Source organism: Silurus meridionalis, chromosome 11 (genome assembly GCF_014805685.1).
Source record: "Silurus meridionalis isolate SWU-2019-XX chromosome 11, ASM1480568v1, whole genome shotgun sequence".
Taxonomy (NCBI): domain Eukaryota; kingdom Metazoa; phylum Chordata; class Actinopteri; order Siluriformes; family Siluridae; genus Silurus; species Silurus meridionalis.
Genome location: NC_060894.1, coordinates 16,292,478 through 16,409,824, shown reverse-complemented (window position 1 = coordinate 16,409,824; position 117,347 = coordinate 16,292,478). Strand labels below are relative to the sequence as shown.

Below are 117,347 nucleotides of genomic sequence, written 5' to 3'. Positions count from 1 at the left end.
AAAATATAAAAAAAGTTATAAATTACAGACAATAATAATGATAAAATGCAAAACTTTTAAGGTGGTCTCAATGTTAATTGCCAGTTCAGTTTGAGTTTTTTTTTCTTTTGAGAAAGCATAAATGTATCTTACAATAATCCACATTTTACAGTAACTGTGATGTGATATGGGAACACTATCAGTGTTTAGGGAACCGGAGGTATTTCCATGTATTGTCTTGGTACTGAGACTTTCTGCTTTCCTGTTTTTGCTAAAGTACACAGCCATACTATATTCAAAACCACAAAAAAACTGCTTATGTAATGACTATCACAATTTTGATGGTAAATGGATTTTAAAGCACTTTTATACATAGTATTCTGCCTTTTGGTGTATTAACAACAAACCATTAAAACAACATGAGTGTAAAAAACAATCACAATAATAAGTGTGGAGGCTACACTAATATCAGTCTATCATATTATCCTCAAGTATGTACAAGATATTAATGCCAATATCTCTCTCTCTCTCTCTCTCTCTCTCTCTCTCTCTCTCTCTCTTTATATATATATATATATATAGATAGATATATAGATAGATAGATAGATAGATAGATAGATAGATAGATAGATAGATAGATAGATAGATAGATAGATAGAGAGAATTTCAGTATGTATCCCAAATTACCAAACATTATTCTATTGTATGTTTCTTTACAATATAATGTATATGTTGTTTGTATAATAACTCAGTGCCATGAGGATTTAATAAGTTTACTGAAGCTAATTCAGTGAAATATAGTTGACAAACCCATCACAGGAGATTTCATCTGTGAATATGAGTCTCAACAATTTTAGGGCCATGGGTTCATCCTCAAGTACCAATTGTATCCTTGAACAATCCACAGGTGGTTAAAATTAGATTTCCACCTACTGTACTATATTGTGTAACATGAGAAGACATGACATAATTCCTTTTTCTACCTTGATAAAATAAATTGTGTTTTTGAACTTACATGCAAATAAAAATCAGATGTTTATGTAAGTAACGTATACTGTCTCATAAATGTCTTTCTGAATTGGTGGAAATTCTGCACAAGACACTTCACTATGACCATTTTTGTAACAGGAATTGGGTGTGTGTTTGTGTGTGTGTGTGTGTGTGTGTGTGTGTGTGTGTGTGTTGGTTGGCAGGGGGGGAATCCTCTTCCTCCTCGTTTATTAGCAGTGGACTCAATTGCGCTGAGAAGTTTTTGAAACGGCAGGGACGCTAAATTCGAGAAAGCTTTTGATTGGACAGAATCTGAACGGCAGAATGACGTAATGAAAATAGTGACGTGCATTGTTGGCAGAGAAAGAGAGATCATATAAATTTTGAATGCATATATTTTCTAAATAAAAATGTTTTTATCTAGACGTTGTGTGTTTTTATGAAGTACAAGGAGAAAATAATAATAAAAAACAATAATAATAATAAAAAAAAAAATAATAATAATGAAAACAATGGTAATGATGTACAATTACTGAATTATGTCCATCCCAGGGTGTATTGTGGGGTATGGTTTGAGAGACTTTGTTTTATTATAAAGAAAGCTTTATAGTAAATAACATTTAAAACCCTTAAAAGTATATCTGTTTATACACTAAATGATGCGTGAGTTTAGACTGATAGGCGCCATTGCGCTCGCGCCTCTACCAGTGTGGGGAGTGTCCCAAATCCGGATGGCGCTATCTTTAACAGATGTGCTGAACTGTGTGTGTGTGTGTGTGTGTGTGTGTGTGTGTGTGTGTGTGTGTGTGTGTGAGAGTAAGAGAGTGTGAGAGAGGAGACAGACCGCTTCTCAAACTACTAACGGATTTATGAAAGGTGTTTTATATCGATCAAACTTGGATAAACTAAGGGAATTTGACTAAAGGAGACAGCTATGCGTTAAACTTTTGACCAGACTTCATTTCTCCGGTTTGCGCGTGCACAGAGCAGCGCCGATGTTCAGGGTGTACCTGGTTGCTGCAGTGATTCATTGCCTGCAAGGTGAGAAGTGTGTTTTATACTTAAATGTATTATTTAGGCTTGACACAGTGGATTGCTCTATAACGTTTAACTATACTGTCTATAACTATAATGCCTTTAAGTAAAGATAACAAGTGAGGTTTTTACTATGAATTTCATAGGATTGACTGAGTGATCTAGGGTTAGGTTAAGGTGAGTAACAGAAAGAACATCTTATATTTTAGTCTTATTTTAACCTTATACTTTAAATGCATTCCTGTTCAATCCATTTGTTTGTCCATTGTATTCTTGAAAGTCCTTCATTTCATAACAGATATCAAGTAGGTCATTTATTTCTGCCTGTTCAGGAAATTTAATTTTAGGAGACAATAGAAACTTTTTTTTATAGTTGATGACAGTTATGCCAAGAATGTAGCACATTCCACTCTACATTGTTGAGCTGCTTGCACATCCGTAGTGACCGGAAGCCTGCTGAAGTTGACAAACAAGTGTTTAATTTATTCATCTCCAATTCCAAAACATTTGGGGCACTGATTAAAATGGAAATAAAAACAGAATGCAATGATTTGCTAATCAAACAAACCATTATTATTATTATGATTATGATTATGATGATGATTATTATTATTATTATTATTATTATTATTATTATTATTATTGTTGTTGTTGTTATTATCTTTACAAAAGAACATGGAAAACATTTAAAATGTTAAAACAGGAAATGTATTGTTTTAAAGAAAAATAAGGTCATTCGAATTTGATGGCTGCAACATGTCTCAATAATGTTGGTACAGGGGCAACAAAAGGCCAGAAAAGTAAAGTGTTACTAAAAGTAAACAACTGGACGCATATTTTGCAGCAAAGTAGGTTAATTAGGTTGGGAACAGGTCAGTAACAAGATTTGGTATAAATAAAGTATATTATAGAGGCAGAGTAAAGATGGGCAGAAGTTAAAATTGTGGAAATTTTTCAGAATAATTTTCCTCAACATCAAATTGCAAAGACTTTAAATACCTTGCGAGCTGTAGTACATAATATCATCAAAAGATTTAGTGAATTTTGATAAATCTCTGTGTGCAAGGGACAAGGACATTAGTGCATGGACTGATTGTAGAAGTGTTAGGGTGCAGACTTTTCACAATCTGAAATATTTGGTGCATCATGAAATAAAAAATAAAATAAAAAATACAACAAAGAAGTCCCAGGAATGATGATTAGCTGGAATCCTGTATTAGGCATGAATGAAACAACATTCCTCTACCAAAATCCAGCAACTGGTCTCCTCAGTTCCCAGCTGTATACAGAGTGTTCTTAAAAGAAGAGGGGATGCTACAGATTGGTAAACATCACACTGTCACAAATTTTTGAGACATCTTGCGGCCATTAAATTCTAAATTACTAATTAATTTTTATTTTGATTACAATGGAACAGTTTAAACATTTGATATGTTTTTCATGTTTTAGTGTAAATCAAATATGGGCGTATGAGATCTGCAAATGATGGCAATGTTTTTATTTACATTTACATACTGTGTCACAACATAATTGGAATTGTACTATAGAATAAAATACTACGAAGTGGATAAAAGTAAACTATAGGATGTGACCCTATAACAAAAAAGGGTTGCTCTACCATATAGTAGCTGGCAAAACACAGTCAAGTGTGTTTGCATTGTTTCAAATGTGCACTCCCGTAATGACGTGATTGGTGCGTTTTTGGTGTTGGGTATAAAGGGATCATTGTAAAGGGCCAGTAATAGCAGTGTCTGTGCTGGAATGCTCTCTGCACAGGTGATGGATATCCTGTTAGGGCCTGATTGTGTTTGTAAGTGAAGGCCTTTTGTTCCTCACAAAAAAAAAAAAAAAGACCTGACTGCTTTTTAGATCCTCACAGGAAACCCATTTCCTCATTTTGCTCACTGAGTGGTCTTCAAGAGCAGGCATGTGACACAAGAGTTACGATGCCATCCAAGAATAGAATTTTGTTTATTTATATTAGCTTTAGGGTGACTTGACCCCTAGCTCCAAAGATGTCTAATGTTTAAAGGAAGATGGTTTTGATTCCATAGAATTTTGTCAACATTATTTAATCCTCAAGGAGACAGCTAGCTTTAACCGTTTAGGTTATTTTCATACTCAAGACACCAATGTTGGAAGTCCCGCTTTTGTAAAATGAAAACATATCACTTTACAGACACATGCACAGGAAATTCACTTCAGTTTTTATGACTTTAGTCCCTAGATAACAAATAAAAGTTGGGATGCTGAGAAACATATCAGATGTTTAAACTGAGGTAGTGTACTATTTTGAGGATAAAATTATGTAATTTTGAATTTGATGGCTGCAATACATCTTTAAAAAGTTGGAACAGGGCAACAAAAGCCAGGAAATGTGTTACTATGTGTATAAAAAGAGTATCTTATGGAAGCAGTCTCTTAGAAGTAAAGATGGGCAGAAGTTCATCTATCTGCAAAAAACTTTGTATACAAATTGTGGAACTATTTCAGAATAATGTTCCTATACATAAAATTGTGAAGACTTTGAATATCCTATCATCAACAGTGCTTAATATCATTTTATTACTATGTTTCAAAGAATTTGGAGAAATCTTTGTGCACAAGTGACAAGGGTGAAAACCAATATTTGTCAAAACAGGCATAATTTTCTAATGTAAATGGCTGCATAGGATCAGCAACACCTCAGAAATCATTTTCTGTGACCACAGTTTACTATGACATCCACAAATACAGGTTAAAGCTCCATCATGCAAAGAAAAAGCCATACGCGAACATGATTCAGTAGCACCAGTCTTCTCTAGGCCAAAACTTATTTAAATTTGACTAAGGCAAAGTTGAAAACTGTTTTGTGGCTAGATATTTAAAATTCTTTTTGGACACCATGGACAATGCATCCTCTGGACTAAAGAGGAGAGGGACCATCATTCTTGTTATCAGTGTTCAATCAAAACCTGTATCTCTGATGATATAGGGGTGAATTAGTGCCAGTGAAATGGGCAGCTTCAATGCAGGGTATATGGAGTGTTTAGAGCAACTTATGTTTCTATCCTGACAATAGAGGCTTCCATCCAGACAAATACCCAGTTTGAGCAGTTAGAACCTTGTATCAGATATGAATAGAACAGCATTTCTCTACCAAAACAAAAGCAACGTGTCTCACCAGTTCCCAGATGTACATACAGACTGTTGTTAAAAGGAGAAGGGATGCTACACAGTGGTAAACATGGCAACTTGGTGATGCTGGGATTTAAATTCATGACTTTCTGATCAACATCCTGAACACTAAACTAGCACTCCTGTTTGTTAGGAAACACCGGATCATCCAAGATAATGCAATCCTTGGGCACACAGGGTTAAATGCCTTGCTTAAGTGCCTATTGACTAGTAAACCTGAGTCTTAACCATTGAGTTATTGCTGTTTTAAACAAAAGGACATTAATAACAATTCTTTTCTTTTTCTTCAGGTTCCAGGCTGCATACTGATGAGGTTTCTCCCCGGATAGTGCATCACCCATCTGATGTGGTGGTGCGGTTAGGAAGTCCTGCCACACTTTCCTGCAGAGCGGAGGGAACCCCAGAGCCATCCATCCAGTGGCTCCGCAATGGCATCCCTCTGGAACCTGAGAAGATGGACAGCCAGTCACGGCCCATCGTCCTGCCTGAGGGTAGCCTTTTCTTTCTCAGTGTGGTGACTGGAAAGAAAAGCCAGTCTCATGAAGCAGTGTATTCCTGCCTAGCTCGAAACAGTGCAGGAACTGCAGTCAGCAGGAATGCCTCTCTGCATATTGCAGGTAAAAAAATCTGTTCATTTATTATTATTTAATACTGAAAGCATATCATCTTTTGTATTTTGTGGTCGTAACCTGGATGCGCCATATACTTGATAAAACGTGTTTTTTATTATGGTTTTACTGAGATGTCTCAGTTTGTAATCCATTTCCATGCCACTGTGCTTAATGGAGACAGACAGAAATCGATGAGCTGGAGCAGTATCATTTACTATTCAAACAGGATTTAAGCTTAAGGTCAGAACTGGCCAGAGGATGCGGAAGCCTCAGAAGATTTTCAGCAAGATTAGTTGGGGTCAGGTGTCAAAGTTTGCCCTGCTCTCAAACAAACATTGCAGTAATTGAGCAGTAACAACACTTTGAGTTTGGAGCTCAAACACACAGCTGCTCAGTGCATTTCGCAGTTCAGAGCTGACTGAGACTTCAGAGTGGCGCTGCCTGGGAAAATATTGGGCCAGTGAAATATAGTAGGTTTTCATTTTTACTAGTGAATACAGCAGAAATTATAAAATTAAAAAACATTGTACACTAAATCTTCTTATTTGTCTTTTGTTGATCCTTTGACATTTGCCTCAAAAACTACTTTTTTATAGAATTGAATGAGTTTGAGTTTGACTCATTGCGTTTGCTGTCTGCTTAATACCTAAAATATGTGAATTTCTTTATAGAAGAATCTAATGGCATTTTTTTTTATTTAAAGCTCTGCGTGAAGGCTTTCGCATACAGCCCAGTGATGTGGAGGTGGCTGCAGGAGAGGTGGCTATGATGAACTGCAGCCCACCTGTGGGACATCCTGAACCTAACATCACCTGGAAGAAAGATGGCATCCTTATCAACACCACAGATGAACACTACACTGTGAGGCTTGATATGTGGAGTAAAGACTGTAGAAGGAAGATGACTAACAAACCATGCCATTGTGCTGTAATAGAAGTTATTTATGGTGATTATTATCTTATCATTCTTTATTTCCCAGGAGCTCAATGGGAAGTTGATAATAGCTCCAGCCCGGAAGCAGGACTCTGGGGTTTACATCTGTGTGGCCTCAAACATTGTTGGAGTCAGAGAAAGCAGAGCAGCCAGGTTAACAGTTCTGGGTGAGCACTGTTTATATATAGTTATGCTGCCATTTTACAGTACAATTATCACCTGTAGCATTAATTTACAGTAATTTATACCAATATTTTCATATAGTGCATTCAGAAAGTATTCAGATTTTTTTTTTCACGTTGGAGATTTATACTGAGTTTTACATAATTACATAAGTTTTGCACAAGTTTTATCAGTGTGCTTTGCAAATGTATATATATATATATATATATATATATATATATATATATATATATATACATATACTGAAATATTACATCGACATAAGTATTCACACCTTTTGCTATGTCACTTTAAATTTAGCTCAGGCACTTTTAGTTTTTCTGGTTTTCTTTTTTAGATGTTTCTGCACCTTGATTGGAGTCTACCTGTGGCAAATTTAAATGATTAGACATGCTTTGCAAAGGCACACACCCACACACATGTCTATATTGATTCTAGCAGCATATCAGAGCAGAGAAAAAAATAAGACATGAGGCTGAGGGAACTGCCTGCAGAGCCCAGAATCAGGATTATGTTGAAGCACAAATCTAAAGAAGGCTACGAACAATTTCAGCTGCTTTAACATTTCTTAGTAGCACACAAATCTCCATCATTTAAAACAGAAGATATTTGGAATAGACAGGACTCTTTGTAGAGCTCGGCCAAACAAAGTAACCAGGAGAAGAAACTGGTGGCCACTCTGGTTAAGCTCCTGAGATCATGTGTGTCAATTTGTAGAAACTTGCAGAAGAGCAACCATCACTGAAACACTCCAACAATGTGGGGTTTATATCAGATTGGCCAAATAGAATCTTCTGCTTAGTATAAAATACCCAAAAGCCCACTTGGAATTTGAAAATCATTTCTTTCATGTATCTTGGCGGGGAAAGGCTTCCGTCTGGTCGCTCTGCCATAAAGCCCAGATTAGCTGTTGTGTTGGATATAGCAAAAAAAATATTATTCAGGCTAAATAAACATATTTAGGACACTATATTGACCATTTTACTAAAGAAATAGTTCAGGGTTCGTTTGTTAAATAGGATTATGTGAATGCTAGTTAGTGTTAGATCTGGTAAGAACATCATTTCTAAACAAAATTGGGTAATCTTTTTGAAGTTTTGTGAGATTGTATCTCCATCTTTTGTTGTGTTGTCATTAGGCCAATGTGAATTACATAGTACACATTTGACTTTAAAACTGAGGATTATAATAAGAAGAACATTTCGGCCGGACAGCAGGATTTCTTAGTTTGCATTTTGATTTTCATCAAGTTTAAAATGCTATCCATTAGCTTTCTTTCCATAATTTCTTCAGATTACTGTAAATATTTTACCCAATAGAAAAAATAGACATTCTAACTGATATGTTAAAAGACATTTGAAGTACATACTACACATCTACTAGAGTAGAAAGAACACTTTTTGTTTCTTTTGCAATAAAAATAGCTTGCTGTGCCTGCTGAGGTCAAAGTGTATATACACACATCTAAATAAATAAGAGAAGGTAAACGCCAGTAAAATTAAGAAAATCCTATCCTGCTTAAACCCTTCTTCAGTGAAGAACTACAAATACGCATAAGCATAGTAGCAAGAAATTTAGTAAGACTATTTATTGATAAAAAGTTCTGACTTATGATGTTACAGATATATAATAATATAGAAATGTACTAATTGAAAGATTAGCAGAAAGTCAGAAAAAAGTACTGATAAAAAATAGGGCTATTTATCGTTGTAGAAAGCTAATGCATTGTTGTTGAATCGTGATTTTTTTTTAGTGAATACTGAGATAATAATCAAAATACATACAACAATGATTTAACATAAAAGTTTTTATGTAGAATGTATTCAGCTTACATTTTTAGTATACTTATTATTCAGAAGCGTTGCTATTATTATTATTTAACAAAATAGCACATTGAAAAAAGTTTCAAAACCACACTTGTATACATTTGAGTCTTTAATGCATGTAATAAATGTACTATTTTGTATTTGTTAAAAAAATGCAATATCTATGTGGTAAATTAAAGCGACCTCCTGTGTTTTTGCTCTCCAGAGAAGCCTGTGTTACTCCGTGAACCCCAGAATGTTTCTGTGAGCTTGGGAGAGTCTGCACATTTCTTCTGTGAGGCTAAAGTGACCCAGTGCCAATGGTGGAATGGAGTAGAGAACAGGGACCCTTACCCAATGGCAGGTTAGAGACACTAGCATTTAGATGTTACTTATAGTGACACATTTCTTCGAGTTTTTATATGCAACAGATCAATAAGTGTTTTAATGTTATGTAATAAGTCTATGATGATTGGCTTAGAGCCCAAACAGTTTTATAGGTGTCCCTTCTGTCTTGTGCTTTGTTATTTTAGGTATTTGGTTAATCCAGACCAGAGTCTTCAGATCCACTATGTGACGTTGCAGGATGCTGGAAGGTACACCTGTACTGCAGTCAATGATGTAGGCGAGTCTAAAGCCAGCGCTCAGCTCTTTGTGGAAGGTAAAGGAATATTAATCATAAACCTTGTCTGTACAGCAAATAGTGCACATAGTACATTTACAGTAGGATACATGTTAAGTCTGAAAGTATTTGAAAAGCAAGGCCACTTGTATTGTTTTTGCATCACACATCACACTGAAGATATTTGGGTTTGTAATCAAAAGATGAGTACGAGAAGATTGATCAGAATTTAGACAATAGATTAGCTTTTATTTTGATTTGTTAATCAACTTTGGCAACAATTTTGGCAAATTCTGCCAAACACCCCAACATTTAAGTGAGCAAATGTATTGGAATACTAACTCCATCATGGTGATTCTGTGGCTTAATTATTTTTTTGTTGCTTTTCCTTGTACCTCAGCTTGCAGTTGTGTGTTTTAAGAAGTTTCTCACTTTGGTTACTCCTCAACAGGTGTTTAATTGACTCGGACAGTCAAAAACCTTTCGCTATTTTCCCTTGATGAAGTTTTGTTGTGTTGACTGTGTGTTTTAAATCATTGTCTTGCTCCTTGATTCAGTATTTCCTTATAATTGTTTTGCAGATAGACAGATTTTTTTCTGTAGGCTATTATTTATGTAATTTATATTTGAATGCAGTTTGTCTGGAATTTGACCATCCTGTTTAATTAGACACTGCTGAGGCTCTGTGGGTAAAATGAAGGTGCTGTGATCAATAATTAACTGGACTCTTTTTTGAATCTGGTGTTCTAACTAAAAGAATACATCTAAAAAAATATGTAATTCTATAACAAAAAATAAAGAGCACGACAACAATAAAACGTAATTTTACTTGAATGGCTTTGCAATTAAAAATCAAATTAACAGTAAATAACATTACAAAACCATAGTTGGCAATGCAGTATATATATTGGCTTTATATATTTTGATAATTTGCTTATATATCATTAAACTACACATAGAATTTAAGAATTGTATATGTATCTCAAAGTTTTTAAGTTGGTTAATTCTTGGAGTTTTTATTTTATTATAAAAATTTAGTTTCACTTTAGAAACATATCACAGATCACAGTTGAAAAGAACTATGTACAAACAGATGCCATGAATGCGACTACTTGTATAAAGGGAGAAAAATAAAAAATAAAAGTCAGAAAGCCATAGTAATCTAGCAACATCACAGCAATATTTATCCAAAATCTAATAGTGTTGTGCTTTGTGCCGTTGAGCCTGCCAGTGGTACCTTATAACAAGACAATGTCTCTGAAGTATGATAGCCAAGTAAAAGTTGTGGGAGTGGATGGTTCTATCTATAACTTCAAAATAGTCTTTCTGGCATCAGTACTTGAGTCGCTGATATGACTTTTTTTGATAAGCATTCAATTGGAGAATGAAATCACCTAAAAATAGACAAAATCAGGGGATTTAATTTAAGTTCTGGTAGTATATCATAACACTTTATCTGTACTTTTGCTTTAGACAGCAGCAGCCAGAAGGACCTGCATAAAGAACTATCTGCTCTGCGCATCAGTTTGGAGAATGTCACTGTTCTGAGAACTGCATCTAACATCTCACAAGTGACATGGAAGGTAATTTGTACATTATCTTACTGATTACACTGGCACCATCTTAGCTGCACTGTGCTAGGAGTAAAGTTTATATTGCGGTGTCATTTAGAGAAGTGCATATTGCTAAACAGTAGGATTGATTTGTATGTGCCTATTTTAAAAGCCCTATTTTGTCTCCTTTTGATTAGCTTCAGTCATCAACTCAACAATTACACTACTTGGATGGCTTTGAGGTACTGTACCGCTCTCTCCTGCCTGCCAGTTCTGATTGGATGGCACAGAAAGTGGCCCACCCTGCACTTCAGACCCACATCGGTCCCCTGAAGAGGGGCTACAAATATGAGTTTAAAGTCCGGCCTTATGGGAGCAAACTTTATGGCAGAGAAAGTAACACAAGACATTTGAGAGTCCCAGAAACTGGTAGGTTATCAGAATGTGTTTCATGGCATACTAATGTCTTATAAATACATTTGTAGGTTTAGAGATATTAGCAATAAACAATGGTGTTTATGTTTTTTAAGTTACTGCTTAGTCTCACCTCGACTTGCAGATATTCATGTTTATTACTTAGCAGGTTGTGACCCTGATAGTGATATAAACCTACTGAACACCTTTTAGATGAATTGTTATGCTGATTGAAACTGACTACATCACACAAATGAGCACTGTGGAAGCACCAGTGGAAAACTTTTCAGAATAGTGGAGTTTGTTTTAACAGTAAATGGGGACTAAATATGGGGCCTAAAAAGCACTTAGAATCTTATTGTCAGGTGTCTACAAACTTTTTGTCCACATGTTGACAATGAAATATGTAAATGTTTTCAAATACTTTAATCGTTATGTTGTCTTTTCAGTTCCCAGTGCTTCTCCTCAGGATGTGTCTATAACAATGCCTGCAGAACACAATGACACGGCCCAGCTGAGCTGGGAGCCCCCGCCTTATGAGGCTCACAATGGGATCATTCAGGGGTACCAGGTAACACAAATGCACACATCAGTTTTACTTTATTTATGCATTATTGTGTTGGTCAGCAAATCTAGTTGTACTAATAATGCTTTCCTATGTCTAACCCTAGATTTAACCTTTGCAGAATAAAATGAGATCTGTTGTCAATTTTAGAGTTGGTACAGTAACACAGTGGTTATTACCAAGTTAACATTTAGCTTCTTGTGACTACAAAATTTCGAATAAAACATTTGGTAATAATAAAACTCTGCAAAGTATCATCTTAATAGTCTCACAACCCCCTAATCCCTTGTTTAATAGAGACATTAGTCCAGGATTTAAAAAACATTAGTCCAGAATAAAAAAAAAATTAAAAAATCATTTGTCAATTGTCGTTGTTGATGTACAGCAGTCTATTTTTTTAAACAATGCATATAGGATTACTATAGATATTTATTTGAATATGCTTTTCAGTGCTGAGAAAAGAACAAAAATGCACCGGTCTGACCTTTAATGAAAACCCAATGGCAGATATTGGAATTGCTATAAGTTATTATAAGTGATGTTAGTGTGTACACATTTGTTTTTTTCTTGCAACATAGAGATGTGTTAATGATTATCTGCTTTAAGTTTAAATAGTATTAATACTCATGTACAATCTTATTATATTCACAGCATAACAGAGAAATGGCACATGCCATGACATTTATTCATTCTTGGAAAGATATACAGTAGATGCTGAAGATGTTTGTGCTGTATTTTGGATCTGTATTGCATTGTGTGTTTCAGGTCTGGTGTGTGCAGGAAAAAGAACAGCAATATCTGAACTGGACAGTGGACAGTGGCACACACACACTGGAGATCAGGCCACTGCAGGCTGGCAGGGTGTACTGGCTCCGGGTTGCAGCAGTAAACGGTGCCGGAGTCGGAGCTCAGACAAATCCATACAAACTGCTCATAGGTACCGTTTATACCTTGCAGATTTCACATTTAAATGCTTGCATTTTTATGTAGCTTGTTTTCTTTTGGCAAGACTAAAAAACTGGTGTATTCCAGTCTTTCTGGAACATTCTCTGTTTCAATATGTCGTTTCTCCCTGATCGGCTGATTTCCATTCTGCACTTTCTCTGAACATTTGCAAACATACTTCAACACTGTCAAATAATAAATGTTAACCAAGATATGTGTTATTTTCTCTGTCTTTGGCCTTTTCTCTCTCTCTGCCAGAGTTAAAGCAGAAATCAGTTCCAGGTCACGAAAGTTCCTTGAGCATGTCTGATGTTTTGGTGTTAATGAGGGAGCCAGTGTTTATCGGAAGTGTGTGCGCCCTCTTGTGGTGCATAATGATGGTGACAGCTGCTTGTCTGTATCGGAAGCATGTCCGACCCGCCAGTCTGAGAGACAGACATCACAAAACAGGTTAACATCAAATTTGCAACATCTACCATTGCTTTTTGGCCATCAAGTCTTCAAGGCATTTTGTCCCCCTTTTGTTTAGGTTTATATAGACTTGCTAGTGAAGATCTCATCATCAAGCACAGGTATGATTAAATTTTTGTTTTTACTTTGTTTTGTTGTAATTTATCATAACATATTTGCCTTAGATTTCATAATTTTTTTGTGCTCTGGATTAGGATGGCAGCACCTGATTCTCCATGGATGTCAGGACCTTGGAAACCTGACTTGAGTGGTGAACAGTTCCAAAGCCTGTGGACACAAAACCAAGAACAACCAGATTTCAGGAGGACCAGTGAGTCAGAACCAATTAAACTAGAGCTAGACTCACATTCACTTTGACTTATCCTTGTTTGAGAGCAAAAGTCAGATTCTTTGCTGTAACTCTGTTTGTCAAGTCCAAGTCAGAGTGAAATCATTGTGGAAACTATTAGTTCACTATTACTATTGGTGGTAAAAATAAACAAGAAATAGGCCAAACTAAGCCCAAATAATAATAGAAAAATCAACAAGGAGAAGTTTACTAAGAATTGAGTAATGTACAAATAAATTATTTTTTGTGCTCCTTTTACCAGATAACTTTAGCTTGGTCCTCTTGTTCAGTTTTTTTTTTTACATGTCGTTTTAGCAGCTCGCATGACAAAAATTACATAACTTATCCTTTCTGCAGTTAAGTCTGGGCTGAATGTTCCCACTGAAACTGAACTGCACTAGGATTTGTTAGGAAGTTATTATTCCTCGATCCAGTCTCAGACCAGATGTTTTGCTTCACACTTGAATGCAACTTGTGGGTTCACACCCTAAACACACCAGAGTAAATACAACAAAGCTTCAGTCAGTTTACCCAAATAGGGTAAATGGTTTCTTATAGGTGGTACACTTTGACAAATAGAATGACCAAAAGATTTTATATATACTGTATATATACTATATTTATATCCTAATAAATGTCATTCTTTCCAAATTAAAACTAAGCATTTACTGATTATGTGTTCTATATAAAGCTGTAATCTTGTACACATATTACTTGTGGATATATTAACGGAGCATTCTCTGAGCGCATGTCCATAATTATAAGGCAAATCGCAGATTCTACTGAAGTCTAATTATAAGCATTTTCTGGTTATAATATAAATCTGTCCTTGTTTCTTCTCTGACTTGTGTCCACAGTTCTGCCCATAACAGAAAAAAAAGAATCATCTGTACCTATAGTGCCAGACAACTGTGGCGTCTATGGCACCTTCTATGTGGATCTGACTGGTAACCCCATGAAAACCTTTAACAGTCCAGGACAATGCCCCAAAATGCCTCACCTCAACACGCAGCAGCACAACTCAGAGACGATACGCATCACTCAACCTGCTACCAAGTCACCTGTCACAAATGAGTGCCAAGTGCTGCCATGGAAACGGGCTCTTCCTGCTCAGCCCAATATGGGTGTTCGAAAGGAATCCTGGGAGAAAAACTTTAAAAGAGGTGAGCTAAGCAAAATCTGATTTTGCAATAAGGAATAGAAGAAATATAGATTTAGTGACACAATGCACCAGAAAGCCATTGGTGGTGACCAATACTTTTAATAAAACCTCCACCTCACTGATTAACTTTCGCATCTCCAGTTTTTGTTTTATAAACAGTTTTAACAAGTGCACTTTCCTGTCAAGACTTGTTTATCTGAATATGACATTAAATCTAAATATTGAAATACTCAGAGCCTCCAACATACAAATCACATTGTTATATGCATGAATGAACAATAATACTATATATTTTGCATAACGGTAAATCGGTTTAATAAACAGTACAATAAAAACAACTTAACATACTACATAGTAAATGTTGGGAAGCTAGGAAGCTAGCTAGTTTGTCAACAAATGTTAGCAAGAAAGCGACACATGTAGTTATGTAAATTGCAATTTCTATTCTATTCTATTCATACCACAAGGAAGCTTCAGGAGACTTCAGGATATTGTATAAACCTTTTGACAAATGTAAAAAGATTTTGGGATATTTTCAGTTCATATGTGGGCTATTGTGGTAACTCCACATTCATCCAATAAACATTATTTTGTGGTATTGTAACTCAGTTAGGCAAACAGACACACAGAGGGACAACAAGAAAGCATGATGCTAAAAAAAACAAATTAATTGTGTCCACTCGTGGCCCAGGTGCCTTAATCCAGTATTTATAGCACCAAAACCAGAAATGTTCATGTACATTTAGGTCATGAAGTACCTGTAGTACTGTAGTACATGTATATAGAACCTTATAGTATGTGACTTCAAGTGTGATGACTTTAAAGTGAAGTGCAGTAAGTAACAGGAAACAGGGTGATATGTTAAACAAGTGGTAACAAACAGCGCTGGATGAAGTACGCAAACCATGTACTTGAGATAAGGTAGAAATACCCTAAGTAAAATATTACTCCACTAAAATTAAAAGTGCTCCCTTAAAACTTTCACCTGAGTAAAAATAGAAAAATATTAGCCTTCAAATGTACTTGAGTATCCAAAGTGCTATGACTTATTATGGATATAATGTTCCTATTATCATTTTTGTCACAAGACTCTTTGCTTAATCAACTCAGTTTATGTGAAAAGACTCTAATGTTACTCTTAGCACACCGATGTATTAATAGAATGATATTACAGTCGAACCCACTTATCTCGACCTCGGTTAACTCGCCAAACCTATTAAGTCGACGTTTTTGAAGCGGAACCGCCAAATTCTCGCTTTCTCTTAGCATTTTTTAAACGGTTATGTCGATAAACACAATGGGGGGCAAATTTGCCAATTAACGTCGGTTATGTCAGGAATCCCCTGCCACACCCCCTTCGGCGGCAGCGTTCCCCGAAGCACCCTGCTTCTTCTCCCGTGCGCTCCTTACAGTCATGCTGATCACACACACCTGACTCTCATTCACTCACTCATCCCATCTCCTATTTAAGCCCCTCACCTCCACACACTCGTGGTCCGTTATTGTTTGTGCATGATCGTATGTGTTGGTTCATGTCAGTCTGTGTAATCGAGTATACGTATCCCGCTACGTACCCTTCTTCTCGCACTCCGCATTCTCTCAACGGCACCCGGATTACCCCGATCCTGCTGTTTTCCATGTTCACGCTGTCTGCACCACGTTTATCCGTTGCTGCCCAGCGCTGCGGTTTCCATAGCGCGGATCCGTGGATTCTCTACACGAACTGTCTCTGCTTTCACAGAACTACGTGGACCGCGCTCCTGGAGCGCACCACTGGATATTACTGCTTCGCTACAAGTATTGGTGGATTATCTCCTAAGTATTCTCAATAAACTTTGTTTGCGATTTCTTCGGCTTCCGCCTCCTTATCTGCATTACAGGTTATCTCGATCCGCATGACCAATCAATCAAATCGCGGCAACGCTGTTGTGTAAAAAAACCTCCAAAAACACGTGCATGCACATTCTCATTTAATAACGCACATCATGTACATAAAGAAATTTCAAGCATGTTAATATTTCGGCGCCATATTAGTTTTCGTTTATCTCGATCATCGGTTATCTCAACGCTTTTTGGTGTCCCCTAGGCCGCCGACCTAACCGGGTTCCACTGTAATTGAGTCTAACACTGATATCTACTAAAATTATCATAAGCCCAAAACCTTCTTTTCAACTACTTCCATAATATTACGCAAATAAGGCCACAGGTGTTGTGGCAAGTTAGAGTCAGGGGTTTCTTCAATCATTTATTACTTTTAAAGCGTTCTGTTTGCTGTTGATCTGACGCTGAACTGTGTGTTCAGGCTCAGTAGATATCACCAAGCAGCAATCAAAACAAGTTTAAAACAGAGCGTGCGCTCTACCCTGAATTGGTGGCTTGCTGCGTGCTTGACCAGTAAGTTATAAGGGATAATAAGGGAACGGTGTGTATACACTTGACATCATATAGACCTGACAGTGTATAATCACACGTGTATTTCTTTTTTTTATATTCTTTTTCTGTAAATAATTTAGATTAAGAAAGGACTGGATGTGTTTTAAAGAATTCTGTGCCTATGTTTTGTTTGAATGCTCTTTCCAGAGCTGCATGCAGTAAAGAGTGCTCCATTAGTGCCTGTACACCAACAAGCGCTGATGCTGCGCAACACATCCAACATCCATCAACACAGACTCAGCCAGAATCCAGGTACACTGTCATTTAAATGTAGAACTGCACAATTAGATATCTTACACATATCTAATGTTTGTGTAGTGTTTTGCATCTCCATATGTTTGAGCATAGTGTAATTTCAGAGCTGTGCAATAGTAATGCTATAAATGGCTCCTGATTTCTCTCTGATTTCTCCTTGCTAATATAGTGGGAGTGCCCAACAGCATGAAACCGTTCACTTCTCCCAGGATTCTGCAGTACTCTGCCTCACTGCGATTGGTCGATTTGATGCCCACTCCTCCCCCTCTGCCTACAGATGACAACCACAGTGTCAGCTCTGAGGACGAGTGAGAACAGATCAATATCTTTCTCCTTATAGCATAAGAATAAAAGTTCATTATTAGAAATGCTGTATAATGAATTGAAATCTGTATATTTATGAGAAGGTCACTTTACAATTCGAAAAAGAGCTAAAAGGAAGTGTCGTAAAAGGAAGTGGTAAGAGATGTGATTGGTTGAGAAAGAGATTTATTTTATAATTAAATTATGGTTAATTAAAGTGGCATATCTAATCTTGGGGTAGATATATTCTTTCTATTCATTCAATTTTTCTTCTATGCTACACAGACACACACCTAGCGTATATCCCATCCCGCTTTTGGCTTTATCTGTGTCTGATTACACCAGGCACCAAGGTTACATGAGTGCCTGGTGTCTGAGGAAATGAACACAACTGACAAATATACAGAACATCAGATTAGGATGAAATAGGTTAGAAGGGAAGCATGGCCCGTCAATCTGCTCATCATATTGATGAGTCTGATAGTAGAGATGGTAGTAGAGATCGTAAAATATGTGGGACTTAAAATGTAGAACCTTTTTGAGATAAGTAGTTGTGAGATGGTGAAGTGCTACAAAGTTGGAATCAGTCATTTTAATTGAAAAAAATTCTTATATTAATCAAATATTTGCATTTTCTTCTCGCTGTGGAATCCTGTGGTCTGTAAACAGGATCAACATATACCCTATCATTTTATTTCTTGTTGGAATTAACCCTGACTCTTCGGCAATCAGTCAAAGGTTAGACTTGTTCAACCTGGTTCCCTCTATAGACTATTTTATAGCTTTAAACATCAGTAGTTTCATTTACAAACTCAAGATGATATAGCACTATTTATAGACATTTAAAAGACCAACTCTGATTGCAGAACATGCAAAGATTCTCTGTCGAAGATATCATGTATTTTTTATACTAACAAAGCTGTCTGAAATGACCAATTGTCTACAATAACTTCTTATACACTTCTTATAGCTTATATAATTTCATATACCATGTTGAATATTATAATAGGGGAAGGCCAGAAGTTTTTTTTTCCCATTTAATCTACACATAGTTTAAAAAACAATATTCACAAGAGAGGATTTGTGACTAGACTGTCATTAAGCATAAATGGAAGAGGAAGTCTTGCTCTTGGCCAGGAAACATTTTTCGCCTACAGCTCACTTTAATGGACTTGCTGCTCCACTCTTCTCATTAGAGAGTCTGGATGTGTGTCAAATTAAAATGCAGCAAGAATTCACAGACACAAAAGGCCACGTAGACCTAAAGGCCAGAAACTAGATTAGAGACCAGAGGCAGAGGAAGTGGCTTACAGAACACCTTCAAACACAGTATGAGTTGATAACAACCCTCAGAAAAGTAATGTTATGTTTCCAGACAGAATGTCACCATTAGAGACAGCACAGAACCACTATTCTTTTTTTTCTAATGCCAATTTGTTTTCTATAGAAAGACACAAAAATGTAATTAAAGTGACTATTTAGGCTATTTCAAATAAAATAACTATAGGGTGATTGACAGTGACCCTGACCTGGAATAAGCCTTTACTAAATAAATGAATGAATGAATAAATAAATAAATGAACATATGAATGAATGAATGAATGAACAAACTTAACCATATCAAATTTATTTGCATTAAATAGTGACACTATTAAATAAAATCAAAGAACTGAAATTTCAGGATTTTAAATATATTTATGAACCATATAATAAAATTGTGTAAACAAAACATTTTGCAATAAGAAAAAGACACGTGCAATATTACTACTTGGAAATTAGATTGACACCATCTTGAGTCACAATTTTTATGCTATATAATATCAGCTCTTTGTCCAAATGATTCATGAGCAACTATTGGATAAACCTGCTTTTGCGTTAGCAACTTGTGAATTGATCGTTATTAAATTTTTTACTGCTGCACAGGTATTATAAATAATTGCTCTTTTTTGAAACGCATTGATGAAGGTTTTTAATAATGACGAACAGAAAGAAACTGATCCAGTTCCAGTCAGCCTTTTATGTTTTTCATCTAATGTCCATCAATAAAATCTTTAAATATTTTTAATAGTTATAAAATGTATTTGAATTTAGATTTCAGGAGCTATTGAGGCAGATACACTGTAAATAATTGTCTCTTTTCTTAGGTCCAGTCGGTCCACTAAGCTGACCGTGGATGCTGGCTCTCTGCAGTCTGTGTGTGCAGCTTCCACTGGCTGTCCCTCTCAACACAGTCCTTCCTACAGCCATCTCTCTACAACCTCCTTCTGTCTGTCCACTGGTGATGACCCGGACGACACGATGAGCACAAGAGCACATGACCAGTACTTCAAGCTCACTTCTAGACACAGGTGAGACCATTTTTTGAAAGCATATTCTTGTGTTTACTCTGGGTTCTCTGGTTTCATCCTGTAACTGGATTTTTAACCTGAGAAGTGTGTTTAAGAGCTATTTTTAGAAAAGGCCTGCGGGCGACTCATGTAGTCCTTGCGGGCAACCATGCACCATGTTGGTGACCCCTGCTCTAGACCTAATACTGTGCAATTTACACACTGTGTCTGAAATAAGAAATATATGAATCATATCTGAAATATATACAACATAATTAATGATCTAATGACTGTGTGTCTTTCTCTTTAGCACACTGAGTGAAAAGTCTTCTTCCTTACCTCGGCCCTATTCCCCCACCCCCACTTTTGGGTACATATGTGGACCATCTGAGTTCGACGCACAGGTTGATGTCGACGATGAGCTGGAGTGCCAGGCAGTAGACCCACAGAGAACAGCGATGAGAAGCACATCCTCCTTCTGTTGCAGTGACTGGGAGGGCTCACTGTGGAACAGCTGGGGGTCAGTGTCTGAGGACAATACGACGAGTAACAGAACGAGCATCATCAGCTCTTCAGATGGCTCCTTCATGAACGACGTGAACTACGCTCGCATCATGGCCTTGACAGCTGAGTCGATGAGTGGAACTTTATCAGGCAAGTGAGCACCTGTTACTACTAACATCTGTAATTATGTCAAATTCCCATATTTAATCATTTAACACATTTAACATAATGCCATTAAAAAAACATATACCACGTCTGTACTCCTGAGCCAAAATAAATGTCAAAAGACACATGAAGCTTTTAATGCTAACTAATAATAACTCATAGTTGGTCAGTAAGTTAGAAAGTGTTAAACATATAAATCAAGAGATCAAACACTATGTAGTTCAGTATGTGGTTGTGGAGACATGGCTCAGGGAGGATAGAATGGGTGGCAGATGACAAGTCGAAAACAAAAAAAGCTTTTGCAACAATCACATCCACTTACACATTTTATACACACACACATACACACTCTGTCCTGCCTGTCGATCTCTCTCTTGTTTCTCGTCTCTCTCCTTTTTATCCTTGTGCAGCTCAATGCAAAATAGCACACTTCCAAAAAATTATGCACAGGTGTATGATCCTTACCACTCGATTCCTCCTGCTCTACCGTTAATGCACAAGCTCGACCACATTCCTGCACATTCCCATGGTGTTTGGTTAGGTTTTAAAGAAAGAAGGGAAAGTAGTTTTCCATTCAGTGTTGATGGCTCCTTTTAATTTAATGTACTGCTTTTATTAGAAACCCTTATACAGAGCGACGTTCATCTCATTTATACATCTGAGCACTTCACTGAGCGACTTACCAGTCAGAAGGCCAACATCTTTACCTCTGAGCTACCACTTACCCACAAACCTGACTTTAAAAATTTGACTGATGTGCAAAGGAATAAAAGTTGTCCTACTTAAACATGTGAATTTTCATGGTCTCAGGGATGCATTTATGAGTTTCTGACCAATGATTTGTCAAAACTTTGAAACCATTGAAGGTTTTACCGTATTACTACTACTACTACAAATAATAAATCATCATAACCCTTCTAATCTATTACAACACATTTATTATGGCTTGAAAGGTATGGACTGAACAAATTGTTAAGATTTTAAAAGATTAATCAGAATCACAACTAATTGTATTGGCTAGTTGCGGTCTTGTTAACACAAACTAAACCACAGTTTAAATGCATTTAAAACATCTGAATTAAATGAAATGTTGATCACCTGTAAAATTCGACTAAATTACCAGTTTATTGTGTTTAATTATCTAAAAGCAAAACTGCAGCATTTGCATTGAGAGTCCACTAGATGGCGAAATGACCTCAGTGTTGATTCCATTATTTTTTTACACAGGATTAGATTTCAGATGAGAGGCTATTTGAAGAGGTTTGTGCCATTGCCACTGAATCACCGAAGAACATTTTACTTTATAATCTCTTCTCTTTGTACTGTTCACTGCACATGGATATGATTTATTGTCATTTACACCATTACACTTATCTTCAAGCCCAACTTCCATAAAGCCCCAGCACATACAGCATGCATCCCCAACTCAGAGATAGCACCAAAAAACAGCGTTATAGAGATTAGACGGCTAATAATTTAGGCCATATCTTGCGGCTTTAGCTAAAGGATATGTAGAGAGGGAGGGGGTTATGGGAACAATAGTGGCTCTCAGGAAATTGAATGGGCGACTTCACCGTTTATTGAGTCACCAAATTAATCACATTTCTCAATAGGGTTGTGCAAAGTTCCCATTTACCAAATTGTTTTTTTCCCCTCCTTTCTCTTTCTCCAACTAAATGAAATTGCTTGGGCATCTCTGTAAAAGTAGGAAGGTTTTGTCGACTGGTGCAATTTATTGAAGTGTATTGGACCATATCATTTAGGATAAAGTGCAATAGTGAATATCAAGGTTGTTCATATGTTGTGTTTGTGTGTGTGAAAACAGATTTCTCGCCTCCCGGGTCTCCGCTGAGCGTGCTGTTCCCCCCACGGGAATGTTTTGGGGAGGTGGACCCTCTCGCCATGTGGGATTGGAGCACAGCCTGGGTGGGTGAGAGGAAGGCCCAGTTTAGGGCGTCAACAGAGACGTCCCCGAGCACAAGAGCTGAGCTGGTGTATAAAAACACCTCACAAAGATGATCACTCTGTCTGCTGCAGTCTGTATCGAAACTATGGTCGTGTACTTGAAAAGAGTTTTTCATGACTAATAGTGTAGAAAAGGCTGCATATGGTCTCATTAAAAAAAGCTCTGTACAGCAAACTATTAACTCAAATCTACAATGTAAATAAACCACTGTTATTTAATACACAGTCTCACAAATGCTGGGACGTTATAGCCGTCTGAATAGCACAGGAAATATTCAACAGCAGTTTTTATTGTTTCTTTTATGTACTTTTTAGTTTTTAGTAGAATTATAGCTTTCTTTTTTATGTGTGTTCTATTTTTTTATGTAAAGCGGAAGGTAATATCAACTGAACAAAAGCCACCCAACTGAGATTTGTAAGCTTAGATCCTACTGACATGATTACGATTAAGATGACATATTCCCTGAATTAACTTAAAAAAATTGATTTCTAATGTCAAACTAAATTGTTATATCTGATATATTTACTAATTCCAATGTGCACTCAAAAAACTTTTAATACGAATAAACTGTGCCTTGGTGATAGGAGCGACTGGCAGCTTTCCTCTCTTATCAGAACAGTAGTTTGTGGTGTGTGTGTGTGTGTGTGTGTGTGTGTGTGTGTGTGTGTGTGTGTGTGTGAGAGAGAGAGTGCGTGTGCGTGTGTGTGTGTGTGTACATATGTGAAAACATAAACAGGGTGTTTGAGGCTGATTGGGTGAGTTTGGGAATCAGTTTAGAGTTTAGTTTTTTTACAAACAAAAAGCATTAAATCATACAATGCTGGCCAGCAGCCTGACACACATGCACACACACACACACCAAGGACGGATTATATCCTGTCCTCCTTAATCACTCCCCATGGCCACATGTTTGGGCCCTTACACACACACACACACACACACACACACACACACACACATATATATATATATATATATATATATATATATCCATACACATATATAGTATTTACACACACCAGTATTTACACACCCGGCGAACGCCTTTCCGAATCCCTTCAAATGACCCCATTTAAATGGTCATTAATGTGCAACACCTGCGTAATAATCTCCCCTCTCTGTCTCTGTCTCCTTCCTAAATGAAAATTAAGCTCCTCTCTGCAGAGTGGCGTCCAGCTGAGCTTGGCTTCCAGGCCAGATCCATCTTTCTTGCAGGAAGATAACGTGAGACAAACATGAGCGATGTGGAGCAAAGAACCCTTGGGAGCAAACCTTTTTGGTGACCCATATCTGCTCCAGAGGATTAGATTCAAGAGTCATTCTGTCTTCTAAAAGCCTCAGGTCCAACACAAATCCGCTTGTCTCACTGTAGTGTAATTAAAATATTCCCTGAGTATATTTTAGAACTATTTATTATCTTGTCTGTTGATTAATGAGAAATTATTAAATCACTCTTTGCAGTTTTACTCGATATAAATAAATATGTGAAAATGGAATCTGGAAACGCTCCAAATTCCTCCTGCCATCTGCTGGATATTGCTCACATTAACTGAGTTTCTCATACTTATTAATTGTGTATGTGTGTGTGTGTGTGTGTGTGTGTGTGTGTGTGTGTGTTTCTTATCTAAGGCTCAGTTTGAACTCTCTTAGCAAACCCTGCATCATTCACAAAAAGGAATGATGCAGGACTTTGCTAAGGGAGTTCAAACTGAGCCTTAGATAATCTACTACCATGGGAGGACTCCATACATATACACATATACACATACACACACACACACACACACACACACACACACACACACAGGAGCAGGAGCAGGAGCAGGCAGCAATGGTCCACAATGCACCTTTACATTGTGGACCATTGCTGCCTGCTCCTGCTCCTGTGTGTGTGTGTATATATATGTGTATGTGTATGGAGTTTTTCATCCAGGGTTCCCAGTTTCCTCCCATGGTAGTAGATTGATTGGCAATGCTCTATTGCCCCAAGGTATGCAGGTGTGTATGCATGGTACACTGTGATGGACGGCCATCCCTTCCAAGATATATCATTCCTCAGACATAGTGTTCATTCTAATAGGCTTCATCTTTACTGCACCCATAACCAGGATAAAGCTACTGAACTGAAAGAAAGCAAGCCATGCAAGAGTTAACTATAAAAAAAAGTCATATTTTGGGTTCCGAGGTACTTGAAATCTTTCGTTTGTACTGGGAAATGATGATTTATAGAGTTTGAGTGAGGTTATGTAAATGAAGGGTGGTAATTGTAGATCTCTGGATGAGTATTTTTTTATTCAGTTTGACACTTTGAAGGCCTTAGGTGGCTCGCTCTCATTTTATCCGTAATGCACCACTCGTCCGTGCAGCTGGCCGCCGTTACGGGCCGGCGTCTTGTCTTTTTAGCGTGCTCGCCAGTTGAAACCAGTGTTTATGGTAAAATAAGCCAAATGTCAAAGCGTGTTTTGCTTCCAGAACAATCACCTCTTAGTTTTCATGCTGCAATCGCACACACTTTGCATACATTAAACGAACAATAAAGTGAAAAGCATCCATCTCTCGGCTGGGTAATTAACATGGAAATTGCCGTGCGGTATTTTAACTGCTCTCTGCTCCCCTCCAGCCCTGATGGGCGTGTCACAACGACACACAACTAATGAATGAGCTTGTGATTTATGGATAAGGAAACCTCTATTGAGAGTGAGTGAGAGAGAGGGATTGTTTATATGTCTGTGTCTGCTTCTGAGAGTATGTTTCCAAAGGTCACAATTTCATCCATATCTGTCTAATCGCACAATGATGGTCAGCAATACATCACTGGAAAAAGCACTATTACTCAATGACAATGATAGTTAAGACCTCTGTCCAGTTTAATTCACACAAGGGGCAGGAAATCTATCCAAATGAAGTTCATTCGAAAAGCTTTCAATAAGGTAAAGATCTGTAACATGATAAGCAGCTCCTCGCACTCAAGCCTCTCAAGTTATCCTTACTCTTTTGTCTCTCTGTAAAAAACTCTTGTCATCTCAGGCCAGCGTGTATCACATAGAAGCAAGAGAAATCTTTTCCTCCTCTTTCCACCATTTCCTCGTCACCCTTCAGTTACCTTCCTCTGACTTTCCATTTCGGTTTCTCTTTCCAAGTTCACTCTTCACTTTCTCGTTTCGGATCTCTTACTTCATGTCCTCAGGGTTGTGTGTGAGAATCTTTTTTTTCTCCATGTCCCATTCTTTCGCCTCTGTCTGCTTTATTTTTACTCTCCACTAGTTCCTGTGCCTTCATTCAGCCATTTTTCTTGTCACATTTGAAATCCTTTCCTCTCGTTCTTCTCTGTGCTTTCGCTCGGAGCTCTGTGCCAGTGGCATCGTGCCTTGTTTCCATGAGCTGAACTGGCAGATGGAAGTTAGATCTCCTTTATGGAAGTTTAAGCTTTAAAGAAACTTTAAAAAGTTTTTTCTTCTTTACATCCTCCACTCACTCACCACAGCCGAAATCGTGTAGACCATTTTCTAGTGTTAGTATACAAGTAATTTTTCAACAATTTTTTTCGAAATTAATATCGACTCCACATATGGTTGACCAAATGGGTTTTTATTTAATTTTTACAAAACAGCAAGGACTACCAAAAAGTTAGTCAGCGGAACAGATTTGATTTCCCTTTTTTCTGAATAGAACACATTTTCACACTTTCACTGAAGCAGTCCTTAAGAAAAAAAGAAAGAACAAAAAAATTTAAAAAGAGAGACAGCCTTCCATGACAGACAAACACAGTAATGGAGTTTGGTCAGACGTTTGTTTGAGTGGAAAAAAATGAAAAGCTAACGATGTCCTTAGCTCAAACACACATTGTGCTCTTTATCATTTGTTGCTCTTCAACACAACAAGAGTGCAATATCATGTATGGGATAAAAAAAAAAATACTGTGTACAGTTCTACAAAAAAAAAGCAGTTGGCACATTCAGACGATACTTTTTTTTCTTTAGATCGGACAGTTCGACGTTTTCTTTTTGTGTCTTTTTTTCTTATAAATACAATATATTTCTTTTTTCTCTATCTGGACCTTCGTGTAAAAAGCTTAAAGAGAAGACTATTTACAGTGACAATGGGATTTCAAATGGCCCCATGAAAGTCATAAATAACAATAATAATAATAACGCAATCAAACGTCCATGATTTGTATCTGATGAGGCTGATAATGGATCTACTCATCCTCAACTTCCTCTCTGCTCATCTGTTCTTTCAGGCAAGACAATGCGAGAATACTGACGGCTGTGTTGACCGAAGTTTTTTTTCCTTCCCCTGTTTATTGGCATTCGCTTATCTCATCTCCTATAAATAAAAACAAAAAACAAACAAACAAAAAAATAGGATTAGAAGGAAAAAAAGACAAAATAGTGTTAAAAAAAGCTCTTTTCTAGTCAAAACAAACAACCAGCTTTAATTTGTTTCTTTGAAGAAAAACCAAAGACACAAGAAAAGCTCAGCTGCATCCCAATTGAATGAAAACATGATGCACTGAATTGACTTATGTATAATGTACACTGTAGATTTGGATCAAAAAGCTGCTCCTGGAATCATCAACGCTGTCCGTAAGATTTTATTCAAAATATATAATGTAATGATTTAGAATCTTACTATCCTGTTTCCAGAAGAAATCTGGTTGCTCTGAAGTTTTTCCCCCCTTATGACATCTCACAGAATTATCCTTGACATTGTTGCCTGTGGCCCAATAGAAATCTCAGTCTGCATCCAGATTTAGCAAAGGTGCTTCTTAACAATGTTTGTTCCTAGCTATGCAAATATACAAATAAAACGAATTGACACGATTTCTACATGTATAAAATATAGTGCGTTAACACGGTGAACACTGTATGTCGACAGACGGAGATGAAAATACTTTATTCACGAGGAAATCATTGAATCTGGTAAATTAAATTTTATTTATGGTTATCGTATGATCGAAGACGGTCTCTTGTGAAGCCCCTCGCAACTGAGCACCTTTTCACGCGCCCTGTGCGGCTGGGAAAGATAACGATGAGGAAAAGGGTAACCCGAAACCCCCTCCCCCGGGAACACACAGCCCTCTTTTGTCAGGGGCTGCTTTTAAAGCTCCCGGAGGGGAAACCTGAGAGGGGGGATAGATCTGAGACAGGGGTCTGTGAAGGACACGGGTTTATGCCCTGTTTCCCATGGCAGGACTCCCCCGCTTAAGAGAAAAGAAAAAGAAAAAGGTTTAAGATCATAAAAAGAAGGGGTTGGGGTCACTGGGATGGCATTATGGGTGTGTTCTCTTTGGCTATGCCGAGTCTTTCTATGCTGCTGATCAAAGCTCGGGTCAGACATAGAGTCTGCAGCACAAATACTATAGAGCTTTGTTTCGGAATCAAGCCTAAGAACATAAACTGATGTGAGCTGCAGCAAAGTTTGTGCTGTAAATGTATTAATATTTTGCTAATGATGTACATGTGTATTTTGTAGCCTGAGAAAAGACTTCACAAGGTGACACTGTCACACTGTTTACTACATACAGTTTTGAAATCTGGTTCTCTATTTATGATATAGATTTTTTTTTAATAAAAAATAAAATTAATTAATTAATAGAATTGCAAGAATTCCCAAAACACCATCACAACACTGTCTAAAAGAAAATCTCTCTATACTGGTATATTTCATCTGCAGTTCATTCAAAATTTAATAAATACCTTAAATATAATACATTAAAAATATGACCATGTGTCATTAAAAAAAATAATGCCAACAGCTGTTTTTGCAACAGAGGAATTGGTATTACAGATATAATGGACATTCTGTGCCACCCAGATGAGGATGGGTTCCCTCTTGAGTCTGGTTCCTCTCAAGTTTTCTTCCTTATGCCATCTCAGGGATTTTTTCCTTGCCCCAATCACCACCGGTTCACTCATTAGGGACAAACTTACACATAAAGAACATCTTATTCATTCTTTCTTACCACATTGTCTGTGTAAAGCTGCTTTGAGACAATGTGCATTGTTAGAAGTGGTATACAAATAAAAATGAATTGAATTGAATAGATGTTTACTCTGCACACTTATTGACCGAACATATGCAAATAAAAAAAATAGCATTCTTGAAGCTTTATAAAGGGGGACAGCGGGGGGGTTGTATCTATGTTACACAGAAAAGTCAATTTTTTTGTGAAAAACCTGACTGTTCTGCCAGAAATCGGTCACAGCAATATGTTTTTTTTTTCTACATACAAGTTTACATATAAAGTGGAAACAAGGAATTAACCTGAAATTCAAGCACAAATATTTTTTACACACCCAGTGCAAACCATGGTTTTGCAATTTTGTGTAGTGTTAAATGATGACCCCTAAAAACCCTGCTATGGGAAATTATCATGCCACTTTGACAACCATGTGTTCCACTTGAAAAGGACAAATGTGCTTAATTTCTGCAATGAGAGCACTTAGGATCCAATTGAGTCTCAAACTGGCACAAAATGGGATCCAATTCGATCTCAATCATAGTAGGAAAAGAAAAAGCACGCAATGTTTATGTATTGTGCCTAATTACTGACAATTATAGTGTTGGTGTGAGATAACCTTTAGAAATTAAGGGCTTAAGGGGCAATTAAAGCTTTACTGATTGAGAGCTTTTCCTCCTTAGTGCTATTCAAAGTAGATTACGGCCCCTACAGGGTTATGTTTAAATAATAACCCCAGATCCCAACATTCAAGTTATGTTGCTATAAGATGCATATCTTCAGTTCCAAAGCATCTCACCTCATTCCTTTTCCGGCTGTTTCCATGACCTCTGGATCCTGTCGAGCCCCGTGATGAAGAACTTCCTGACGTGGAGCAGTTGCTGGACATCTGACCACGGGACAGAATGTTGTGCTTGTTGTAAGGGACCAAGTCGTCATCTGTGGAGTGATACATTTTGCACATCAGTCAGTGCTACCCATGAGCTTTGAGGAATATTGGAAAAGGCTTTAATTACGAACTCTACTGATTCCAGCGATATTTCACTGTAAGCATCTGTGCCACTGTGCTGCATAAGCCCATATGAGTAATGAATCTATAATGCACAGAGACCATGTACTGTACTGCTGTACTTCATTTCGGTGTAAGTCACAAGCAGTCTTCTCACCATCTTTGCGTCTTTGAGCTGAGTTCTTGCGCGTGTTTTGATCTCTCCTCTCCATGGAGGACAGCGAGGCGCCGTCTCTTTCTAAAGATGTGTGTCCACACTCCAGATCTCCTGCTGGAAGTTGGACAGGCTCGTCCTCCGGAGGGGGTTCTGGAGGAGGAGGCAGATCTGCAAAGATAGTATCTAATGGTTAACACACACATTCTTTTGCCAATAAAATAACAAGAATTGTTTGCACTAAAATAACAAAGCATGTGAAATAATGCTAAAGAATGTGCCAATACAAAGTGTTTCTGTACTGTTGAAAGATTTATGATCACACTCTTGATGTCACCCAAATGAGGATGGGTTCCCCTTTTGAGTCTGGTTCCTCTCAAGGTTTCTTCCTCATAACATCTAAGGGATTTTTTCTTTGCCACAGTTGCCACGGCTGCTCATCACAAATAAATGCACACCATTCAACTTAACTGTTGATTTCTGTAAAGCTGCTTTGAGACAATGTCTGTTGTGAAAAGCGCTATAGAAATAAACTTGACTTGACTTGACTTGACTTTCTCTCGGTTTCTCGAATGACCATCATAATTATTCATCATTTTAGCACACATACACTCTTGCCATTTGCCATTCCTAAATGTGAAGGTATTGTGTGCAGCTGTTTCTAGAATTTTTGCTTAAAAAGCTAATAAATGTAATTATTACAATCAAACACATTTCTAAAAAGATGGCTGACATGGAACACATTCACACACTACACACTTGCACATATATTCACATAAAGCGTTGGCTTGTATATAGGTGTTGGAGAGACAGACATGCCAAAATATTCATCCTTATTGACAACTCTATATATTCTTTCAAAATAATTCTCCAACTTGCCACAACTCATGTGGCCTTATCTGAGCAATTTTTTTAAGTAGTGAAAAGAAGGTTTTGGGCTCATGATTATAATAGATATCGATCTAATAATATATTGGTGTGAAGAGTAACATTAGAGTCTTCACATTAGCTGAGTTGAAGAGCAAGAGGCTTGTGACAAAAATGATAAAAGGTACATTATAGCCAAAATAAAAGTCTTTGCATACTTAAGTACATTTAAACGCAAATACTTTTGTATTTAGCAAATGAAAGTTTAAAGAGAGCATTTTTACTTTTACTGAAGTAATATTTTACCTAGTGTATCTCTACTTTAACTCAACCACAACATGGTTTGTGTACTTCGTCCACCACTGACTTTCTAAACAATGTGAAATTGTGCACCTAGTGGTTAAAATTGGAACTGCACCAAGAGAAATTCGAAGACTCATTGGGGCAAGAATCACTCTGCCCCCTGCACTTTGTTCAGTTTATACATTTTTCCATAGTTTTTTTTATCCAGACATGACAGTCAATGAGAAACAAAAATTAGCAAAATGCTCAATTTCTTCCACAAAAAAGGCAACATCTAAGGCAGCACCATTATTTGCATAAGACAATAGAATAGTAGGAGAGAAAAGAAAGGATTATGGGTTAATATCTGCCATAGTGTACATGCATTTCTGAAATGCAATCATCTTTCCTATTAAAAACACAGACAAAAAGAAGAAAAATGCATTTACTACTTGCTTCACTGTGCTCACCTACAAACACAACTAAACACATGCACTTAAAAGCTGTTTAAAATGAGCTAGACTGCATGCTGGATAAATACAGGGAGTGCAGAATTATTAGGCAAATGAGTATTTTGACCACATCATCCTCGTTATGCATGTTGTCTTACTCCAAGCTGTATAGGCTGGAAAGCCTACTACCAATTAAGCATATTAGGTGATGTGCATCTCTGTAATGAGAAGGGGTGTGGTCTAATGACATCAACACCCTATATCAGGTGTGCATAATTATTAGGCAACTTCCTTTCCTTTGGCAAAATGGGTCAAAAGAAGGACTTGACAGGCTCAGAAAAGTCAAAAATAGTGAGATATATTGCAGAGGGATGCAGCAGTCTTAAAATAGCCAAGCTTCTGAAGCGTGATCATCGAACAATCAAGCGTTTCATTCAAAATAGTCGACAGGGTCGCAAGAAGCGTGTGGAAAACCAAGGCGCAAAATAACTGCCCGTGAACTGAGAAAAGTCAAGCGTGCAGCTGCCAAGATGCCACTTGCCACCAGTTTGGCCATATTTCAGAGCTGCAACATCACTGAGTGCCCAAAAGCACAAGGTGTGCAATACTCAGAGACATGGCCAAGGTAAGAAAGGCAGAAAGTCGACCACCACTGAACAAGACACACAAGCTGAAACGTCAAGACTGGGCCAAGAAATATCTCAAGACTGATTTTCTAAGGTTTTATGGACTGATGAAATGAGAGTGAGTCTTGATGGGCCAGATGGATGGGCCCGTGGCTGGATTGGTAAAGGGCAGAGAGCTCCAGTCCGACTCAGACGCCAGCAAGGTGGAGGTGGAGTACTGGTTTGGGCTGGTATCATCAAAGATGAGCTTGTGGGGCCTTTTCGGGTTGAGGATGGAGTCAAGCTGAACTCCCAGTCCTACTGCCAGTTTCTGGAAGACACCTTCTTCAAGCAGTGGTACAGGAAGAAGTCTGCATCCTTCAAGAAAAACATGATTTTCATGCAGGACAATGCTCCATCACACACGCCCAAGTACTCCACAGCGTGGCTGGCAAGAAAGGGTATAAAAGAAGAAAATCTAATGATATGGCCTCCTTGTTCACCTGATCTGAACCCCATTGAGAACCTGTGGTCCATCATCAAATGTGCGATTTACAAGGAGGAAAACAGTACACCTCTCTGAACAGTGTCTGGGAGGTTGTGGTTGCTGCTGCACGCAATGTTGATGGTGAACAGATCAAAACACTGACAGAATCCATGGATGGCAGGCTTTTGAGTGTCCTTGCAAAGAAAGGTGGCTATATTGGTCACTGATTTGTTTTGTTTGGTTTTGAATGTCAGACATGTATATTTGTGAATGTTGAGATGTTATATTGGTTTCACTGGTAAAAATAAATAATTGAAATGGGTATGAATTTGTTTTTTGTTAAGTTGCCTAATAATTATGCACAGTAATAGTCACCTGCACACACAGATATCCCCCTAAAATAGCTAAAACTAAAAACTACTTCCAAAAATATTCAGCTTTGATATTAATGAGTTTTTTGTGTTCATTGAGAACATGGTTGTTGTTCAAATTAAATCCTCAAATAAAATTAATCCTCAAAAATACAACTTGCCTAATAATTCTGCACTCCCTGTACACACTGTCAACTCTCGTTTTTCTGTTACAGTGTTCCTTTAGAAAAGTCACTTAATGTAGCCTGTAGCAGACGTGATCTGTCAAAACCTCTTAACTTTAATTTCTTTGAGGTTAATGTCATCATTAATGTTGTCATGCCTCATCAAAATCTACAGTTGTAAACTACTTTGTTCCCTATGCACAAGCACAGAGAGGGACCAACATATAAAATGTAACTTATACAGACAGGAACATACACAGATTTATAAAACGCTGAGCTGCTCTTACCTTCTTGTATGATGTCTCTGCGGTACTGGCTGCTCTTTGAGGTTTTCTTCTTTACCCGAGCCTTCTGCTCGCCTGCAGAGGTTCTCGCTCGACCTAACAAGGTGCAAAAAATGTGTTACATCTGATGTGGCTGCTCTACAGCTATCTGACGAAAACCTTTTTCAAGTTTCTGCAAGGTAGTAGTATAAACTAAAAATCTGTACCCCAATACACTGGCCACAAAACAGGGATTAATATGCGTCATCTGGCAACACTTCTTTAAATCCTAACTTATGCAGTGGGCAGCTTTTTATTTCTAAAATAGACTTAAAAGAAAATATCTACAGAGATTGCTGACATCTCTGGAATCAAGCTAAGAACTGTCCATCGCATTATTGATCAGACATTCTAGATTCTTTATACTTTTGGTGAAGCCAGATCATGCAAAATCTTCAGTGCAGCTCACAGCTTTTCATGTTTAACACTGAGAAAGCATTTCTACATGCACAATGTAACTGGAAAAATAAGAACTGAAAAGAAATCTGTCTTTTAGGGAACCTATAGACTGGACCGTGGAACAGTGGAGAAAGGTCATCTGGTCTGATAAGTCCAGATTGATCCTATTTAAAAGAGATGGGTGCTTCAGGGTAAGAAGGGACATGCATGAAGCAATGGACCTGTCAAGCATAGTATCTACTATACAAGCCTCTGGAGGCAATGTCATGATTAGGGTTGCTTCAATTGGTCAGGTTTTGGCTCAGCAGCATTATGCAGCAATAAAATAAAGTTATGAATGTACTGAATGCCCAGGTTATCCCATCAATAGATTTATTTCTTCTCCAACAGCACAGGCATATTTCATTCAGCATGACAATGTCAAGATTTATTAGGCTTAAACTGTGAAAGAGTGGTTCAGGGAGCATGAGGAATCATTTTCACATATGAATTGGCCACCAAAGAATACTGACCTTAACCCCAATGAAAGCCTTCGGGATGAAGACTTTACAGAGTGGTCTCAATACAAGAATTAATATAAAATATGAACATAATATAAATAAATGTTTTGACATTTTATAAGATTGCATAAGGTCACAGCGAATGCACTGTAAAGGTGGTGCAACGTTATAATAGTTTGTGTTTTTAAAAAATCATGTAATGCTTCATTTCTATGCTTACAATTTGGTAGAAAGTTTAATTATTTAAAATAGTGCTGCTCTTATTTATTCAATGATGCAAATGATATGATTGTACATTTTGAATGCATGATTGCAGACAAAAGAAAAACACATACACACCTGGTGCATTGACATTATCTACACTCTGTGCTGCTCCTTGGCTTAAATCACGTCTGTGTACAGCGCGGTGTGGCGTGCTGCACTCAGAGCTCTCCTGATTGGTTGGCAGGTTCGGGTTGGACTGCGTCAAGGGAGGGCTCGGTGCCCGTGGGATTGGCACTGGCCCACATGGCAATCGTCTGTCAACATCAAAACGAGGCAAAACATGGACAGGTCCCATTACATATTTAAAAAATTACTGAATGAATAAACTACAGTTGTATCTTTAAATGAACTGTTTTCATGAACTTTCACCAGGGAAGACACGCAACATAAGGGAAAAAAATATTAAGCATCAGGAAATAATGGGTATAATAAAGAAAATTTGAAAGCAGGATCAATTATTCAGAAGGTACATTTCTCTGAGGCAGAAACAAGGGAGTAAGTAAGGGGAATACATCTAGAGAGAAAATAAAATAAATAAAATATCACAGAGGCATGGCAGGAAGGTAAAAGCCAGGAAGCAAATTCCCTGAAGATGTGTTTGTTATACAGACACAGTGAGGTGAGGAGAATGTCATCTATTTCACACATACAGTATCACAATACAGGATAATGTGATATATGGTTACAGTGTGCAAGAAAAAAAACACACACATTATCTTGCGAAAACAAAGTTAATTTTTGAAACACACACAGGAACTAAATCTACACGATATAGACAAAAGTTTAGATGTTCCCCCTAGATCTTATTTTTTATGTACATGCCTGTGTGGGTGAGAACAGATTTTAGCATTTAGCACTGCACAATGGACAATTGTAAATGTCAGCTCAGGTTGAAAGTGGTTTATAGTAGACTGCTAGTTTGTTTATATTTTGTGACATAAAACAATAAAAAAAACAGTGTAATATAAATTTTTTAGTTAAGCCTAATTAAGAACTGGAATGATGTAGTTAAGGCTGAGGAACTCTCAAAGCGAGAATTCACTAACCGCCATGACAACAATGGCATTTCTACCTTTTTCTTGTAATTTTCCATATATATATATATATATATATATATATATATATATATATATATATATATATATATATATATATAAATCCAAAACTAAAACTTTCTGGTTTAGGCCACGTACACATAAAAATCTAAATACAAAAACAGCTGCACTGCGTTACATCCTTAACAATAAATGCCAATATAATGATAATCTCACCGTCCTGACTGGTGTTGATCAGACTGGTGCAGGCGAGTTGGTGTGTCACTGCAGTGGCGTGCCTCCTCTCTTGGTGAGGGAGTGAGAGTGGCCGTGGACTGGTGGCTGTAGGAGGTGGTCGGAGATGAGGTGTCTCCTCTGGGAGGAGGACATGGTCCATCCTCAGCTACCCCATCCATTAGATAGGTCCTTTCTGGCAGGGGTGGACACCAGTCCTCCTCATCCGTGCTGTGAATGAAGAGAAAATAACAGAACATTATGTAACTAATATATTAGTACTGCAACTACAGCCCATCACCACTATTTCTTTGCTATCAAACAGCAAATAATCAGTTCCTTGTGCCACCATATCAATTTCCACAGCCATGTAGGCATTCAAAACTGTGGCCTCTAGCGAATTTGTGTGGTTTCCAAGTCAAAGAAGGAAGATAATCACTTAATACTTTTTGAGTGACACTCTCTGCTCTATCCTTAGGCCAGTAAATAGATCCTGAATATGTCCACTTTCAAAGAGGCTGTGATCTGTTACTGTAGTTGGTCTGAGAACTATGTTACTAAACTGTTGTGCCAAAGCTCAGAGTTAAGGACAGGAATAAAGCTATCAATGTAATGCAATAATCAGACTCATGTTCTCCCAAAAAGACCTTCGGGGTCCATGCAAAAGGTCAGCAATGTTATCCTCAAGTTCATCGCAAATTGGAGAACCTCACTGTAGGCTAGGAATGGAAATTGAGTTTAGAAAAGTGGCTGTGCAGGTTGACGTGCTGAATGATTCTATTCTGCTTGAAGCGAGGAACATGAGAAGGGCTACACCTATAGCTGGCAAACGTGGTTACCACAGACCAGCTAGATGTGAACGGAAAACAGAGACAGAATCTGCCAACCCTGCTCATCTAAAGAGTATAATCTGTAAATCAGTTCTGTTTAACGTCAGTGGTTAATGTGCTTTGCCTCCTCTGCAAACCCTTCAGTTCAGGTTGAGAGCGATAAATGTGTTCACCTGTCTCCACTTGTACACATACATGCACACAATGCCTGTGGTCAGGCCACTCAGCAGCTAAAGCTAACTCTTCTTCAGGCTAACTTGAACGTAATGTGATAGTGAGAGAGGAAAGAACAGGAGCATTCAGCCGACAGACCACAGAAACAGCCAGCATGCCGCTAACTTTGTTAGTCTCCACTGAGAGCCCTGTCAAGCCCAATAACACCAGCAGCACAGTTAATGGAGCAACTGGTGCTGGAATAAGTACGAAACATGACATTTGAGACTGGCCTTCATCCAGCAAACATGCTGAAGCCTGCAATTTGATACATGTCAAATTCGAATGTCATAACTTTTAGACAAAGACAAGGAGGCAAGGAAATGGAAGTAAAAAAAAAAATACTGTGAAAAAAACCTTACACAGCCTTCCATAAAACCTAATGCTGTGCTGACAATTCATTGCATTAAAGTTAGCCTTTCAGGACACACAGCAAATTCATTCTAGCCAAACCATTCACAAACTTTCTGAAATGATTATCAGGAAAGAAACTTCTATAAAAAAAAAGAAGTCTGGTGTAGCCTGTTAACACCAAAGGTGTTTCTTTAATCTGTCTTACACCTGTCTCGCAGGCAGCCGTGATTTTATTTTAGTCAACGTTTCACTCCACACCAACTCAGCGAGACACACATCCATCAAGATTTATTTTTTATTGTTTGCATAAGTGAAATCAGTTCAAATATCACACTTATATCTCTAGTTAATATGGAAATATTTGAATTATGTTATATATTGCAAATTCTAACTATAATTGGATTGGAATATGTTCTAAATCATGACAACAAGCAATAAAAAGAAGGTGAAAGCTAACATCTGATTCCAGACAAGTGAACCACATGTTTTTGATGTTGCATCTTAGGGTTGAATGAAACACTCGGAGGACCACGCTATCTACTGTCATCTGCATGCATGAGGTCAAATGCATGAGCTAATGTTGGTCTAATTGACAGTAAAATGGGGACATGGACAATTTCAGTTATGTATAGCTAAACAATATGTTGATACGCAGGAACCATTTTTTTTTATCTATACAGTTAATTAGTACCTGGCCACAATATTTACTTTAATAATCAATACACTATTTCTCTGTACTGCAAGCTTCATTACTTAACCCATACTCCTGTATTTATTTATGGGTTCCTTTGAGATCTAAAGGCTTCAATGCAATATGATTCATACATTTATTACAATGCACCGATTTATTTTCAACTCTAATAGTGTACCCTAATTTGTGCAATTTGTACTCCATTTCGGCTGATGCAATCTTTTGCAAGGGTTGTGTGATGCATTCTTTGCTGTTGTTTATCAGTAATTCAATGCAACAATGGAACATTTTGAATGAATAATAACTAATAAAAATGTATATTAATACAACCTCTAATCAGATTCGAATGCTCTTACCCCATGTCCTCTATATGTTCATCCTCGTCATCATCAGCACAGTGCTCTATCTCTGAAGATGCGGGTGGAGGTGGTAAAGGCTCCATCCAGTTCAGAGACGGAGTCTTTACTGCTTTCCCTATAGACTTCTGCTTTGACTGTTTAGCTATCGGAAGAATGAATTGTCATTGTTACAAAATATTTATATCAAAACTAGGAAAGAGCATTACTTTTTATATAATATGTACCATTATCTGCTTTAGCGCGGTCAGGCTGAGCGTATTGCACATTGGAGGTTCCTGGTTGGTTAATCCAATGACCAGTATCTTGGTCAGGGCTGCAGGGCATCTGGTTAGTAAAAGGCATGATGGGAGTGCTAGCATAGGGTGTGGTGTGCTGGGAGTACTGGGCAGAAAAGCTGCGTAGATCTTCAGCAGTAGGGTCGATAGTGCTGTAGATGGGACCCTCGTTGGAGCCATTGCTGTACTTCTCAGTCTGGTTGAGGTAGTTAGAAATTCCAGCATCTAAATGCAGCAAGGAAACAGAGTTAGAGAGCTGGAGTGATTTGTGTTTTCTCTGCTAACAATGGCTTCCTGTTCCCTGAACCTGTTATAGAAACTACAAACTTGATGATGTGTCCTCTCTGTTACAGTGCAATAAACTATTCTGTCATTGAAGAATTAAGAATATCAACTTACTATTCAAATTATACCATATTCTCGTAATTTATTATTCTGGATCTGTTGTGTTTTTACACACCAACCTTTTTTTTTTTACTTCAGTTTGTACTTGTTAATTGTCTGTATACATACTTATATCATGATTTAATCTTTATCATACTTTTGAGTTTGCATTGACAATGTATATGAGGTGATCTTTTCCTTTCATCACACCCACAAGGTTTTACTTTCTGATTTCCTGCCACCATATATGAAACCTGTTTAAGGCAATTTTTCATGCATCTTCAGTCCAGTAACCTCATATAACACTATACTCCTTTTGCTGTTAGATTGATCCTTTTCCTGAATATATCCAGTCGTTTACTAGAATTCTGTCTGAACTGCTAGTACACGCATCACATTCTTGGGGAATATTCTAGTCGTTTCTTGAACACAAGAAACACAATCCCAAATCCAATAAATGACAGTAATTTTCTGGAGGTGTTAATAAACCAATGCAGTGATAAGCTCTGACCATATTTACTTTGCATTCTCTTTTTTTTTTTAATATACATTTTACACAGTGTCCTAACATTTTTGGAATTATGGTTGTATTTAATTATGTCCCTTCCGTTTCTTCTGTTGGCCTGATTCTTGTTCGTTTTTTCTTCTCCCACTAGTGATAGTAAACACCTCATGCCATTGCTATGAATTTGAGAGCAAACGTCCAAATAAATCTTTATATTTGCTCTGACTTTATGTCTCAAGTTTCTCACCATTGTAGTATCTCTCTGCTGTGTCGTGTTTGGAGGAACAGCAGTTGACTGAATCTTTGCCATTATGCGCAAGGTTTGTAGTGGGCCAGGAATCCGCCAGCCACGGATAGTTCCCCATATTAGAACCCAACACACCAGGCCTGGAATACAATAAAGCATTAACTTATCTTCGAAGGCCACCACAGCAGCCTTAACTGAGTTTTTGAGACACCTACCTTCCATTTATTCCTGTACTTTCCCCATGAGGAAAACCAACTGCAAAAGAACATATGATGTCAGATTTTGTATTTATTTTAATATGGTTCTATGTATATATACTGTATGCTTGAATGTGTATGCTGTGCTTTGTGTACCTGCTGGCGTATATGCGAATGAAGTGGCATAGTGGCTCAGTTCTTTTCTCTTCTTGCGTCTGCAGTATATCCACACGCTGAAGCCCATGAGGATTACCCAGCATGCACCACCGATACCGGCGATGAAGGCAGGCTGCTTTACAACATCTGTGATCTGCTCAGCAAGACTGATATTTTGATCCGAGTCCCCGCTCCCACTTGGGACAGGCTGCTCTGATGGTAACTCTGAGAGTGAGGGAGAAAAAGAGGAAAGAAAGAAAGCGTTAGAAAGCTAGCTTAAAAATATTCCATTCATAGGTTGTTTCTGAATTATGGTGGGAAAATCAATTGTACAAAATCAGTACAAACTCTGTACACTGACTTATAATTGAGTAATATAAGTAATTGTATCTTATGATTTAGTAGCCACTCACTCATAATGACAGAGACTGGTTGACTGTGTATGCCCACTCCAGCACTGGTCACTGCTGCCACCTCCACCTGGTAGAGGACACCAGGCAGCAGACCTTTCACCACTGTCAACAGTGAGTTTCCGTCCACTGTCTGATTTATGTGGTAGCGTGCCTGAGAGTCATTTCCTAGGCACCAAATCTGAAAAAAGACAAAAAAATTGTAATAACAGCAATAATGCAAAAACTCAGTGTCTAAAATATGCATAAGGATATAATGTACAAAAAAAAAGAATACTCAATTAAATTCCTTTCCCTTTTAAAAGGGTATTGTGTCTATATTAAAGTGTATATCAAAGAAATAGTGAAAGAACTTAATATAAGCCTCTATAGTGGCATTTATTAATATAACAATGTTACAAAGTCTCAAGAGTCTCTATAGATTTTTAACTTGTGAAACCATCTTCAAAATAGTTTGTGTTTCAGTGAAAAAAAAATACAATCATAACTGCTACATACTATATACATTTGTTTACCTTATACTCTTGGATAATGCCATTTTGCATTTCAGCAGGAGGAGGCTGCCATGAAACGCTGATGCTGGAACTGTTGCTTAGCGTAACGGTAACTGCCTGAGGAGGGGCGCTAGGGACTAAAAAAAAATTCAAAGAACAATTCAAAAGTCACCTTTGACACCAAAACCCTGTAGTTATGTTTCAAATCTCTTGTGTGTATACATTCTTTTTTAACCAAATAGCAAAAGTACATTACATAAGCAACTGAATATAAGAGTCTCACCCTCTTCTGGAGTGCGGAGAATCAGTGGGTGGCTGTCGATACCCTGGAATTCATTGAAGTAGGGCCTGATTTTGACCTCATACTCAGTGCCTTTGAGCAGGTTACTGAGGACAGAACTATGCTCAGGGGCTGCTTTCACATCCTGCTGGAACCAGGAGCCACCGGTCAAACGGTAAAGCAACCGATATCCCTGGATGTACTGAGACTGGCGGTCAACCTGGAGCAGAAATGTTCTTGGTTAGATGAGCAATAGTGATCAAAGGTACTCATCTAGTCGAGTGAGACTGAGATGTGGATACACGTTCACACAATTAACAATACAATATTTTATCCAGTTATTTATTTTATTTGTTTGCATTATGGATACACATCATAAAGAAATGTATACTAAAAACTGTTTGATGGGGGTTTTTTTTTCGTTTTTTTTTTTACACAGAACAATCAAAATACACAGATCAGACAATATAAAATTATGACCGGTGAAGTGAAAAATATTGCCTCAGATTTGATGTGTTATGGCAAGCGTAATGATTTGAGTGAGTTTGACAAGAGCCAAATTGTGATGGCTAGACTCAGTCAGAGCATCTCCAAAACTGCAGCTCTTGTAGCGTGTTTCCAGTCTGCAGTGGTCAGTATCTATCAAAAGTGGTCCAAGGAAGAAGCAGTGGTGAACTGGCAACATGAGTGGCCAAGGCTCACTGATGCACGTGAGGAGTAAAAGCTGGCTGGCCCGTGTGGTCCAATCCAACAGACGAGCTACTGTAGCTCTAATTGCTGAAGAAGGTAATGCTGTTAATGTTTAACGGTTCTGAACTGTTTTTACAGCAAAAGGGGAACCAACACAACTTTAGGCATAATTTTAAATGCATTCAAAGTGTCATAGCAATGTATTACACTTAGGGGTAAAACCACACTGCCCAATCCTGTGCACAACAAATGCCAATAAATTCCTTAAGTTAACAGTGAAGAGAGGAAAGCCTGAGAGCAGAGAAAATTATTCTGTTTTCGACTCACCATGGACTCCCTGTCATTGTCTGAATATAACTGCATATTTGTGTTTTACAACACATTATACACTGTGGATACCAAGAGAAGATTCGGTCAGTACTCACGGTCCATGTCAGCCGGGCGCTTGATGCAGTCAGTAGCACAGGCTGCTGTAGTTCCACAACCACTTCCCCCAGCTCACGCTGAACCTGCCTGTGGTCCACACCCTGCCCTGTTGGACTTATATCTTAACAAAATAAAGAATGAGAACTGTTACTATTGTGATTCTTTGGCATCCTGATCCTGATTGCACTTTCGAGGCACACAATAATGATAAATTAAGTGCTAAACCATATTTGCAGGATTAACTTAGCCCCAAATAAATCCATACCATGCAATTTGTTACAGTTTTGTTAACATCGATTTATCGAGCATGATAAGAAAACTCTAGAAGCTTCCCAAATACACACCTTGTGTGCGCACAGGCTCCGAGATTGGGCTTGGGTCGCTAAGCCCATAGGCATTAACTGCTCGGATAATGAAGAGGTAGATAGTGTTGGGGAAGAGGCCAGTCACTGTGTGCTTTTCAAACCTCACTAGGTCTGCTACTGTCTGCCATGTATTTCCTGCGGACTGGCTGCAGGAGAAGAAAAAAAATATATATGTGACATCTTTATTAGTCATGGAGCTTATTAAATTACACAAATCACTGACCTTCACAATTGAAAAAAGGAGAATGACCGTTTAATGTGAACACAGTTAGCAAACCAACCATATGATGTCTTCAGTATTAAACCAGTGAGTCAAACTACATTTATTCCAGTGTATTCATCTATATCAGTGTGCGTATGTGTGTTCATTTGTATGTGTGCACTTTAACACAAGATGGTATTCTTATGGCTTTTCATTGCTGAGCTCAGAGACAGCCATTACATGCTCTACTGAATGATGTTGCTCATTGTGGATGTATGACAGTTTTCTGTAATGACAGTTATTTTTAGCCGGTTGTACACATCAAGAAACAAATAGCAAAATGCAACCAGTGTACACGACACCGACTGAACCATGTAACCTTGTGGCTCCAAAAATCTTTGAACCAAGTGATTACACTAAAAGACTTTCCAAAATATATTTTGCAGCAAGACTACTTTAACACCCCAGGGCATGTAGTGTACGTCTCGCAGAGAGAGATTTTTACCCCAGATAATATAACATTTATTATAAATGTGTGGGCGATACTAGCATTCAGAAATGTACTTTTAACTACAACTACAATCTCTGAAATGTTCTTGATAAAATATTTAAGTTCCTCATAATAATCTCATGCATCTATGGCATGGATATGATTAACAAACAAACAAACAAAAAAACGCTATACTTATAATGGAAGACTTAAGTCGAATTTGGATGAAATTTTAACTCCATGTAATGCATTATTTCGAAAAAAAAAGAGATAAGTCTACTTTTACAAAGTTCATAATTGCTTGTGATTCTGTGCAGATTGGATTAAAGAACCTGCTGAACAGAAACAGAAAGAACAGAAATGATGTCATTCACATCACTGTTGAAATGTAATTTGTGAAGTTTTGCATTTCAGTTAAATAGCCACATATTTTAGATGTTTACTAATAGAATAAGCAATCAGTTTTATTTCTTACATACTTTATGTTGCAGGTGCAATGAATACATATTAGGATGAAGAACTCTGGAGAATTTCTTTAGTCCCAGTATAATCACAACTTAGAATCTCTAGATTTGATAATACACTGGGGGACATATTATACACTCCACATCTGTATTATACACATACATTATACACTACACACATCTGCCCGGTGGTGACTTAACCAACATCTCAATTCTGCATTTCAAGGATCATGTTCCCTGTGAGTTTTTTTTTTTTGCTGCAGACGCGGTCAACCTGCAATGTTTCAGAGAGGCACGAACATTGGGAAGCTCGTAAATATTCAGCTCGCAGCACAGAGAGAGAGAGAGAAGGAGGCTATAAATCCAAGGTCACTTTGGCCATTGCCTGGGAATAAATGCACACGCCTTCTTTCTCTGCTTTTTTGCCCTACAGTATGAATGCATGCAGCTAGACAAAGAAAATGTAAAGAATGCACTTTACCCTCTTTTATAATTACAAAGAATACAACAGAACTGATGCAATTACAAATAAAAGCCTTTTTCTACCAAGGTGTCAGGAGACTATGCTTTCCTTTGCGTCCTCTCGTTCCGCATTTACCCTGTTCCTTTTCCCTCTTTCCTCGTATCCCATCCATTTCTCATCTCCGGCTCGTTCTTTCTCCTATATGTCCCTTAGCACCACAGGCAAGGAAATGTTATTGTAAACACTACATTCAAGCCCAGAACACTCAATAAAGAATCAATTTTGGGTCATGTGGCACCACAAGCCACTGCCCGAGGGGCCAGAGAGTGGAGTATAGCGCAGTGTCAGTGCTTATGTGCATGTGTGTGTGTGTAGGAGTGAGCAGCTCTCTGTTGTTCAGCCTGCAATGCAACCTCCATGAGCCCTCACTGTGAAGCCCACAGGACCTCAGCTCTGTAATTAGACCGAGCCCCATTACAGCAGGCTTACAATAGCCTTAAGAGTCATCCGGGTGGACTGGATTTGAATTCATTAGCATGTCATATTTTCCTGCTCTCATATCTATCTGAGAAAGCAGCCCACATTCCATGGCTAAATTTAACGTGCAGCGAATTTTGTAGCTACCAAATACAAAAGAGGCACAAATTCTAAACACGCATGGTTCTGAGAGACTTAAATACGGGTTAAAGTTCACACTCTGAAGTGTGCATTTGCAATGAGAGAGAAAGATACAGAAAGAGGAAAAGAGGGTCAATAACAGGGCAACCTACAAGGCAATACTTCCTCGTGTCTGTCATGCTTGGCCAGAATAAGTGTCACACTGACACTCAATTAATAAAAAATGAAGGATGTCCTATAAGAGCTGCCTCTGGCAGAAGACAATAATATCCATTGCAAGCAAAAAAAAGAGAGAGAGAGAGAGAGAGAGAGAGAGAGAGAGAGAGAGAGAGAGAGGGAGGAGATAAGGCAATTGGGAGTCAGTGAATGTATGTGTGCAATGAAGTGAACAAATGTCTCTGTAAATATATGTGCGCATGTGACACGAGCATGTGTGTGTGTATTTGTATTTGTCAGGATAGAAAAGGCATTGAATAAGAACTTTTTTCATTCCATCAGTTTCAAAACTGCATTAGGCTTAATCAGAAATCCTTGTTCAAAGTTTCCGTGTTGCCCAACATTGAAATAAATACTAAAACACTTGAAAATATATTTATTGAATAGCTTAATTTAGTTCTATTGCTACTGGATTCAGTGGGTGTGTGAACACACAAAAATGAACACACCTCTCAAGACTGATGAATAGTATTAATTATTAATTAATTATATATATATATATATATATATATATATATATATATATATATATATATATATATATATATATATATATATATAAATTATGTTATAAATGTAATAAATATATAATATAAATATAATAAATAAATATAAATGTTTCCCATACCTGAACGCCTCGATGATGTACGAGGTTACAGCTGAGCCACCCTCATGAGCGTTAGGCTGCCAGGTCAGCGTTACACTGTTGCGTGTCACATCGGTCACAACAGGTTTGTGAGGTGGCCCGGGCAACTGGTAAGGCTCAGAGACAGGGGCAGTAACCACATCTCCACTCTCTGTAACACACAGACATAGCCAATGATATATCAGTACTTTTTCTGGCTTTCAATTGGATGAATGATTGAATAAAGGAAAAGATTTCTAATATTTGGAATTGTAAAGATTATAGAACAACCACAATAAATATTGACATAAACAAAATGATCTGCCAATATATTTATAACTTAAGCTGGAGATGTCTATAAAGTTAATACTGAACATTTACAAGAATAACAGCTGACGTTCCCTATGTTTGTGTCAAACCTATTCTAGGTTTTCGCTAATGTCAAGCCTGAAAATGAATTTGTTAAATTCACAATTTTAATTGTGATATAATATAATGTGATATAATATATTTGTAGAAAATAAACAAATTATCTACCAATAGAATAAGACAATTTAAAGCTTGAAATGTAAAACCACTTAAAATCATGCTAAATAATCGTATTCTTTATTAGATTAATATGTTTCTCACAATAAGTAATATTAGATCAATAGCCCATATTCAACATATAATCCTTGTATAGGGTTTCATTTTTCACTGCTTTGATGCAATAGATTATGTTTCAGGTTCTTGTAGTCAAAGAGTAATAAGGTGAAATAAATTTGTGCCTATTACTATATTGTCACAAGAAATGGTTTAGGTAAATAGGCATCATTGCTAGGTATTTATAGAACATAATTATTTCCCCTTTTTCCAATTTAACTCAAAATTGACTTTGTAAACAAAGATTAGTGCTATATAGGAAAGTTTTCCAAAAGACAACCCTGATTTCAAGACAAGATTTAATTGTGGCTTATGAAGTAGCAGAACTCTGTTGTTTTTTTCACACTGCATTCTTCTCCAATTAGATCAGTCAGTCAGTACTAATGAAAGTAATTCTATTTGCTCCTGCACAAATTGACAATGACAATGTTTGTGCGAGCCCATTCACAGTTAATGATAAAAACAAAAATACAGCACAACACCAGAATAAAATTAAAAGATGCACTAAAAGTACATATATGGGGCAAGTATTTACCTTTCACAGTAAGTACTCCACTCCAACTGGTCTCGCCGCTTGAGCTGGAGGCGACACAGGTGTAGACCCCCGAGTCGGTTTCCTAGCAACAGCAACGTCATGGTCAATATTTGCATGGACATAAAATATCACTGCACATGCCCTGTGATTGATCTGTACACTGAAAATGCACCAAGCCTGCCTATTATTTATCACTAACAACTAATTGCTCCAGTTAGAAAGTGGATGAATGTTATGTACTAAAAGATTTACTGATATACCACTCAAGCGATCCTTGGACAAAATATTAGTTGCATCAACTTATGGCATATGGGAGGGGTTTCCAATATTTTACACAAAGGGCCAGTGTGGGTGCAGGTTTTCGTTCCAAACAAGCAAGTCCACACCAAATTCCCCCTGTTTAAATCTAATGACTTTTATTATCAATAGCTACAAGGTGTGGCCCTTGTTTGGTTGGAATAAAAACCTGCACCATATCGGCCCTTTGGGGAAAAGATTGGACACCACTGGCATATGGTCTGTACAAGTAAATGCATATGCATAAGTAAAAATAAAAGTAAAAGAAAATAAATATACATTTAAAAATTATGATGGGGAACAAACATTATAAGTTTATACATGAAAAATACAATAAAAAAACAACATAGAAAAAGCTATACTATACATACACTATACAATTATATTATACCATAACTACCATAATTAATTTAGACATACAAAATAATATACTTTTAAGGAATATAAACATCAATATTTTATATAAATAAAATACCAGAAAAAAAACCTAAACAAAATACATGCAATAGTAATTTAATTATTAATACCATAATTAGTATAATAAACTCAGAAATAGAATACAATAAAGTGTTATGGAATATAATAAGATAACAGTATAGTGATATCTATTTCATAATATTTGTGAAGTTTATAATTATTTTCAATAACAATTATGGTCATTTTTTGCTGAATGATTTTTTTTTAATCAGCATCACATATGGTCTTCTATTCTGAATGAATCCTATTCCAAACATTTTCTACATTATCCTTTTTTACAAAAACAAACAAGTATATATGAAACATACCAGTATCTACTATTAAGACATAACCATTTTTGCCAGTCAATATAATGTAATGTTTTAATATTGCAGAATAACGTTATTCTAGTTCTTCTACAACAATAAAAACCAATAATAACCACTCATAAATACTGCAATATCATCACCAGTACTGAGTTTTAGTAGACATTGAAGACAAACATCAGGAATAATTATCCAAAAATATGTCAGGTGATCAAAGAGCATTTAAATAAGTCCTGATTTTTGTCTTATTTTACCAGATAGCAGTAATATTCTGTAGTTTGAGTTACAGTGTGTGTGTGTGTGTGTGTGTGTGTGTGTGTGTGTGTGTGTGTGTGTGTGTGTGTGTGTTTAGAAAGAAAGGGAATAGTGAAGATTTTAGAAAGACGAGGGTGGTGAGAGTCAGAGATGAAGGGATGCACACAGAAAGTGGGAACCATTAAATTTTAACTCCCTGGCTGAGGGGCAGAATCATGGCTGAAATTGCTTACAACAGTGTAAGATGTAGCACTTTTTTTTCTCCATGGCAAAGATCTAATAGTGCTGACAGCACAGGGACATCGCTCACAGCTCTAAGGTTATACACAGACGTGCACACCACCATGCATGACAACAAACACCTGAACAATACTACTAGCTGCAGTGTTGACTCCGACTCAGCATCTTAAAAAACTACCTATCAAACTATTATCAAAGCACATATGTCATTTTTTTTTTAATCCTCTTGAACAACGGCGCAAATTAAAAAGAGAATTAATACAATATCAACAGATCTGTATGTATTATTTTTAGATCAATACATCATCAAGGGGTCTGGTTAAGCATGTTACATGACAGCTACTCCCATTCCTGTTAAGAACTTAGATGCAATATTATCGTAATGATAAGGTTAAATCCATGACGTTTTAGCCTCTTTTGGCCTCTTTATACCACCACAATGGATTTTAAATTAAGCAAATGAGATGAAATTAAAGTGTAGACTTTCAGTTTTAAACCAAGCATTTTTACAATCATATAAATAATAAAACAAATTGCCCCTTGACTGATATGTATGCCAGGTGTGGCCTTTTTAATGAGAAATAAAGAAGATATATATCATTGTCCAAGAATATAACATATGTCAAATCCACAATTAAAAGTCCCGTTTATGAATGTTTATAAAATCCAAAACGAGATGAGGAGTTGTAATTTATTACAACCCCTAGTTTGCATTCAAGATGCACAGTAAGGCCAGATTTGACTGAAAATAGAAACATCTAAAAAGCCTGCCCAGGTCTGGAACAAGATTTCTTTTAACAAATTAAACCAAAATGTACTTTTACTAGAATAATAGGAAGAGAAGATTATGGAGAAAGTAAGGAATGGCTCATGATCCAAAGCATACTACATCAAATAATAAACATGGCATGGGCATTTATGGATTCTAGTGGAACTGGGTCACTGGTGTTTATTGATGATGTGACTGCTGAAGTATCAAGATGAATTCTAAAGTGTATACAGCTATACTTTCTGCTCAAATGCAAAACTGTTAGGTCAGCACTTCACAGTACAGATGGATAATGACCCGAAACATGCTGTGAAAGCAACCCAAGAGATTCATAAGGCAAAGAAATGGAAAGTTTTTAAATTGCCAAGTTAGTACTCTGTCCTCAACCCAATTAAGCCTGCTTTTCACTTACTTAATAAAGACTTAATAAAAACTTAAGGCAGAAAGACCAAACAAACAGGCAGCTTAAGGCAGCTGCAGTATAAACCTGGTAAAGAATCTCATGGGAGTAATTATTTGGTAATGTCAGTGGGTTCCAAACTATAAGCAGTCAACTATTAAAAAAGCATTTGCATCCAAATATAAGAGAACATGTCATGTTTAAGATTATTTTAATTTGTCCGATTAATTTTAAGCCCATGAAAATGGGGGGAGTGTGAATTAACCGGTTGTAACTACTAAATGATCAACACTATATTTTTGTTCAAATTTGTTTGTGGAACATATGAATGGACCCAACTGTATAAACACATTATATTACTTTTTTTCTTAGTAATTTATCAAGTAGCAATATTTGACTAAATGTGAGCTCTTTACGCAAATATATTTTCTGTTTTTAATAACCTCAACAATGATGGAAATATAATGAAAGGACATTTAGTGTCACCCAAATGAGGATGGGTTCCCTTTTGAGTCTGGTTCCTGTCAAGGTTTCGTCCTCATACCATCTAAGGAAGTTTTTTCTTGCCACTGGTGTTTTTTGCTCCTCAGGGATGTAGAGAGTAAATGTATAGGGACAGAATGACATTAAAATTGATATTAGTAATGTATTTAATTCTGTTAAGATATTTTCTGTTTATTGGTCAAAGTGCTACACAAATAAAATTCAATTGAACTAAACTGAATTAGAATTTTTGCAATGTGATACCTGAGGCATGTGTAAGTTTTCTGGATTTTCAAATATAATTAAAATAAGGTATTAATCAATTATAAATCTAAATTAAAATCTATTAAATAAATTAAGAGTGGGCCTAAATTTTATAGTGATGACTTTTATTTTCAGCATGTCAATAAAGCCCCGAAGACTACAGAGTTATTATGTCATTCTGTTAGAGGAAAGGGTCACTGCAAATCAATACAAAGTTACTCTGAGTGATCACCTTTATCCTGTGATGCAATGTTTTCAATCTAATGGAATCGCTCTTTTCCAGGAACACATGGCAGCATATATGTAGAAAACAACAACTCATTGAATGATTTGCTAAATTTCGCTAAACAAGATTTCGACTAAATTGAAAACTGAATGGCAGTGTCATGTTAAACAGCAGTCTCAATCAACATAATCAGATCACTAAATAAATTTAGAAGAATCCTTCAATCAATCCTTCCATGCCATGGTTCTACAAAGTTCTAGTGATGCATGTTGGCCAAAAACCCTCTTAAAACACTTTATGTTGCTTCCTCCTTTAATTTGTCACCTGCCTGTATTTCTGTGACTTTTGGCATGTAGAGAGCCGAAATGGTGTTTTATTTTCTCTTGCATTGTTGGAGAGAAGTGTAAAGAAGTTATGACAGCATGTATGAGAAAGAATAAGTCAGAGAAAGAAATTGCAAACCAAAGCCATATTGGCACACTTCTGTACAATAACTTTGTTCTAACACTTCTTCATATGAGACCTTTTTTTCAAATGGTTTTGACCAGAACTCTACTGATTTTTGTATGTATTTTTAAGCACGGCCAGCAGCCATGGCCGTTAAACACAAGATTAAAAATGCATGAGTGAAAACACAACAGGGGGCTTAATATTTTCACTGCTTTTCAGATCTCTTCTTCTCACTATTATCTCTCTACTCTCTCCATCTCCCATTACTCTTCACTTTCCAGTTTGCTGACATATACTCTGACTTCTCTACATACTCTCTCTCTGCTTTCAGAACAGTAGGCTATAGATGGCCTCTGGTGATCCTGCCAGTAAAGTGGGAATATCTTCACATTTCTCTATCTCTTTCTTTTAAAGAGCCCTTAAAAATGCAATTTTCTGTCTGAGAAAGATGAATGGTATTCAAAAAACAGTTCACTCTTGTATGGTAAATGCAGGAGATGAAGGAAAAAGCCCCCCCCTCCCGATACTGATCTACACTGTGGAAATGAGTAGTTTCTACTGATCAGATGACAGCATAAACAGCTTTTAAACTGTTACTTACTGGTAGCCACAGATTATAGAAAAGGATTGCTGAGAGTACAGTAGCCCATAAAGATTACATGACCTCACCCGGTGACTTTCTATACGATTGAATGAGAATTTAATTAAAGGCTAAACAGTCGTTAATCTGTCCAGGCCACAATCAATTAACCCAACATCCACTTTCATTGCAGTGGCTATCCCTTAGGAAGACACACACACACACACACACACACACATTGAGCTAGTGCTACAGATTTGTTCATTATGGTTGTCACATCAAATTTTACTGTTAAAACGCTGGTCTAATATTTACTAATTGAAATCTTAAAGATTCTTATTTTGGAAATATATATATATATATATATATATATATATATATATATATATATATATATATATATATATATATATAGTTAACATATTTAGTAAATATGGTATAGTATTTGTCATATTAAAAGATCAGGCTACATATCAGTAAAATGGAGGTAAAAATCAATATACTCTAGCTACACATGAGAAAAACAAGCTAAATATCAGTACATTGTAGGTAAATATCAGTATAATCTCGCTAGATATCAAAAGAACAGACTAGATATTAGTAAAATGTAGGTAAATATAAGTATAAACAAGCTAGATATCAGAAGAACAGGCTAAATATCAGTAAAATGTGGGTAAATATCAGTTTAATATTGCTAGATATCAGACGATCTTGATAAAGATCAGTCAAATGTAAGTAAATACCAATATAGTCTGGTTGAATATTAATATAAATCTAGCTTAACACTCAAAGTCTACCCAAATATCCGGACCATTTTGCTAAATATTGGTTAGATCCAGCTAAATATCAGGGGACTAGGCTTTAGCCTATCAAATAAATAGCTAAATATCAAGAAAATATTCTGTCGATAAATAACGTAAATCAACTCATACTATACTATATACTAATTCATACTAATAGCACTTTCTTTGGTTTATTTAATACAAATGCACAGTGTAGAGCAAACTGCTAATTTTCAGTTTGTTAAAAGGTGTTTATCGGTGTGTTATTATTTTTTTTTAATCTTGCATTTCTCCTGCTGGACAGGTGGGTCAGCAAACTTCACAAGCTCTTGTTATGAAGCCTAGCTCTTCTGACCCCACCATTAATCAGAGTGATAAGCACACCTGTTGTCTTGATGTGCTGTCTGTGTAAATTCTGTTGCATTCTGAGACACACACGGGCATGTTCTACTGACTAAACTGCACAACAGATTTGCAGGTGAGCTGAACTACAGACATGAATTTTCCAATGCAGTGCAGCAGCATATGGTGACTGTCAGATAAGACAGTTAACTGTGAAGCCTAACATGCTGAATAAGTTCGATTTGAAATACCATATGCTAATGTTTTTATGGTTGTAAGATAAAAAAAAAAGAAGAAGAAAAAAAAAAACATGCATATTCCCTGTAAAGTACCTGTAGGGCTGTGATTTGCAAGCTGCCATTCTCCATTAAACTGATGCGCTCATCAGTTCCCAGCATTCTCTGCCCATCTCGCTCCCACTGAATGCTGGGTAATGGGTTGCCCATTACATAACACTGCAGCTGAGCAGTAGCTCCAGGAGCAAGCGTCTGATTGGCTGGGCCTTGACGAATGATGGGTGGGACTCGATCAGACGGAGCTAAAATCAAGCAAATCACATGGTTAATTAGACCCAAGACAAGAATAATATACGATTATGTTATGCTGAGCACTATTCAATCATTATGCATCCCTGCAAGTACAAGGGCTATATAAATCATTGTTAAGTAAGTGCAAGTTTACTGACATACTGAGCAGACAAATTCAGATTGTAAAACACATTTGACTGAAACATGGAATTAGGTTTAAAAGTCTAGTCTATTGTTTTTTGAGCTATGGTATACTTGGGGTATTGGCAGAGTTAAGCAGAAGTTATTGGAGCAAGAAGAAGAAGCAAAGTCCTATTGCTGATGCACTTGTTTCGCTTTCGCCATCCGCTCTCCAGTCACCAACCTGCAAGTTGAAATAATGTAGCGCTAAGCAGGACAGGAAAACCTTTTACTGCGCTTAAGCCCATTAAATCATTACGATAGATTTCAGAGCAGGACAGTGTGATGGAGCTGAAAGAAACTGTGATCGTTAGCAGCAATCATCAACTTCCCTGTGCTATTAAATGGCAAAAAGCCAGATGTATGAGAATGCTCCATCTGCATAGTGCTGTGTTATAATGTGCGTATTGGTTTTGACGATGAATTATGAGATCCGAAGTGGTGCTGCAGTGCATTACTCTACGACCTGCAGCATCCCCTGCTTCACATCAGTGTGGCTTCACTACAGTGTGTTTTGTATGTGTGTTATTCCTAAGCTTTACTGGATAAATTATTCAAATTGAAAAACGGTCCCTGTGTTGACTGGGCCTTTGATAAATAATTGACTTTGTCAGTTACTTTAGCATTTAGCATTCTCATTTTGTCAGAGGAATGTTTAAAACAAGCTTTCACTTACTGTAGAAAAATGAAGAGGTCATAAATGTGCAATGAAACATAAACAACACTTTGCAATGTCAGAGATTCTGAGCTCAGCTTTATAATACTGAATTAATGCTAAAACGGTTTCTTTCAAGAAACTCGGTTACTTATTTCATGGCCAAAAAGAAAAAAAAAGTCTATGATGAAGTGAAAGGAATGAGGCAACAAGCGGTTGGTTCATTGCTGTTTTCCAACCCGCAGTGTTCTACAATTGTTGTTTTTTCACCAGGTAAAATCCTATTCTACCTGGTTTTGTGGATCTCTCTTACTTAGGGCGAAACCCAACATAAATAGCATACACCGCCCTAAAACAACTAAATCAATGTTTGACACTTCATGTGTCATTGCCCATGGTGATGTAACAAGATTTCATAAAATGCCCAGAAAATGAATTTTATGTGTGTTAATAAGCAGGATTCTGCATATAGAAAATCTCAAAGAGATACCCACAAGAAGATACAGAGTCTCTTGATTTAAATAATAGTGAATAAATAGAAAAGAAACAAGACGATTTGATTTAGCATAGATCTATTACCTAAACACAATAATGTATTTATCACCACACAACCCCATTTTACAATGACCACTCCAGATCGCTCCCTGTACCAATGATCAAAATACAGCAGTATAACATCATTACACAGTAATAGAAGAAGAGTGCTCATTAACTTTGGAGGAAAAAATAGATTATTTTAAAAACAGCTCCCTTTTATTTAGTAATTCAGGAAAAAAAGAGAGATTTGTGTAATTCACAGTATAGTGTTGTGCATATGGCACAGAATGGTTGCGATTTGTATTATCAGTGACGGCTGCTTATAAACCCTCAGTTGTGAGTCTCATTAACCGGGTATATAATGGTGGGTTTGTGATAGTTTTGCAGCATTCAGAGATGTTCATGTGCCTGCATTAAACACACACACACATACACACACACACACACACACACACACACACACACACACACACACACACACAATTCCACACATAATGCATAAACAGTTTATTGGTCATTGGGGAGCAGGAGGGAGTGGGCAAATGTTGTCGGGCTATTTGCATAGTGTGACGACGACTTGTCCTTTTTGATTACGTCTCTCCCGGCCTCCTGCTGCTGTGCCCCTTTGAGGATGTGGAATTTTTAATTTGGCACGGCTTTTGAAGAGGTTTTAATTTATTTTCCGGGTGAAAATGAGCCACACCGGGTGAAGCTCACTGCGATAAGGTCATGCACAAATAATACAATTACATTTACAGATGCGGAAGCTTAACGTTGTTAGGCTGATATTAAAATACCAATCAGCGTGTTAGCAGCTCTGTGTATGGGTGAAGGATGATGTATGTGATGGTCACACACATAAAAAGAGCAATCACAACTAGAAGGGTGCAGATACCCACCGTCTTCTACCTCCAGCAGGGCTTTGGTGAGGACACTACCTGCCACGCTGATGGCCTGGCAAATATAATATCCGGAATCCTCGCTGTGGACGTTGCTAATGGTGAGTTCACCACTCAGTGATACAGAGAAGCGACCTGACTGCGCTGGGGGCTGGCTGGGAAACATCAACATCTGGAAAAAAAAAAAATGTAAAAATCACTTTATGAGAATAAAGTGTGTTTATTTTTTATCCAGTCACATCAATACCGAAACACCGAAGCAAATGTATATCTGCAAGAAGTAATCAATGTTGTACTGTACCACAATAGGTTACCTATGCCTATGTCAATCTTAATAAAACACAATATGATAATATTATAAAGAAAAGCATAGAAGCTCATTATCAATTTTTTTTACTTGATACTTGTCTATAGTAGTATTAGAGAGAAAAAAGCAGCACATTATATACGGGAACAAAGTATTAATATCCTTCAACCTGCACATGCGTACATATTAAGTTTTATATTGGCACCTTGTAAATACAAACGCTATAAAAGATAGTAGATCACACTGCCATCTTATCTATCACAGCCTTACTAAAACAAGTTATGCATTATTCAATTTTATATCAAGAACATTTGAACAAATAGATATAATATATAAAACAGGGCAATTAATTGCAGTTGTAAAGTCATTATTACAATGAGTGCTATAGTTGTTTATTTTACACACAAAATGCTTATGACCGTTAAGATTTATGTACACATTAAAGAACAATAGTGGAGCTATCTCATCTGGTGGTTAAGGGTTTATATGTGCAGGGTGTCAGACAGACAGACTTCACACACAAAGGTTGAGGATAAGAAGCCTTCTTCATGCAGAAGGGAGCAACACTGACAGCTGCTCCATTGTCTGAGCCTGCTAGGGGGAGGAGAGGGAGTGAGAGAGAGTGAGAGAGAGAGTGAGTGAAAGAGAGAGAGAGAGAGAGAGAGAGAGAGAGAGAGAGAGAGAGAGAGAGAGAGAGCGAGAGAGAGCGAGAGAGAGTGTGCATGTGTGGGTATGTGTGTGTCTGTGTGTCTGTTACTGTTTTATTTTTGGAGATTATTTACTGACCCCCTCATCCTACACTCTGGCTCTGACCACTGTCAGTCTGTTACTCTTGATTTTGTGTCTATATCTGTTGCCCTTTTTGCTGAATCTCTCTCTCTCTCTCTCTCTCTCTCTCTCTCTCTCTCTCTCTCTCTCTCCCATCTCTCCCTCTCTCTCTCATAAACAAAATATAGAAAGCAAGACTGGTCATAATTATCTATTCTGCTAACTCGATAGATAGTACAATGACAAGAAGATTCATACTTATACTATAAAAACTTTTTTTCATAATACAATATATAGATTCTGATTCTGGTTCACTAGGTCATAGTTTAGGATTAATCTAAAAAAACTATGCAAAGAGGCAATATTGTATTAAAAGCATACAGAACACATTTCATTTCAATCAAAGTACAATTTCAGTACTTGGCATGACTTTAGATGCCACAGACTGTAGCCTTTTAGACATCTAGGGGAACTTCAATACACCACCTGAGTCCTAATTTGTGCCTTTCTTGTATCCTGAGAGAAGGTAGGAACAGTTGAACAGTGCTAGAGGTATCAGAGGGAACGTGGTGGAGTGCGGAGTGTGATAAGCTTCAAATACATACATTAGGGATGTGTATCTCCATAACCGAGGAAGCATAGCCAATGATACGATACATTGTAGATACATATAAAGCAGCTACCGGTGCGATGCGATACAATTCACCCCATCATAATGCAGAGTGATCCAATTTCGATTTGATTCAACACAATGCAATGCGATGCATTAAAAAAAAATAATGCTATGCAATTCAATATTGTACAGATATTTATTTATTTATTTTTGGGTTAGACAGCAAAGTGCCTTCTGACTTCCAACACATGGACCTTTCATAAACAGCCTTTGTAGTGCAAACAAAACATAAAAAAACATTAAATAAATCCAGACGTTCTTTCCCTGTTCTGTCTCCAAGAGGATGCAGCTCTACCTCTGCCATGTTAATCTATATTCTATGTGATTCTCAAGACATGGCTCGATCTTCGTAGTGTTGTGATATGTCATATTCCCATAGCAGCAGTTGTGCTGAGAGAATGTTCTTGAGAAACAGTTTAGCGAGGAAAAATTAATCTAAATATAAAATATTGGTCATAATTTATTGGTCACTTACTAAGTAATAAAAGTATAGCGCGTCTACTAATAGTTATATAGAAATAAATAGTTTTTTACCGATGCAAATATAAGGATAAACAATCCTTTGCGATAAAAATGGCAATTTGTATCCAATGCATGCTTCTTTTTAATCAAAGCACTGCATCGTTAACCTTTAATGCCGATGCACTGATGCAAATCAGTGAATCTTACCGTCCCTAATACATGTAAACTTTGCTCTGCACACCCAGTTTTGCCAATATTATAATTACACAACATGTATGTTGTCAAAATCTTTCATACATAATATAAATGTAAACTTGTGTTTAACTTTAGAGAAAATCCTCTGCCTCTGTCATTGCCTGTTGTCTGTCTGTCTCTTTCTCACTCTTTGCATTTCTCTCTTTATGAGCTATGCCTTTAAAACCCGTGCCTTTTTTTCCCAGTTTATGATCATGGCTTTGCTTTGTTTAACCATGTCTGCCTGTGTATTGACCTCAGCCTGCATTGCGACTATGATTTGTGGAAGAGTCCAAATAAATAAGTCTAGCCTATGCACGTGCCACACTTCCTTTTGCATGCACGTACAGAAACTTCATTTAAGACCTTGTGTTCGTCGAAAATATTTAACACTGCCAAGTTGTGAAAGATATTTAGGAAATTAGAGGTAATTTCTTAATGCTAAGTGGGGTTGTAACAACAAAGTAAAATATTTGTAATAAAATTATTTTCAGAATTAAACAGCTCATATGAAAGTTATTTGATTTGCATCTGCCCTTTCTTACCTGGCTGCCTTCTTTTTGCCAGAAAACTGCAGGGGGTGGGTTTCCTTTAGTGCCACACAGGAACGTCACTGTACGTCCCAGCGCTGTGATCTGATCCCGGGGACGAACCACAATCTGAGGAGGAACTGGACACCAGACATTAGGTTGTTTTTTAAAAGCAATGATTTATATTAAGTCTACTTGCTATCCACTTTGAAGTTTTAAGTGTGTGTCATGCAGAAATGCCATCATGAGTGATAATAAGAACAGATGCTTGGTTTCAGGGACACCAGAGCATGTGTTTTTTTAAAGTGGTTTTGTTACAGCAACACTGACACCTAACACGGAAAGTGAAACTTTCAGCTGTAGTTACATATAAAGCCACTTCTAGTGCTAGTTTAAGGTAATTTCTTCACAAAATGTTCATATTTCAATCTTAATTTTGACAAATATAAGAATAAATTTGGAAATAAAGTGTTTATTACTGAGGTCCTTGCTTATTAAATTTGACATTGGTTGAAAAGCACCATTTTGGCAGGGTTGGTCTTCTCCTAATTGTCTCATGTGGTTCAGAATGCATGGCACAACACACAGTGGACTCAGTTTCTGAAGAATACTTCTCGACTGGACTTGTGTGGGCTTACACAGGGCTGCTAGCTCTCTCACTGTGTATGTGTGTGTGTGTGTGTTTGTGTGTGTGTGTGTGTGTGTGTGTGTGTGTGTGTTGTCTACGTGTGTGTGTGTGTGTTGTCTACGTGTGTGTGGGAGTGCCATAACAAGCCCTACACATCTAAGTGCCTGTGGGATGCAGGCCTGTGGAACTAAATAAGCAGCTCAGATCGGAAGAGTGTTTGTTGTTAGAGATCATATTTCCAAGAGAAGATCTGGTTCTCTCTGCAAATAGGGACTTGGAATCCAAAAGCATTGATGATATCCCCATAGATTTGGGCACCGAACTTCCTGTGTTTCTGTATTTCTAAATACAAGCCTCCCTTCTGTTTCTTCCCTCTGTTTTCTAACTAAAGTCATCGTAGAGGAAACTAATTGGAGCAAAAAAAAAAAAAAAGGAATGCCATTTCATCTGATGAAGCAGTGCGAGTAATCTGTGAGTAATGATCTGATAAATAGAAGGAGAATTATAACACAATTTGTTGAATACTGGCTTTCAAACACCTGTCAGGAAAATTTGAAATAATGCAAAAAAATAATTGCAGGTAGGAAATAAAGGATGAGTTCCTGTCTTCTAATACTGAGTAAAACATGTAAGCTATTTTCAGCTCCTTCTGATTATTAAATATATATTTGGAGTTTCACTAATTCTGTAAGACAAATGAACACTCAGGTAACAGTCTAAATAATTTTAGCTACATAAGCACCATTTAGGTAAAAGAATACGGTTTGTAATAATAATTTGTAATTAAAAAACCCTTAACTGAGAATTTGCTCTCAGTAACCCAGTATGCTCTCTTCCAACCTGGGTTCAATAAGATCAACATGCCTGCTTACAGTATGAAAAGGAAATATAGTAGCACCTAAATGAGCTGTGCAGAACTTGCTAATGTTTGTTTACATCAGTTAAAATAAACAAATATAACTTGATAAACCAAGTTAGATGAGGTAAATATATCACTTGAAAAAAACATGGAACCTTTATATTATGTGGTTTAAAAATGATATCATTCTGATTTGTAAGTTATGAAATAAGGATCCAAATATTAAATGCAAACATGATGCTGCTCCTTATATGCACCTTCACTTAGCATAGATTTCATATAAAAATCAAGAGTGGCAAATTCAGGGAAACATTCTGTATCTACAATACACAACATAATGTGGCATGTGTCAGTCTCTCTCCTTCTCTTGCTGTGGTTTCAGCTTGTCCTCAGTTTGAGTGTGATCAATGCTACTTGCTGGTGGATGTTAATCTGTGGCTTTATCTTTCCTGCAAACCTCTATAAAGACGCCAACCCCTGTTGAACTATACCCTGCGTGGGCATGGACCCCCCACCCTAGCACACTTCCTGTGTGATCTCCTTCTGGAAGTGCTTTTTGGCAAGGCTTGGAGGAGGGTATTATTGATTAAAACCAGATCTATCACTCTTTAGCGTATGCCTGTGGAGGTGGTGATGCTGCTATTTTTACCCTTCAATGGCTAATTGATTTCTCCTCCGCATGTCGTTTCTCTCTTTTCAGACAAATCCGAAACAAACTGCTGGCCCTAGAGCTTTATGTTAAGCTGTGCAAAGGCAAAGGTGTCCTCTTTAGTTTGTGTCACAAATTCATTTCGAGACAATTCATCAGGTTTGAGTCATCAACACCTTCTCTGTAACAAATGCTGTTTCGTTAACTCCGTCTCTCAGGATCTTGTGCTTTCTGTCTCTTTCTCTCTCAAACAACAGCTGCCTCATTGGCCGCACAGTAAATAAACAATCAATGAAAGAGCAGGGTGCTGCCAAAGCACAGCTTGCAAGCGTGAAGCTTTCGGGAATGGAATGAAGTCCAACTGCGAGGTGGGATGCGGAGGTCAGGAGGTTAGCAGAAAGGCCAGAACCACAACATGCCCTTTCTCTCTATAAGTTTAAACCCAACTCCAAAGGAGCTTAAAGAAAACACAATATTAAATGATTTAAGTTTCTGGAGATCTCAGTAACCATCTCCAGACCAATGTGTACCTCTCCTTTCTAAGCTTGTCTGATGCAACCAAACAAACATTTATGAAATTCTGTATAAAGACCTTAATGCTATTAGTCAGTTGGGTCAATTATGTAACATTGTTCATTCATATACAAGTACCCTCTTTAAAAATAATTTTTTTTTTTAAAAGAACCCTCTTGAAAAAAAAATTAAATTTGTTTAAGAGCACTCTTATCTAAAGTGTTTACACTGTAGAACAGAAATAACTGAGAATAATACATTAAATTATCAGGTACTGAACAAAATGCTCTGATTAATATTAATAATTCATTGCTTAACAACCAAGCAAATAATTTTTTATTTAACAAATTAAATGTCAGTTGTGTAACCACATGAAATGAATGATGAAACTGTTGTGTTTATTGTGTTTATTTAATGTATGCATTCTTCCTGCAGTCTGTTGGTTTGACTTAGAGGATAAAAAGCTTGCATTCTTTCCACTCAAGTTTCCAATGTGATGTAAAATTTGATTTATTATAAATAATTACTACTAGTAGTATTCAAATTATTATAGATTGAAAGGGAGAGTTAGAAACAATTCACAAAAACAAGTAAATTGATGCTACTGTAAAATATCTGTACAATTTATATCATTATAGTTTTATAGTTTTTTCCCTACTGCAGTATTCGGACAATGCAATTATCCAAACCAGCCAATCCTTTAGCAGCAGGGCAATGCAAAATAAAATAATTTAGATGCAGGCCAAGAATTTCAGATAATGTTCACATCAAGTAACGGGAATGATCTCAGTAACTTTTAACAGAACATGGTTGTTGGGGCCCGACTGGCTTGATTGAGTTTTTGATGAACTGCTGTTCTTCTGCGAATTTTACATACAATAGTCTTTAGAGTTGACACACACACACACACACACACACACACACACACACACACACACACACACACACACAAAACATCCAATGACATGCAGTTCTGTGGGTGGAAATGCCTTGTTGGATGAAGAGCTAAGTAGAATGGCCAGACTGGTTTGAACTCACAAAAAGGGTATGGTACTGTAGCTCAAATAATCACTCTTTACAACCATACTGAGCTGAAAAGCATTTTAGATGACATTATTTTATAGTGGGGGCCACAGCAGCAGAAGACCATAGTCGACCAAAGTGAAGCTAAGCTAAATTGGTCAGGTAAAAATTAGCCTTAATCACTTTAATCATTGCAATTTGCATTAAGAAATCCTTGGAATATCCACAACCTACACACAAACTAACAAGTACACAAACTAACATGATGCTCATTGCTTTCATTTTCAACATCAACACAACACACCAGAGTTTCACAAACACCCTTCTGCTTTCCCTTTTCTTTTTGAAACAATCGAAAACACGCATGCTGTGTTTATGTTTTCCCATACACTCCCCCAGGGATGATAGGGAGTTAGCACTTTCAACACTCAAATAAACCAGCATGGATAATGTTTCATCATTCAGCCGTGACGCAACACACTTGTGCGTACCCTCCCTCATACGCACACTCACACACCTCGAAATCACCAGATCACAAGCTGCATGTAACACACCACTGCCAGTGTGCTGAGTTGGAACCCCCACTGGGATGACACTGACAGGCACTTGTCATGCTCCGACAGTTGCGCAGACAGACATGGTCGGGAGCCACACTTCAGTAAACACAAATGCAATTAAAACTCCTACACACAATTAACACGGCCTATGGACTGTAACCGTTACCAAACGGTTTTAAAGGAGTCAAGCTAGCTGTGGTAAAATTCATGTTTAACACTTGCAGAGCTTTTTTCCCCCCTCTATCTGCAGTTTCAGCGTGGTTCTAACTACACCGTTTTCACTAGAGAGAAAAAAAGGCAATACATATAAATGATATAGCATTGTAAATATGTCACTAGTTTTGCCCTGGCTTGGCCACAGTGACAGGCTTTTAAAATAGACCTTTATTGCAGATTCACTGCTTCCATAATGAGCTTAGGGGGCTACAGCCCAACGCAGCAGGCTTTAGTCGGGAATAAACCGCTGTTACACAGGCTTATTTCATCTCTATTGTTCCCCAGTTTACACATGCTAATGAAGAGGCCAGTTAAGGAAATGAGCAGGCTGGATTATTTCATGGCCTGCCACTGAGTGCATGATGAAACAGATCCTTCATTCTAAGAGCAGGTCAGAACCCCCTCTGTTCCCTGTGTTTCACTCATTCTTTTCCCTCTGTTCCTCTTAACCCCTATTTCTAAATCATTCTTTCTGGACAAGAACCTATAAGAAATTTGAAAAGGCAATTTACATTCACCCAACTTAGCAAGTCCTGAACAGCTCTGAATTTGAAAGCCAAGGAGAAGCAACAATGTAAGAAGCCTAAAAGAAAGCATCAAGGCTTAACAATTAGCGAACATCAATACAGGTCTTGATGTAGAGCACCGACAGTATGTGGCCCAGATGTCTAAATATGCTTAATAAGGCCATGGCATAATGGCTTCTGGGAAATCTACTGTACTGTTTTGTATGGACAATGTATGGATACTTGACTTTCTTATTATTCACCAAGAACTAGTTTCTACCTCTATCACACTTACTGTATCATATACAATATATGGACAAAAAGTATTGGGACACTTGTCTTTTTCAGCCATATGTAGTTCTTTCCCAATCTGTTACCACATAGTTGGAGGTACACAATTTTATAGGATGACTTTGGATGTGCTAGCATAACATTTTCCCTACACTTGGAACTAGGAGACCCAAACCTGTTCCAGCTTGACAACACCCCTGTGAACAAAGCCAGCTCCATGAAGATATGGTTTAAATGGTTTAGGGTGAAATATCTTGGGTGGCCTGCTACAGAGCTCTGAATTCAATCTTATTGAACACCTTTTAAATTAATTGAAACGCTGACTGCACCCCATGCCTTCTCACCCTACACCAGTACCTGACTTTACTAACATCCTTGTGACTGAATGAGCAGAAATCTTTACAAATACACTCCAAAATCTAGTGGAACATCTTCCAAGAAGAGTGGAGGTTAATATAACACCAAATGGGAACTAAATGTGGAATGTGATGTTTAAAAAATCACATACCAATCTTATGGTCAGGTGTCCATAAACTTTTGTCCAGATAGTGTATAGTGTCTGTTTATATTTCTTTTCAAATTGAGGATTATAATCCGGACTAGCTGCCTTCAAATTACAACTGAAGGAAAACAATGTACACATTATGGACTGATAAGATAACTGATGTAAAAAAATGGACATTACAAAAAAAAAAAAAATCTCAGAACAGGCAGGAAGAACTGAGACACCCCTTACCTCATATTTAAAATCCCTTCTCACAGCTTTACCTTACCAGCTGCAAAGCAATACAATTCTTTGGATTTTTATGATTGTGTGAATCGCATGTCGTTTAAACTTAATGTATAGTAATTAAGTAAAATTGATGTATTGCCACTACTTTTATTAGACATTAAACTGACCTGAATAACTACAAATGTTCCCAGGAGCTTAGTTCAAATTGCTCTTCCTATTGCAAATACAAGACCCAAACAGAAATCCTGCAACATAAATGGTGCATAATGGGCTATGCAAAATTGGCTTCAATATGCATTTTCACAATTCTCTTTTCAAAGAAGTCTCGAAAAAAAAAATAGCATCCAACTTCACCAGTCACCTAATCAGATAAAGAAGTGGACATTTTTTGCTCCATAGAAAAGCCACAAGTCTTAAAGGCCAGGCTCTAAAAGCATGCTCTATGTTGACTTTATGCTATTTATGACGAATGCTGAGGAGAAATGAATCGAACCAGACATCAGTGGCTTCTGCCGTGGCCTGTAACATTGTTCTGGTTTTGATAAAAAAACTTCAGAGGTTTGAACTGTGCAGCTTTATAACATTACACTTAACTCGGCTGTCACTGTAGAACTCTGCAGTAACTGCTGTATTTTTATCTGAAGTTCTTTTTTATGTTACAAACCTCACGTGACCGAATATGCCGTGCTGCGTCTCCGTAAAATCAGCACGTCCTCGCTCTTATTCCACCTGACCTTCAAATACACTGTACATGCATTAAAGCATAACATGAAGGGAAGAAAATACTGCGGAGAGTAATGTATATGCCCTGATGTCTTTCAATGACGATTGCACAAGAGCCACTGTTTTATTCAGTGTGAACACGTTTTTGCGATCATCGTCTCATCATTTCTTCTCTTCACAAGCTGCTCGCCTTTCGCTCGCTCACTTCTCACTAACACTCTGCGCTCCTCCATACAGGAATGCTGAGGGTTCTGGCACCCAGCAGAACATTTGTGGCACACGGCGAAGCAGTATAAATCACTTCAATGATGGTTTGGCTTCTGAATGCAGTTTATTCAGAGAGAATTCTGGAGCATAGCTACAACACTTTTTTAAATGTATTATATATATTTGGAACGCTAAATTTTTTTCATATTTTATTGACATTTAAGAAGTCCAGAGCCAGTGAATAACGTGAAATAGTGTAATGGTAAGCAGTAAACTGCCATATGTAAGAAAAAAGGAGGTTATCAAAAAAATTATGTATATATAAGAGTTTTACATAAAGGTCATTTTCAGGGAAGACGTTTGAGTTAAAAAAGTTTTCCTGGTTTGCTTTGTCTTTGTTTATTTAAAAAAAAACCATTCTAAATGCCATAAATGTAAATGTAAATATGAATGAATGAATATTACTCATCTTCTAACAGAATTTAGTCCTTATAGACTTTTTATTCACTTCATGTTATCATGACAAAACATATCCGAAATGCACTGCAATTCCTGCAGTACGTATCTATACAATTTGATAAACCACTTACATATAATAATTTAGGATTTCTAAGGTAATTAAAAATACATCAGAAAATGAGAAAATGCTATAAATATAAACATGTAGAGTAAATAGATTCTGACATATGTCTCCTTGAAGACTATTAGAGCTGACACATTTCTGCGAATACTTTTGCCTTATAAATATAAACAGTAAATATTGTGAAATTGGTTCTGACAGCGGTAATCAGTAGTGTTTAGAGTATGTGCTGTAGAGTATGCTCGCTGAACTTAGTAAAAAGATCCTGCGACGTGTGCTACAGTATGTGTTGAAAGCGAATGTGTTGAGTGTGTGAGAGGAGAAAGCAAGATTTCTAAATGCATCTATTGCACTGGACGCGTCTGCTCCCTAAAGGTCATGGCCCTGTCACATGCAATCACAATGGCTCCCTTTTCCTGCATGCACACACACACACACACACACACACACACACACACACACACATACATGCAGTATGATGAGATGGAATGGTACTTACGAGATGGGCCCACTAAAATGGAGAATGGGGAGAAAAAAAATGAAAGAAAATGAGATGAATGAGATGAACCGGTGTAAGTGTATGTGAGAGATGACCCTGACTTTACAGCTTTAAACTCATCTACACTCTCTAGATAATTGCATCTATTTCAGCTTTCAATAGTACAATTTGTTCTAACTCAGTACAGCAGGACAAAAAATTACACCGGATATTCATTGCAAATTGAATTAATTCATAGAATTATAAGGAAAAGGTCTGAAACGTGTGCCGTTACTACTAATTTGCATGATAGAGCTGCTGCCGGTTGAAATTAGCCAAAATTCTGATGTTGCTGCACCTTAACATTTAATGTGTGGAGATTTTTTAATGAAATAACGTACCCGAATAGCCGAACAGAACTACTTTAATTGTGTCTGGCAGCACAAACAAATGAGTGCTGCTGTTGCAATTTGCCCTTTTAAATGAGAGGAAGAAAGTGCATTTGTGCCACAGCTGATCTGATCAAAACCAAAATTCAATGTGTTTGCGAAATCACTCTAGATCCGAGCATGCATTTGAGTGGGAGTGAATACTGTGTATATCCTGAGCGTCATGCGTGTGTGCACGCACGAGTCATAGCTTACCATGAACCTGAAGGGTTCCCGATGCCTCTGCTTTGCCGACGCTGTTTTCAGACACGCAAGTGTACGTTCCCTCGTCCTCTGCTTTTGCCTGGGTCATTCGCAAACTGTTATCACTCCGGATCTCGAATCTGAAAATAAATAATAAATAAATGCCCCTGCATACATTCACTGTTCACTTTATTAGGAACATGTGCACACGTGCTCATTCACCCAGTTATTCAATCAGCCAACCATGTGGCAGCAACACAATGCATTAAATCGTAAGAGATTAATGTTTACATAAAAAATCAGAATAGGGAAAAAATGTGATCTCGATGACTTCAGAAACCATGAGTAAAATAAATAAAAAACATTCAACGAATGGAAGTTCTGCAGGATGAAACATGAAGAGAACGTTCAGGACAAAGACCAAACTGATTTAAGCTGACATGAGTTTATAATAACTCAATTATACACTCTTGACATCTATGGTAAGTATTTCTGCTTTAGCATCTCAAAATACCCAACACATTAAACTGTGGATGAGTATGGGCTGCAACAACACAACCAGCCATGTTTTCTTCCTTACGTATTCATTGGGCAAGTGTGTTTCAGTTCTTTTATCCAGTACAAAACAAAATATATTTAGAATTTTAAAAAATGCTAAAGTTTTACAGTAACTTTTGTGTGTATAAAATCAGGTAAGGTATTTTATCTCCTTGACAGTCACTTAGCAGAGTAGGTGTTTATAAAACAGAACCAGGTTCACACACCTTCCGAAATCCTCCAGGCTTCTTATTAATTTGATGTGTTAAATCTAATTAAGCAATGCTTTGGTTCTTAAAACTGCCAAGATGTGTGAAAAAATGTTTAGTAGTTCCATAAACCAACATTGAATATAGCAGCAGTAGTCTATTGGTAGAAGGAAAGTGTGAATGTGAGGGTTTCTAACCTGCCCCGGGGCAACTCTCCCTCCTCTCTTCTCCAGCGAATAGTGGGCGCTGGATCTCCTTGAACCTCACACTGAAAGTCCACAGTGTCATCTGCCAGGACCACCTGATTGATCGGTCTCCGCACAAACATGGGCCTCTCTGGATCACAAGAAATGCAGTTATTTATTACATTTACTTCTGATAATATTAAATGCAATAGACAGAGACAAGGGACATTTTTAAAGTTACCGAATACTACTAGCTCAGCCGGATCGCTGTCCTTTTCTCCAACCATGTTGGTTCCTACACACACGTACATCCCGGCATCACTCTTGCGTGTGTTCGAGATCATCAGCTTGCCTCCTCGGATCTGAAAAGTGCACAACACAAAGCACTGATCAGTCCTGATCAAAATCGATTATTAGACCTCATTTTAAAATGTCTCATAACATTCTTGCATATCAGTATTATAATGGCCAATATTGCAAATCATAATAATGTGAAGCCTTTTTCAGTGCTTATTCAAAATGTTCTAAATCCATACAAGCACTGTGTTCTGCTTTCAACAAAGCAGGTTTATTTTACCTGCATAAAGACTAACACAGCTCTTTATGCATTGCCCAAATTGGAGCGAGTTACCATTAATGCATTTGATATGCACTGCCAAAGCCCATTTAGATAAAGCAGCTTCCACGGATGTTTATGGGCCAGGCAAATCCATGTGTGGGTCTCTACACCAAAGAGTAGAAATAGGCGGAAGAGCAGGAACGCACTCATGTTTGATGCGGTCACGGGACGAGTGGATAAAAAGACTGTGGAGGAGGAAAAAGGAAAACAGGGAGAGAGTTGGATGCTAGAGAAGCAGACTTACAGTAATCCTCTCGTCTTTGTCGTTGACTTTTACATTGTTCCTTTTCCAGGAGATGGTGGGCTCAGGGTGACCACGTGGGGGAATGCACTCCATTACAGCTGGCTCTCCTGCCGCTACAACCACATCGCTGGGGGTCTGCCGGAAATCATCCCGCAAAACTGCACGATAGAAAGACAAGTAATGAGATCAAAGGGTCAAGCTCAAGTTCAACTTGTGGTTTCTTGTTAAAACAGGAAATCAATTAGGTTCTAAGTTATTATGTAGAGAACTGGAATTTGGAGTAAGTCTCCAAAAAAGCAGTGAGGTTTAATGTTTGATGGCTAAATAACAGCAAGTTTTAAAAATAGCTGATCGAGTGTTTTTCTATACCAGCAGTTCTGCAATAGTGTCAGCTGTAATTTAAATAACAGCTTAATAACGATGCTTTAATGTTATTAATTCTATATAGCACCGTATTAGCATAGTATTATTCTATTAAATCGTTTACTCAATTATCCTGTATATAACGTATTGTATATCCTAGGTTTCTGCCACACTTTCCAGTTTACCAGCAGATGAAGCATGTAGGTGATTTATTATAGAGAAACTTTTCTTTCACAGAAAATGGCACTAATAAAATGTACACATTTAAAAAAATGTAGCTCTGTAAGGACTTGTAATCGTTTGCAAATTCCTGTGGTATGTTGTACAGTATGGCTGGTTTGTGGACACCTGATCATCAATCCCATAGGGCTGTACGATTAATCGTTTCGCAATCGCAGTCAGCTTGTGCGATTATATGACGACAAATGTTGCAATTTATTTAAATAAATAAGTGCATGTGTGAACACATACTTTCTGAGAACAGTGTGCAGAATTTCCACACCGCTAACAAAACAAAAAAAGACCAGATAGTCTCAGTTGAGGCAGTGCAGGTGTGGCGTGTGTAGTCACGTGACTTTCTGGTGTGCAGCGTAGAGACTGGGTGAAGTGTATGCCCAACTGACCGACATTGAACTGTTAGCAAAAACCGCTACCTCTGTTTTATGGCGATATTTTAGCTTTAAGATCACCAACACTGAGCAGAGAGAGGAACTGTGCAAGATTCGCTAAATTAAAGTTGCTACATCACTTGGCAATATGACAAATCTGTAACAGATCTCGTGCTCACACCGTGACACACACCCACTCAAGGTAACGCGCATCTTTCATCAACGGCAAAACGGAACTTGCGCATGCGGATTGCTGTGCCTTCAGCTGGCAACCTCTGCCCGTTATCTCTCTCTCTACAGTGTTCCATCCTGTGTAAACATGGCAGTTTCTAGCCTTTTGGAACCCTGGGCAAGATTCCATAAGAAAGGTTAAACACATTTAATAATAATTGCTGAATTTACTGAATTTAAGTATGTAAACATATACTGTATCTTAAGCAGAAAAACGTGTAAATGATTAATGCAAATGTTATTTCATTTTGTGAAGAAATGTGAAAACCTTTATAGTTTTACAAATACACATTTCAGCATCATCACTAATCTGTGAGAAATTTTCTTGATAACCAATCAAATGGACTCATGATTATATCGCAATCGCATATCACAATATTGACCACAATAATCGCAACATGACATTTTCCCAAATCGTTCAGCCCTAATCCCACATGTGCTTTCTGAACATTGCATTCCAGGTTTATACTTCCTTTGCTGTAATAATAGCCTTCATTCTTCGGGATGGCTTTCCACTACAATTTAAAGCGTGACCATGGGGATGTGTGGTCATTTAGCGACCAATTCTGGGTAAGGATGTCTGAGGTGCAGTTGGAGTTTCATTTTATCCCAAAGGTGTTTTGTGAAGTTGAGGTCAGAGCTCTATGCAGGACATTTAAGGTTTTCCACAGATGCCATGGCAAACCATGTCTTGTTATGTCTTCATGGATCTTGAACAGTGCCATGATGAAACAGATTGGAGCACAATAAAGGGAAACTGTAATGCTACATCATATAAAGACATTCTATACAACTGTCTGCTTACAGCTTTGTGGCAACAGTTTGGGGAACCACAAATAGTTATGATGTTCAGTTGTCCACAAACCTTATAGATATATAGCCATATATTATATCAGTGATTTTATTTAACATGCCATAATTTTGCCTTTTCAAGCTTTAGATTCTGATGACATTCTTCTTTCTCTGACTGATTATGTAGCTGTTCTTTTTCCTCTAGCTGGAACATTCTTTTCCACATCCCCTCAATTCGCTCTTTCTTTATTAACTGAATTGAATAGTTCCTTTGTTCAACAAAACAAATAGGAACTATTTACTTGATTTCCTCTGCACAAACATCCTGAATGCTTATTTGAGCACAAATACACAGAAAACCCAATTTGTTTTGCAGACACACACATAGGACAACAATATTAATATGACAAACTGAAACCTGTTCGATTGGACTAAGCACATCTTCAGGGCTGATGCCATCAACTAGGCTTTCAATCAGCATTTCCATTCTATTGCTTTTTATCAGATTTTTCAGCAGCACCTTCCTTCCGTTTAATCTGAGCCATGCTATCGCTCCATTCCTGCCCTCACTTCAATCACTATTTTGGCCTGCATATTTCCCATCAGCTCATGCCCCAGAGCTAGCAAGGATTGCGGGAGGGTAGATCTTATGAAGAATAGAGCTTTTTTCGATATTGCACTGGACTTGGTCCATAATAACGCATCAATGGCTTCACTCCAAACCCCAATATCCACTATACAGTCTCTCTCTCTTTCTCTCTCTTTTTCTCTCTCTCTCTCTCTCTCGCTCTCTCCCTCTTTATCCATCTACCTATATATATTTGTTAGGGCTGTCAATTGATTCAAATATTTAATCATGATTAAATGCAACTTAATTGCACATTTTTATCTGTTCTAAATGTACCTTAAATTAATACTTTTCAAGTTTTTAATACTCTAATCAGCACGGCCATGGACAAATATAAATGCCTGTTTGCAAATGTATGTTTATTATTAGTGAAACCATATTCAACATAGAGCATAAAGCAAAATATGCTTGTAAATGTTTGAAAGTAATAAGTGTGTTTTAAATTAAGTAAATTATCAGGACACCAAACAGAACTTTTGTTATGTTTCTGCGCGGACGGTTTTAATTGCCGGATGTGTGCATCATGGTGGATTTTGGTGCTTGATTTCAGACTTGGTAAAACGTTTAGCAATTAAAAAAAATTTTCCGGTGGAGTTTATCATTTCTTTTATATTTATGTAAGGAAAGGGCGTTGTGAATAAATGCTTGATGTGTTGAAGGTTTTCGCCTCCTCTATATTTATTTATTTATTTATTTTATTATATAATTCATAGAAATGGTCAAACAGAAATGCGCCATTAAAATGAATTGGTTAATGAAATTATTAGTATAAGTTTGTGCATATAAGTACTTATGCTTTGCAGTTGCAGCTTTTAATATTGCAATCCTTTACTTCCCCGAATGGTATGTGGTATGTGTCTCCCTTACTAGACATGATCAAGGAAAAACCAAATATACTGTTTATCGACATAAGTGCTGTATGTGCAGTTATTACCTTCAATTATTTAAGCACACTTACTTACTTAGAAAGGATTATTCAGTTGAAACTTGCTTTTAATCCGAACCAAACGCAGCTGTTAATTCCACTAATAAAGTCAGGTTTAAACCGCGTGACCACTGCACACCAACAATAAATGCCTCAGGATGAGAGATACATAAAAATGTCTTAATACAGCTGCAAATGAAGCAGTTTTACTGACGTTCTATTTTCTTCATACCTTTGCATCAAATACTTTGGAACATTTTAATCACAGCTTTTCCCTTAATAAATAAAGAAGTCTGAATCCTACAGTATATAGAAAAATTTATTCTGAAATAACAAATCTGAAATAAATTTAGTCTCACATAAAAGTGTATTAACAAGGAACTACACTTTTAGGGGTAAAGATATAACAGAAATGTTGCATTATGAGATTTATGTAATTTGTCTGATACACAAAAATCATTGTGTTGTTTATTTGGGGCAATCCATGAACTGTTGTCTGAGTCAAAAAAGCAGACATTAACTTATTAATAAGTTGTAACAAACAGGTAAAGGTCTAAACCAGGAAGTACACAAAGCTAGAAAACACAAAATACAAAGCCCGGTCTTAGCAAGAAGAATAACAATGACAAAAGTAGACCTAATAAGGATTGAACAGACAACGAAATCATAACTGAACTGAGAACAGGTAAGCCCCCTATGACACCCCCAGCTGTGCCACGTGCAGAGAGAAAAGAATATGTGGAATATAGTCACAAATAGTCATAATATTTCATTAAAGTGTATTATGTTATTTAGACTTCATTTAGGAAGGAGTTCTCAGTAATAAGGTATTTCATTATTCTCTCAATTCAAGGAAATTATTGGAAGTAGTAACGGTACCTGCACTACTTATGTGGTTTATATAGTTTTTTAATGAAAAAAATCACTGCTCTATATGGGACTTATTGGCTAGGCTCTTAAACAGTACACTGTGTCCTATTCATGTTTACCAAACACTAGTTACAACACACTGAATATATGCCACGTGTATACTCATGATGATTCGAAAAAAAAAAAAAAGGTTGAGTTCATCTCCCAAACTACCAGCACTCAGCGTGGGAGTGAAAAGCCTCTCTCTGATTCTTTCTGCCGAATGAATAGCCAAGTCTCTTTTTATAATCGCCAAAAAACTAATCCAATTTAAAAGACTGGACATATTCACAGCTCTCTTTCTCTGGTAGCCTGGATGCTTTACAAAAACATCCTGAATACAAGCTTTGAGGTAAAAAAGAAATCTGCAGTAGACCATGGATTTGAATTAATATTTTATGCTTTGTGTTTTATCTGATTTGAAGAATTGATATAATGTGATATAATGTATTGAACTGTATTTGGTACCCATCTGTATAGTTTTTTTAATGCTCTAACATAATCTTTGTTCAGGTTCTCCAGTTCCCTTTTACTTCCCAGAAACATGCCAGTTGGCTAGTAAAAACTGCCCCTAGGCTTCATTATGTGTGTGTGTGTGTGTGTGTGTGTGTGTGTGTGTGTTTGTGTGTGTTTGTGTTTGTGTCTGCCCTCCTAGCCAGTGTTTTTCTGCCTTACACCAAGTGTTCCACATACAGACAAAGATAAACCATTTGAACAAGTGAACAAATAAAAACAAAATACTATTCAATATATTGAATATGCGATAATTTCACTAAATGCGACTAAACAAAATTGCATGTAAGACCCAGTGACCTGTTCATTACTAAATAACACTGCCATGTTTTCACAAGACTTTCCACTTATCTCAAGGCTTGCTTAGCCTTTATAAAAATAAATGAAATATATAAATATTTTATATAATTGTGTTACATGTAGCAGCACTCTGAAGGTCTCTAAACAGGCTTTATGTAATTACCTAAATTGCAGAGAGTGGCAATCTCATGCAAATAGGTCTCTAAGGAAGTGGACTCTTAACAGCAGATTTAGTGTTTCAGCATATAAAAGAGGAGCAGAATATTTGAAATGGAGGCAATATGTCCTTATACATGCTCATTGTACTAAAAATCCATCATGGACAGGATAATTAGTCATATACTGAGAGCCATTAATAAGTTGTAAAGGTTCTATGTCTGAATTCTACTATTCTGTGCCTAATTGAAATAAATGGGCACCTATGCACGTGTGTGTGTGTGTGTGTGTGTGTGTGTGTGTGTGTGTGTGTGTCGCGTGTGTGCGCCCTCATCTAGGGGAGAATGTATTGTCATTAGGGCTGAATTACAAAGCTAATGTCGGTACAATGTCACCCCGGCAGAGTGAGAGAGAGAGATAAATGACGTGTCTTTTCTTGCCGGTGTGTGTCTGTGAGTGACTGCATTCTAATGAAGAGGCTGGATAACAAAAAGTACGGATTTTAATGCTAACCCTTGGGGCGTCCCCTCTCTTCATGTCTGATGGATAAGAGTTAGGCACTGCTACATTTCCTCCATCACTTTTAAATGTCAGAAACGCGTAGCGTCGCTGCTGGTATGAATATACATAAGTGGGCCAGAGCACAAAGGCCTGGTGGGTGATAGATGACAGTCTTGGCTTGAGAAATGTGACTGTAATTTCAATGTCATCTGATAACAAATATCCTCTACCTTAAAGACATGCACTCATAGCCTGGCAGAATGCAGACATATTCCTGAGAATCAGTTCAATAAAAACAACTGCATCGTTTCACCTCCACGCCTCTTCTGGCTAATAAATTTGTCAAGCTTTTCCGAAACTACAGTTTTAACAAGTAATGTTAGAGCATTAATGTTAATGTTAATATAAATAAATAAGACTAACCAATCCATTTTGACACAAAACAGTGCAGCCATGTAAACTTTGTGAGTGAGTTAGTGTCGATGGTAGCTGCAGTGGCTGAGCTGCATTACTTGGAAATAAAAAACATACAGTTTCTAGAAGGCCCTCTTTCGATATTTTTAAAATCTATGGAGGACTGTGGACTAAACATAGGTTTCATTTAATGCAAAAAGGAATTTTTAAAGGGGTGTGCTAGATATTCAAAAGTATGCTTTCAGACATCATTGTAAAATGATACAGCTCCATAATTAGTGCTCTAAGAGTCAGGTAATGTTTCAAATATACGTTTAGATATGTTGTCCCCTACTTCAGCTTCATATTAATTCCCAGTGAAACTTAACACGCGAGGGAGACTTGCCAGTAAGAAGACAAGTTGCATTAGTTAATGATTAAAACTGCAAACTAAGCCACTTTATGGATTTTCTTCTTGAGTACTGTTTTGGAGGAACAGATACAGAATGGCTTTTCTGAACCGGGTCTGGGCTGGGTCAGTCCCATCTGCTATGACCCAAACACACACACACACACTCCCTGGAGCTTGATTAGGCTCTGCCAATTACCCATAAAGCCCTGGAGGAGGAGGATTAAGCTTGTGACCCTCACTCTTCGAGTGCCAGCCTCGAGGGAGCTGCCCTATCCCTGTCTGTCTGTCTGTCTGTCTGTCTGTCTGTCTGTCGGTCTGTCTCTTTTCTGGCTCGCTGTCCACAATAGAGGCAGTGTAATCCTAACCGTGAGCACTGCGGTCCACTTCAATTACCCCTCCTCCATCTGGTGTGGCTGCATTCTGATGGGCATTGCTAATAAATCCCTTGACTCGCAACCTTTCCCCTCTTGCAAAATCAATTCCTCATCCCCAAACCTTCACTCATTTTTAAGTTGGAGCTTTGGCAGTGCGAGAAATGTCTGAAGCTTCATCGTTGAGACCCATCACATTAACCCAGCCGGCTCTGCCTGTAACGTAATGAGTCTATTTGTCTGAGTGAGTCAGGGGCAGAAGAAAAGATTTCTAAGAAATCAATATAAAGAAGTGCAGACAGGCACATTTGAAGACTTCTTTAGCAATGTGCATCTATGGCTGCTTTGCATTTCAGAGACCCTCCCTTTAGGCATGCTCTCTCTCTCAGCCAAAGACCAGACCTGAGGTGTGTGTTCTCTGCCCTCTGTCTAAAACCATAATGAGCTTACTATAATAGCTTTATGATAACATTCAACAGTGTCAGACGTTATCGTGTGAGCTCAAATTCGGATTTGCCAATGTATAAGTTTATACACAATTTGTTTCTTTTAGTCTTTTAACTCTTATAATAATGCTTTAATAATGTCTTATTAAGTAGACCACAATATCTCTTCAAATCTCAGACCTTTTTGGAACTCATGATGATAAATGTCTCTGGTGCTCAGATGAGAGGTTTAGGTTTCAGCTCCTGTTGCGGGCATTTTAGCAGGTCATCCGTCAATCTGTCCTTTACAATCACAAGCTTGTATGCCAACTATCATACACATCCATGCATATAACCTACAGACATGTTCAGCACAGCAGATAATATAATAATACATTTTACATCTATATGAATGTTTTTAATTTTAGTCATACATCCATAGAGCCTTGGTCAAGGTCCATCAGGAGTACAAGCTGTAATTCACAGGTCTGCATTGTAATAAATATCTCCTTCGCTCCTTTGTGGCGAGAATTTAATTTGGAGTGCACACAGACCTGAGTATTTGGCGTTAATTGTCTGACATGGTCATTGATGATGGCTTCCCTTTTGTGTTCAATCATAAAAACGAATTGCATTGCTCATTTCGCTGATCCATCATCCGAACGATTTCCCCATTAAATGTGACAAACTATATTTTTGTATTTTCAGTTCACTTCCACTAAGGCTGTCGTACGAACAACCGACTCTGGCAATTATGAACAGGCAAAATGCCACCTTTGTTCAGTGATGGAAGTGAACAGGTGGTAGATGTATGAAAAGAAAGAATCTAATGGTGTGCTAATCAATTGAGCCAATAATCATATGAGCATGTAGACATATGGACAGCTCAAGGCCTGGGCTGCTGGTCACTCAACCTTCTCTTCCGCTTACACAAAAAAGGATGTGTTTGTCCTGTGGCATCTGGACACCTGCTTAAAGCATATCAACCCCCCACTCTACCCCACCTTATACCCAGGGGTCATATTTACCATATTTATCAAACCATTAATCTAAGGTCATTTCTCATTTGTTATCTTATCCAACTGATCTTTGCTTCTATTTCTAATGACTCCTAACCATAGTCCTGGCAACCAAACCTCAGCCCAAACTGGGCATAACCCTTCCAAAAACAAACAAAAGCAACTAATTTGTCCAATAACAACAAAACACTTTTAAACAAAAAACAAAACAAAACAAAAAAAAAAATCAAATGACAAGCAAGAGAGCTACTATTACGACAAGTATTTTAGAAAATAAAAGATAAAAAAGTCAACGATTTGGAGTGTTTCCTTTCAAGCTGTCACTGTTTTTTTTTCTCCTGCTTTCTTTCTCTTAACGTCAAGAAAAGTTGTTCTCTTGTGGTGCTGACACAATTACTGCAGCTCTGGGGGAGCCGTGTCTTATATAAGGCTGTGTCTGCCCCACATCAAAGGGACATCTCAATATCCTCCCTCTCCAAACAACCAGGCGAGATTAGACATCACATCTCCCCCGCCATCACTTATGTGAGAAAACACGCTGCGAAACGGCTTTTAGCCGCTGGAATGCCAGGCAAAGTGACAATCGCAGACAAATTTGAAGAGGAAGCGAATGAAACAGCAAAAACAGAGGAAATTAACTGACTTTTAAATGATTTTAAGAAATACAGAGTAAATGATAAAAACCATGAAAAAATCTATTAGCTCGGTCACAATAGGTTGGTTTTTAATTGTAAGTAAAAATAGTTAATAAATAGTTCTTCATGATCGGCCGTAATGTGTGGTAAAATAAATTTTCCAATAATTCTGGACTTGTTATAGGAAAACTAACCAGCGACAGAGTGGTTTGATGCAGCCTGAGGCAAAGTGGAAGGCTGTTACCACCATAAAGTTTTTGTTTTCCTTAAACAACAATTCCTCAATGTGCATTCACAACAGTATAGAAACAGTTAAATATTTGATGAAGGAAGGACACATTATACCTTTTCATTCATTTCCACTGATGCTGTGTAATGTCCACAAAACAAGTTCATTCATAATAAGACTTTCATTAGAAGCAAATTGTTCTCTTATTCCGTTTTCTTGTCTGGCAAAAAAAAATCAGATATTAAAATAAAGACGGTAGGGACAGTTTGTTTGGACATTACGATGAAATCCCGATGCATATCTGTATATAAAGTAATCCTGGAAAGCATACTGTTATAAAAAAAAATGATGTGTGCTCTGTTATATTCACAGGTATGGGTATTTGGTTGATTTGCAGTAAGCTTATTTCAGTAGCAGTATAGTTCTAGTTGTTTTGAGGCCCTGAGGAGGTTCACTAATCTTCCCTCTCGTCTTCTGGGATGAATTAGTCTTTCTCCTCATTCTTTGTTGAGACACTGTTATAGCTAGTGATGACAGGAGCAAAACCTGGTGTTGAACACAGCTGTCATAGAGCATGGAGCCCTTGGGGCCAGTCTGTGCTACTGACTGGAGGATATGTGCATGTGCTTTTATATATATATATATATATATATATATATATATATATAGATAGATAGATAGATAGATAGATAGATAGATATATAGATAGATAGATAGATAGATAGATAGATAGATAGATAGATAGATAGATAGATAGATAGATAGATAGATAGAGATAGATAGATATAGATAGATATAGATATGTGAGTGTGTGTGTGTGTGTGTGTGTGTGTGTGTGTGAGAGGGAGAGAGAGAGAGAGAGAGAGAGAGAGAGAGAGAGAGAGAGAGAGAGAGTTGGGGGAAGGGGTCTTGAGGGGAGTCTGCTTGATACTAAAATGCACGTGCAGCCCGGACATCTGCCCACCTCTCTATACACTACCCCCACCAGTTACCAGTCTAACTGAACCCCACACACAAACATAAAGAGAGAGAGAGAGAGAGAGAGAGAGAGAGAGAGAGAGAGAGAGAGAGAGAGAGAGACAGCGGTGTGCTCTCCCCTTGACGTTTCATCATTTCAATCCCCGATAGGATCAAAGAGGCCTCTCAGGGTATGATGAGGCTGGTGCAGGACACCCACGCTTCTTATTGCCTCGGGGATGGGGAAACACAGAGCCACTGCATATGCATTTGCAAATGTTTTGTGTTTGTTTGTCACACTATTAGCGCGTGAGTGTTTGTCTTCTTCAAGGTGCTCATTTGGAAGCTGTCTAAGTCACTTAGCTATCACCTGAATCCTGTTAGAAGACCACAGCTAGAAATAGTGCTTATTTGCTCTCCCTGTTCCTCACTCACTTTCTCTCTCTTTCTCTTTCACTGCCTCAACACTGTTCTTCTTCTGTGTTTTCATGCAGCTTCTACACAGCTTCTCCCCTTTGTACAGCTGATTGATGAGAAGCATCTGTGTACATTGTTGTGGTGACTAAACATGAAAGATCATTTCCACTGTAAAGGAAACATGTTTTGACCTGACCTAATGAAGCTATATATATATACACACATACATGTTACATAAAAAAGGCAGTTCAGTCAGAAATTGTTCCAGTATGTGTGATGTTATTGGTTTGTGGTTTTTCCGGTTACAGATGATGATTTTATGGCCAGACGGCTATAAACTTCTGAGACTGCAGCCTGTATGTGTTCAGTAATAACAAGTAATATTTCACTCGTTTACAAGCCCAAACCATCACTGGTAGCATGAAGCCGCACCAAACTGATATGGATGCAGTTAATGGAAAAATGGAAAGATAGATGAGACGGGCTGTCAAGGTGCGTCGTTTCAAAAGCTCTTAAGAGCATCTAAACACGTCGGTGCTCCCTGCTACGCAGCCTCTACCGCTCACGCTTGGCCGTGTCAGAGCAACAAATTGATGTAATAAATGCAGGTGCTTTATGGCAAGGTCGCATGTGCTGCACTGGAGGTGGCTCTCATTAAGCAGGAGAGGAGACAAGTGGGGGAGAAATCCACAGATCTGGATGAGGGGAAAAAAGGGAGGATGGGATTTGAGAAAGGAGAGTCCAACTGGCAGCAGGGTCCTACAGCAGGCAAAGTGCCAAAGGGCTGAGTGTGACCTGTAACCCAAACACTGAAAATCACTGAGCCACTGCCTGAGGCATAGCACACTCTCATTTAAACATGAGAATACAGTTAAAAAGAAAAAGAGATTTCATCATTTTTAAAGTCTGCTTTTATTTAATTTTATTTTACAGTCATAAACATACAAATTTGAGAATGAAAATTAAGTTGCCTTTTCTTTCATATGAAACGAGTACATATTGTACATTATGTATTTCTGGTCAATTGTTTTCAAAGACAAAATAAAACAGCTCTGGGATCTCGGATTTGATTCAAAGTTTAATTTCCTTACATTTACATTTACATTTGTGGCATTTAGCAGACGCCCTTATCCAGAGCGACGTTCCTTAATGTTCTCTGGTTTGTATGTGCATGGTGCCCTGTGATGGACTGGCATCCCTTTCAGGGTGTTTACTCACTGTCCCGGCAAAGTACGACCATGACAAAATAGATTGGATACAATGAGTACTGACAATGAATTAATAAATATTTTGTAGTGTTTATTTAATAAATCAGTACAGAATTTGTATCAACGTACTTCGCTGTTTAAAATGCTTTTATGCTGATATCATGCTTATGTGATTCTGACATTTTACTGGTTTGTGAACAGTTTGTAAGTAGCATAGTATTGATCTAAGAATAAAATGTAGCTCTAAAACAATTTTGACTGATAAATTTCTAGACAGAACTATTCATCTGTCTTTTGTAGATGCTAGTAAGGTCTTGGTTGGTTATACATACATACATGTATACATATATACTTTGAAGACCAGAAAGTGTAATTTTGCCTTTTTTTTTTTGCTAGTGTTAGCAATCATGTACCAGAACACTAACATTTGATGTGAATTTGATTATGCATGAAAATACATTTTGATATATTTCCTGGCAAACTCCTGAATATGCACTTTTACTAGTACATGTCAGCAAGTATTGCTTTGCTCAGTCTGTCTCCTCATTAGGTAGGAGTTATATTTAAGTCACTTCAGTGAGAGGTGAAACACACACACACACACACACACACACACACACACACACACACACACACACACACACAAACACACACACCTTGATTCTCTGTGCCAGGCCAGTAATCTGCTTGTGTCTCAAGCTCAGTATTCTGTGGAGTGCAGGGGAGAGAGGTTAATCCTCACACCTTCTCCTTAATGCGAGTACAGTGTGCCACACACTCTGCCACTGATGGGTGATAAGATCATCTCAAAAAAAAGAAAATATTTCTTCCAGATTGATAATAAACTTAGGGAATCAAAATACAATAAACTGTATATTTCCCAATAACACCATTAATACATTTTACAACAAAAATACACAAATGTATTATTGCAATGTCTAGATAACTAGCTGGTCATGTGTTAATATGTTACATTAGCTGCCACTGTTTAGACCAATCAGGTTTCCAGCTGACTAAAACATTGGCAAGTGCATGGTTATAAGTGAGACTGGGATAAAAAACATCAAATTCTGCCATTTTGCAAATGTCTTAATGATAAGAGAGGTCAGAGGAGAGTAGCCAAACTGGTTTCAGTTGATATTATAACTGAAATATAATCACTATTACAACATGGTACATGGTGAACCCTCAGGTTGATGAGTTAGAAAAGAAGATGACCACATCAGGTTTCACTTCTGTCAGCCAAAAACAAGGGTAAAGTTGATACAGGCTAAAACAAAATCTAACACCTGACATATTCTGGGGAAAAGAAATAGGATGAGAGCATCGTCATCATTCAAAACTCCTGCATCGCTAAATTAACCTCCCAAAATTCCTCTGGCATCCTGTGTCAGCTCAGCTCTGGTTTACAGTGGTAATACAACCAACAGTTACCTTGTGATAAAATTTGAATACTGACCCCAAAGGTAAAATGTTTGTTACATACAACAAACCTTTATCTCACAGGTTGCAGCAGATCATTAAAAATTCAAGCTCTCTCACAATAGTTACTCACTTTAGCTTTACTTGAGGGCCAAAAAGTTTTATGCTTCTGCATAAATAATCTGAGCAAAAATATTTCCTCTAATCGACACTGACAAGCTTCACATTTTCATGTCTTTGAAGAGGAGGTAGACATCTCGATTAGAAAGTCTGTGAGTAAACTTTCCTTGCTGTAGTTCCCTAGTTGTATTCAAAGATCTCAAAATCCCAATACCACTTCAAAGTGGGCTGGTTCAGGAAGATGGGGTTTGCTCTACAGACGGTCAACTGTTGAAAGCAAATAAAGATACACACACTCAACTGTACTGATTATCACAATAATACTGCACAGAAGGCTACGCTATTAACAGCTGAACAAAGAACAAATGTGGCAATAACGAAGGGATGCAAAATGCACAAAAAGAGGAGGGAAGAAAGGAAGCTGTTCTTTTTATGACCAGGAAACTGAAGCCCCTAAAACCCCCAAACGTGTCTCTTTTTGTTTGCAGATATTGACAACAATAAGTCCATTATAGAAGTGGTCTAATCCAACATGTGTGGCACGAGTGGTGGGCGTAACGGCGACAACGTCCAGGAGCAAAGGATTATTTCAATCTAGTGATGGGATGACGATAAATGTTGATGATATGTGAACAGGATGGGGCACCCCACTTGTCCCCCCTTCACCCTCAGATGTCCCAATTTAACCCTGTTTACTGCCATGGGGCCATCTGGGTGGAGCAAAACAAGCGGAATTAACTGATCTTTTACTGACCGTGAATATTGATGTGTCCATCTGTACATTGGCAGTGAGGTGGACTAGGGGTGTGTAATGAGTTGATATAATGTACAGTATATATTAAAATGACAACATGAAATATTAGATCTTTCTCACCATACACTTACAATGAATTGTGGAAAAAAAAGCAGGAATTCAATATTGTGTAGAAAGTGTAGTTAAAATCTGAATGGAAGGTCATGTCTCCTTCACTGGGACTAATAACACATATATGTATGTGTATTTATGAATACAAAAGGCTCTACATTTAAGTGCCCATCAATACATATTGCCATGAACAGCACACCACAACAATGATAAAACTATGCTGAACAGACAATCCGGGCCACCCAGATGAGGACGGGTTCTCTTTTGAGTCTGGTTCCTCTCAAGGTTTCTTTCTCATAATATAGATTATGAGAAAGAATGTTTTTTGCCATTGTCACCACTGGTTACCTAAGGGATTGACTTATAGGCACTAACATGTAAATTAAAGTTTGACATCATATTTATCTCTGTAAAGATGTTTTGGGACAATGCCCCAAAAACATACCAGATGACAAACACAAACTGTTTCTCAAAACCTTCTACAAACATATGCCACTCAGCCATCATGAGAAAACACAGAAGTCAGACCCAGTAACAGTGACAGACCCTGGAATGATGCAAATAATAATTCTGAGCATAAAGACCGGCTCTCTGAATCTGTCCTGACATTAAAGCAATCTTGTTGCTAAACTATTCGATCCTTCAGGTTTTTATGCATCTACTTCAAACAGCTTAATGACACCAGAGGCCTGACACATACACCACTAATGTACACTGACAGAAAAGAGAAGCTCTTCAGGAAATGATACTTGATTATCCTGCCCCCTCATTTCAGGACATATGATGGAGTGTAGCTGTCTAATAGGGCAGTATTGTCATCTCTGCTTCTTGACTGCTTCAATGATTTGTCTGCTAGGGATGCCATTAAAAGCTGTCCTACCATTATTCTGCCATTAACTCTACAGTCAAGAAAAATCTAAATATTGCCATTAGAGGTCAACTGATTAATCGGGCCGATTTTTTTAAATTTAACGGCATTGGCCGATTGTGCTGCAAATTAGGCTGATTATTAGGCAGGCACATCTGACACAAAACCGTGTGTGTGTACGTTCTGTGCTTGTGAGAAAACATAACTCTCCCATACTAGCAGGTGGCAGTAATCTGTATTCGGCATCCAAACATGGAAGAGCAAGAATTGAAAATATGTAAAGCAAGCAGGGTTTCCATCTGCCACGATCATTACTAACGTATTTGTGTAGATTTTTTCGATCATGTCTGCTACGTTGCAATGACAAGAGCAAGAATGACAACAAGTGTGTTCCGTTTTATTTCGTGTGCTCATTCTCTAAGCTAATTAGCCAATCGAATTCTCTTTCTCTCTGACAAGCTTCGCCGATGATTCGACATGCAGAATCAGCCGACAACCAGCTGATGCCCTTCGACTAAAGCCTACGGTGCGGGGGAAAAAAAAGCCGACAGACACTCAAGTACTCGGCTTGAGTATAATATTTGGGGAAAGAATGTGAGTAACTTTTAGAAATGTATTGTTAGTTTAGGGTAAAGGTAGAAATTCAAGCAATTTACTGTAACATGTCATATTCATTAAGAATTAGATTTTATTACATGAAGGTGAAAAAAGGAAACTGGGATTCTTCCAAGCCTGTAGATACTGTTTCTTTTTCATTAACTCAAAGTTCTAATTACAATTATGTACTGAAATGCTTGTTGTGTAGTTCAGGTACTCTAGACAGAGGAAAATGCATTATTTACAATCTAAAATATCTGTAAAAAAAAAAATATGCAGAATACGTACACTATATGGACAAATGTTTGTAGACACCTGACCATAAGATTCATGAGAGCAATTTTAACATCCCATTCAACATTTAGTCTCTATTGGTGGCTATAACAACCTCCACTCCTCTGGGAAGGCATTCCACTAGATTCTGATGGGCCTGTGTGGAGACCTGTGCTCACTCAGCCACAAAGGTATTAGTAAAGTCAGGTATTAATGTAGGGTGAGGCGGCATTAGGTGCAGTCAGTGTTCCAATTAATCCAAAAACTGTTCAATAGGGTTGAGGTCAGAGCTCTATAGAAGGCCAATCAAGATCTTTGCTCCAGCCCACATAAAACATATTCTCGTGGAGCAGGCTTAGTGCACAGGGGCATTGTCCTGCTGGAACAGGTTTGAGTCTCCCCATTTAAATTTAGCGAAAATATAATGTTCCTGCATCCAAAGACATTTAATACAGTTGTGTGCCTCCAACTCCAACAGTTTCAGGAAGTCGAAAAGTCACATGTCCCAATACTTCTGTCCATATAGTATGCATGGCATGTGTGGCAATAATTTTTTATATTGTTTCGCCTGTTTTTTCTCATGTGTTTTTTTACTTGCTTTCACACATTTACATATGACATATGACTTATTTTCACACAGATCTTAAATGGTTAATTTATATGCTTGTAAAAAATTTTTACGCTTTATTTATTTCTGTGTTTTTTTCTCTTCACAATTTCACTTTTAAGTCTTTATGATTTTCACATCATTAGTTTTTCCCACACAATATATTTATTTTCATGTTGCTTTTTTTAAATTTATATGATTGACGTATTTTCACTCAAGAATCACATCTTACTAATATGATGTTATAGGTGTGTTTCACATGTACAAATCTAAGCTTCATAATATATGTACCTTTGCATCTTTTGCACATGTGATCACTTGTCACACATAGTCATATGTAAAATCTATGTGACCACAGATGTCTCTAATTGAACTGCTGCTGGGTTATACAGGTTTGTGAAGTGTATCCATTAAACTCAAAGCTAGAACTTGGCTTTTTGCCTGCTTTCCCCTCCCTCTCATGGCTGTTGGCATTGCCAGCAAGAGAAAAGCAATCAATCATCCAATTTCAGGGCTACTCTCTGTGCAGCCTCATGAAGTGTGAACAAGATGAACTAAACCATCTAAAAGGTCTGATCGCTAAGTACTATAACAAAGCAAAGGCTAGTAAACTGATTGTGATTTCTCTGCTGTTTCTCAGCAACTCCAGCCCAGAGTTCTGCAACCCTCTCTCTGCAACGATCTTCAAGCTGTTGAAATTAAATAGGCTTATTTAGCATAGGCTAATATTTGAACTCAATCCCGAATTGATGAAACGCAATCATCTTTAAAGGCTTTATAACCGACTGTCTATTTGCAGAATAGATTGAAAGAATATTTCCACTCTTATTAACCTGGTCTGCACAATATTCAGAATCAATGAAACTGTACTTTTGTACCTGTGGGAATGATAATGAACAAAGGAAGAGTGTAAAAAAAAAAAAACCTGTGACTACTGCAAGAATCTGTCAGGGCACAAACTACACTTTTTTAGCAGTGATAAACTGCACAGCGTGAGACCACTTTAAGAATGCGACGCTTCAATCTCAGCCGTTTCTCTAACATGAGAAAATGTTTGCTTTAATTATTGCAATTTTCCTGTTTGCTGACTTCTTCTATCTATTCTAAAGCTGAACAGCCGAAGAATTGAGAAACCAATTAGTGAGACGAAGTTGAATCAAGTTTGCTATCTGTAAGTGTGTGCCAAACTAAAAGCTGCAGCGTTTCTTTGGTGAAAATAAATATCTTGAATGAAACACAAATCTATAGAATAAGAATTCTATGGAATAAGAATAAGAGTTAGTCAGCAGCTGAACCTGTACAGAATATGATATAGACCTAATGCTTTGTCACTATGTGTGTGTGTGTGTGTGTGTACGTGCGTGTAAATACACTTAAGCCGTGACAAAAGAACGACGTTATATTGTTCTCCATGTCCACCATGCTCTGCCCATACCCTCGACCCGACAGATGCACTCGTATCGAACGGGGGGACTGTTAATGCTCCGCCTCACACCACCTGTTAAAGTCTCAGTGTAGCTGCCTCCCTCGCTCTGAACCCTGCTCCTTTTGCCTCCCCCTCTGCCCCTCTATTTAGCAGTCAGCAGTGTCGGGTGGGCACTCTAGTCCCCGCTTTAATTGAGTACGCAGGCTATACAAGGGATGAAACTTCCTCTGTTCGCATGACACCACCCTGTCAGCAGTCTCCTGACCCCTACAGCCCACCAGACTAAGTGATCTCATTACTGTTGCTTGGACACACACAGAGGGTCAGGGAGTGTGCAAAACCGCCACGGTCCACACCATACAAAAAAAAAGGCAGTGTCCAAATATGGGGTCAGTGTGAGCGCAATTCAGCCACGCAACATGTTTCTTATATTTATATTAATTTTATGTTAGTGTGCATAAATGTTTTGATGTGTCTTAGTGCAAACGAACTTCCAGTCTTAAAGTAATCAACATTTTTATTGCTATATAAAATCTGGGTGTGACAAAGCATTAGGACAAACACACTTAGCTCTTAGAACTTAAAATGCTTTGCAATATTCCATCTGCCAGTAATGCTTTATCGCTGAGTTTCTAACACCAGACTTTTTCAAAACAATTCTGTTTGTTACACTCTCTGGGTTTAATAGTGTTGAGTGCAGCCAACCCTGGAGGAGAGTGCATGCCCTGGTGCTCACCATTTTCTGTGCCTTCAGATGTGCCTAGCTGACCTGTAGGCAGACAGTCTTATCCACGTTGTCACCCCTTGCTAATCCCCAAGAGCCAGGATGAAAACACCAGACCGAAGATAGACTGGCTCAAACACTGCACACCACACCTAGATGCTGTAGTCGCTTCTGCAATTCGTTTGCAGTTTTATTTTATTAACCTTCCCTTTGTTTATTAGCAAACTAGTGACATAGACTATATGGACAAAAGTATTAGGAGACCAACCATATGTGGTTATTCCCCAAACTGTTAGCACAAACGTGAAGGAACATGATTATATAGAATGTCTTTGGATGAGATAGAATTACAATGAATGAATGAAAAATTGACATGAACTAGAAGATCCAAACCTGTTCCAGCCTGACAACGCCCCATTACATAAAACCAGCTTCATGAAATGGTTTGGAGTGAACGATTTGAGTAGCCTGCTACTGATCACAACCATATTGAACACCTTTGGAATGAATTACACTGACAACACCACAACCCCCTCACCCTACATCAGTACCCGACTTTACTAACACCCTTTATTTACACTGAATGAGCACAAATCTCCACAAGAACACTAAGGGATATCTTCCCAGACGAATGGAGGTTATTTTAACAGCAAATGGAGATTAAATGTGGAATGGGATGTTCATATACAGATCTTATGTTTAGGTGTCCACAAACTTTTGTCCATATAGTCCATCCATATATTGTCTATCAACTGATCTCACCATTTTATCATCTTATTTGGGCTCTTGTAGAACAAGAAACGTTATGTAACTAGACCTTCACACTTTTTAGTTGAATAGCTCTGTCTTACATTCTAAATCAGCTGTGAAAACACAACAATGTTCTTGAACCCTAGCTAACCTTGCACTGTATTTTACAGGCTGAGTTCAGTCTATAAATGTACTCGAAACAGCATGTACTACACTGGAGCTGAACGTGTCAGGTCATACATGGCAGTTTCTATACTCATGCTAGCACAGGCTTAGCTAGCATGAGTATTTTTATGTATTATATTGATGGAAAATTTGATTATACCTAATTTATGAGAAAAAAAACCCAACTCCTTAAAATATTTAAAATTATTGCTTAGGGAAACATTTAGCCAGGTTGGTGGTCAGTGCCAGTGAAATTCCACAATGTGTACGAAATTCCCACTCTCAACCAATCAAAACAAAGATTCCCGGGTTCTCCTTTCACATGCTCATTCCCAGCATTTCTTGTGACAGCTGCCACTTTACCCTCACCTGTTCCCATGGAAATCAGCATTGACCTCCACATAACCTGCATTCGGAAGGTCACATGACTATGATCCACCAAATGCCCCTAGGCAAAACCCAGCTTCAGAGCACAGAGTCAGGGTCATGAAGAGTTGAGGTGATGCATGCATTATATTATTGGTCTGTATGGTTGTCAACTATGAATTGCATTTTTGAAGGGAAATTTTAGAAAAACAAAAAGCCTCAATGTGCTCTACTGTGTTTTGAGTTCACTGTTGCTTTTATGTTATGCCATGTTTTTTCATTTCAATCCTATTCCTGTTTACGACCCCTATGTGTTCACCTGTTCTGTGTCTCCAGTTGATTACTGTGCTAATTTTGACCAGTGCTAAAGCTTTTGTTTTTTGGCTTATAAAGTGTCTGATTAATGTTGCCTACCTGTGCACTACATTGACTTTGACAGTGATTCTTGACTTGCTCTAAATAAACGTTACATTGAGCATTGAATCATGCAATAACCGCACATTAATCTTTCAGCTTCGAGCTTTGAGGTCCACTGAGGGGACACTAACATTAAAAATAAGCACTAATGCAATCCATAACTATAACTTGTACCAGTTATAGGATTCCAAAATTATCCTGCAACAGGTGAAAACCGTTAACCCATCAATCACATCAATAGCACAAGCCAAATTAAACACTGAAAAATGATCATAAACAGAAATGCACCAGCAAGAACAGTCACTTTCATCCCTCATTTACTGCAAAGCAGCTACTGTTTGCCGCTCCATATCATTTAAACTGCAGCTTGTCGTCTAAGCTTATAACACAGTGTACAAGAAAATACCCCCACTGCCATAAATATCATCTTACAAAAATGGCATGTAAGGGCTTAGCAGAGCAACTGAGTCTCTTCCTGTGTGCATTCATCCACTCCCACACACACACTGAGCCGCTGCCTGTCGCTGCTCTCCAGCACGCCTCTCATCAGTGCCCCCGTAATGTACAACATGCTGCCTGCTGCTGCCAGATGGAGCCGTTTGGCATTTGAGGTCCTCACTCCGCTCCTCTCTCCCTCTCTCTTTCTCTCTCTTGCTCTCAGTCTCTCCCAGTTCTTCAATCTTCTGTGAACCTCACTTTTACTGGCTCCCACCTCCTTCTCCACTACATCCCCTCTCTATGTCTACCCCCATGAGCTCCACCTCCTGTGCCCTACACCAGCAGTGTGGCAGGCCCGAGCAGCAGCTGAAGAGCCCTATGCCCCTCAGCTCCTGCTCACCACCTGCCTTTTGGCTGTGTGCCATGTTGGAGTGAGGCTAACTGATGCCATGCCAGTGCTGGCAGTGGGTGCCCCCACGGTTCAACCCTCGCCCCTCCCACAGTCTCTCTACAGAATGCTGCCACCAATTCAGAGTGTGCCCATGGGCCTTACTCAATCACTCCGCCATTAACCTGAGACAACCTAACAATAAACCCGAAGCACCCGCCATATGGGGCATTTCACTTGATCAGCGCAACTGACTTGGCCTATAGACGATCATGACTAAACTGACATTGTTCTTCAGTATAAAAGCAAGATCGTGTCCAGATCATGTCTAACTACACATAATGCATGTTAAGATAACAAATGTAACAGCTTATTGTGTATAGTATTCCTTAATTACTATGCAGATTCTCACAGTATAGCTTTCTGTTTCATTTCCTTCTAAAACAGCAAGATTACGCACAGAACTCGCTTAAAAATAAGTAGGATTCTTGCCTCTCAACTGAGAGATGACCAAAGTCTCATGAGGATCACTGACAGTAGCATCAAAACATTGGTGGGTTCTAAAAGCAGACATGCATATCAAATCTAGAAAAATGAAATGAATAGTTTTAGTTTCAAAATCTGTCTGTCTGAGCCTTGATCGAAACAAGTCCTCAATATACTGTATGCACACTCTTTCGCAATCCGTTAATTCCATATTAATATGCAAGAGCTTAAACCAGTAAATGCATGTGTGGTGGAATCATTTTCTCATGGTAAAATGTAGTTCAAAGAGTATAAAAATTAGTTATGGAACACTGGATTATTACTATAATTATTATTTTGTCACTATTTTATAAAAACAATAAGCCACATAGGTGCATGTTAGAGTAATTTTAGCATAGATAAAAGGGGTTACTATATCAATCTAGATCAGTGTAACGCACACACTCCTGTGGCTTATTGTGTTATTCTGTGATTTGTAGAAATGCATACACTCATCGGGGTGATATGAGTTTGTTTAAATATTTTTCCTAAATAAAAAATGCACCTTTTATTTATTTAAAAGTTTAAATAAGGAGTTTTTTGGCACACTTTTTAGACATTTGATTTCACACTTTGCTGCAAATGATATCTCAGAAGTCACTTGCTTAGACTGCACTGCTTTGATATATACAAAGTTTAGAGACAGGCTTTGAAGACAGCTTATGTCACAATGTTGTTGATATGCGCTAAAAGGAGCCAACCCTAAAATATGCTGTGACAAGACTTTTAAAAAATCTACATTTGAGATTCCAACTGAAAATAAAACTGTTCTCTGTCAATATTTTCCGACATATTTTGTTATAAACATTATGGTATATTAAGGACAGTGATAGATTCGTATGCAATTATTCTGTTTGGACGTGCATGCTAGTTTCATAAATCAGACACTTACAGTAAATATTATTATTATTTTGGAAAAACACACCCTTGATTACAAAAACCCCTTTCTGTAATTTCTATCAGATTCCGCCATCTGATTAGCAGGACTCATAATGCGACTCTGCAAATATCGCTATGAACTCAAAATGAACCGGCAAATAAGCTTGGGAAGCGCAATGCGATTTTTTGTTGAACTCTGCAAACATAGATTCGTATTGGCTGTAATATTATTAGGCAAGCCTCAGACTTATAGTTGTATTGCATTTAAAAGAGTTCACATATAAATAAGGGACCAATTTGTGTATTCACTAAAGCCCATAAGACCCTAGAAGTTGAGTAAGCAGCTAGTCGCTGTTTTTCTTTCTTCATTTATATCACATGAAGCCATGAAGGTCATATAAATCTACAGAGCGAAAAATAGATTTCTTGGAATCAAGGTGAACTGTTTCCAACTGCCAAGTACATAAAAAAATGAGAAGACTGTAATTTTCTAAGTTTTCAACTTTCCAGAAACACTTTTTTAGTTTGGCAGACCACCCGTGTCTCTCTCTCTCTCTCTCTCTCTCTCTCTCTCTCTCTCTCTCTCTCTCTCACTCTCTTTTTCCCAAGAGTGGGAGTAAGCGAGGCATATTACCCCTCATCTACCACACTCAGCAGATGGTAAAGCATTTAAACAGTCTGTCTTGAGGGCAACCAACACCGGTTCAGAGCTACAGCATGTCTCGAAAGACAGTAAGTAAACAAAGACAAAGAGTTGTACAAACAGAACACTGCCAGTCTGTTTAAAGTAAAACTCATTCCAACTCAATTCTCTTTTTTCTTTCACAAAACACTTTGCCTTCTTTAAAAATAAAAGGATATGACACAATATTATAAACACTTCATCTGGCTACCCCGATAATCGAATGACGGTAATCGAATCGTGCCATCTGTACTTGATTATATCACACTGGATTCTAAAAGTCCTTCTGTTAATGCCTGGAGATGTTCCATGAGAACTATGACATGGTTTAATCGAACATCTGTTACCTGGAAGCAGCCAGCATCACAAATCTCACATTCTTGCTTTGTTATTGTATGGCTCTTTCAAATATTCTATTGCATTGTAACTATTCTGATTGTACAAATAAGATCTTCGGTGTGTGTGATATTGACTTTCTCTGACATAAAAAAATATATATACATTTGGAATAAAAGAACAGCTTACATTTGTGCATGATTACATTTTCTTAAAACCTTTTTCTTTTTCAACCAAAAATTAAGAAAAATCTAGAGTAAAACATTTTTTGTGGCCTGTGTATGAAATGGCGTATAGTTAACTGATAGTTACACACAGTTTAATGAATTATACGGTAATGTAGGCTAATACCAGTCTCACACTGTGCGATTTAGAATTTTTTTCACTGTACAAACCTGATGACGAAATTAGCGCGACGACTTCAAACCACCTCAGGGAAAATGTTGAAAAGAGGCTGTTGGACAGTACAGCAACAAGAGAAACTTATTATATTACGAAGAAAAAAAGAATGTTTGTATGACGTTTTTTATTTTCAAGGCATGTCATGAACAATAATTAACGCTACGGATTGTGCTGGTTTGCTTCTAGCTACCATTAGCGAGGGAATGCGGGTAGGAACGCGTCATGAATTGATGAGATAAAACATCGGTTGAGTCTTTTACTTGTGTGTCAGTTTTTGACAGTCGTACAGTCTGACATTATGACAACTGATATCCTAGAGTGTGACATGGAGATCATGGTCGTACATTTTGACTATAAAAATCGCACAGTGTGAGCCTGGCATAAGTCTAACTTAGCCAGGGCTTCAGTAGAGTCTTAGTTAAAAGCTGAGAGTTCAAAATGCCTACGGAAATTACAACAGAGTCATATAACCATTGACTCACTTCCTGTTTTATTTGGGAAGATAAAGACTGCTCGTTTGAGCGATTATGATAATTTGCAAAATGTCCTTTAGAAAATGTGTAAGGTTGGCAGGTCTTCAAATTTGCTATAATATAATTTAATATAACCTGAGTGAATGTCAGTGAATATCGCAGCATCATGCAGAGATGATTAAATCATTGTACTGCACCAGATTACATTGTCAAAGACTGGCGGTTATTCTAGGTTACACTAGGATTCAATAAACCAAAAAGGTTAATGATTAGCTTAAAATGTAGACATTAACAGAAAGGCAAAGAAGTCGAAAATAAATAAGAATACCAGAAGGAAAAAAGAAAAAGAGGCAGAAGGTAAGCGCCGAAAGGAACAAACACGAAAGGAAGAAAACGAGAAAGAATCAAGCATGCCAGCTTACTTGCAACTTCCAAAGATGCATTGCGACTGACTGCTTCTCCCAAGTAGTTCCTGGCTACACACACATAGACGCCTTCGTCTGGCTTGCTCCGTCGTCCATGCACAATTCGAAGGAAGAAAAGTGACCCTGTAGGGAGCAGCATGCGGTGTGAGCGAGGGTCCTCTCGGTCTGTCTCCACCCTTTCTCCATCTTTATACCACTCCACCATGGGGGACGGTCGGCCTTCAGCCTTACAGTTCAGCGTTGCCGGCTCTCCCTTCGATACAATCAGGTCTGAAGGATGCTCCACGATCCGCGGCGGCACGTCCTCCAACCTCGGCCGAGATCCTAAGTTAAAAAGAGATTCATAAATAACACTGGATGATTAGAACAATCAGATTTATCATGCTGAATCAAGAATGATCACATTTGATTAATTAAAGTGGGAGGATTAAATCATTTGTAAAGGGCAGTCAGAAAATAATTTACATAATTAAAAATTAACAGGACATATCAAGGAAAAAAACTCAAGTCTGCACTTGCATACCGCCTCTACTATGCAAGCTGCGATGGGCATGTATTTGAGAAAATGCCATTTCTGGCAGGACTTGGCTGAGTAAAATGAAGATGTATTATATATTATGGCTCTGATGTATAGCGTTTAAATTGGGTGGCACAAAATGACATGCTCCACATTCAACAGTTACCACAGAAAAGTATTGCCATGGGAGGAAAGTGGAATAAGATCAGGGGAGTAATTTTGTCCTGTGTTTAATATCACATTTGTATTCATTCTGAATTCCAGTGTTGTTTTATTTTTTCTTTGGTAAGAGTTTTTAAAAAGAGAGAAAAAGTTAGGTACTGTTTACTGCTCAATTCTTCAGATTTTCAAAAGGACTTTAAATGGATTTCTTTTTGTTTGCTCATTTGAATAAATGTGCTGTTTGCAATTTCATCTGCAACTTAAAACAGACCAGGTGAATTTTAACCATTGGCAAATGGCGTTGCAGTAAATTCAAAAGCTATTGCACTTAGCGGCTGCCAAAGTAATTGCTGAATTCTTTCTGATGATGATAATTATACCGTAGTTAATAATACCTTTTAAGCTTTGTATAGACAGCAGCCCAGATTTCTGGTGTAAAGAAAAGAAAAGCAATGAGAAGCTGCCTGCCCAGCTCCTGACATACACAGGTGTAAGATATTTCTGATAAGGCTTGTTTCAGTTCCACTGGGCAAATACCTTTCCCTTCCACTAAATCCTCCAGGGCTCGATAGGATTATGAACAAAGGGCAAATGCTTTTTCGGAGATGGAGAAGATAAGGTAGAATTTGCTGGTGTCCCACTCAAACCAATTACCTGGAGTTGAAAGACAGCCTTTTTTGGACCTCTTTAGTTTTCTACTCGGGGCACTTGAAGACAAATTCAAAACACTTCACCATATTTTTTACTTCCATTTCTTGCCAGTAATGTTTTGAGTAAAATAGCCCTTGAGCTAGTAATAAATGTAAGCTAGGAAAAAAAAACCTTTCCTGTCTGTTTTTTTAAATGACACAATGACCTTAAGAGAGTGAGTACATTAGAGAGCAGAAGCCTAAACACTGAGTTGCTCACTACTGAATCCCCAAGCCTCTTTTACCCTTTCTGCCTCTGAAAACAAAAAGCCTTCTGGCCTGCTGGGTGAAGTGAGAGAAGACCACCAGGGCTTGGCTAATAGCTTTTAGCAGACACATATAGAGCATAGAACAGACTGTGGTTGGCAGGGGGTAGAGGAGAGGCTCAGCAGGCTTGGAGTCGGAGAGCAGCTTTATAAATATTACAGGCCAAACGTGTGGACCTGCCACAGAGGAGATGTAGCATAAGGGACTTTGAAGGGAAAGTACTTGTGAGAGTAAAATGAGCTAAACAGGACAGGAGCTGGAGTTTAGAGTCTAGCTGACTCTGAGTAGGAAAATGTCTAGTTACAGAAAGCAGATTCACAAGAAACCTTTTTTTTTTAACCATTGTATGCAGAAATCACAGAGCACCACAAAATGTGTCAACAGAAAATCGTGTTTTGAGGATGTAGAGTCTTTTTTCACCCGGTGGTTTTACGCATTGTCAGAGTAATACACACTTGAGAAATCAAGACTTTATGAAGTGCTTTTATGCCATTGAATCTCTGAGCTATCCACACAGAAAAGTGGCCATACACACATTAAATTCCTCCTCACATGTTTTAGAAATCTAAAATCCAAGTTTCCACTGTCCTTGATACCATATACAGTAAGATGTCTTAAGTTACATCAGCTCTTATATTAAGAACTATATAACCAGTTGTAAGTAGGTTAAACAGTCAGAAAAAAGAAGAAACCATGTTAAAGCACTACACAGTGGTGAGATGAACTCTGACGGTCTAACTATAGTGGATGCTACTCACTTTGCTTCTCACTCATCCTTTAAAATGAGCTGTATAAGTAAAATAAAGTGCAACCTTAAGCTTCCATAACCTTTCTACATACTATAGACCATTAACCCATTTGCAAATATTGTCTATAATGTGTAATGCTAGAACAAAACACAACATCTAATAGCCACAATATTACTCCCGAAAATGTTACAATCATAGTTAAATAGGCTTAATTAACATTTTAATTTCCATTTATTTGTATTAATGCACTTAACTTAATATTTTAAATCAATACATTAAATTCATTCATAATCATATTCTGAGCAACCAAAACATGGGACTGGGTAACATATTGGTGTGTATACTTGCCTGATGGGCTAATAAGAAATTTATGATTTCTCCACCCCTGCATTCAAAATTCATGGAAATTCAGTACAGCAAAATCACTATTTTTGCATTTTATTCAAATTAAGTTCCATAACACCGCTAAATCCTGACACTCGGTTTCATCGTAACTGTTAGTAACTATTCCTTTAGAAAATTAATTTGAAATCATAAGGCCATATTGGTGAGATATATTTAGCCAGTGCGAGTGACTGAGCATGCACGAGCATTGCTGAGCACAAGCGTCATGCCCTCAAACTTACACAGCACTTATGCTTGAGTGAATGTTTGACCTTGTTGTCTTGAGCAAGGACAGGATGTGAATGCCAGCTCTGAGAGTGAAGGCGAGGTTCTGCCAACTCCTCTGATCTCTCCGAATGGGCTTTTAGCACTAAGCAGATTTATCTCCTCAACCGAGGACGGGGTGAGGGTGGGGGTGTGTGTCAAATAAGATCTCCACAGAACAAAATATGCAACAAATCACCAGGACTTATACTCGTGCAAGACATAAGAACACTCTACACTTGACACTTGTTTTTTTTTATGTCTTAATACTACAATAGTAATTTTGTACACAATGTAAAAAAAGGAACGACAACAATGAAGGAAGAAGCCTAATGATATGCAAATATTCCGAATATTCGGTGTGGAGGTGCTATTCTCATGGTAACCATTGAGGAATAGGTCAGAGGTCAATCCAATAATTGTCCTTTCTTTTGAAGCCTTGAGGAAAACACACATACAGAAGAGACTTAAGACTAATGACCTTAGTGAGTATTAAGATATAAGGTATCAGTGAATCATGCTGGATTAGTATTTTTTTTACTATCACATTCTAAATCTTCACACAAATGTAGCTTCCTTAATCCTAAATGCCTAGAAACGATATGTCATAACCGTACTTTTAAATGAATTCTGAAAGCGCTGATCCATGACAGGGATGAAAGCGTGATCACAGCAGGAGCACCATAGCTTCTGCACTGAAAAAAAATCTCCTACTGTATGTGGATCTGAGAAGCCAGGCTGTTAACAGGAACAGAGAAACATAACACTAAGACATCAGAGAACGCTACATTTTTTTTCAGCTTCATCTGCAATTCTTTTCAGTCGGCATCCATCCCCCTGAACCGAACTTTGGTGTTTTACAGTCTCCCTCCTTCTGTTTTTTTTCTCCAGGTTTCTGGGAATTGATTTGCAAATGTTCATTCAGTGCCTAGCTGCGTTCAGTTAGGAGGTGGGGGTGTCTCCTTGAACACCCTTTCTTCAACAAACTTTTCTTTGCACTCAGGCACAACAAAGGGACACTTGCATGAGAATACAAACCCAAAGCCATAAAGCTATGTCCCATTACTAAGGGGGAAGGAAGGAGGATGAAATGGACCAGTCACATGGCTCAAAGGAAATTACACAGCAAAAGCTGTGCTTTCCTCAGGGACAAACAACTCTTTGGCCAAACTGAGGATGGATTACTCAAAAGTGGAAATCATGAAATCCTGGCACTTTTAGAAAAAATGCTATGAAAAACCTTTTTGCAGGTTCTGAAGTAGTTAAGGAGCAGTTATTTGAGGAATTCAGAAAGGAGTGTATTTGTGGCAAAGTTTAGGATCATTCCAATAGGAAGAGACAGGAAGGTGTCATGTAATCTCACGAAAATAAAAATTCAGAGTTCAGGCTTTGTCTGTTATATGAGCTTTGATGTAGTTCAAAGCGAGGGAATAACTCTTGTAGGTTAAACTTTTTCACAAGTAATTCTGACAGTTTTCACGATGCGCAGAAGGAAAGAAAACCCTTCATTTGCATGATTTAAATATTATGCTTAATGAATAATTACTCAAAGTGTGCCTTGGGATTATGGTCAATTCAATATAGGGATCATTATTGATGAGTGTCTGTATTCATTTTAAACAGAATGGCATAGAATATGTCAGGCCTAAGGATGAAAATCTAAATATTCAACACAGCTCATCGACGGGCTTCTAATCACATCAATATTTTAAGAATATTTCATTCTTATGCTGCTCAAAGCTTTTTGTCTACAAAAATCCAAAAGCTTGAGCCAGTGGGTATTTGTAGTTCTCAGTAGAAGTTATAGATATTTTTTCTGTGGTGCCTTTATAGAAGATAGTAAAGGAAAGTCATGTAACCTTGTATTCACACTCTCTGTGGGATAGCTTAAGGGGGAAAAAACCTGTACACAGAGCTACAGCTCAGACAAGGTCCAGACTGCCTCTGGCATTTTCTCCTTTTCGCTTGCAACTCAAAAATGCTAAAAGCAATCAAAACACAGAAATCTCGATGTTTTCCCCTTTTAACCTTTTGGATTATGCTACCCCCAACACAAAATTTTATTTGTTCTGTGGATAGTTTCTGGAGTTTGCTGTGATACTCTACTCCATCTCTACAAGGTCATCACACAACAACACCGCAGTCTTTTCCTTCTGACCCTGTTTAATTCGCGCTCTCAAAGCCAACGAAAAATACATCTGGAATATATGTGGATGGTATCACATATCTCCAGAGGGGGGCTTGACTTTTCCTGTGGAGATGCAGGAAGAGAAGAAGCGGGGTATGAATGCTAAATTGTGCATGAGTGAAGACAGTGGAGCCTCGAAGCAGCTGCTGAAAACAAGGGCCTCCTGAAACAGATCCCTCCAGTGATTTGGCTAAAGATTGGAGAGTTTACTAGGGTAGTCGGCATACCACAGCTGGCACAGATAGCATCAGTTTCCTGGTCCTCCCAGTGGTGGCCCACAAACCTCTTCAATGCAGCAGATTAGTCTCTACGGAATCCCACCTCTGCACTTCCTGCCTGCCTCAAGTGCCCATATAGGTCGACCATGTTTAGTTTGGAGGAGGGGGAGTTATGTCTGTGTGGTAACAATTCTAACTCAGAATGCAGTAGTATGGGTAGCAGTCTGGAGGTTTTTGACAAAGATTTCACGCAACACTGGGAGAAACCCTTATTTTCCGGTATTATTCAATGAGGAAACCAGGGGAAAAAGCAATTAAATTCATGATCATTCACCTCAAAACCAAACCACTGATCCTCATCAGCATTACTCTTAGTTGGAAATAACCACCCTTGCTCTTTTGTTAAACAAATCGCAATAAATAAGTATAACAGAAGTCATATTGTCAAAATTGCAAACACAAAGCAAGAATTGGCACTGCAAAGATGCCAATAAAAATTTTTAAACAGACATGTGATCATCAGTATCTGCATATTTAATTTGTGCTGCACTGCATGTATCATCATTAAACATTCTCCTTCACCAAACACAAACACCCCCCCTCTACCCTTAATTTGCTCCAGAAGATAACAGATCACAGCCAGGATATTTTCTGTTTCCTTGATGGTGGATGATTACTACAGGAAATGGTCAAAATGAGGGGCTAGGAAAACCCCTAAACTACTCAAAACATTGGGTACACTGCTGAGACCGCATTAGATTAGAGCACCCAGAGGAAAAAAAAAATTAATGACAGTTTATTCATCTGGAAAAACATTTACTACAGAAACTAAATGTAAAAGTTACACTTAAAACCAATTAAGTCAAGTGGGGCATTCACACCTCTGGTATTAAGTGTGATTTCTTTGGATAAATCCTTATTTATATTGTACATGCGTAACAAGATGGTTCCCCAGATTTTGTGTGGCCTGCTATAGAGCTCTGACCTCAACCATAGAAAAACCTTTGGTATGACTTGAAATGCTGACTGAACCTATGCCTCCTCCACTTATGTCAGTACCTGACTTACTATCCTCATGGTGGCTGAATCTACTAAAACATCTTTCCAGAAGAGTAATGGTTATTATAACAGCAAATGTGTACAATATGATATTTAAAAGGCACATATGAATCTTATGCTCAGGTGTCCACAAACATTTGTCCACACAGTGCAGGTTAGATACTTTCTAAATCAATTGATTATAGAAAAATATTAGACTTCAAAATTATATACTTAGAAAGACTCTATACTAACTATTATCTAAACTATAATCATGATTGCACCTTATCACCATATAGTACACAGTTATATTACAATTATATTCATTTATCATTTATAATTGCATAATCTGGTGTCATTTATATGAGGATGAGTTTCCTTTTGAGTCTGGTTCCTCTCACGGATTCTTACTCATATTCCTCATAGCATACATTTCCAGGGATCTTGAATCTACGTTTTGTAGAGCTGCTTTGCGCCACAAAAAAAGGGTAACAATCTAGTATGAGTGAAAGAAAAGAAATACATCTGACATTTTCTGTTTCATTAGATTAGCCATAATGCGCTTCTGTCGGGAAACTTGTTAATACCAAGCAGCCAATCACCATCCCTGTAGGAAACAGTTTCTCATAGAATAAGGCTAATCAAAATCAGTCTGTGCTGCTTGTTTACTGAAATAATAATAATAATAATTAAAATAAAATTTAAAAATGCACCTTGCTAGCATTTGAACAATTCCCCCAAAAATAAAGAAAGTTTGAGTCACATTCAGTTTGTCCTTCATATTGCTTCCGGGGATCAATACAATCAACTTACAAGCTGCAATCTCCATTGGTAGACCCATTACACAACAATTGTGGCAGTAATAACCTGTGCCAAATTGCCTAAAAGTCATTCTAAACTCAGAGCAAAAGCAAGTGTTTGGATTTTTTTTTCTTTCTTCAAAAGCTCTTCCAGCTTTTTCAAGTTTGTTGATGGTGGCAGGGAGCCGCTGCCAAATCACAGCAAAGAAAGAAGGGATAGTGCGAGCGTGGAGTAAATAGAGCTAAGGGAGCGTGTGTGCTTGCTGTGTGTGTGTGTGTGTGTGTGTGTGTGTGTGTGTGTGTGTGTGTGTGTGTGCGCGTATGTTTGTGAGTGCAGACAGAGACTGTGTCATTAGTTTCAGGGCTCCTGATGAGAGAGCACACATGGCCTTGAGGCCTTGTGTTTACAGTGTCCTTCAGAAGCACAACACACTCACTCTCTCTCTCACACACACACACACACACACACACACACACACACTCTCTCTCTCTCACTCACTCACACGCATACACACACACACACACACACACACACACACACACACACACACACACACACACATCGTCTCTCGGTTAAGTTTATTCAGTTCACCAAGCAAACAGCACGAAAGAAAACAAAGTCACTGAATCTCAAATGATACACTGAAGCCTCAAAGGATGGCACACAAACTCATTGTATGCAAACACACAAAACACACTCCTGCTGTTTGACAACTGGAGACAGCTCGGTTTGAGGGTGTTGACTCCGATACCGAGAGGCGTCAGAGCCAGACGGGAGAAATCAGCACACACCTGAGTCTATAATCACTATTGAAAAATTAGTTTAGTCTTGTAGTCTTGTATAGACTTGTAATCTTTTGCTTTTAAGTGAGATCCTATCAAAAAAAAAAAAAACAACAGGCTCAATAATGCTAGACTAAAAAATAAGTAATGGTGAAGTCCGTGACTAGAGTCAAGAAGAATTGTCATAAAAAATTGCCTTTGTGGGCTTTATTTTTTAAATCTGATTTCTGAGTTTATCGTTTAATCTAAAATTTAACGTAAAGAAATCTTGTGTCACTATATTCATAAAAAAAAAAACATTTTTTAGATGAATCTGATGACGACCTGGTTAAAAAAATATTATACTGATGTGATAAATAACATCATAATAGACTTTTCTAGGAGCGCCACAGGTATGTATCATCGTTTATCACAGAAATAGCCATTCTCTTTTATAACTAATAGTGCCTTGTTAATCACCTTTATATCACAAGAAGAGCTGACTGATCAGTTGATGAAAATCTCAGGGTTATATAAATGTACTTGTGTTTATTTGGTTATCATTTCTATAGTAGCTGTAGGACAGATGGCTCCCATAGTCATAGGACAGATTTGTAGGACAGATGGTTCTTGTAATGCGACTTGATTTAAAACCTTATCGTTTAACGAAGAAAAAAAAAATGTTTCATCATTAAAGCTTTCTTCAGGGAGCCTTTTTTTTTAACAATTATGGACAGTCTCCAGTGTCAGCATTTTGCATCAAACAGACCTTAAGCTGTTGCTTCAGGATGACTAAGTCGAGGATACTGAAGCTTCCACATAATTCAATGTAAGAATAAACTTCTGGGTGGCATCAAACGTCCCCGGCATTGATTACTTTCCCATAACGATCGTCATTTTTTATAACTATATAGTCACACATAATTTTTTATATGATACCAAGTATACTAAGTATATTATGCATACTGAAGGCTATAAAATTGTCTTCAATGATCTAGATATGATGCATCGCCCATCATTAAAATGCAGTTTCTGTTTGTCAGATGATGTAAAATAGGCCAAATATGAGTTTATTTTACTCAGTTTGTCCTTGTGGCACAACGAGGCAGGTATTTTCCTTAAATATAAATCCATACCTAAATCAAAGATTTTTACACTTAATCTTACTCAGGTACTGGCCTTGCTGCCAATAAAGACACAATACCACTTTGGCTTTTTCTTCAAACCACCCACAAGCCTTGAAATGTCAACACCTTAATAAGACTAGATGTACACCAAGCTTTTAAAATGTCCAGCTCTAGTCAAACTGTTAACTGCACGGCTGTGTTGACTGGTCAAGGATTTGTCCCTTCGTCTCTGTCTTTGGGGTCACCACAACAACAACTGGAACTGATGTGCAATGGCCATTAAGCTGTCGCAAACTGCCAACCAGGGCCACAGGAACGAGAGATTGATGCAGAAGCTTTGTCTTGTGGCCCTATTCAACCCATCAGCGCCACATCACCCTCAGACAGATTTTTTTACAAGTATCACTGCAGCCCTTGTCTCACTAACCTAACATGATTTCACTTCGCGTAGGCAATCAGTTACATAATTCTGAGCTTTAGGAGGTTCGAGCTTAAGGAGATGCTCTTACACATCTTAATTATGATGAATCCAATACTAAATCAATAAGATACAAATGTCTGAATACATTTTTCAATTAATTTATCAGTCTGAATTGGTGCAGGCAAGGGAGAATGCTTTATCAGTGGACTTGTTGAAAAGAGAAGGTCTGAAAGTTCTATTGTGTTCTTATAAGGATATAAGTTCTATTGTGTTCTTATAAGGATCAGATAGCCAGTATGAGTGTGCACAAGCTGCAGAAAGATACAGAAGAGCACACTCAGCTGGAGAAGACTTTTTTTCTTTTCTTTTTCTTTAATTTTTTTTTTTAAGAGACCGCACTGTGTACACGGACAAGGGGTGGAGTATGTCTGTGCGACACTGTGGGCAAGACAACTGCTTGGGCCAAACCTCTGACAAACACACACTCTCATAGTTACTCATCAGGGCATCAGTTAATCAGTATTAACAAAAATGGAGGGGTTTAAGCCCTAAAATTCTTCTTATTTAGCTACAGAAAAGACCCTGTGGTATTTCAGACTAAATAACACAGTATTCAAAGGAAAGACAAAATACAATGCAGATTTTGTGCATTTTCTCACGTACACCGTTATGATCTGTCTGTCCCTTATGGTATCATTATTCGCTCGTCAAAGTGCTTCTCCATGCCTCAAGAGTAAGTTTGCGGGCAATCATGAGAAAATTGACAGCTGTTTCAGGGCTATTTCAAAACCTTTACAAAGAACCTGCACTAACTCCTCTAGTTACATTACACACACTCACATACCGAACTGCCCCGGAGTGTTGCAGACGACTATGACAAAGTTGAGCCCTTTAGGTGTAACTCTAGCCTCTCTTTTTCTCCGCAACTTTATCAGGTGAGAAAGGGTGAGTAGATAGCCAGCAGGCACTACATGCATAATGCTGGTATATTAAACGCCTTCCAGAGAACATCAGTGGACTAAAAGGGTTTCATTGCGAAATTCAGTCAACCTATACCAAGAATGAATCATAAATTGGCAAGCATTGGCTTGAAAGGTCAGAATAGAGTAAAATGTGACTACTAAGACCATAGGACCATAGATTTCTTTTGACAGCAGTAAATATTATTTCCCTACTTGCCCCCTGTGTGGCCTCCTGAGTCACTGTACAACTGTGTTTGCTGGTAGATCAGGGAACAAATCTCACAGACGGCGTTTACTACCCTGTAGCTTTTGCGAAGCAGCAAAGCCAGTTAAACGGAAAAACAATAAACGCGAACAGCCAACATTATTACAGAGAAGGCATATAATGCTGTTTATGAGTGGAAATAAATACGTAATTATTTTAATCTAGTTATTTTAGAAACATCTGCCTTTGGGCAATGTGTTCCTTTACTGTCTATGAGTATAATATGAAAGCAGATATACATCTACTTATTTTAAATATTCATAGAACATTTTATGACGTCATAAAATGTAAAAGAAAATTATAATAGTAAATATAAGTTGTCGACGGCATTGAAACATCACTTAAAGCAGAGAAAGGGTAGACTCAGGAGTCACTTTGGTACTTTAAGGACAAGAGGAAAATATAAAGATTGTATAAAAATGTATGTGACCAGGTTGTGAGAGCATTTTGTTTTTGCGGCTGGATAACCGGCGTTCCGCTTAACCAAGGCGCCGAGTAGGTGTCTTTTACCTCATTTTTTTGCTTGTTGTATATCAAATCGCTCATTTAACCATCATACAGTTCATGCTCTCTGTTAAATCAGTGTGCATAGACCACAGCATCCCGACTCTCAAAACAATCTCAACTGCTATTGTTTTGCGTGTCCTTTTAAAGGACTGGGGATGAAACAAGCAGTCGAGATACAAGCCGCAACCATATGAACTTTTTTTCATACTAAATTGCATATTTATATACCGAGAAATCACTTGAACACCAAAGAATTCACCGGAACTTACCATGTATACAGCAGATGAGCATGCATATAACCGATAAAGCATGCAAAGTCCGGGGAAACTCCATCACCTCCCTGCAGCTCTGCCGCGACTCCGCGCAATGGATGGATACAAACGGACCTTCGGCGTCCGCTCTGCATCCACAGGATCCGTTCTTGTTGTTTTGTTTATTTTTTTTATTTTTATTGGAAGTTTTGCTCACTTCCAAATAGTCACACTGAGAAAGATAAATAGCTCCATCCAAATACGCACCAATTTTCTTTTCACCACACTTCAGACCGCAGGATCAGCCTTACTCTCCCGGACATCCTTGAACCATCTGTCCGTTTAACTCGACTCAAGCACAGATCTCAAGTCCCGTGTGTATCAATTCCAAACAGCATGCGGGGTCTTTCGGGTTGTTTTTTCTTCCTCTTCCCCACCTTCTAAACAAAATGAAACCACTCTCGCGGAGTTGGTCGTTCACGTGGCCGGTTTTGAATCGCTCGCGCTCCGTCCCCGCTCGCGCTTTCTCTCGGTAGTGAATGAACGCCGCGCTGCGCTGCGCGCGCCCCTAAGGCTGCAGCCTCGCGCCCCCTTCAGTGCTCGTGTCGCCGGAGCGCGTCTTAAAGACACAGGATCACCCTGAGCATCCGGATTCGGATCGAACCTCACCAATTTTGTTCATATTACCATTCAAGACTTTTGATCAAAGTTTTAATTTGGTTGTTTCTCCTGTCACGCGCTCCCAAACACGAGCCAGGTTGATGAATAGTTTACATTTATACAAACAGTGTTGTCTATTTGCTTCAGTGGGAAATAGTGAGAGCACCCAAAAAAAAAAAATCGCCAGATGACGTCACAGACTCATTTTTCATTCATTTCATTGATCAGAATGTCAAAAAAGTATTGAATATTATTTGCATATGATGTGCTTATATGAGTGGTGCACAAATAGTTTTAATAAAAAATAGAGAATAAAAGATTAAAACATTTTGTTAAAAAAGAAATCTTTATCTCGGGTGCTCCCATAAGGAGTTGCCACAGAAGATCATCCATCTCCATATCTCTCTGTCTGTCTCTCTCTATCTTTCAAACCAACCACCTGCATGTCTTCCCTATACTTCACAAAGTATAGTCGAGTCAACGATGGACATATTTATAGAGTACGATCATTTCTAGCGAGAACGCAAATGAAGGAAGCGGTTATGCCAAAATGAGAGTTAAAACAAAGAACAAAAAAGTGTGTGATCAGTGATTGGATGGTGGAAACATTTGATTTTAGATATGGTCATTGGAGACGTAGGACCTGGTCAGTCAAACCTGCTTGTACAACTTTTAATCATAGTGACTGTAATGTAAGATTGAGAGCTGTATTGAATGCAAGGTGCTAAAATTGGCTCAAAAGAAATCTTGAAATTTAGACAGGGCCCTGTCTTCTACAAATGAAGGTATATGGCATCAATTTTTATAGAACTATATCTGAATGATGCCGCAATATTTTCGTGTTTTTGTACAACGCTATCAAAAATGGCCTGACCAAAAATCCTATTTGTTCAGTGGCTCATGACAACTAGATTAAAACTGCTATTTCTATATTAGTTTTCTAATCGTTCTAGACTTTAAAATACCTACATGCTGCAGGAATAATTTACATCAGCATGAGCGAAAGAGAATTCATTATGTTTTTACAAATGCTTTAGGAGTAATATACCTCTCAGTGGTGTGATCAGAGGTCAGAGACAATGTTTAAAATTGCATTGCGCTTGATAGTCGGTCCTCAGGACGGCGTGTTAAACAATAAAAGTACAAATTATTTTAATAAAACATGGGTACATTCCTGTTTATTCTCAGGACGTTTATATATAACCTTGTCTGAATGATCAAAATGGCATGTTGACCCATCCTACTGCATTACACCACAAAAACACAGCACATAAGCACATCTATTATCAGATTGAGTTATTACCTTTCCATTAGGTTGCTTCAAATAGGACTATTACTGAGGATGCTTCAGAGAAACACATCAGGGGATTTGCAACAAAATAAAAGACAATCTTTGTAGTACATATTAAAGTATAGGATATTAACCTATGAGGTAAAAGCATGCAAGCTCAAAAATGGTTTAACTAACACTTAACTATTAATAGCTTAATAGTTATAAATATAGTTTAACTAACAGGGATGCAGACTATATTTACTACTGTTAGATTTGGTATCAGCAGCGAGTTACAAAAATCAAGTGGATACAGGCCAGCATCTTTAGGTAATTGGCATAAGAAAGTGGGAAAAAATGTGATCTCTTTAAATTTGTCTGTGGCAAGATTGTTAGTGCCAAATGGGCTGGTTTAAGTTTTTTGATTACAGATGATCTCTTGGGATTTTGTTAGAAACAAGAGTCTCTAGAGTTTCGTGCAATAAAGAAAAAAAATCCAGTGAGTGGCAGTTTTGTGTCAGAAACACCTTGTTGATAAAAGAGTTTAAAACAGAATGGTGAGAATGGTTCAATCTGACAGTGAGATACCCACTCTGTAAATTTGTGGTGAACAGAAAAACATCTTAGAATACACATGTTAAACCATGAGATGGATGTGCTACAATAGCTGAATATAATGCCATTTTCTACTGTCAACCAAAATCAAAACGTTGAGGCTGCATTGAGCAAAGGTGTGCCAGTTCAAGACTGGAAAAATGTTGCCTGGTCCTGATGAATGGCAACAGAACACCAGAAGAATGAATCCATGGACCCAACCTGTCTTGTGTCAACAGGCTGGAGGAGGTGGTGTAATGATGTGGGGAATGTTTGTATGTCACAGTTTGGTTTGGTTTGGTTAATATCATTTTTCGCTGGAATGCCACAGTCTATTTGAATGTTATTGTTGGTCATGTGTATCACTTAATTTCCACAATTTACCCATCTTCTAATAGATTTAATAATAATTTTAAACATGACAATGCACCATGTCAAAAATCCACAGCAATCTCAAAATGAATTCATGTAACAAATGTTCTTCCCAATGCAATTCCCAGATATTGAACACCTTTGGGATATAGTAGAATTTAATACTGCAGTATGCCTGATACAATCATGTCAACGTGGACCAGAGTCTTCAAGGAATGTTTTCAACACCTTCAAATCCATGAAACAGAAGATGTCCATGCATAAAGGGTTTTATATGCAAAAGGAGGCCCTACCCAGTATTAGTATAGTGGTAGATAACATCAAATACATTCAAGAAACTAAATAATAATTAAGATATTTTGTGTTTATTTGTAGTCAGGGTGGTGGTGGTGTAGAGATTAAAAGTCCCCTTGATTTATTCATATTAGTGAATACAGCAGAAAATCCCCCTGATTCAGGAAAATAAGGTAAAATGATAACAAACTGTTCACATTTTCAGACTGTTACACTTTGTTTTAATGATTAAATTATTGCACTGTTAACTTTTAACTTCTATTTTACTATCCTATGTAAAAATGAGAATAAACTAAAAGCACTTTGCTGTAAGCTCCAAAAATCTGCATATATTAATATTTAACTAAATCTTTTATAATGATTAATTAATAAAGGCACTAATTCACAGTGGATCAGGAAATAATTTCGCATAGACATTTCCAGGCAACTGAGACAAAGCTATTAATAATAGTAAAACATTAAATATGGATATATTTATGGCTTATGCTTTGATTTATTAGCACGACTTGCAGTAGATAATAGTAATTTAAATTAGAAAATGTTTGCTTGTACACATTATATGTAACCCATGCTTAAAGATTTCAATCTTAAATACAACTATAATGCATGAGGTATTATAAAATACAAATCAAGTGGTCCAAAATCATCTGTATACAAATGTACATTAGGCTATAAATGCTAATTTCATTGTCATATGCCATAGTCTTTAAGAGGTGCTTAAATAGAGCGATCTTCTATTTCTAACACTATCACAATCACCCATTTCTATAATATCCCACCAGTTAAAATTTTTACTGATTATGTTGTCTCACATCAACTCAGAGTTCTCAAATTACAAATTACATCATTAGAAATGACTTTACAGTAGAGTAGCTGTTAAAGCTTAACTTGCTGTGTTTATTTATAAGCACAATGATCTGATATATAATCATTTAAATGTTGTGCTTAACTATCTAATTATCTTTCCCAGATTACTAAGAGTCAGCCAGAAACTACACTAGAACTACTCTTCAGTGTTTCCTGATGTGATAAAGATTAGTGCATGGTATAATTAATCCTTATAAATGCATTAGATAAGTATAAATGTGTAAAAAGTATTGTTATAATAAAATTAATGAAATAAATGCAATAAAATATGTTAAAACAAAAGCAAAATAAAAAATGTGAATTAAAAATAACTTTTGACTGGCCACAAGTTTAAGCAATGACAAAAAGAAAAAGACAAAGCTGATTTATTTGATAACGCTTCAGGCTTTAACCAAAGCAGCAATCATGGCCAAGACATTGATTTCAGTCCAAGCTGCTGTGTGCTTCTCTGATGTGATTGAAAGAGAAAAGTAATATCAGCAGTGCCGCATGATAGTGAGGGACACACATACACATACACACAAACACACAAATCTGTGTGTCTGCTGCAAGTAATGAGACTTGGCGCTAGCAGCCTGTATGCAATTCTGACAAACGGCAGCAATAAATCCCAAAACAGGTATACAGAATATTTTGCATTCATCACATCACACTGCCCCATTTAGTCCCATTTCCCACATTCCAGCTGAAGCCAGTAGTCATACAATCTTTTTTGACAGGTTTTATTGTCCACTAATGGAATAATTACCATTAGCTATTTATTATGTCTCCCAAAAAAAGCTAGACCAACCTCCATTGATGTATCTGTAATATTTATCTTAATTCTTTCCACAAAACACAATTTGTTCCATTATATCCACATTAGAATGCAATCAGGCTCTTTAAGGTCGCATGTACAACCAGCAGTCTCTGCTGCCAGCCCCCTCTTGTATTGTCCTCATGTTTCATGCATGTGCCTGTTTAACTTAATTGCAAAAGTTGATGAATTGAGCTTTCGTCTGTAATTGAATAAAACATGATGTCGTTTCCCCCTAAATACATTTCATCTCTCTTATGACGGATGCAGCTTACTTTGGAACCCATTAAAAATTTGCTGGACTCGCCGAAGACAAGTGTGCAGTCAATGAATTTAGCCATGTAATTGTGTTATAATGGAGAGCTGTGGCACTGTCACATCAGCAAGTGCAAATTATGCCATTAGGCCATGTGCACAATCGGCCAGAAGGGTAGATGAAAACCATTTCTTGTACCTTGGCATGACTGAAACTTTAAAGACTAATGAAATAATAACATATTAACCATATATGATGTAATGTAGGTACTTTAATTTGTTAGCATATGCACAGATGAAAGTTTTTGTTGCGTTTTCTAACAAGGGTTAAAACTAGGTATTTTGATTTTCAAGTCTAGCAATAGAACACAACCAGACTGTAATATCACAGAATTATGAAAAGCAATTTACAGATTAAAGTTGTACAGTTTATTCTGTAAATGCATTCTCTTCATGTTATTATGCATTAATAGATATTATTTTTGTTCCTGTGTTCACTTCTATTTTAGTTGCTATAAACAGTTATTGCTGCAAGAGCCTCTTTTTATTTAAGTAAATAAGAAAAAAATGCTTGTCATCTTACTACATCAAGCAGAAATCTTGTGGTCCAAAACATCTGACTATGTTAAATCACTGACACAGACTTCTTCATTTTAAATATCTCACCAGGAAGAACATTATATCAATGGATTTTTTTAACCTTATCCATATTAGGACAAGTGCATTGATACAAACCTTGCAGCTAGAAATAGGGACAGAGCAGTGCTGCTATTATAAAAAATAATCAAAACCTTCTTACTGTCTTTCTACAATAACATTGAAATGAATTACTAAACTTATTAAATTTATATTGGTAACTGTGCTCAAATAAAAAGTAGAAAGTAACATATTGCATTTATAATGACAGTGATAGGAAATCTGAATCTTTCAATACAAATATAGAATTTGCTGATGTTAAATACACAAGGGTTGGAATAAAAATTGGGATTAAGACTACAAAATATCTGCATAATGTCTGTACAAACAGATTAATAGTGACAGTGTGGACAGGACAATGCTGTGGCTTTATCTAATTGATCGATTTTTCCCGTAAGTTTTAATAGTCATCTATCTATCTATCTATCTATCTATCTATCTATCTATCTATCTATCTATCTATCTATCTATCTATCTATCTATCTATCTATCTATCTATCTATCTATCTATCTATCTATCTATCTACAGTGAGGAAAATAAGTATTTGAACACCCTGCTATTTTGCGAGTTCTCCCACTTAGAAATCTAAATTTCAGGGGTCTGAAATTGTCATCGTAGGTGCATGTCCACTGTGAGAGACATAATCTAAAAAAAAAAATCCAGAAATCACAATATATGATTTTTAAACTATTTATTTGTATGATACAGCTGCAAATAAGTATTTGAACACCTGTCTATTTGCTAGAATTCTGACCCTCAAAGACCTGTTAGTCTGCCTTTAAAATGTCCACCTCCACTACATTTATTATCCTAAATTAGATGCACCTGTTTGAGGTCGTTAGCTGCATAAAGACACCTGTCCACCCCATACAATCAGTAAGAATCCAACTACTAACATGGCCAAGACCAAAGAGCTGTCCAAAGACACTAGAGACAAAATTGTACACCTCCACAAGGCTGGAAAGGGCTACGGGGAAATTGCCAAGCAGCTTGGTGAAAAAAGGTCCACTGTTGGAGCAATCATTAGAAAATGGAAGAAGCTAAACATGACTGTCAATCTCCCTCAGACTGGGGCTCCATGCAAGATCTCACCTCGTGGGGTCTCAATGATCCTAAGGAAGGTGAGAAATCAGCCCAGAACTACACGGGAGGAGCTGGTCAATGACCTGAAAAGAGCTGGGACCACCGTTTCAAGGTTACTGTTGGTAATACACTAAGAAGTCATGGTTTGAAATCATGCATGGCATGGAAGGTTCCCCTGCTTAAACCAGCACATGTCCAGGCACGTCTTAAGTTTGCCAATGACCATTTGGATGATCCAGAGGAGTCATGGGAGAAAGTCATGTGGTCAGATGAGACCAAAATAGAACTTTTGGGTCATAATTCCACTAAACGTGTTTGGAGGAAGAAGAATGATGAGTACCATCCCAAGAACACCATCCCTACTGTGAAGCATGGGGGTGGTAGCATCATGCTTTGGGGTGTTTTTCTGCACATGGGACAGGGTGACTGCACTGTATTAAGGAGAGGATGACCGGGGCCATGTATTGCGAGATTTTGGGAACAACCTCCTTCCCTCAGTTAGAGCATTGAAGATGGGTCGAGGCTGGGTCTTCCAACATGACAATGACCAAGCACACAGCCAGGATAACCAAGGAGTGGCTCTGTAAGAAGCATATCAAGGTTCTGGCGTGGCCTAGCCAGTCTCCAGACCTAAACCCAATAGAGAATCTTTGAGGAGCTCAAACTCCGTGTTTCTCAGCGACAGGCCAGAAACCTGACTGATCTAGAGAAGATCTGTGTGGAGGAGGGCCAAAATCCCTCCTGCAGTGTGTGCAAACCTGGTGAAAAACTACAGGAAACGTTTGACCTCTGTAATTGCAAACAAAGGCTACTGTACCAAATATTAACATTGACTTTCTCAGGTGTTCAAATACTTATTTGCAGCTGTGTCATACAAATAAATAGTTAAAAAAAATCATACATTGTGATTTCTGGATTTTTTTTTTTTTTAGATTATGTCTCTCACAGTGGACATGCACCTACGATGACAATTTCAGACCCCTCCATGATTTCTAAGTGGGAGAACTTGCAAAATAGCAGGGTGTTCAAATACTTATTTTCCTCACTGTATCTATCTATCTATCTATCTATCTATCTATCTATCTATCTATCTATCTATCTATCTATCTATCTATCTATCTATCTATCTATCTATCTATCTATCTATCTATCCATCCATCCATCCATCCATCCATCCATCCATCCATCCATCCATCCATCATCTACACAGATATCAGATACACAGTATAACCAAAAAGGCTAAAAAACAGAATAGACAATGTGGTAAATGTGGTTAACCTCCAATCTAAAAGAATAGCCAGACGGCATTGCATTTGCACCATAATCATGGAAACCTGTCAAAAATGTAATTTCCACTGCCACATAAAAACAACTGGATGTGAGGATGTGATGTGTTGTGATGACTAGCAATTCAGCTGATTTTTACAATAAAAACAGAAAAAACCCTCTTACAAATCAAAGGCTTGCAAATAACAGCAAATCAGAAAATGCCTGTGTGCTGTTTCCAAACATAAAATAAAAATGTAAATCAAAGCCTTTCATATAATAAACGAACTTTGTACTCAGTATGATTGTGCTGTAGTCATAGATTTAGAAAAATTCAGGCACTGCCTTTCCTGAAGCCCTTTAGGGACATGAAGGATTATGTTATAGATTAATTGATTCTTCAGGTGCTGTTGGAAAATGGCAATATATTTTTTCATTGATTTGCTTGTGAATGTGTTTGACAGCTGTCATCATCTCAAGAGACAGAGGCTCATGTTTAGATGTTCAATTTCCTGATGCTTTCCATTGTATCATCACTGCTATGCTCTCTCTCGCTCTCTTTGACACACACATACATATGGTCTTTGTTCTGAATCTCACTGTTTGAGGCCTTCTTAATTGTTGCTCTGTAGAGCGAGAAGGTCCCACTGTTCACCCCCTTCATTCTGAAAGGGATTTAAAGTGGTGTGTAATAGAGGGCCATGTCCCATGTGTCCCCAGCCTGCAGACCTGCAGTAAGTTCTTACATGTTAGATCTCACATTTCAAGCAGACAACTGACCCTAACACCTAATTATCTAATGAAGTGTTTTCACATTCTGTGCAGTGTCAGGTCTTTACACAGAAATAGTTGCTAATTGGATAGCTATGGGGTGCTTTTGTCAAGGTGTAGCAGGAAACCCAGTGGAGCTCCTGCCTATTAGTGATATCCAAAACAACTCTGGCATGCTAGCGTCCTTCCCTTCAAATGTCCAAAGTCTCAGCTGCCTATCTTGGAGAAATACATTTGCAGGAGTTGTAATTTAGCTCTGAGATGGTGTGATGAGCTCACTAACAACACACCCTGCTTCTGTTTTTTTTTTTTAAATTGGAGTCCCCATCATTTTGTTTCCCTTGAGAGGAAATGACTCTTCAAATTCCCACAGTCTGCTACAGGATTCATGGGATGGATGACAGCAATTACAGCCTTTACTGGCCAGTGGCACCCAAAAAATCTGCTTTGGCACACATGCTTAAGCTTCAAGCTCTAGTCTGGTCTAGCCTTGAAAGCCTGACACTGGCTATATCATACTAAACTAGCTCATTTTCTATTTTCAATCTCTGCAGCATCTTTTAGAATATATTATCAAATGCCTATAAATTAGCTATTTATTTCCTGATATAACGGTGTGGATCTCCTGGTTTTCCTAAAGCTCCCCATTATCCTGAAAGCACTGTTGTTAGTTCTAAACAAAGCAGCATAACAAATGTACCTATCAGACAATGCAGCTCTAAGCATACTATACAACTGCCCTTGAATATGCAAAATGAAAGCCATTAAACAGCACTGAGTGGTGAATAAAATGCAAATTGCCACAACACATCACAGCTTCTGGGTTCATTGGCTATGAGAAGCAAGGGAGGCAAAAGAAGGAATCAATGTTATCAGGGCTTCAGCGCAGTGCACTAAAGCAGAGCAGGATTAATTTCTGATCTAAGCATGGAAATTAAAAACCAGGCTGCTCCGTGATTAAATGTCAATGAGATTCAAACTAAAAAAAAAAACAAAAAAACATTTAGACACCATACTTCTGCAAATTTAAATTAAAAAAGAAGTTAATCATTTTCAATTATAGTGAGTGCAATGAAGGAAATTTTCATCAGAATCAAACACAGACAACACTGGAGCAGCAGCTATAAGATATCTGTATTGAAGACATCATAGGAATACAGAACATTCTTTCTTCATGCCATCCTCTGAAGGTGAGAGGTGATTCTTTTGAACCACTTCTCCTACCCGGCGGCACGGTAGACAAGGAATGCCGATTCTAGCTGAAAACGACACTAGTGGTTCATCTCACATATCTATCACACTGTCAGAGAGGGCACTAAAATGCTGTAGGGGAAAAAAAGATTCAAGATAGAAAACTCAAAGCAGAGTTAGAAAGACTCCAGTGGGAGTAAGGAATTGTCCTAAAGCATGTTTACAACATGGATATCTTTACTACGGGCCCTCAAGCAGTGAAACACCAAACAGTAGCCAATAGAATAAACCTGTTCTGACAGACTAGATAACCAATAATGGGCAGAGAGAGAGAAGGAGATGCTCAATTTAAATGGTCTAAGAGTGTTCTGCATTAATACACCATTAAGGGAATGAACAATGCTGTGTCCATTATGCCTGTACATTGTGTACTGATGCATGAGGTTTGTATAATGAATATTGAAGCAAAACTATTCAAACCATAGTGAGAAGCATAGTTTTCAGAGAACACTTTGCAGTGTAAAAGTGTGTTTTTGTAAATTTATAGAAATTCTGTTGGTTCTCCATCATGAGCCTGGCTATAGTAGTTACAGTATATCTAATGATATACCTTTCTGAAGCTAGTTGTACAGGAAGTGGTGAATTCTGGACAAGAATTGGAGCCTTTTGGGAAAATTTGGGTTGTCAATAGATTTGAGCAAAGTGTGTGATTTTAAGATGCCTAAAATCAACACTGGAACAGAAATATAATTACTTTGGTAAACATAATTTAAAAAATACCATTAAATAATTACAACCCAAAGTTGGGATGCTGTGTAAAATGTAAATAAAAACAGAATGCAATGATTTGCAAAACTCATAAGCTCATTTTTATTCAAAATAGAACAAAGGAATCATTTTAAAAGTTTAAACTAGGGAAATGTACAAAAGAGAGTAAAAAAATAGCGTAATTTTTAATCTCAAAACGTTGGAATAGGATCATGTGTAGCAACTGTGTAGCATCCCCTGTTTTTTAAACAAGTTTGTTTGTGTCTGGGAACTGAGAAAACAGTTGCTGGAGTTTTGGGAGAGTTGCCCCATTGTGACTGATACAGGTTTCTAGCTGCTCAATAGTCTTGGGTCTTCATTGTCATATCTTTTGTTTCATGATGCACCAAATGTTTTCAATTTGTGAAATTTGTGCAACCATGCTCTTCTAATTGATGCAGTATCTGATTCAGCATTGTCTTGCTAAAAAAAAAAAGCTAAACTGTGTCTGAAACAGACATCAACTTGATGGAAACATGTACCATTCTGAAATCTGTATTTACCTTTTAGCATTGATGGTGCCTTTCCAGATGTGCAAGCTGCCGGTTACACAGGCACTTATGCATCCCTATTACATCAAAGCTGCAGGCATTTAAACTGAGAGCCAATAACAAGCCAGCTGGTCCCTCTCCTCTTTAGGTTGAAGGATGTCAGATTCATGGCTTCCAAAAAAAAACCCAATTTAGATTATTCTGACCACAGAACAGTTTTCCACTTT

At 37.7% G+C, this 117,347-nt stretch overlaps 2 protein-coding genes across 3 annotated transcripts; one reads left to right on the top strand and one right to left on the bottom strand.

Moving 5' to 3' along the window:
• The first annotated feature begins 1,731 nt into the window (after window positions 1–1,731).
• On the top strand, window positions 1,732–23,309 carry robo4 (roundabout, axon guidance receptor, homolog 4 (Drosophila)). Its single transcript, XM_046862049.1, is given in 20 exon segments — window positions 1,732–2,010; window positions 5,472–5,798; window positions 6,496–6,653; window positions 6,772–6,892; window positions 8,940–9,017; window positions 9,020–9,077; window positions 9,247–9,374; window positions 10,809–10,918; window positions 11,086–11,317; window positions 11,752–11,873; window positions 12,633–12,804; window positions 13,071–13,262; window positions 13,342–13,384; window positions 13,478–13,593; window positions 14,469–14,774; window positions 17,354–17,458; window positions 17,631–17,769; window positions 19,909–20,112; window positions 20,402–20,745; window positions 22,586–23,309. Coding segments are annotated over 20 exon segments (3,195 nt in total). The 5' UTR covers window positions 1,732–1,964; the 3' UTR covers window positions 22,780–23,309.
• Window positions 23,310–26,298: 2,989 nt separating this feature from the next.
• robo3 (roundabout, axon guidance receptor, homolog 3 (Drosophila)) lies at window positions 26,299–106,354 on the bottom strand. Of its 2 annotated transcripts, XM_046861354.1 has the most exons (28): window positions 105,725–106,353; window positions 94,133–94,459; window positions 68,996–69,153; window positions 68,374–68,494; window positions 68,145–68,283; window positions 67,214–67,341; window positions 66,591–66,602; window positions 58,622–58,746; window positions 55,633–55,804; window positions 53,167–53,372; window positions 46,965–47,046; window positions 45,791–45,959; window positions 42,689–42,855; window positions 42,344–42,465; window positions 41,232–41,448; window positions 40,970–41,085; window positions 40,458–40,635; window positions 40,045–40,269; window positions 39,907–39,946; window positions 39,692–39,831; window positions 38,505–38,780; window positions 38,278–38,422; window positions 35,837–36,064; window positions 34,641–34,819; window positions 33,367–33,459; window positions 29,855–30,022; window positions 29,488–29,627; window positions 26,299–27,052 (listed from the first exon to the last, which is right to left on the bottom strand). In XM_046861354.1, exons 1-28 carry the CDS (start codon window positions 105,786–105,788, stop codon window positions 27,041–27,043), a joined length of 4,149 nt encoding a protein of 1,382 aa, XP_046717310.1. In that variant the 5' UTR covers window positions 105,789–106,353; the 3' UTR covers window positions 26,299–27,040. The 2 variants fall into 2 exon arrangements, with proteins under 2 accessions (XP_046717310.1, XP_046717311.1); XM_046861355.1 differs by lacking the exon at window positions 66,591–66,602 and having other exon boundaries at window positions 105,725–106,354.
• Between the last annotated feature and the right edge of the window lie 10,993 nt (window positions 106,355–117,347).

Bases quoted from the DNA above. Each gene is read 5' to 3' on its own strand.
- robo3 (XM_046861354.1), bottom strand. From the start codon at position 105,788: ATGGAGTTTCCCCGGACTTTGCATGCTTTATCGGTTATATGCATGCTC. The intron at 68,284-68,373 runs GTAACTTTAAAA...CTTGTGATCCAG, and splicing joins GGCTGAGCTAGTAGTATTCG to AGAGGCCCATGTTTGTGCGG. The intron at 38,423-38,504 runs GTACATATTATA...TTCTTCCGATAG, and splicing joins CCGCGCTAAAGCAGATAATG to CTAAACAGTCAAAGCAGAAG.